This window comes from Gorilla gorilla, chromosome 16, assembly GCF_029281585.2.
Source record: "Gorilla gorilla gorilla isolate KB3781 chromosome 16, NHGRI_mGorGor1-v2.1_pri, whole genome shotgun sequence".
Classification (NCBI taxonomy): Eukaryota; Metazoa; Chordata; class Mammalia; order Primates; family Hominidae; genus Gorilla; species Gorilla gorilla.
In genome coordinates this window covers 24,391,190-24,535,368 of record NC_073240.2, presented here as the reverse complement: position 1 = coordinate 24,535,368, position 144,179 = coordinate 24,391,190, and the positions used below count along the sequence as shown (strand labels likewise).

General features: G+C 38.9%; 1 protein-coding gene, 1 non-coding gene, 2 pseudogenes and 1 gene segment (V, D, J or C); 1 reads left to right on the top strand and 4 right to left on the bottom strand.

Annotated features, from left to right (window-relative positions):
* Window positions 1-29,373: 29,373 nt before the first annotated feature.
* LOC134757263 (Ig heavy chain V region 914-like) lies at window positions 29,374-34,970 on the bottom strand. The segment is given in 2 exon segments: window positions 29,374-29,948; window positions 34,949-34,970. Coding segments are annotated over 2 exon segments (501 nt in total).
* On the bottom strand, window positions 32,051-96,805 carry LOC115933317 (neurobeachin-like). 4 transcript variants are annotated; one of them, XM_063698415.1, is made up of 8 exons: window positions 85,477-86,021; window positions 82,979-83,098; window positions 80,278-80,416; window positions 63,207-63,362; window positions 61,498-61,666; window positions 51,999-52,096; window positions 47,709-47,801; window positions 32,051-32,325 (listed from the first exon to the last, which is right to left on the bottom strand). In XM_063698415.1, the coding sequence occupies exons 2-6, from the start codon at window positions 83,050-83,052 to the stop codon at window positions 52,092-52,094; spliced, it is 543 nt and encodes a 180-aa protein (XP_063554485.1). In that variant the 5' UTR covers window positions 83,053-83,098; window positions 85,477-86,021; the 3' UTR covers window positions 32,051-32,325; window positions 47,709-47,801; window positions 51,999-52,091. The 4 variants fall into 4 exon arrangements, 1 of the variants encoding a protein (XP_063554485.1); XR_010130921.1 differs by lacking the exons at window positions 32,051-32,325; window positions 47,709-47,801; window positions 51,999-52,096; window positions 61,498-61,666 and adding exons at window positions 73,150-73,258; window positions 75,434-75,539; window positions 92,314-96,805 and having other exon boundaries at window positions 63,231-63,362; window positions 85,477-91,444; XR_010130922.1 differs by lacking the exons at window positions 32,051-32,325; window positions 47,709-47,801; window positions 51,999-52,096; window positions 61,498-61,666 and adding exons at window positions 73,150-73,258; window positions 75,434-75,539; window positions 92,884-96,805 and having other exon boundaries at window positions 63,231-63,362; window positions 85,477-92,430.
* LOC115933232 (RING finger protein 145-like) lies at window positions 39,839-43,856 on the bottom strand (annotated as a pseudogene).
* Window positions 96,806-96,826: 21 nt separating the features above from the next.
* LOC129527067 (serine/threonine-protein kinase PAK 2-like) lies at window positions 96,827-132,721 on the bottom strand (annotated as a pseudogene).
* Window positions 115,088-115,194, top strand: LOC129527335 (U6 spliceosomal RNA). The gene has a single exon (XR_008672304.1). It is a non-coding gene; the product is annotated as a U6 spliceosomal RNA (small nuclear RNA).
* Window positions 132,722-144,179: the final 11,458 nt, after the last annotated feature.

Genomic DNA, 144,179 nt, shown 5'->3' with positions numbered 1-144,179 from the left:
GTTTTCTTCTTGTAAATTTCCTTAAATTCCCTGTAGATTCTGGATATTGGACCTTTGTCAGATGGATACATTGCAAAAATTTTCTCCCATTCTGTAGGTTGTCTGTTCACTCTGATGATAGTTTCTTTGCTGCGTGAAACTCTTTAGTTTAATTAGTTCCCACTTGTCAATTTTTGCTTTTGTTACAATTGCTTTTGGGGATTTCAACATAAAATATATGCCCATGCCTATGACCTGAATGGTATTGCCTACATTTTTTCTAGGGTTTTTATAGTTTTGGCTTTTACATTTAAGACTTTACTTTATCTTGAGTTAGTTTTTGTATAGGGTGTAAGGAAAAGATCCAGTTTCAGTTTTCTGTGTATAGCTAGCCAGTTTTCATAACACCATTTATTAAATAGGAAATCCTTTCCCCATTGCTTGTTTTTGTCAGGTTTGTTGTCTTGCCTAGAGGTTACACACTGAATTACCATTTGGAGATCATCCATTCCCACCTGGTGTGGATCAAAGATAACAGGGGCCAACAGGAGAAAGTTTGAGCCTTGCCAGGTCAACACTGGTGCTGAACAAAGTGACTTGTGTCTGTTTTGCTACATGTATTTTGCTTTGGCTGGGATGGAAAATATTAATTTGATTCCCCATGCAGCCTGTTGAGCAGCATCTTGCAAAATTGAGAAGCTTATGCCTATGGTTCCATCAAAGAGAAAAGGATAATTTTATTTTGTAATGGAACTTGGCTCCCATAGCTATGTTACACTGAGCAAGGTCATCAAAGCTGCTCTGTTCTTCTGAAAGCTGCAGAGAAAGGGAACCCAGAAACCTGGTATGCTGGCAAAAAAAAGGGTAAGAAATTCTTACCAATCAAGTTTCTCATATTTCTCTCTCTCTCCCTGTCTCTCTCCCTCCCTCTCCCTCTGTGTGTTTGTGTGTGTGCATGTGAATGCAAATGGTAAATATCACTGTTTGTCTTCTCTCCTCTGTTTTCTCTTTTCTACAAATTGAAAAAAGGATTTGTGAGACTAGTCTTAGGCTGTAGCAAATCTGGAGCACTTTGTGCTAAGAATTTATCTTTCTGTTTTGTTCTTTAATGGAGAGAGAGGTATCACAGGAGAGAAGGTGGGCTTAGGACCCCTATAAGCCTGCCTTTCAAGCCAGCCTGGCAGCTGGTCATTTACAAACTTTGCTGGGGGTCCCTGAGACCAGTGCCATATAAAGTTTCCCTCTTTTTGTTTTATGTCCTTGAGAGCTTAACCTTGTGACCATGTGGGGATACTTTCTCTTGGTGTCTGCCATCCAGCAGACAGGAATTTAGGGATTCATGTCATAGCACTAAAAATTATCTTGAGCAGGTAGAAGCTTTTGCAAGGTCAAAATTGGCACCTCTAGGCTCCTTCTGGGAAGAGCAACAGAACCTGCTGAATGATGTAGCTCAATAACCAAGGCTTTTGTCTTTTGACAGTGGCTGCCCCAGGTTCAGTTCTTGGCTTTGGGAATGATTCCCTTCTGGTTTGTTATTTGTGTAACTTTGCCATTTTTTGAGGGATTCCCCCCTTTCTATGGATAATTTCTGATTTCCTGTCTTGAATTTTCCTTTCTGTGAACTACCCTGGGGAAATTCTAACTCTTGTTTAAAAAAAACTACTTACCATCTCTTTGAAACACATCATGAGTTCATGGTTAAGTTATAACCTTAGTTAAAACTTCTTAATTTCATGTGAGAGGTTACCTGGTATAGAATTCAAAAGCCAGAAATGTGGGGTGTCCTCACTAGAGCCTGGTAATAAGAGATTTTGAAAGTTTTTTTTTTTTTAAACAGCAGAGCTCTATGATTAAAAGTGGCTTAATTAAAAATAGACATCCAGGGTTGGGTGGGGTAACCCTAGATATCTATTTTCATGCCTGTAATCCCAGTACTTCAGGAGGCCAAAGCAGGAGGATTGCTTCAGCAGGAGTTTGAGACAAGCCTGGAAAACATAGTCAGACCACATCTTAAAATTAAATAAATAAATAAATAAAAGTACCCAAACTATATCTATTTAAAAGGCCTTTATCTTTTCCTCTTCTAGATTCATGTCTTTCTGGAATAAGTTCTTTTCTTCTGAATTGATTTTCTCCATTTTTTCTTCTTGCCATGCTTAAAGCACACCTGAGAGAACCTAGATAAATCCTAACAGCCTGGGACTCATAGGGAAAAACAGAGGAGGCATCACAGACCCCATTCTGGGAAAAACCTCCATTTTCCTCATGAAACCCCAGGAGCTGAAAGTTGATAGATCTCCCTCAAAATCTAAGTCTCGGTTCAATTTTCAATTTTACATTATGTTACCTGACTTTTTTTTTTTTTTTTACTTTTGGGTATATCAGAAATTGCTTCACATTATGGGAGAGCTTTTAGCCATGGTTTATAATAACCAGATAGGAAATACACTATAAGGGACTGCTAATGGCAATTAGGAGGAATACTTGGCTCCTTGCATGCTTGGATCAGAGAAGCACACTCTTGACCACCTAGAAGGTATGAAAACATCCCTACCCCCCACTGAGAGATGAGAATCCCATGGTGGATGGGCTGATTACAAAATGGGCTGATTGGCTTTGGATTGTCTTGCAATAAAATGCAGGGTAGAAGCACTGCACTAGCTTCTTCTGTAGTATTTCCCACTTTTTTGGGGGAATCCAGGATCCCATATAAAATGGCACCCTTAATTTGGGAGATCTGTTTTTGCCTTCCAGCTGTGCCTGCTTATTAGTCCCTAGAAATTGCATGCTTTCCCAGCCCTATTTTTCAAAGGGCTCCAGCCTGAATCTAGTAATCCCACTAGGAAACTTAAGAACTGGCAAATGAAAAATCTTACAACTACTGGATCTTCTGTCTGTCTATGTATTTATATATGTTTTGTGTGTGATGTTTACATAAAAGCTCTAATTAATTGGTTTAAAGAAAAGTAGGCACTTAAATCAAATATTTTGTCAGTAAAATTAAAACTAATGCCCTTTAGTTCACCTAACGTTAGTAATCTTTTGGTAATAAAGACAGATTAAAAAATTATTGATAAAATAGGCTGGGCACAGTGGCTCACACCTGTAATCCCAGCACTTTGGGAGGCTGAGGTGGGCAGATCATGAGGTCAGGAGATCAAGACCATCCTGGCTAACATGGCGAAACCCCATATCTACTAAAAATACAAAAAAATTAGCCAGGCATGGTGGTGAGCACCTGTAGTCCGAGCTACTCGGGAGGCTGAGGCAGGAGAATGATGTGAACCCCGGAGGCGGAGCTTGCAGTGAGCTGAGATTGCGCCACTGCACTCCAGCCTGGGTGACAGAGTGAGACTTTGTCTCAAAAAAAAAAAATTGGTAAAATAAAGTGTCTTCAAAATTTAGACATTTGGTCTAAATTGGGTCTGATGTTAGGTTTGCTAAATGCTTTAAGATCATAAACTGCTTCTTTAACTTTTAAAAATTGTTCAATTTACCTAGCTTGGAGTCATTACTTTCTAGATAAGGCCCGGTGACATGTGAAATTAGCCCCCTAGCTGCGCAAAGAACGTTAAAAAGAAAAGAGATTTTGTATAAGAAAGGATCTTGTATGGTAAATTTTTGTCCTAAAGTGAAATGACTGGTTGTTGAAATGACCGTTGTCCAAGCATGTAATAGATGGTCTAAGCCATGAAAGGATTCATGAAAGGGAATTTATGCAAGAAACGTTGTACAATTTAAAGGTTATTAGGCGCCTAAATGCTTCACAAACGCCACTGTGACTCTTAACTATACACTTACCTGCTTTACTGCTAGGTAACTGCTGGGCATATGTGGAGTTAGCCACATCCCATAGCTATGCTGGAAAAAGTCAGACTTGATCTGCACTTCTTTCCTTTGTCTGTCCTAAGCTCCACACTTGGGACATAATTAAAATGTCCTACTAACCAGGTTTTTCACCAAAAATAGAAGTTGCACAGAGTTAACAGTGTAACATGTATTGAGGCTACTGAAGAAACAGTTCCACATGCAAGGCATGTAAGAAAAGTAGAATGTACTTTTGGTAAAAGATTATAAGAAGACCTGGGAATATGGATTTCTTGCCCAAGTTTAGAGGGTTATTTTTTTAAGTGAGATAGGAAAAGTCTAAAGGTTTAAGCAAGTTGTGAAAAGTTTATAAAAAATTAATTGTAAAAGAGATTCTGTGTGTAAACATATTGGCTAAAGTTAAAGGGGTATTAGTCAATGTTTCCATAAGTTGAACATTGGAATAAAAGCATAACAGAGTTTTCTTAAAACATGGTTCTGCTCTGTAACAACAACAACTAAATTGTAAAGGGTTATAAAAGGTTTATAAGAACATTAACTTATGGTCAAACTAATTAAAACTGGATAGATTTATAAAATTTTAATAAAACTAGCTTTAGCATTAAAGGTGCAATAATGCAAACATGAAATTTGGTTTTCTCTTTTGAAAAAGATTCTTATGTAATATTGAAAGGCAATGAAAAAATTTTGTTTGCCTTTTAAGGGAGGGGAGAGAGAAGCAACCAATTCAACTGGCCTCATGCTGTCTTCACTGGGTCTTGTAGTTTGAGAAGCTGAGTCTCTTTTCCATCAAACTAAAGGTTTTTTCCTTTTTAAAACTTTGTGAGTTATCATTTTGGCTAAATAACTGACTTATGGTGACCTGGCATTCTATTTTGTGACATCCAGTGTTTTAAACCATATTTGACAAAACTGCCTAGATCAAATTAGAAGTTAAACAAAAATAGGTCCCCTACAGTCCAAAAAGACATAATCTGCTTATTTAATGTATTAAAATCATGCAGAAAACATGGCCAAATATAAAATGATGTTTAACTTTCTTTGGGTTATATTCATATAAATACGTTATTAGCATGTGTTTCAAAACTGTATAAGATTCTTATAATTTTGATATGCCTTAGCATATGTTATCAGTAATAATTATAATTGATACATTAAATTATTGTGTGCCACAGAGGTTAAAAATTTTCTTGTTTTATAATCAGCTATGAAACTTGGATGGGTGCTCTTGAATGCAAGTTTCTGATAGCTTTGGAGATTGCAACATTAGAATAAAGGAAAAAACGTTCAGGACTCTCATGGAGAGCTGACTTGTTCATGAATATTAAGCAGAACAAGAGTTTACTGAATGGAATGAACTAATAGAAAACTGAACTAATCTTTTCCTTTTTTTTTTTGCTTAAAATGTGGCTGTTCCTTTTCGTTTTTCAGAGAGCCAAGAAAACTTTTCTTTTGATTACAGCTTTTAACAACTGAGTAAAATATACTCCTGTGAACAAAATTTGGAGCATGTTTGTTTCTCTCTACCTGATTTCTCAAGAATCTGGAAGCTATTTGCAAGTATTCTTAATTTATGGCAACATAATTATTTGCATAAGTGCAATAAGAATGTTTTCTTTTGCAACAGGACACAATTGGAGAAACTGTTTATTTTACTAAGGTTTTGACTGGGATGGCATGCTTTTGTTTAAGGAATCAAACTTGATTTACAAAGCCAATAAAAACACCTAGGGTAAACTGGCCTCATACCTTGTCTACGCAGTCCCTGTACAAGGTTCCTAACGTATGGTAAGTAAAGAATGTCACTTCCCAACAGGCCCCGGAATCTTAAGTTATCTTGGGATCTGAAGAAGAGGGGAATGTACCCAACTCATAGGCATTTGAGGGTACAAACCCATGGCTGGGATGGGCTTTAAAAAAAGTCTTATCTAAGACTCTTTATACAGCATTCCATCAAAGCCAACTTAAAAGGCCCATGTGAAAAATAATTATTCTTGCTTTGCTCTTTGCAAATAATCATGCCAAGTATAATAAAACTAAAGTTTATTTCACAAACAAAATCGGTCCTATCAGGATTTCCTTTTAATAAAAATAAGAACTGAAGAGAGAAAAAATTGTTTCAAAAACTACAGTACACCTGTTGTTAGTTGTTTTTGAGGATTTTTTTCCTGCCATTTAGACTGAATCCTAAATTTTGGGAGGCTACAAGTGCTCAAACTAATGCTTTTAAGTCTTTACTTTCAAAACTGGGAATGGCACTCCTTGTTCTAGAACTCATTACTTACCTTATTGTACACTGTTTGCGTAAATGTCGTACTAAAACTGTAGATGAGAATATGAATGCCTTTGTCATGAAAGCCTTGGAAGCTCAGCCTGGCCTGCGTGAGTACACTCAAACAGCTCAGACAGCTGTAAAGCAGTTCCACTCCTCTCACCTTGGGGTCAACACCTACCCCACTATGCCCCCTGTCTGCAGGAAGAATCCAGAGTGATCGACGGCCTTTTCCCATCTTCATAGCCCACACCTTAAGAATAAGGTGCTATGAAACCCTAAGGGAGGGATTGAAACAGCCTTTGCAAAAATTATAACTGAGAAAATAATGACAGTGAAAGAGATCAGACCTAACCGACTCCATCTTGCTTCTAACCTTTAAGCTGTCCTTGTTCATTCCTGGGCATAGGCCGAACTAACCTCGGGAAGGAATTTGCAGACCCTGCACTCGATGGATCAGCTGACATCGCCTAGACTGGTAATCTGGCTCAATCAGTTCTGAGATCCTACCCAGGAAGAGGAGATAGCAAGGAAACCTCACTTCGACCCCCTATGATTCCATCTCCAACTTGATCAATCAGCACTCCCGACTTCTCTAGCCCCTACCTGTCAAATTGTCTTTAAAAACTTAGGCTGAGCACGGTGGCTTACGCCTGTAATTCCAGCACTTTGGGAGGCCGAGGCGGGCGGATCACGAGGTGAGGATTTGGAGAGCAGCCTGGCCAACATAATGAAACACCGTCTCTACTAAAAATACAAAAAAATAGCTAAGCGTGGTGGCGGGCACCTGTAATCCCAGCTACTTGGGAGGCTGAGGCAGGAGAATCGCTTGAACCCTGGAGGCAGAAGTTGCAGTGAGCTGAGATCACACCATTGCCCTCCAGCCCAGGCAATAGTGCGAGGCTCCATCTTAAAACAAAACAAAACAAATGCTCAAGAAGTCTGATTTGAATAATAATGAAACTCTGGTCTTCCGCAAAAATAAAGTAAAAATACAGGTAAGTTAATTCTAATAAGGTCTATTGTTACAAAGTCTTTTTGAGTTTCTTATACAGCAGAACAATATTACAAGACAGAACCTTCAAAAACCACTTCATTGCAACTCTGAGTCCCTAAGGAAAAGAGAAACAAATGTGGAAAAATCAAACGCTTTTTGAATGGCACAGAGGTCATTGTTTTCTTCTATAATTGCAACAGCAAAATCTAGATATCTGGGTATATATACATGTATATGTGTTTTTTACATTTTAGATAGCATGCCATTCTCCATTTTGTGAAAATTTCATATAGAATACATATATTTGAAATAAGAATTGAAAAACATTAAGCATTAATAAAGAAAATAATGTTGTTCACTGGAATAACTTACCATTATTGTTTTTATATTTATCAACAGCTCTAGAACTTTAACATGGACATATATAAAAGTGACCACTTCCTTAGAATTCCATTTTGAGTTCTCATTTTGTTGTGTTTTATTTTGTTTTGTTTTGGTTTGGTTTTGGTTTGTTTTGAGACGGAGTCTCGCTCTGTCGCCCAGGCTGGAGTGCAGTGGTACAATCTCGGCTCACTGCAACCTTCGCCTCCCCAGTTCAAGCGATTCTCTTGCCTCAGCCTCCTGAGTAGCTGGGATTACAGGCGTCCGCCACCGCGCCCGGCTAATTTTTGTATTTTTTTTAGTTTAGTATTTTTTTTAGGTTTCACCATGTTGGCCATGCTGGTGATTTCCCGTTTTGAAAAGTAAAGGTTTCAGCCGAACAGAGACCTACTTTCTGCTGTGTCACATCGCCCTCTGGTGGCTAAATGGCTTTCTTACACAGTAACCCCAAATAATAACTATCATATAAAAGAACTTTTTAAAAAATCGTGATAACATTAAAATGATTAGAAATATATAACTCATAAGCAAAGTCACAACACTATGATATTTACATGTTTATCACACGTCAAATACATTTAAATATTTTGTGATGTGTGACTCTTCACATTCCTGAACCACCTATAAAGTTCCATTTCCCAAGGTTGAGACAGGATTTTTAAAGACTTTTAACTAGCTAACAGAGAAAAGTGTGCAATTTCCATTAACCTCCCCAGTGACAAGCTTTCTCAAGACCCAGCGAGGTTGTATATGTGTTTGTGTTTTGTTTTTGTTTTTGTTTTTTTTTGAGATGGAGTCTCGCTCTGTCGCCCAGGCTGGAGTGCAGTGGAGCCATCTCGGCTCACTGCAAGCTCTGCCTCCTGGGTTCACGCCATTCTCCTGCCTCAGCCTCCCGAGTAGCTGGGACTACAGGCGCCTGCCACCACACCCGGCTAATTTTTTTGTATTTTTTAGTAGAAACGGGGTTTTACCGTGTTAGCCAGGATGGTCTCGATCTCCTGACCTCCTGACCCACCCGCCTTGGCCTCCCAAAGTGCTGGGATTACAGGCATCAGCCACCACGCCCGGCTGTGTGTTTGTGTTTTAATATGGTTTTTCTGTGTAGAAAAGCTATACGTGTTCATCTTAGAAAATTTAGAAATGACAGAATTTGATTTTGCTTATTCTAAATCCCTTGGGATTATTTCCAGTATAGCTGGCAGTGAGGAAGGAATAATTTCAGGACACTGACTTTCTTCTTCCACAAGACCCCAGCTGGGCAAAGGGAACTGGAGGGGCTCGGGCATGTGGCCCCAGTGCACCCTCCTCTGGGGCCTGTACCTGGCTCTGGATAGTAATTCCCACTGCAGAACGGAAGAGGCTGCTCCCACATAAGCCATTGAGTCCAGACTCCAGAAACCTGGGTCCGTGCAGTACGCAAAAAGGAAAGTACCCACCACCCAGACCAGAGCTGGCAAGAAGGCGAAATGGGATTGATTCACTCATTCAACAAATACTCGCTGAGCTCCAGCCGAATGCTAGGCACCATGTTCAGGATATAGATGACTGAGGTAATCCCTGGCCTCGGCAGTTTGGGGTAAAGAGCTATCATCACTGCTGACTTCATAACAATCACATGCCTTCAGAGATAAAGTGAACACTCACTTCTAACAAAGCAAAAAGAAGAAGAAAAAGAAATGCACACTCCCGATTTCTTTGTCCAAAGTGGTATGACTGGGTGATTTGTGACCTTCCCATTTGCATGCTTGATTGCCAAAAAGCATGGCAATTACCCCACACACCTTTACTCATCCCAAACTAACTATGCTGAAAACACTGCACAATGGAGATTTTCTTTATGCCTGCTCAGGCCTAACAGTTCCATATTCACCGGCCTGGCTGTCTTCAAGCTGAAAGAGGCAGAGCCATTACCAGTATTTTTCTTGGAAGGGCAGGAAGTAAAAACACATCTGAGTAACACTCAAGAAAATATTGTTTATGTCCAAGATGATGAATTAATCTTTTTTTAATTCTCTCTTTCTCTTTTTTTTTTTTTGAGACAGTCTTTCTCTGGCACCCAGGTTGGAGTGCAGTGGCATGATCACAGCTCACTACATCCTTGACCTCGCAAGTTCAAGCCATCCTCCATCAGTCTCCAGAGTTGCTGGGACTACAGGTGCACCTTGCCTGGATAAATTTTTTATTCTTTGTAGAAATGGGGGCTCACTATATTGCCCAGGCTGCATCTTTATCCTTTCATCCCATCCTCAACCAAAGTCATGTTACTGTAATAGAAGTGAAATACCATAGCCCCGTGTGCCTCAGCAGGCAGGGGCTGTCAGCACTCTTCATATTGCTGAGCATTTCAAAGCTGTGTTGGCAGCTGTTCCACAGTCGACTTCAGGGTCCCTGAGATGATTGGCTCTTGGAGATGATCCAGCAGGGTTCTGGTAGCTGAGCTCATCCACCAAGTCCACACTGGCAGTGAAAATGGCTTCTGGGCTTGGGGCTTTCTGGGCCTAGCCCCAGGGCAGACTGAGTCAACACACGAAGGACAGCCTTCTGCACCCACAGCAGACAGGGGAGGGGCAAAGGGAGACACGCGGTCCCAGTGGGGCAGGGAGGCTAGAACACGGTCACACCCTTTGCGAGCCACAAACATTTTTGCTGAGCACAAGATTCCCTCCAGCTGGGCAGACAGAGGAAAAAAGCAAAATGAATGAGTAGAGCACGTGGCACATCATCAGGGAGTTGCATGGAGGAAAGTGGAGCAGAAGGGCAGGATGAGGGACATGGAGTGCCAGCTAGGGGCTTGAGAAAGTGATGGCAAAAGCTATGTAAGGCTGACATTGGGATATGGTGCTGAAGGGAGTGAGGATGGTGACGTGGCTGTGTGTGGAAAGGGAATGTCAGGCGGGGGTGACAGCAGGGATAAATGCCTGTAGAGCAGAGTGGCCTGCTATTTCCCAGGAGGAAGGACCTGTGGCTCAAGTGTCAGTGAAAGTGAGCGGAGAGGGCTGAAGTGGGGGTAACAGGGCCAGCCTGTGTGCAGCCCCCTGGATGTGGGCGAGGGAGTTGTCTCTGCTGTGTGAGAGGAACAGCCACAGGAGGGCTTTCAGGAGAGCGCATGGTGTGAGGTTTATCAGACTCACTGTGGCTACTGTGGGAAGAGTGTTTTAGGTGCCTCCCCTTTACTCCATTGGGTCAGCAGGGTTTCTGCCCTAGGCCTAGGGGGATGGCTGCACACACACGCATGACACTTGACAGAGGAGATGAGCACTGGCTTATTAGCCACATAGACAGACTCACACCCCGAGGAGGAGAACCCCAGGCCATGCAGGGGGAATCCGCGGGACTGAACAGCCCTGAGCTCAGGAGAGGGTCTACATGCATTGCAATTAAAAAGGAAATGCAGCCGGGTGTGGTAGCTCATGCCTGTAATCCCAGCACTCTGGGAGGCCAAGGTGGACGGGTCACCTGAGGTCAGGAGTTTGAGACCAGCCTGGCCAACATGGAGAAACCCCGTCTCAACTAAAACTACAAAAAAAATTAGCCATGTGTGATGGTGCATGCCTGTTATCCCAGGTACTCGGGAGGCTGAGGCATGAGAATCGCTTCAACCTGGGGGGCAGAGATTGCAGTGAGCTGAGATCACACCACTGCACTCCAGCCTGGGTGACAGAGTGAGACTGTGTCTCGAAAAAAAAGAAAATGCATGCTGTCAAGTCCGCTCGTGCCAAGATGAGGTGTCTCCAGTTGTCCAGCATCACATCGTGGTACAGGGTCCTCTGAACAGGGCCCAAGCGCTGCCAATCCTCCTGGCGGACCCCCAGCCACATCCTTGAATGACATTGATACCTGTAATTGTGCATTTCTCAGCACTTTGGGGGTTCGGAAACAGGGACACGGAAAACACATTTGGGATGTGATTCCTACTATGTTTATTGTTGCAAATCTAAACAAGTTACTGTAAGGTATGCCTATTTTAGTTCTAGTTTTGCCTTATGCTTTTGGGGTAACTCAAGCAGTAAACATATTTTGAACATCGTAACTCATTTGTACATGAGCGTGCATTAGATACATATACCATCATGTACTAAGCTAACACTAGTATTGTTTAAAAAAATTCTTATTTAGGTGAAAATCAGTGTAATTGAATTTTCACAATTTCCTTTCCACACTTTAAAAGATCATCTTGGGCGTTCCCTGGGCTGTACACACCCTCCTTGAAGATCCCTGCTGTGGCTACTGGGGAGTCTGTAAAGTGATCCATGTAAGGCCTGAATGTGCTGTATCAGACTTATGTCAAAGAAGCAATGCTTCAGAAGAGTGGACAGTGGCTGAAGGGGAAGCCAGAACCAGAGACCTGAAAAAGAGATGACCGCCTTCACTAAAGCAACAGCAATGGGGAAAGGAATTGGGGACTAGTCCCATGGCAGAAGCCGCAACAGAATTTGTCATCCATTTCTTGAGTGGCTTCCCTGAATGAGTAGCTGGGTCAATGCTGGCGCCATCTATAGTATTAAGGGAAAGATGGCAAAGTCAGAGTCTATAAATGAGGATTCTGGGGCAATTCTGGACCTTGTGGAACTTTATGTCTAACTGGAAAGATCCAGAAATGGCAGTTTTCACTAATCTGTGAAGTGCAGAGGCAGGGGCAGCACGGGCTCTGAGGACTGAGATGAGGAAGGACAAGTGGGAAGAGAAGAGGATCGGTTTTGTGGATGAGGCCATCAGACTTGACTCATGACAAACCAGGAGGAATGGAGAAGCTGACGGGGCAGGCTTCAAGGTCCATGCAGCCCCAGTGAGAGCATGAGGTGAAGCTGTGTCAGAACAGCAGTATGTGTCCAGGATTTAGTCGCACCTGAGAATAAAGTTACATGGTGAACTTTTCTCATCACTTTCCCAGTGGACAGTAAACCCCACTGTGGGAAACTGCATTTTCAGCTGTAACTGTGCAGATGCCACACCCCTGGGCAGTCCTCACTCTGCAGGCTCCGATTCTCACAGCACCCAGTGATGCCAGCAAAACACTTTATCAGGAGTGTCCAACCTTTTGGCTTTCCTGGGCCACACTGGAAGAAGAACTGTCTTGGACTGCACATAAAATACATTAACACTAACAAAAGCTGATGAGCTAAAGAAAAAAAATGACAAAAAATACCTCATGATGTTTTAAGAAAGTTTACAAATGTTTGTTGGGCCTCATTCAAAGCTGTCCTGGGCTGCATGCAGCCCGGGGGCTGTTGGTTGGACATGAAGGGGATTCTTAGAGAGATTTCACTGCACTGAATGCTCACAGTTTATTTAAATAACAGTCCAAACTCCAGTTATCACTGTGCCTTCAAAGTGCACACGTCGCTGCTAGCACCTCTGCCCACCAGCCTCTACATGAACACCAGGAGCATGTGGCGATCAGTGACCAACCACACCACTCCCTTCAGAATCTGCAGGGCCCGTCCCTCCGCATGCACAACTCGGTTCCTGTACAGACAACACCACGTGTAGTCATCTGGCTTCTTAGATTCCTAGTAATAAAGCCACTCGGAATGTTACAAAGATAAAAACTGGAAGAGTGGATTGGCCAACAAAGAGGAAAGTGCAGGAAAGAAAGGAAGAATGACAGCCTCGGAAGTACCATTCAGACCTCCAGGAAAGGGCACTGTGGTGCTGCCTCTGTGGGTGCTGACATTGCACTGGTCAGGAGGTGCACCAAGCCAGGCTAGGGGCCACCAAGCCTGGCTTTTAATACATTTTTATAAAGAAATAAGCTTGAATTCTCAGTGTGTCTAAAGATTTTAAATTACAATATATGAAATAAATATGAGTTTTCCTGAGTTTCGTTTTCATGTGTTCATATGAAGACAATATGCAGTGGTAAGAGACATGTTAACGTGTGGACAAAAAAATTCAAAGGTTTCAGAACACTCATGATTTTCTCCACTGATTATTAAGATCACTTGATAGTTTTGGCTTGCATGGTCGTTCTTATAGTCACAGACTACTATGCAAAGTGAGGACTATGTCGATATAAGGAAATCTTTGTTGGATAGAAGAACACTAGGAGTTTCAAAAGGAGACATGGGAAAAAGTCATGTCCCCAAAGTCCTCTATTTGGTACTGAGAAGCTACTCACTTCGGTATAAGGAGGGGGTGACAGACTTTCCAGAGGAAGGAGGCATTATCTGAGTTCAGATGAAAGATGTGCTGAGCAGGGCAAGAGACAGATGACCTGGTTCAGGAGAGAAAACAAAACTTTGAAATATATTTAAGAATATAAAAAACTGGCCGGGTGAGGTGGCTCACGCCTATAATCCCAGCACTTTGGGAGGCCAAGGCGGGTGGATCACGAGGTCAGGAGTTCCAGACCAGCCTGGCTGAGATGATGAAACCCCGTCTCTACTAAAAATACAAAAAATTAGCCGGACGCAGTGCAGGTGCCTGCAATCCCAGCTACTCGGGAGGCTGAGGCGGGAGAATTGCTTGAACTTGGATGGCAGAGGTTGCAGTGAGCCAAGATCATGCCACTGTACTCCATCCAGCCTGGGTGACAGAGTAAGACTCCGTCTCAGAAAAAAAAAAAAAAGGATATAAAAAACTGGTAGTTTTGACCTAAAAACAGCAAAACTAGAAAGACCCAATGCCCAACTGGATGTGGCAGGAGCTGAGAGGGCGGGAGGGTGGGTTAGGGTGACATTGTCCCCAGGGAGCAGGGGGATGGGTGTGATGTGGGAGCCACCCCAAGCCATCTGGCGCCTAGCCCTGGGGTGACCAGGTGAGGGAATGTTGGCCTGAAGGATAAGAGCCACATAAAGAAGGTAGTTGAGGGGGGAGCCTATAGGAGCAGTTAATTTGCTTGTGAAAGGCATGTTTATCACCTCTAAGAATTAGCTGGCCCTGGGAGGAGCAGTCTTTCCCCAGCCAGAGAGGCCCCAGATGCCAGAGCACCAAGAACACAGAAATAAATAAAAACATGGGTGACGTATTTGTCTGTAGTCAAGTCACTGGTGGGTGGAAGCCGTAGGCAAATGGTTTCCATTTGTGATAATGGAATTTCCACGAGAGAAAATGCACCACCACACAGGGATTTGGAACATGAATGATAAGCGTGGAAACATTTTGCAGAGAGCAGGATCGTAAGCTGTCAAGAGACTTGCAGATCACAAGTATTACTATCTTAATGGACATCCATTCTCCCTCCAGGTATTCCAGACCTTATCCCCGCCAGAGGCAAGAACATCATAAAGACATTGACCTCCACTTCTGGAAGCCAGTACTGAGCTCTGGCTTGCCACACTGCCTTCCTCTTCCATTGAAGAGCCAGCAGGGACAGCAGCCTGTGTGAGCTCAGGGTTGTCACTGCAAGGTGGTTGCTACATGACTTACACAAAGACATTTTTCAGATTTCACTTTTCTTTTTTGCTCATGAGGAATCAGTTAGGTTTATGCTTCTTATCAATGCACATATTTAAACACATAGTATCCCTCATGGCCTTGGCTATCATTATGCTCAGAAATAGCTTTGTACCAAGAGAAACTGTGTATGTCTACGTGCCAACTTTGCCTTGCAATTGATCAGTTCTATGTTTTCTCTGGTTAATTGGACCATTGGACTACATTTAGACACACAGACCTTGAACCCCCCTACAGAAGCCATTGTAAAGCAAGGTGGTTCCTAAACAGATCACCTGAAACCTTCTCATTTTCTGTTGTTCTGGAAGGAGTGATGAGGACAGGAAGGTGTCACAGAGCGGGGAGGAAGGAGAAGTGGAGTTGAGTGAGACCTGAATGGTCTTACCACTCCTACATCGCATCCACATGCCTGAAACCCTGGACCCTGGGCCAGGTGAAGTCTTCCCTGGGGGGTACTCTTCTTTGGCCCTTGAGCCGAAGCAGGAGGGCCCCGTAGAGGCAGCACAGCCTGTCCACCCACAACGCTCATGAGTATGTGGACTCACATTTGTAGTTTTGCAGAGAATTAATGTCAACTTTGTTGTCCATTGACTTATTAACAACTTATTTCTCCTTTGCATGGAAAAAATTCAGAGAATTGATAATATAGATTACAGTAGCCAAAGAATGAAACAACATGGTATAGAAAAAATAGCCTTATTGTTTGGCTGCATTCCCACTAGCGCTGTTGAGACTTGGGAGCACCAGGCAAGTCTCTGAAAAGGGGATGAGGAAGCCGAAAGCAAGCTGCATTTGAATGCTTGGCTCTAACTTCCTCTGGGTTTTCCCAGTGAATCTTTTGTTATGAAGTTTCTGGTCATTTACTGCGACAGAGAGAACAGCAGAGCCCTGAATTTTCCTCCTGGTCCTGTTGTCCACACATGGGCTATCTTAGATATATTATTCATTCTCAAGATGTCTTTCACCTTTCAAGCTCAGCACCTTTCTCCAGAAGCCTGCTCCTCTGTGCTGTGTTTCTGGCCTCAGTGAGTGAGGACAGTCACCCAGCCATCACGCGAGGAACTCAGCGGCCATCTGTGCCTTCATCTTCCTTGCAGTCAGAGGATCACTAAGCCTCACTGTTCTTCTTTAAAGCCCTCCCCATTTCTGCCCTGAATTACTGCAGCCGCCTCCGTGCTCTGCCATCCATCTGGGCATTACTGCCAGGGTAATCTTTCTGTATGTGAGTTCTGCTGATATTGGTTCTCCAAAAGGACTGCTGTGGCTCCTGTCTCCTTCGGGGTGAGATTCGAGCCATGGAGCAGCAGCTTCAGCATCCAGTCCATTTGTTGGGTCTCAGGTCCTCCAGTTTTCCTTGGATTCTCCTTCCTCACCAATCCACCGCACACTTCACTCCAACCACACAAAACACAGTTTTCAGAACAAGCCACACTGCTTCATGCCTCCCATCAGGGTCTCTCAATCTCCGTATTACTTATGCTCAGGGCTGGAGAGCTGTGTTTAGGGGCCTGGCCTGTGTGCTGTAGGATGTTAGCAGCATACCTGGCCTCTACCCACCACGTGCCAATAGCATACCCACCCGCCAGTTTTGATAACAAAACACCTTTGGACATTACCAAATGTGCCCTGAAAAATCATCCCCAGTTGAAAGCAGTTGCTCTTTGCTTTTACAAATGCTGGTCCTTTTACCTGGAATAACCTTCCCTTCATACTGAACTCCTACCCAGTCATCTCTTCGAAACTTCAACCCAGTCATCTTCAAAGCTTCAAAAGTCAACCCAGTCTTCTCTTCTTCTCTGGTGACCTCCTTGCTCAGGCACAGCCAGAGCTAATCCTTATTTTCCTGGTGAAGCCAGCATTCCTTGTAATACCTCTAAAATCAAGCTCATCTCACTATACTGGAGTCTTTTGCTTGCAAGTATCTTTCTTTGCACTGGCCTGTGAGTGTCCAGGAGAAATGGCAGAGATCATGGCTTCTTTGTGCCCTCCTTGTCTGGGGTAGATCCTAGCAAGGCACACACCTGGGGAAAGTTTGTTCAAAGAAGGAACAAACTTATCTTAAGATAAATAAGAATTTATCTTATTCTCTCATGTTAACGGCAATTAAAACATGTTCCTTTATGGTGATGTTGACACCAATATTTTGTGTTTACTAAGATAAACTCTAAACCAAAACTGGAGCCTAATTTTGCTTCTGAGGTTCTGATTTAGAATGCTAAAAGGAAACGGGTGTGAAAGATAAGCACTTATTCTACTGGTGGGAATGTCAATGATGGGGAATAAAATCAAAATTCCTTATGGAGCCCAACCAAGCCGTCGTTTCTTCTCATCATAAAACTGATCTTAGCGGCATTTATTTAGGGTCTAATATGTGTCATGCTATACTAAGATTTAATGAGATCACTATCTGATTTCCCAAATCTTTCTGAAACAAATAGATTAGCAAATTCTACCATAAACTTATACAAATTGGCATCAACTTTTGAAAAGCTGGCATTTGCACATAAATTACTATTTCATGATGACTGTATGTACAACAGATGTCTGATGTATTCTCCCAGCTCTAGAATAGTCAATAGAGGAATAAGAACATCAAAATTATTAAGCAAATCCAGAAAGTGAAATTTTTACCCAGGCAACTGATCTTATCCCTTCAAAAATCAATGTAAATCACTAGACAAGCAAAACACTTTACCAAACACTAAAGAATTAATGCCGGAAAAGGTAAACATACAGGTAAATATAAAATACTTTTATCTTGCTTTTCGTAATTTTTTATGAAATAATTTACTGTTTAAGCAAAAATAACAAAGCATGATGGTGTTTAGGACATTTGTAGAAACAAACTGTATGAAAGTATGGCTGTGGCATGTCATTGAAACATATACATATATGTTTTCATCCACAGTTCCTTGTTCATAACTCTCATAGCCCTTATGACAGTAAACAGAATCTCTCTCTCACACCTTCTCCTGCCCTTCTTTCCCCTGCCCATGGCTGGATTCTGTGGGTCATGAGACCCTCATTCCAAAGAGGTTTTTGTCTCATAACCTGGAGGAAGGAAGGCTACGCAGAGAGGCCAAGAAGAATCTGAACACACAGGCCTTGCTGAGTTTAGAACCCATTTTGTCCAATCACATTTCCACAGTCACCCATGCTTCAATCAGGCCTATCCAACAAATTCCCCATATAAAGACCCAAGAGGACAGGGTTTGGAAGCCTCTGGAGAGCTGAACACATGAAGGGTGACTAAAAGGTGAAGAACTCATTCACGTGCTGAGAGGGTGGTGCTCCCTGAATCCACATGGACACAAGCTCCTGCACTTGGGACCCTTCAAAATCTTCCAGACCTCATCCTGTGTGTATCTCTTCATATGGCGGTCCATCTGTATCCTTTAAAATGTCCTTCATAATAAACTGGTAAACAACATAAGCATTTCCCTGAGTTCTGTGAGCCACTCCAGCAAATTAATCAAACCCATAGAGGGGACTGTGGGAAGCCCAGCTTGAAGCCAGTTGATTAGAAATTCCAGAGGCCTGGACTTATGACTGGTGTCTGGGGGTGGGGAAGTGGCAGCCTTGCAGAACGGGCCCTCTCTTTGTGGGATCTGATGCCATCTCTGGGTAGATAGAGTTGGAATTGAACTGGAGGACGTCCAGCTGGTGCCCACTGCAGAGGTGACTGCCTGCTTGCTGGTGAGGAGAAAGCCCCCACATACTCAGGGTCTCAGAAGTCTGCTGTGTAGATTGCTGTTGTGTTGGTGTGGACGCAGAGGAGAAACAGTTCGGGTTTTTCCTAAGAATGACAGTAGCACAAAAGATGGGAGGAGGAGATAGAAATATATTGTTGCAAGGTTTTTACAATATACGTGAATGGGTATCATATTATATGAAATTAAATGGTGATAAGTTTAAATTGCAAAATATAAATCCAGAGAATTCTTCTGGCCCTTATCCAAGACCATCAAGGCAGTACTTCTCTGACTCTGCAAGAATCACAGTGTTACTGGGTTTGGGGTGCCCCCTAATACAGATATGGCTTAGACTGCAACACCCAAGTCCCTTGGAATACCTGGAAAGCTTTCCCAGAAAGGATGGGTACAAACAAGCCCAACTGCAAAGATGATACCACCTAACTCTTCAATGCCCAGACACTACCAAACATCCACAAGCATCAAGACTCTCCAGGAAAATATGGCCTCGTCAAATAAATAAGTCACCAGGAGCCAATTCCAGAAAGAAGAGATATGTGATCTTTCAGAGAATTCAAAATAGCTCTTTTGAGGAAACTCAGTGAAATTCAATATAACACAGGGAAGCAATTCAGGATCCTAGCAAACACATTTAACAAAGAGATTGAAATAATTTTTAAAAATCAAGCAGAAATTCTGGAGTTAAAAAATGCAATTGACATACTAAAGAATGCATCTGAATCTCTTAATAGCAGAATTGATCATGAAGAAGAAGGAATTAGTGAGCTTGGGGCCAGGCCTGGTGACTCACGCATGTAATACCAGCATTTTGGGAGGCTGAGGCTAGCAGATCACCTGAGGTCAGGAGTTCAAGACTTCCCTGGCCAACATGGTGAAACCCCATCTCTACTACAAATACAAAAATTAGCCAGGTATGGTGATGGGCACCTGTAATCCCGGGTACTAGGGAGGCTGAAACACGAGAATCACTTGAACCAAGAAGGCGGACGTTGCAGTGAGCTGAGATTGGGCCACTGTTCTCTAGCCTGGGTGACAGAGCAAGACTTTGTCTTTAGAAAAAAAAAAAAGATTTAGTGACCTTGAAGACAGGCTAATTGAAAATACCTCCTAGTCAAAGGAGACAAAAGGAAAAAAATGAAATAGAATGAAGCAGGCCTAGAAGATCTAGAAAATACCCTTCAAGTGGCAAATCCAAGAGTTATTGGCCTTACAAGGAGGTAGAGAGAGATAGGGGTCCAAAGTTTATACAAAGGGAAATTTCTTACAACTGCATGTGAAATGAATCTATAATTATACACGCAATTTTAGTTGTAAAAAACTAGATAAAATAGTCTTTTTGAACAGACATTTCACAAAAGAAGATAAAAAAAGGCCAATAAGCACATGAAAGATTCTCAGCATAATTAGTTCTCTGGAAATGCAAATTAAAATCATAATGAGATACTACTACATACCCATTAACATAGCCAAAATTACCCAAATAACCACCCAGAAAAATACCAAATATTGGCAAGCATACATTTCTGTATGAGAGAAGCAAGGGGTGTCATATATTTAATGGAAACTATCACACATTCCTGGTGGAAATATAATGCAATGAGTTTTATTATCATTGTATTTATACATTTTTTTAAAAGGCAGCAAGGGCAGGTCATTTACTTATAAAAGTCTCAAAAGCACTCTACCGGTGACTTCCTTTCATAAATAACCACTCTCTATAAAACACTTGCCAAGAAACACATGGATCCTACAAGGGTCGGGAGTTACTCTTATCAATCATTATTGATAAACAATTATGATGAGGGGACCCAAAGAAGGCGATGTACCCGCTGTGGCACTGGTGGCCACAAGGTGGCGTGAATGTCGAGCGGCTGCCCCAGCCACCTAGAAAGAGGTTGGAGCAGCCAGGCTTCCAGAAGCAGAGGAGGCCTCACAGAGGGCCCTGGGACTAGACAGGAACCTCTCACCTTGTGAATTTCCCTAAAGAGGGGTCTTCCTAGATAAGCTTTGAAGGAAGACCCAGTACCTACACAGTAAGGCACAAGTTACTGTGAAGAAATCTATGTCAAACTAGATGAGGCCTACGTTACCCTAACTATGGCCTCATTTACCCTACCTAGGACCTGATGGGGCTTAAATTATCCTACACCCACATTATTCTAGATCAGGGTTTCTTAGCCCTCTCATTATTGACAGTTTGGGCTGGAGAATTCTTTGACTCCTCAGTTTGGGGAGCCTCTGCCCACCTGCCCAACTGTGGCAAACAAATTCATCTCCAGTCCTTGCCCATGACCCTTACTGGGCAAAATTGCTCACAGTTGAGAGCCACTGCCCCAAATAAGGCTTAAATTACTAGTAAGGCTGATATTACACCAAAACCAGTCTCCATTTTCTTAGATCAATGGTTCTTAAACTGGAGCCTGCAAAGAATCCCCTAAGGAGCCTGTGAAGCTGCCTACACCTGAGCCTTCCCCCGGAGTTCCTGGTTTCTGTGTCTAACCTATTTCTAGATGATGTAGATGCTGTCGATGCAAGGTCCTCACCTTGAGAAGCACTGCCCCAGATGGTGACTACATTACCCATACGCACATTTCTCTAAAGCCTCCATTTCCCTCGGACCACCTTATCCTAATTGAGGCTTACAACAGACTTGAGGTGTTCATGTTACTATTTTTATTATTAAGGTAAAACCAGGAAATTTTCATAGAAAAGAATTCAAAACTTCTGAACAAGGTATTATATGCATAGAAATACCTCAACGTAACATAGATGCTGGGAAACAAAGGCATTGTCAGCCTTGGGCATGAGGAAGGCCAGGGTGCAGGCAGGGCACAGGCAGGGCTGCTGGCTTCAGCCCTGGGTCTTCTTTGAAGATGGAAAAGGAAAACAATAGAAGACATCAGTTTAAACAAATGCTTCAGTAATTTTCACGTTGAAATTAGAAGAGCTTCTGTTGCACTTTGGGAATTGCTACTTTATTTTGACTCTAGATATGAATAAGCAAATAGCATGCTACTGCAATCAACTTTGACAAAGACAAAATTGTACTAGTGACTTTTTCAAGGGCGGCTTATGGAAGACGTCCGATTACAAACTTGGTGAATGGCGAAGAATATTCATCCCTCACAGATTTTTTAAAATTATCTTGGTTTTTAGTAAAAATCACGTTGTCTTTAACAGCCACAGACACCAAAGAAGTTCTACCACATCATTTTTTTCATATGATTATGGCTCATTTATAAGAATTTCTACTATTTCAAAGTGTATTTATTTGTAACTCAAAAGAAGATCAGTCTATTTTTCTGCCTATTCGGTTGTAGAATACCACCCTCTACTAATGGCTCATTGACTCCAGGTTACCTTAAAGGAAACCAGACCCAGCGTCAAGAAGGAATCAAGCCCTGTGCATACTCAGTGCTATTCATGTGTTCACAGAATGATTATGGGACAGACATTGCACGTGGGCATTTGTTTTATATTTGCATCACGTGGAGGTTTACACAGCAAATATTAACTATTCCAGACCAGGCCTGATGGCTCACGCCTGTAATCCCAGCACACTGGGATGCAGAGGCGGGTGGATCACCTGAGGTCAGGAGTTCGAAACCAGCCTGGCCAGCATGGTGAAACCCCATCTCTACTAAAAATACAAAGTTAGCCGGGTGTGACACCACACACTTGTAATCCCAGCTGGCTCACAGAGCATTTTTCTCCAAGCATCTCAAGCCCAGAATGAAGTGGACGTGTCCTGGCTCAGAATGTTCCCTCAGTGACAGCAATTGCTTCTCACACCACCTCTTACAATAGGAATAGGCCTTAGAAAACCCAGCACACTCTATTGGGATACTTTAGCGCAGCAAGCAAGGAATCACTAAAGCCACCAGGGGGCCCCTCCCCTGGAGCTCCATATGCACTGATACCTCCAGACACATGGCAAGTGCAGGAACTGATGGGGACTTTGGGGCAGCCTCTTTTTTTTAGGATTCTGTGGTTGAAGATTATATCAGATTAGAACTTTATGCACAGACCTTGTTTCTCAAAGCCCTTGCCCCCACACTCACAGTGGAATATTTGCACAGTAACAAACCTCAAATTTGCCCTCCTTCCTAGTGTCTTGCCAATGAAAAGTGCTTCCGACTCTGACCCTAGTCCTGCTTATGTTTGTTGTTTTGTTGTTTGTTTTTTCCAAGCAGAGCTAAAGCAAGCTCAGTACTATTGGAGATTTAGAAAGTGCCTTCACATTGTCTTTGCCAATTCTCACCTGAGAGCCCTGCAGACGCCCCATGAGAGGAAAATCTAAGGTCACTGAGGGAGGGGCCGTGATCTTGGTCCTGAAGCTGTTGCTTTCAGAGGCTTTAAATCACTTCACTGTACTTGACTTGTTCTCTCCCAGCGCCTTTGGTTTCCCTAAGTTCTAGTCCTTAGACAGAGCATGTGCCTTGCAAAACTTTTCTCTTTAATCCATCTTAATCCTAGTGAGCAGGTGATATGGTGGGCAGGGGAGCAGTATATGTTCAATGATTTCTTGCTGTGCTTTCTTTAGGCTGTACCCTTTACAAGGAGTCTCCAGCCATACAGCTGATTTTCCTCCATCCTCTACTCCACCTCCTGGCTGCAGCATACACAGATTATTGTCTTGAATCTGACCCCAGTTGTTTATTAATTATACCCCTTTTCATGACACGGGAAGGCTAAGATGAAGCTGTCTGGGATGGAAAAGAATCCCTTCCTCTCACATAGAATAAAGATCTTGAAAAGTATTTTTTCTTTGTAGGGTCTGTCTGGAGAAAGTTCTGGGCATATTTATCAGAAAATAGTTCTCCTGATGACAGAGCCATGAGGGCATCTGTTTGAATTCTCGTCTTGAGAACCCAGAAGCTTTTGGAGGGAAATTTCATAAAAGTGTGAGGTGTGTGGCCCCCAGTTCTTACCCTACCCTTTCCCTGCTTCTCCTCCAGGCATTTATGGAATTACCATGTAACTGTTCACACCAGCTTGTGCTTTCAATGGAAGAATCACCCAATCTATCAATTTAGAAAGGAGATTTTATTTCTGAAAAAGGGTTGGAGCTGCAGGACGGCCATCTTAACAGGCTGGAAAGCAAAGCCTCCCACAGAGACTGTGAGCAGGCACTTCAAGAGAGGGAAAGACAAGAAATGAATTCATGCGAATGGATTGGCCAAGCGTACACACTCAACAGGCTATAGAAGGACCTATTGATAGTCACATGACAGGCAGGCTCTCGTGTAATAGGCAAACACAAACGTTACATGCATTTCATATTTGCTTTTGGGTGAGGACATAAGAACTAGATGAATTACAATCTGGCTCTGTACACGAAAACGGCTTTGTGCAGGGGCAGAAAGACACACAGTGCACAGCCTCCGGAAATTGGCCAGGACAAGTCCATGGTCAGTCTCAGCTCTTTTTCCTCAACTTCAGTTCTACCTGGTTCCACTTCAGCACTGTGCCTGGAAACTCCCTTAAGGAAGCATCTGAGCGTGCATTCATCAGAGGACTCCTTTTGTTTATTTCCCACCTCTCAGCAATTACTGTCCTTGTTACCTGTTGTCACACATCATAAAATTGAATTTAAGAAATTTCACTGTGTTTTACAAGTATTTCTGGTGGAAAGATACATCTGGTCTCTGTTGTTAAACCTAGTTTGAAAGTGATCATCTTGCACAAAAAATATTAGAATTAATTTTATGATGTTCACCAAGATTTATCTTGGAATGTATACAAATATTCAACCTTAAATTTCAAGGTATCATAAAATTTTGTTTTATATATATATATACTCTATATACAGTGTTTATTTTGTCTTATATATATATTAATTCTACCAATAGAATTATATAGTGTTATTTTGTTTTATATATATACCAAACACTATATATAGTGTTTGGTATATATATAGTGTTTATTATATATAATATATAGTGTTTATTTTGTTATATATATATAAACACTATATATAGTGTTTGGTATATATAGTGTTTATTTTATTATATATAATATATATAGTGTTTATTTTGTTATATATATATAAACACTATATATAGTGTTTGGTATAGTGTTTATTTTATTATATATAATATATATATAGTGTTTATTTTGTTATATATATATAAACACTATATATAGTGTTTGGTAGAATTAATGTCATACCTAATTTTAAAATATTCAAAATATCTATATCTGTCACATAAGTAAAGCACAAGCTCTACATTGCCGTAATAGAAGAGCTTCCTATTTGTCTTTCTATGGATGCCTCCTATGGAAATAGAGGGAGACATCTTAGGACACTGACCCCAGGGGTGCCTTCAGAGACCCTGCCCAGAACATGACCCAGCAGGGATGTGAGGGGTTTCCATCTCTGTGCTTGGCATCCTGTCTCCTTCACAGGAAATCTGAGATCTTCCTCCATCCCTCGGGTGGGCTGCTTCACCATTCAGGACACTGAGGGACAGACAGGGGATGTGGCAGGCCACAGACATCAAAGGCCACAGTGTGGATGAGGATCTAGGTGCTAACCTGCCCCAGTGAGAACAGGAATCCCCACAGGGCAGAGCCCCAGGAGATGATCTTAACCATGTGGGGATCTGTGCGCCTGTCTGACAGAAGAGTCCACATGGCGACAGCGTGTGCCTGTCTGAGGGTGAAGGCTCATTCACGAAGGTGTGTACCTAGACTGAGGTGTTTGGGGAAAATATTTCTCAATTAAGAGATAATTAAAAACTTCAGAGTGATTTGTTTGTGGAGAAAGTAAATAAGTCTTGTAGAAACAGTCACTGGACAATGTTTGTCAGAATACAGGTTAATATTTAGGACATGCCTGTCTAAGAAGGAAAGCCCTGTCCTCTTATAGCCTAAATACTACCCAAACTTCTCCTAGACCTCTTATACAATGAATATGCTGATACTTTATTAACTGGATACCAAAGACAATGGTGCCATTTATATTTATGATACCTCACTAATTTATTCATTGACCAGTCCTGATCTAGAGACCTTTTCCCATGAAATGTAATTTTCAATTCAGTGACTATTTATACCACAATACAAACTGTCTAGATCTGCCTGTTGATTTTGACATGATGACCATGATGTCGATGGTGAAGATGACACTCTCAGAGCAGCCAACTGCAGAGTCATAATTATGTCTGTTTTTCCTTGAGACATGAAGGGCAAGAGGTCTAAACAACATCATGAATGGTCTCCTGAGGGTTGGATGCTGTTAAGCAAAAGAAGACTGCCCTAGAAGATGGTCAGAGGCTCCCTGACTGGTTCCTTTCTGCATCTGCTCCTCACTGGGGATCTGCCTTGGGTGGGTTCTGAGCATCTCCTGCCAGTCCTCTGCTGCCCATGCAGCCCAGACAGAGGAGGGCTGGGGGATCTGATCCTGAGGTGCCCAGTGCTATGTCTGGCTCCAGGCCAGAAGCTCTGCCAGTCCTGGGGGCCGCACCTTGGATTTTATTCTGTGCCACCTCGCCTGTGCTCTGAGCTTCCTCAAAGCAAGGTGACAGGGTCAGCTTCACAGACATTACTGCAGGCAATTTTCAGCAAATCTAATTGTAGTTTGATGATATAATTCAGGAATCATGTTCCTCCGGGTGTAAGTGACTGACATATCCACACACACACACACACACACACACACACACATACACACACGCACACACACACACAAATTGCATGGACATTTATGTATGTTTCCCCAAAACTGGAAACATTTTATATTATTCCTGATAAGTTCAGAAAATTTTGAGGTTTTAATCATAAACTAAAAGATAACATTTTCTATAACCAAACTTGCAAATGAATAAGACGAGAATATCGGGTCAGAAAAATCAAGAATGAGTTAATACCTGCGGTCTAATGGTGGAAAGTTACATAATGGAGCTCTCGTGAGATAGGCTCCCAGGTGCTCTAATTCTTAACCACTCAGTTACAGCTGGCCAGCAATCTCTGACAGTGGGGAAGCTAGAGGTATCCCACACATGGGATAGCTCTCTGACTCCAGAAAACTTCGCTGGGCTTCTCTGCAGGCTCTGAGGTGTGCAGAGACCTACCCTAGATTCTGCAGCCAGACAAATCTCTGCTCTTTCCCTGGGGACGCAAAGATAGTGTGGAAAACTGCGAGACGTGCTCTACTCAAGGTCTCTGCACATGGAGAAAAACCAGTGAATGTGGAAAATGCGTGTTCTTGATCTTTTGAACAATCACTATGAAAAATGCAATCTGTGCCAGGACGTCAAGCAGAATAAATAAATAATGCAATTGAAATAAATGTGAAAATTACAGTTGTTCGCAGGTGCACACTTGTTCATATATTTTCCAATAAAACACAGTAAAAGTGGGTGTTCTCTATAAAAATCCACAAACAGCCTGGGCGCGGTGGCTCACGCCTCTAATCCCAGCACTTTGGGAGGCCGAGGCAGGCGGATCACGAGGTCAGGAGATCGAGACCATCCTGGCTAACACGGTGGAATCCCGACTCTACTAAAAATACAAAAAAATTAGCCCGCTGTGGTGGCGGGTGCCTGTAGTCCCAGCTACTCGGGAGACTGAACCAGGAGAATGGCGTGAACTCGGGAGGCAGAGGTTGCATTGAGCCGAGATCGCGCCACTGCACTCCAGCCTGGGCGACAGAGCGAGACTCCGTCTCAAAAATAAAAAAATTAAAAAAATTAAAAATCCACAAACAGTGTGTTGACCCTGAGAATGCGCCTGCCCCCTTCCTCCTACAGGCAGCAAAACGCAGGTGGTCAGGTTCCCAGCAGCTGCTTTCTGACATCTGCGGCATGGCGTGTGCTGAGGCCATGTCCTGTGGTCTACTCTAAGGAAAGGACTGACTCCACAGTGATTCCTAAGCACAGCCATTTCTGGGAGTCATGATGATCCCCTGAGAGGCAGCACTGACTTGCACAAGACTCAATTATCTCTTGCAGCTTCCTTGCACAGCACAGAAATATAGGATCCTTCCACCCAATCCACCCTCCCTGTCTCCTTCATTCAGGAACAGGCTTCCATCATATGCCTTCAGCTTCCCAGCCTCATTCCACTCCCTGTATATTTTCTCTCAAAGGGATGGATGTACTTCTGACAAAAATGCAGGGATCCATCATCCTGTCTTGGAGTTTTCTGCTTAGAAAACCAATATAACACAAATGTTACCAGAAAGAGGTTCCAATTCAGGGCAAACCCACAGAGTAAAAGGAAAGCAAGTTTATTAGAAAAGTAAAAGATTAAGAATGTCTACTCTATAGGCAGAGCAGCAGTATGGGCTGCCGGTTGTCCAATTTTATGGTTATTTCTTGATTATATGTTAGACAAGGGATGGATTATTCATGAGTTTCCCAGGCACTTCCTGGAGCTGATGGTTCCTCCCCTCTTTAGAGCGTATAGGGAAACCTCCTGATGTTGCCATGGCATTTGCAACTGTCGTGGTGCTGGGTGGAGTGTCTTCTAGCATGTTAATGCATTATAATTAGCGTATAATGAGCAGTGAGGATGAACTGAGGTCACTTTTGTCACCATCTTGGTTTTGGTGGGTTTCGGCCAGCTTTTTAACTGTAACCTTTATCAGCAAGGTCTTTATGACCTGGGTCTTGTGCAGACCTCCTATCTCATTCTGTGACTAAGAACGCCTTCACTTACTGGGAATGTAGCCCGGCATATCTGTCTTATTTTTCCTAGCCCCTATGCAAGATGGAGTTGTTCTGGTTCCAAAGCCTCTGACACAAATAAAGTAGCAAAAATATTTATAATATGAGCATGATTATATAGCCAAATATAAAATAAATTGCAACATTCAATTTTACATGTTATCTTGACTAGACAACTGTCTCATATACTTATTCACACATTCGTGTTGCTCCAATGACATAATACAGGTATTAGGAGAGCCTGTCAGTATGTTTTCCCATTATTTTTTCCTAAGTAATGAAGAATGTTCTAGATAATTGAGGTGGGGCTGATTCAATCAGAGTATAACAGAAGGCAATGGGGCTCCATGGTAGATGGCAGATGCAGGTCTTCCCAGGAATTCCAGCCTGTCTTTCTCCATGGCCAGCAGTATTGACCTTAGGCTGCCTAGCCAGACCCTACAATTACTGTTACCCAGAGCTCACATCACAATGGAGTGTCCATCCTCAGTTCTCCTCAAAGTCATGGGTGAGAGTGCAAACTCTGTGACAGTGTGAGAAGCCCCAAGACCAGCTCTACATTAATATCCCACTGGAGAAAACTAGTATTATTCCCTTCATGACTAATGTCCGCTTCATTTCCCAAACGCATCCATGCACAGAAGACAGCAGGAGAGTCCAAGCAATGGTGAGTAAGTCCCCTCAGCTACCCAGGTCCTGCAGACCTGAGTCCTGGGATTTTGACTACAGAAAACACATCCTCTGTTTTCAGGGAAAAGAATAAGAAAGGGAACTGTGAGAATCAAGCCTACAGAGAAAGAAAATGGATTAGCAGAAAGAGGGTCAACTGAATCAGTCTGAGTCAGATGTGCACAGTTTGACAAGATGAAGGGGATAGCAGTGAAAACCATAAGGTTTTAATGACCCCGACACTGGGTGAGTCTCTCTCTTAGCTCCTATCAGAACTCAAAGCCTGTTCTAATCAGAGATTCCCATGGAGGTCTCTATCCTGAGAAAACACTCCCCAGGTTCCCCTGAGATTCATCGGGACTTTCATCCAGCTGACCACAGAAGGATTATCTGCCCCCAAAGTGGCACTGTGGCTTCTGTGGAGGAGAAGATGTGCCCTCCTGTTACAAAAACAAAGAAACAAAAAGGACAAAAAAGGTCTGCATTTAGAGATATCAAATGTTAGTACAGAACTGTAAATCTGGGAAGTTCCCTGGGGAAATTTGACAATGAGGCAGCCCCAGATCATGACAGGAAGCCAGCCCTTAGCAGCATCTGCACCTGCCCTAGAAACAGCCCCGTGCACAGCGTCCCGCGCGCCCCCTGGTGGTCCCGGGGACCCCTGCAGGAAGGTTTGTGTCTAGGCTCACACTGACTTTCCCTCACTGTGCCTCTCACACAGTAATACACAGCCGTGTCCTCGGCTCTCAGGCTGTTCATTTGCAGATACAGTGAGTTCTTGGCATTGTCTCTGGAGATGGTGAATCGGCCCTTCACAGAGTCTGCGTAGTGTACGGTACCACCACTGCTAATAACTGAGACCCACTCCAGCCCCTTCCCTGGACCCTGGTGGACTGAATCCATGGTATAGCTACTAAAGGTGAATCCAGAGCCCTCACAGGAGAGTCTCAGGGACTCCCCAGGCTGTACCAAGCCTCCCCCAGACTCGATCAGTTGCACCTCAACCTGGACACCTGCAAACAAAGAGACATCCTGGTCAGAAACTGCCCCACAAATCCACTGTTTCTCTCACTCATATCCACACACACTCAGTCTCTCTAGTTTTCCATGAATCACCTTCTAAAATAGCAACAAGGAAAACCCAGCTCAGCCCCAACTCCATGGTGAGTCCTCTGTGTTCAGTGCTGATCACCAAGCGGAAATGCCCTGGAGTCCCAGGGCTAAGGCTCCTCTCTCGGAGCTGCAGGGTCGGGGTCGGGTTGGTTTTCATCAGTAGAGGGAGGGCCCTAATTTCATATCTCCAACTATAGAGCAAGTGCTAGGGTGGGACACTTGAGAAGTAGGCTGTATCCAGATAAGATGTTACCCTGCAGAAGTTTGCTGATAATGATGGTATTTGGAAAATACGCTGTCTTATTATGAAATTGTGCTGTGATAAACATTTTGCCTTTATCACCCTATTTTATTTTAAAATATTTGTGTAAATTATGTTCTGTAGGAGTCAATATATTTTCAATTTTCAGATGTGGAAGTAAACCCACACCTCTGTGTGTATCTAAGAGCTCATGTTTAGGATGAGTGAACCCTGGTATCTGGCCCTGTGCTCCTCATCACCGGCTCTGACTGCTCCCTAAACCAACTCCAGGACAAAGCTGGATGTGTCTAGTGTTTTTTTCAGAACCCACTTTCCGTAATAAGAGCATGTGTGGTTTTGCTTCACTTGAGCACTCGCCTGAAAATACGGAGAGAACTAGGGTCCAGGCACATTACTTTTCAGGAACTTCTGACATTTAACATATTTTTTCTATCTTTCTATTACTCCGTACTTGTCTAAGTTTCCATTTGTTTGCTCATAATACATTTTATGAGGCTTATTTGAGAGATAATAAATTTCACATATTTAAAATGTACAATTAATAAACATGATACAACTGTCATCATTATCAAGAAAGTGTACATGTGGATTCTTCTCAACATTTCCTCTTGTTCTGCTATATTCCTCCTCCTTTCCCCTTCCCTTCTTCTACCATTTTCCCCAGCAACTACTGATCTTCATTATTTTACTTTAGATGCTTTTTATTTATCAGAATTTATAAAAATAAAGTAAGTGTATATTATTTGTTTAGCTTATTTTACTCAACATAAATAGATATGTTAGCTTTTTGTTCTGTGTATCAGGCATTTATTTATTATAAATGATGGGTAGTATTCCAGTGAACACATTTATCATAATTTGTTTTCCTGTTAAGCACCTTAACAATATTTGCATTCTTTTATTACTCTTGGTCTCACTAAAAAAATGTGCTACTCTGCTTGGAAATGCGCATAGATGAGGAATATATTTTACTTTTTTTTTTTTACAATGACAACATCAAAAATAACAGAGAAGATGAAATTTTGTAAATTTTTAAAAATACTTTAAATACTTGAAATTTTAAGATAAACATCAAATCTGAAATCTAGGGAGAGGCAAGTTTTTGTAGAGAATAAAAAGCCAGGGTATGAGCTGAACTGAGGCAGAGTCTGGCATATAAAATGTAGGCTATTACAAGATAAAAACACAAATATATATTGGATTGCTTGAAGTCGAGTGTGGTAAACGTGTTGTGGTGTGAATTTCTCAGGGACCACATACTGAAGAGCTTTTCTATCCTCTTGAATCCCTTTTCCCAAAAATGGGGACAGTCACAAAAATCTTTCTGTCCCAATGTGTCTGTCTGGGAGAGAAAAAGAGCCCACACTTCTGAAATGCATTCAGACCCACCTGCAGTATCCCCATGGCAGAACTAAGAAATTACTCTGCAGGGGCAAGCCACCATAACCAGTATTTTAGGGACACTGGTGCAACCCCTTAGGAACTGAGATGGGACGAGAGGTCTTCACCTAAGTTCCATTGAGAACTACCTCCCCTCTCTTTCTTATTTAATCAGAGCCTTAATCTGCAGGTCAGTTCAGTAAATCTGGAAGGTGATAACACCAATGGAGAACATTGGAGCTGTGGGAGGGAACCACTGGGGAAAACAAGAGGACTCTACCCCAGGGAAAAGGGCAAAGACACACAGACCAACATCTCATCTGGAGGAAGTTCAGAAACACTGGAAAGCTCACACTTAGACTCATGTTCAAATTATGGACCCAACAAAGGTCAGAAAATCTTCCTTTATTCTATTGCTTATCACCAATTGCACAATTGTCAGTTAAATAACATTTTAATCCACCTGAGGGAGCTGAAAGAGATTCTATGGAGAAGGGAACAAGGTGAAGAGAAAAAGCCAAGCAGGAAAGAAAAACAAGGTATCACTGGAGGATCGGAAGTCTCTGGTGGACACGGAAGAACAGACTTCAACTCTGACATCCACTGCAAAAGTAGATGTCAAATGTAGCTCTGAGAAGATTCACAGACATTTCCACAATAAAGGCCTGGCAAAGAAAGTGTGGTCAAATACAGGCAGAAAATGCACAAAATGAAACAATAAGCCAATCAATATCAACTGTCCAACCCAACATGTTTGGCTATCAACAATTATTACATACATTAATGAGAAATAACAAAGTCATAATAAACAAATGATCAGCATGAGATTTCTAAATGATGCAGATAGTAGAACTAAATAATTAAATAATGTATGGAAAGTAACTATAATTCATATGTAAAAATCTCTTACAGAAACTGTGGACATAATTCAGGATTAGATAGGAAACTGAGAGTTGAAAATACTAAGAAGGAATCGAATGGAAATACCTAAGAAACCAAAAGCAATGCAGTATAAACATTGAGCGAGCTTCATTCACACTCCTCAGTAGGGCTGGCTCAGCTTTTGAATGAAACCATGCACTTAAAATGTCACTAGAAATTTCAAAAAGTGATTCTCAAAGGAAAAGAGAGTGAAGAAACTAAACATTAATATCAAAAGGTATAGTATATGTATATTTTAAATCTGGAAGGCAGAATTTATAAATACAGAGCAAGTATTTGAAAAAACAATGGCTAAGAATGTTCCCGGTTTTGTGGAAGACCCTGAACTACACATCCCAGAATCACAGAGAACCCCAAGCAGAGTAAACACAAACAGACACAGACACTCATACCACAAATCCACCATGCACAGAGTGGCACACAAGAAAAAGCTCACACAACACAAATCACACACACATTTCCTCAACTTTATTCTTTTTACTTAGTTTTAAAATTATTTGCATTTACAGTCATAAGAAGTCTAAAATTAAAAAATATTATTCTATCCATAAGTCAGCCTATGCTTTTACCATGATCGAATACACAGTTTGTTGCAAAAGAATGTAACGACGTTGTTAGGAAATTCATTATTTCAAAGAAAAATGGTATTTATTCCCAGCTCTGTGTTGAATTATTTGTAATGTATGCAATAAAAACTTTTTAATTAATGGATTTTTAAGTTGGCACATAAAACTGTATACATTTATGGGGTACAGTGTGATATTTCAATGCAAATGTGCCAAGTGGTAAAACCAAATCAGAACAATGAGCATTCAACAGCTCAGACACATTTCTCTGTGTTGGTAGCATACAAAATTCAATATTCTGGCTACTTGTAAACATTAAATATACAATATATTGTTAACTGTAGTCACACTTCTGTGCTGTAGAGCACTAGAGCATATCCAACCTGTCTACCTGTAATTGTGCATTTGTTAACAAACCTCTTCTTATCTCTCAGTCTCCTCCGATTCCTGGCATCTCATAACCACTACTCTACTAATTTACCTCTAGAAGATCAACTTTTTTAAACTTCCGCATAACATTGAGAAAATATGGTATTTATTTTTGTGTCTGCCTTGTTTCACTCAACATAATGGTGTCCAGTTCCATCCATGTTGCTTCAAAAGGCAGAATTTCATTTTTAAGGCGAATAATATTCCATTGTGTAAATACACCACATTTTATTTATCCATTCGTTGATGGACACATATGTTGATTATATATCTTAGCTATTTCGATTAGTGCTGCAACAATCATGGGTGTATAGGTAGCTCTTCAATATTAGTTTTTTATTTTAATTATTATACAGATATATACTCAGCAGTTGGATTGCTGAATTATATGGTAGTTCTATTTTTTTCCCATGATGCCCCGACTAATTTACATTTCTACCAGTGAGTGGTCTATAAGAGTTTCCCTTTCATGCATTTGGGACAGCTTCTGTTATTTATTTATTTATTTATTTATTTATTTATTTATTTTTGTCTTTCTGATAACAGACTTTCTAGTAAAGATGAAGGATGAAAAGATATCTCATTGTGAATTTGCATTTACATGAATATTAATGATTTCTAGCAATATATGTATGTATACATACAAATATCTCTATCATCTATATACCCTTTGCATGTCTTCTTTTGAGAGATGTTTATTCATATTATTCACCCCTTATTAATCACATTGTTATTTGCAGTTCAGTTGAGTTTATGTGTTTGATAGTAATCCCTTGTCATATGAATAGTTTTCAAATACTGTCTATCATCTGCGGGTTCTGTCCTCAATCGTTTCCTTCAATTTTCAGATGCTAAACTTTCTTGATAGAACCTGGACAAGTGGCTAAGTTGCTGTGGGACATTGGAGAGGAAGAGATGGACCCAATACCCAGAACCAGGTGAGCTTTTACTCACCATGTGGTTTCTGACTTTATGGTTTGAACAGATGCAGAATAATTTGTCAAGGCTTTCTGGGGGATAAAGAATTTGAAGGGAGAATGATATAACTTATTAGTCAAATAAAGGAAAATGTCATAATTGTGCATATGTTATTGTGAGTGGGGGTAGTTCAGCAGTATGTGGTCAACCTCAGAAAAGAGAAAATTATGTCTGCTGTGAAAAGAATACATAGCTTTTGACGTATGTGCTTATTAATGACATCTGAACCTGGATACTGCATCATGTTATACTGCTAGTGGGGAGACTTAATAGAAGAAAAATTGTCATAGCAAGAAAAAATGAAGCATCAGAAGTTTAAATGAAATGGCTTTGAATATTACTAGTAATAAACATGACAAGAAAAATCAATTACCATAGCCAGAAGAATCATTCATGACCGCCCATGGGATTCATGCTGAGAAGATATAAAATTTCCATTTAATGGCTCATCAACACCCTCATAAAACAGTTCAGAGAACCAGCTAAGAACAGAGTGTGACCTTACATCAACTGGAGGCCAAACACTTGGGAGACAGAGTCTGTGTTGGAACTGTGAGAAGTGGAAACCTGAGCTCTGCAGAGAAGCAGCAGTGATCAAAGGCAGTGCTGAGTTCACATGGGTTTAGTGGTGAACACAGTAAAGATGGGTTTCTCTGCCCTCATTAAGTTTCTGTTCACAACGCTCTATTGGAAGCTCAGTTGTGAACGTTGGGAATCCACCTAAATCTCAATCATGGCAAGCTATTTTTCACTGAAAAAAGAAGTAACAATTTGGGGGTAATTAAATTTAGGTTATAAAAATTAGTTATTGAAACCTCAATGTCAGTCTCTAGTAATTGATATCATAAAATGCTCAGCCTCATCAATGGAGTCCTCTTATTGTGTCAGGGATGAGTGTCCATGTGGGCATGTGGTGCAGTCATGGAGGCTGGGGAGATGGTCAGCCAGGCTTTCCTGGTCCTTCATCGAATTGCAGAATCGTCTTCTCTCCTATTCCTACCAATTTTCATATCTGTGTGTGACCCTTGAGAATGTCATTGCCATGGCTCTGCATAATAGGAGTCAAATGGGGCATGCTGGATGTGTCAGTGTAGAACTGGGCAAAGAAACTACCTCCATACATGAACTGTTGCATTATCCAGGCCTGGAGCCACTCACGTCTAGGCTTTGCATTTTAGTAGTGATTTTCTGTGTTGTTTAGACATTTCAAATGTTCTTTTTAACTTTCTACTGAAATAGCCTCACATAATAATCTAGTGGCATAAAGATTAAAAAATAACTTATTTGGAAATTAACCCATGTTCCAGGTGAGGTCATAGTTTGTGGTGATAGTGAGACAGAAAGAAACATGGCTGGAAACTATGACTGTGCTCATAAACGCTTCATGTTAATAAGGAAGACCCTGTACACACAAGAGATTTAGACACTCCCACTGAGAACCTTGACCTAATATTATTTGTTATGAATCACACCTCAATAATAAAACTCTAGGTTAATGACTAAAATTGCTGTATGCTTTCATTCAGAACATAGTCCTCTATCTGATGTAAAATCAGCCCAGATGGCAGAAGTGATTGTATTTATTAGAACTTTCCAATTTTTTAAACTAGGATATAAACACGTTTTAGGACAGCGCATGGCTTTGGGAGGCCTTGTAAACAAAAAAGCATCTCATGTATTCTGGAACACCCGCAAAAATGGGCAAGTTAGGGAATTCTTGGAATCACTCCTTATGCCAGATTCCTGGCAAATATAAAGGTGGAAGTCAATGCGAAAAGAGGTAACACTGAAGCTCTGAAAACTGCCATAGCAGATCATATCTTCAGAAGATATAACTGCTTAGAGAGTCACAGATGTTATCAAAAAATATAAATGCTTAGCCCCTATCTTAAATAAAAATGAGTGAAAAACATCTATAGTTATCGACTTTACTTGATTTGTGCCAGACTGTTACAAATGAATATTTGTTGTATTTCAGTCCTATAATTTATACAAAAATTGGTTATCAGATTAAGACAAAACTTTGGGGAAACTTAGAAAAGACAGCAGAGGTTAATTCTTGATGAGGTGTAACCAGCTAGACACAAAATCCTGGGAGAACTCTAACATTGGAGCCTAGACAGAAACCAAACCACAGGGACCTTGGGACACATTTAGGCAAGGTTTCCTCAGTTTCCACCCTTGAACGGATGTGAACGTATTTTATTTATCATCTATCTGTGTTCTCCGTGCCTTGAAATAATTCCTTGACAAAAGGCTACAGCCCTTTCAGTTGATTAAAAGCTTCTGTATTTTGTGTTTTTAGCCTGTGACCTGCCAGGTTTCGTATGAACTGAGTGAAGCACACCCGTGAAAGGAACGATTATAAAATGATTGTGTGATGCGTGGCTGATACAAAAGTACTACATTGTTATAACCTCCCACAATCTTCCATATAAGTTTAAAAGAATGGTATTCTTACATCAAAATTATTACAATTTTAAGGAAACCTTGGACTCCCATGGCCACGTGTAATCCTACTAGCACTATGGCATTATGGTCCTTTGCCTCAAGGACGTATCTGTTATTGTCCTGTGACTTGGCAGTTGGAAAAAACACATTTAGAGATTTCACCTCCAAATACTGTAAGCCTTTGCCATATTGTATTTGGATGAGGGAGAACACTCAAAAAGATTCATATATTATGTTCACTCCTATCACCAAAAGATTAAAGCTGCCCTTCCTGTATGTCTTTTTAACAGCTTTATTATCTTTAGCCAGAAAAATGTATATATTGGGAAAAAATTAGAGAAAAACTTCCCTTGAAACACTAGAAGGAAGCTTATTAAATAGTTTTATCAACACAGCAGTAAAACTCCATGGAGTCAGTCCTTGGGATTATGTTTCACAACTCAATAAGGAATTAAAAATTCCACACAATTGGAACGCTACTCCCACAGAGGGAATTTTGGCCTACTTAATTTATACACCAACCTTCACTAAGAGGCACTCTCCTATGGGATCCCGAAGTTAAACAGATCTCTGTAACCTGCTGAAGTCTCCTCAGTGCACTTTTTCTCTAGATAGCCATAAATGAAAAGCAAATTTTGTGTATTTTTGTATGAGTGATCTGGACCCACCCCTGGCATTTTAACTGTTGGAAACATGATTACTTCCTGGGAACTCATATTGAATAGCATTCAAAAATTCATCACCCTTGTGATGTGGTGGCAATAGATGGCTCTGAGAAATATGCTGATGCTTCAAGTGAACACGTTCTAGACTCCTCCCTTGACTTCACTGCTTCTCACTCAGTACAGATGTGTCTATGAGCAAAATACAACACTGATTTCCAGCACTTTCTCCTCTTGTTAAATTTAGTTTTTCTTTTTGTTGGCCTTACTCTCTGTCTCTCTCTCTCTCATTCTCTCTCTCGCCTTCTCATTAAGATTTTTGCTGTATCATTCTGAAATCCGCCAACAGTGTGTACCTTGAATCATTCAATTTCCAGCCTCAAAAAGAAAATGGTACAAACTCATAAATTTCTGAACAAGGTTAGAAAACGTCCTGCATTTCCACCAGATCCATTAGAGACTCCCGATGAGAATCATGATCAAATATCATTTGTTTTTGGATCATACCTCAAAACTGAAACTACTTTTTATAATGGTTATTCCGTTTGTATTTCCACTGTTGTGCAAAGTAGTATGAAGACTCCAAATAAAATAAAAATAGAAATATCTGATGACTCGGCAATTTCTCTTCTGGGTATGTACTAAAGAAGATAAAATCACCACCTCATAAAGACATGTGCACTCCATGTTCTTTGCAGCTCTATTCACAATAGCCCAGATATGAAAGCATCCTCAGTGTCTGTAGGTGGACAAATGGATAGAGAAAATGGGTTGTATGTATGCAATAGAATATTATTCAGCCATTAAAGACAATATCTTGTCATTTGTAACAATATGAATGGAACTGGAAGTCATTATGTTAAGTTAAATAAGACATACAAAGAAAGACAAATATTGCATCTTCTTACTTTTACATCAAAACTAAAAAGCTGGATTTCCTGTAGACAGAGAGTAGATTGTTGCTTACCAGAAGGCTGGATGGATACAAGAGAGAAGGGGATAAAGAGAGGTTGATTACTGAATACAGATATAGCAGCTGTGGCTGAAATGTACCCAGACCCACCTCACCTGCCACCACTACATTACCAAAGAATTAACATGCAGGGGCAAAGCCACTAACACCTCTGTGTTACTGGCACTGGAGGAACTCAAAGAAACTGTGAGAGAAGGAAAGAAAAGCTCCAAAGCTGTGTCCTTTATCTCAGGAATAACAGCCTCATCTCCCACCTCTTATCTCTTCCTTCAGGAATAACAGCCTCATCCTGCTGGGAAGGGCAGAAAAGAGGAAGCTGAAGACATCAGTGGGAATACATAGCGGCTGCTGAAAGAAGACTGGGGAAAAAACAAGGAGACACTCTAACCAGGAATGGGAGGAAGATGCATGAATCAGCATCTCACCTGTAGGAGGGGCAGGGATACTTGGAAGGACACACCCTGACCCAGGACTGTGATGTCTGCCTGGAGTATGGCTCCCTCACAAGGACAGAGAGTGCCTGTTCAGTGCAACCCCTCCCACCACATTGACAATTGTCAGGTCCATGTGGCTCTGGCATGACCATGGGGAGATGAAAAAAAGTCTCTCTGGATAGCACAAGATTAAGGCCCAAAGCCAAGCAGAAAACAAAAGCAAGGTGTCACTGGAGGAATCTGAGTGTCTGGTGGCTGCAGAGAAAATGCACTCCAATTCCGGCAGCCACTGCATCAATGACTTTCAAATGTATCCCTGACTAGTTTCAGACAATTTTCTACAATAAAGGCCTATAAAAGATAGGGTGTGATCATCTACAAGAAATGAAAAAATCATAAAGCAAACAATTAGCTGATATAAGGAATCTGATATAAATATCTATGGAACATAACTTTTGAAATAACTTGCATAAATACTTTGAAACATTTACACTTGATTCCATAATTCATTTATGTGTAACTTCAGAAGAAACTGCCAACATGTGTTTATTTTTAATAACTAATATTTTATTAATAGTATGCCTGTGAATGTAACAAAGACCACAGAATAAGTTCTATTAGAACTATTGATAAAAAAGCCAACTTTGAGGTTTGAACGGTGTGGCTGGCAAGATGGCCGAATAAGAACAGCTTTGGTCTGTAGCTCCCAGCGAGATCAACACAGAAGGCAGGTGACGTCAGCATTTCTTTTTTTTTTATCTTCAAATTTAAATGTATTAAGACATTCAGCTATGTCTGTCAGTCTACATCCAAATTTGCTACTAAAAATAAAATAAAGTCACATCCCACATTAGGAATACCGAGGTCTGGAAAACACTTTTTGAGCCAAGCCTATTGTATAAATAAATGACTAGTTTCTTTTCATATCAAAATTCCCATAAAAAATTACACTCCCCCCTCCCCAGTTCTACCTGTAGCCATGATGAATGTAAAAATTTAAATATGACACATCCTTGTCAAAGAAAAGGTGCAAAGTCTATTAACAGCTTTAAAAGTGGCATTTGCAGAGTGTGATCATACAGTTATGTACTCTTTCCCAAAGTGCAAATATTGCCATAATTTAACACTGTTTTGATTCAGTTGCAAGAATTAAACATTACACAGGATTGAAAAGTACACCCAGTGCCTCTGTCAGTGCCCTAAAGCCCTTCCCACTTTGGTCTCCTTCACTAAAGCGGACTCCAAAGTGTTCATTAGAGTTTTAGTTTACTTCACACAGCCAGAGAAGTATACAACATATTAACAAAAGTTTCATATACATCAAAATATTGAAGACTCTGTCATAAAGTTCGAGTCTCAGGTTACATGAATGCACCCACAAGGCCCAAGTGCCCACCCACCCCTTCCCTAAAGCACATATAAAGTATGAGCGTGCTTCAATCTTTGAATACAATCAATGCCTCTTCATCTTTGATTTCATTTCAGTGCTGTATAAGACTCAATAATCACCTGACTGATTTCCAATTAACTGAGGAGAAAAGGGGTGGAGGAGAGGGCTGGTCGCTATTCAGACTTGGTAATGAGATCGATCTGTCCCATGGAGAGTGAAAGTTCAGTTCCACTTCTGCCTCCTTCTTTCCATGCTGTCCTCATGCTCTTTATCCTCACTTCCTCAGTCCCTTCGACCTCAAAATCTGATTTTATTTCTCTCTCACACATATCAGGGGCAGTTTCTGAAGTCGTTGAGGTTGAATTTTCTTCACAAACCTCTATATAACATCAGCATAGAACATACAAATACATTTTGATTAGCATACATTGCAAAATTTCTCCCACAATGTCAGGGGATGAAAGCAGGTGGTCCCCACTGAGAGTACTTCCTGGATTAGATCCTTGGAATATCAGTTTCCTGCCTGATCATCTCATTTTCATTCCTCAAACTAGAGCATGAATTCCATCTTGAGTTAACTTTTCCTCCAGAGTATGAAAGCATCATTCCTGCTGCTTCTCCTCTAGGCTGATTCAATAGGATGTGCTTCATCTTTTGCACTGTGAAGATATTCTTTGGGGTCAAAAGCCCCTTCCTGGTTATCTGGTCATCTGGCGATGCACTCATTATTGTCCCTAGAACCTTCCTGTATCCTGGTCCCTGGAGTATGCTCCTGGCCTGGGGGTTCAGTACCTTCCTGAAACATGATGTTTTGCTCAGCTCCAGCATGAGGCTGTAGAACTGGCTCAGTTCCTAATCCTGGAAGCTGGGAGGAGTTTTTCGGGTGGCAGTGGCACAGAGGGCAGGTCTCCTGGACATACAGCCATTTCTTAAGACAGCCTGCATGGAAAAAATGACCACAAGGCGTGATCATAGCAGATTTCATGTCCCAAACATATTCTTATTGAAGGAGTTACCTGATAACAGATGGCACAAATATCATTGTGTTTCTCAAGCTGCTCTTTTGTAGCAATGGGTAACGATTTAATCTTATTCACAGCATCCCTGTGGAGAAGAAAGCTCTTCCACCCCAGCTGGGCCTGAAGCCACACGTTATAGTAGGAATGAATGAAGACGATCATTGAGCCCATCACTGTCTATTCTCCAAAGATGGTCTCTGAGACGCAATAGGCCACCACACAGAGGGCCACAAGAAATTCCAGCAGGTGGTAAGTGCCATTCACATAGTAGATGACATCATCCATGTTTTCCACTGGCTCTTTTCTGAATTCCTCAACCATAAATCAGACATAAATAAAAAGTGTTCCCAGAATCTGAAGAGAGGTAAGAATGCTGTTGGAAATAATGATAAGAAGCCAAAAATCCAGGTGGAAAAACTGGCAAATCATATAAGCCATACGAGCAGGGAATACCAATAAAAATAAACAAAGTCGCACAGCACGGAAGTGTTTCCACAAGCTCTTGTCTCTGGATGCTCCCAGTGCCAAAACAATAGGATCTGCAATTTCTAACATAGACTGTAGGATAGAAGCTGCAACAATGAAAAGGATAATACTGAGCAGGAATGCCCGATGAACAACCTGCAGTTCTATCAGCCCAGTCTGCACCGCCAGGATTAACAGCGTTACTCCTTCTGTCATGCCCCGATTCATGGCAGGATCATTCCTGAAAGCTCGATAACCCTGCAAGTAAAACTTGCAGAGTGTGAGAACACCCAAGGCAACGAAAGAAACCGTGAAGACCAAACCCAAAAGAGAGTAAGGAGTGCTGCAGCATTCTGCAATACTTGTCAGAAAAAGGAAAAGAAGCCTCTCACGTGATGCACGCTGATCTCGAGTACTGAAATAGGAGTAAATCTGAAGAGCAAATAAGATGAGCCAGAAAACAATGAAAAGAACAGGGACTACGAGTTGATTCCACAGGGACATTCCCAAGGCGAGAAGGCCATATACCTCCACTACCTGAACCAATTCTCTGTATGCAGATTTAGCAAGGTTATAAAGGTAGCAAAAGATGAGACCCAAGAAAATAGAGAACTTCCAGTCCAGTAAAAATCATAGCAAATTTATTGATGATAACAATTGTCTCCAAAGGAACAAGGCAGAGTCGTGCTAGCAGAGGAAGCACGTGAGCTGAAAACAGCCAAATCTGCTTTGTTTTCATGACACGGGAGCATAAAGTACACACCAACTGACCTATTAAGGCTGTGGTAAACCGATTCATAGAGAGAGGTTCTAAATACATTGGTCCCTCATAGGCAAACTCCAGTTCACTCCGAACGTAGTCCCTGGAAATTTGACGTCCAGCATAGAGGAGCAGAGCAGTCAAAAAATATAGATAAAGCTGAACCAGATGCTGCCTGGGCAATGTTAGCAGCACCACACTTAAGATATAACCTCAGGCTGTGGACTCCCTCCCTGGGGAGCGGTGCTGCCGGCGGGCGGGCTCCACAACTCCCCGGCTTTCTCGCCCGCCCTCCCGTTCTCCTCGGGCGGCGGCGGGGGCCGGGACTGCGCCACTCACAGCGGTGGCTCTTCTGCGCCCGGCCTTGGAGGCAGTGGCAGTGGCGGCCATGGCCTCCTGCGTTCGCCGATGTCAGCATTTCAAACTGAGGTAACCGGGTCATCTCATTGGGACTGGTTAGACAGTGGGTGCAGCCCATGGAGGGCGAGTTGAAGCAGGGTGGGGTGTCACCTCCCCCAGGAAGTCCAGTGGGTCAGGGAACTCCCTCCCCTAGCCAAGGGAGGCCGTGAGGGACTGTGCCGGGTGAGAGACTGTGCCCTGTGGAAGGGTGCACTCTGGCTCAGATACTACACTTTTCCCACGGTCTTCAAAACCCGCAGACCAGGAGATTCCCTCGGGTTCCTACACCACCAGGACCCTGGGTTTCAACCACAAAACTGGGCCATTTGGGCAGACACCAAGCTAGCTGCAAGAGTTGTTTTGTTTTTTTTATACTCCTGTGGCACCTGGAACACCAGCGAGAGAGCACCTTTCACTCCCCTGGAAAGGAGGCTGAAGGCAGGGAGCCAAGTGGTCTAGCTCAATGGATCCCCCCCCTACGGAGCCCAGCAAGCTAAAATCCACAGGCTTGAGATTCTTGCTGCCCGGACAGCAGTCTGAAGTTGACCTGGGATGCTCGAGCTTGGTGGGCGGAGGGGCGTTTGCCATTACTGAGGCTTGAGAAGGCGGTTTTCCCCTCACAGTGTAAACAGGGTCACCTGGAAGTTCAAACTGGCCGGAGCCCACCACAGCTCGGCAAAGCTGCTGTAGCTAGACTGCCTTTCTAGATTCCTCCTCGCTATGCAGGGCATCTCAGAAAAAAAGGCAACCATCCCAGTCAGGGGTTTATAGATAAAACCCCCATCTCCCTAGGACAGAGCACCTGGGGGAAGGGGTGGCTGTGGACACAGCTTCAGCAGACTTAAAACATTCCTGCCTGCTGGCTCTGAAGAGATGAGCAGATCTCCCAACACAGTGCTCCACGCTGCTAAGGGACAGACCGCCTCTTCCAGTGGGTCCCTGGCCCCTATGCCTCCTGACTGGGAGACACCTCCCAACAGGGGTCGACAGACTCCTCATACAGGAGTGCTCCAGCAGGCATCTGGCAGGTGCCCCTCTAGGACGAATCAGAAGAAGAAGCAGGCAGCAATCTTTGCTGTTCTGCAGTCTCTGCTGGTGATACCCAGGCAAATAGGATCTAGAGTGGATCTCCAGCAAACTCAGCAGACCTGCAGCTGAGAGGCCTGACTTTTAGAAGGAAAACTAACAAACAGAAAGGAATAGTATCAACATCAATAAAAAGGACGTCCACACAGAAACCCCATCCAAAGGTCACCAACATCAAAGACCAAAGGTAGATGAATCCACAAAGATGAGGATAAACCAGTTCAAAAGGGCTTAAAATTCCCAAAACCAGGACACCTCTTCTCCAAAGGATCACAACTCCTCATCAGCAAGGGGACAAAACTGGACGGAAAATGAGTTTGACGAACTGACAGAAGGAGGCATCAGAAGGTGGGTAATAACAAACTCCTCCAAGGCAAAGGAGCATGTTCTAACCCAATGCAGGGAAGCTAAGAACCTTGAAAAAAGGTTAGACGAATTGCTAACTAGAATAACCAATTTAAAGAAGAACATAAATTACCTGATGGAGCTGTAAGACACAGCACAACAACTTCGTGATGCATACACAAATATCAATAGTCGAATTGAACAAGTGGAAGAAAGGATATCAGAGATTCAAGACCAATTTAATGAAATAAAGTGTGAACACAAGATTAGAGAAAAAAGAATGAAAGGAATGAACAAAGCCTCCAAGAAATATCGGAGTACGTGAAAAGACCAAACCTTCGTTTGATTGGTGTACCTGAAAGTGATGGTGAGAATGGAACCAAGTCGGAAAACACTCTTCAGGATATTATCCAGGAGAACTTTCCCAACCTAGCAAGACAGGTCAACATTCAAATTCAGGAAATACAGAGAACACCACAGAGATACTCCTCGGGAAGAGCAACTGCAAGACACATAATTTATAAAGCAAAGAGGTTTAATTGACTCACAGTCCTGCATTGCTGGGGAGGCCTCAAGAAACTTACAATCATGGTGGAAGGCAAGGAGAAGCAGCCACCTTTCTTCACAGGGTGGCAAGATGGAATAAGGGAAAGCAGGGGAAATGCCAAATGCTTATAAAACCATCACATCTCATGCGACTCACTATTACAAGAACAGCAGGAGAGAAACTGCCCCCATGATCCAATTATGTTCCCCTTGTCCGTCCCTTCACACGTGGGGATTACAATTCAAGACGAGATTTTAGGTGGGGGGACACAACCAAACCATTTCACTATGTTAAAATTTCTAACAACTTTTTTTTTTCCAGATGGGGATCTTGCTACATTGCCCAGGCTGGATTCAAACTCCTGGGCTCAAGCAACCTTCCTGCATAAGCCTCCTGAGTAGCAGGATTACTTCTCCAAATTATGTTTAGTGGTTCTTTCTCAGAGGCTACTTATTTATTTATTTATTTATTTTTAACTTATGATAGTAAATTTTTAAATCAAAATGCTATATATTCCATAGCAATATTTTTCTGCTAAGTGCTATTCATCTACTGGTTATCTTATTTTTGTCCATGTTTTTTATCTGATACACATGCACTGATGATGTGCCAATTCTTTGATACAGTCTAATTTGCTTGGCCCATCAGTCTACAGGATGCTTCCACGCATATGTGTAAAAGAAGGGACAAGGGTAACCTTTTTGCTTTCATAATCCAAAAACTTTCTCTTTCTCTATAGCCACAGAGATAGACTGCTTGCCACAAATACAGCTCATCTGTGTAATTCTTTGTGATATATCTTCTCCTTTTCTGAAACCAATCTGATTAAAAAAAACTCTGCTATCAGGCATGATATATGTATACCTATTATTTCAAAGAAATGATCTATTTTTGTAATTTAAGGTGGGCCTCTCATCTTCAGAAACTGTACTTTCACTGACAGTTCCTATTTGCTATAATTGAACTCTCTTACCATGCTGTTTGTATTTTCTCTTCTCTTTAGCCTTAACAGCTTTTACACAACCTTAGCAACTTTAAAAGCAGCTGATACCCATATTCTGGAGTTCATATATTTGCATCTGTCTTCTATTTGTGATAACAATTGTGATTGTACATTTTTTACTTCTTGCTGTATCATTTATACATTTTACAGGAAGAGGGGAAAATAGGACATCTTAAACACCATGTTTACACAGGAAATTGCCTGCTTGTTATTTTTAATTTTGTATTAACTGAGTTTCCACCTTTTTGTAAATTTTTTAATGTGCTTTCTTGATATTTTGAAGAGGTTGCATCTTGGGCTACAATCCTTTAACTTTCTCCAATCAATTTATTTTAATTAACTGAAGTTAAATAAGTGATCTTTATCTCTTAAAATAAAAAGGGCATATGCTTCTTCACTACCAGTACTCTGTCACTAAGTGTACTTACAGTTCCATATATATATATGTATACGTATATACACGTACGTATATCTATATAGATATCTAGATATATCTATATATATCTATATATATATATCTATATAGATATATCTAGATATATCTATATATATCTATCTAGATATATCTAGATATATCTATATATATCTATATATATCTAGATATATCTATATATATCTATATATCTAGATATATCTATATATATCTATATATATCTATATATATCTATATATAGATCTATATAGATCTATATATCTATATAGATCTATATATATCTATATATATCCTTCTCTACAACCCTGGCTTTGAACTATTCCTTATATCCATAGTATATCTAGTCTCCCTTAATTATTGTTTGGTACCAAAATTTTAAAAGTATTTAAACTTCTAGGCTATACAGCTTGTTAGACATGTCTTGTCTGAATTTTGTGCAGTTCTCATGATTATTACAAATAAGCGCTTTGCAAATTTAAGTAAGCACCAAAAAAAGGGCAACACTGAGGTTTTCATAGGAACCCCATCTAGTAACATTTGAATTATAGTTGTACTACTTCCTTGGCTTCATTTGTAAGGAAATATACTCTTAAAACTATATTCATACACTGGATAGTGTAGTATGAACTGCAATCATTAAGCCAGCAGTAGTTTCTTACACAAAAAGTGTTCTTAGAAAGTATTCAAATTCTGGATTTGGGGAAAGAAAGGAAGTATTCTAGCATCTTGAACTCACAAAATTAATCAATAAGCCCTACTGTTAGAAACTAATAACAAAAAACTGACTCCGCATGTAAGCATAAGATCAACTCTCAGAAAGACCTCAACATATACATGGTATTTCCTTGTCAAGAAAGTTTTCCTTGAAATCACAGTCATATGTGCATCATTATATCTTGACAAAATATTTTATTACATCTATAGATAATACTTTCTTTTCAGGAAGCATATAGAAATAAAACCTTATTACTTAAATTGTAATCTTGTTCCATAATCTACTATTAATAAAATATATTTTATAAAACACTCTTACTACTTCTACCACATAAAGCTATTATTTTCCAGTGTTATTCAAGTCAAATTTCATGTTACATTACATATAAAACTCATAAAAACATAATCTCAATAGTTATTTCTAGAATGCATTACGACAAATATCAACTTACTTCTGACCTAAATGCTTCAGAAAGTATCCCAGAACCTTCAAAGCTTGAACTCAAATACTTTCACTTTTAGAAGCCAATAAATTGTAGATCACCCTAAAAAATATATAAATAATGTTTTAAAAACTTACTAATATTAAAAACAAAAACACACTATATACTTTACAAATAAATTATACATATTTGAAATATAAAAATTCTCTGAAGATTTTATTCTCAGGATTATAATTCCTTGGAAAAATTAAAAACTGGCATGCTTTAATAATTTTTCTTTAAACATGTCCTTCAACCATATACTCAAAAGGGCAATGTGACTGGTATTCATAAGTACTGCCTCCCAACACACTAAACACGATTTTCAGTTTTAAGACACATTGCTTGGTTAGGCCACATCTCTTCTCTCTAATAATTGGCCCCAACTAAAACTTGATGACCCTATTTTCTTTCTTTTTTTAAATTTTTTGTTCTTAATTTTAATATAGAGGTGAGGTTTTGCCATATTGTCCAGGCTAGTCTGGAATTCCTGAGTTCAAACGATCCGACCACCTCGGCCTCCCAAAGTGCTGGAATTACAGGCATGAGCCACTGCACCCTAACCCTCTTTTCTTGGTATGACTAATTAGATGATAGGCAGGCACCTGCCTAGTTATTGCTCTTTTTTGAGAATTTGGAATGAGGTCCAAGAAACAATATCTCCTCTTTGCTGGGCTCTTGGATTTGAAAATTGTTTAAAACAGAAACCAGAACAGCAATGTTTTGTTTCTGTTCAGAAAGGCTAGTCAACATACAGAAGGAAGGATTTAAACAGCTTACAGAAAGCAGCAGAGAAAGCAAACTTGTTTCCTAATAGCCCTACAATTCCTGGTTCCTACTCTAAGATTTTTTTTTAATGAATATATTATTCAGTTTTTACTTTAAAAGTTTGAGAGGTTTTCTGTTACTTGGAGCAAAATAGCCTCCACTAATACACAACCTAACCTATACAATCACTTCAAGTACTACATAAAAGTAGGGCGATATTCATTATAATATTCGTGTTTAGAAATTTTATTCCATATTTTTTCTATTTAAAAAAGTAATTTGTTTCCATAAAGTAGAAGAGACAATGACAACTATATACACTGGCAACTAATTCTAGAATATAAGAAGGTTCTTTAGGGGCTATAAAATTATAGTTTGCTTTATTTTATTAAATGTGTTTCTTAAAAAATGAAATGCCATGGTATATTTTGAGGTAAAGTACTCAGCTGAAGAAGAGAATCTGGTAAAAGATGCAATATAATTTTCATAATTTCAGTGATACTTACAAAGGGGCACAACTAGCTTAAACATAATGTCATTATTTTTAGTTTTACCAACAGCTTATACTATTAAAAAAGAAAAGATGTTATTGGTACTGTTTCTTTTTCTCTTTTTTTCTTTTATGCTTTGCATTTCATCTATTAAAGAATAAACTACAAGAAAAGTGATTATTTCCTTTGGAAGATTTTTTTTTTCAAATCACACATTCATAAATATGTATGGGTTTACACTGAAATCCATTTTCAAAACTTTTAGGAACCAAGATCAGTATGAAAAAAGACAAGTTTGAGAACAGCAAAGTCAGACATGTCAAAAAAATACATTCAAGAAATCATAAGAAGCAACATTAAACAGCAAAAATAGTCTTGAGAACCAAAGTAAAACTCACAGTCTGGGCCAGGCATGGTGGCTCACGCCTGTAATCCTAACACTTTAGGAGGCCAAGGTGGGCAGATTGCCTGAGTGCAGAAGTTCAAGAGCTGCCTGGGCAACAGGGTGAAACCCCGTCTCTACTAAACACAAAAAAAATTAGTCGGGTGTGGTGGCACATGGCTGTAGTGCCAGCTACTGGGGAGGCTAAGGCATGAAAATTGCTTGAACCCCGGTGGAGGTTGCCGTGAGCCGAGATGGTGCCACTGCCCTCCAGCCTAGACAACAGAGCAAGACTCTGTCTCAAAAAAACAAAGCAAAACAAAACAAAATACTCACAGCCTAAAAAATGTGGTTACACTCAAATATAGAATTGGAAGTTCTCAGAGTTTCTACTGCCTAGGAATAACTTTGAATAGGAGAAAAAAGTTATTAGACTCCACCCTGGGTCAAGAGAAATTACGATTAATGTGGAAACATGAAAATGTCTAAGGCCATCATACCTGTACATATGTAAGGATGTGATACAGTACGAATAAGAAATTTGTTAATGAATGTTTACTTGTAATATACATTGTTACTAATTAATAATAATCCTAATTAATCTGCTTAAGCTCACTATATTCAGCCAGCAAATGATCTAAGCTATGTAAGACAGGTAGCTGTCTATTCTTTTCTTTAAACATTTCAAGATATAAAAATATCAGATTTTTAGCTGCTTAGTTCAGTGTTATCACAAGGGCTTCCTTAAGCTGAATTAGCATACCATCAGAATTAAACTCAGTTCATTCTTTTTGTTCAGATGTTATACTGAATTCTATTGTACGACTTAGAACAGACAAGAATTTTCCTCCCAAAATACTTCATATACAACTGTTAGCCTTTAATGGCTGTTTTCTAGAATAAAGACATATAAATGCTTTAGCCACTTTCAATATTTTCTATCTAATAAGCCTATTTTTTTCACCTTTTATACTATTCTGAACCAGCTTTCTCCCCATTTCTGAAGTAGAAAAGCTGAAGGGTCAAGGAAAGGCCATTTTTTAATCTTTGTGATTGTTTTTAAGATACTGGTAACAATCTGAAATGTTCTGCTCGTGGTCAGACATGAGCACAAGGCCTTTTCATCTGTTGTGCTTAATCAATTCTTTCGTACCATACATTTAAAACGCTATGTCAATCCTAAAGATCTTACCTAATAGCACTCTCATATGTAGGATCATATTTCCAATGTGTCAAAATAATAGAATTATATTTCTGCATTTCATCATATTAGACAATCTAAGTTTGGTATCCTCCAAAAGGGTAATGTGGATATCTTCAACTGATTCACTAAATTTATCAGATAATATAATAAACAAAGCAAAATCTCAGGACAAGGACACTAATTATTGAATCTAAATATAAGTTCAGAAGAGTGAGTGTAATTGTACTACCTTATTAGATCGAACCATATGAAATTGCCATTATTTGGTAAAATCAGTTAAGTATCAACAGTTTCATATAGTTCAAACTCAGAGTAAAAAATTATAACAGTTTTTAATCACTAAATGTATAATCTTCTTCAAATAGATTGGCAGGCCTATGATTTACAAACTCAAAGGTAATAGTGATGTCACAAGGGAGATATGCATATAGAGATAGTGACTGCTTCTCTAATTTGAAAAGTTCTTCAAGTCTAGAAGGTTGTTACCCATTGATATAAATGGCCAAGTAAAAAAAGCACTTAAATAAGCCCTTGACAGTCACTGATATATTCTTTCCAAACTCTTTTTCACAATAAATCTGTAGAAATTCACTGAGTTATACATGGCATAACCTTGATATCCTGCTTATCCCACTAATTAAAACTCCAGAAAAATAAAAAGGAAGAATTCCTTAAGAAGCTAAATTATAGGGTTAAGTTCATAAAAATACTAAGAAATTATATTTCACCTGTCTACCAAGTTACTTTTCAATTGCCACAACAAAAGTTGGTTTTCAATTTCTTTCGGCTTTGGCCTCTTACTACGAAACATCTTTCATCTCTATTATTTCCATTGCACTGCTACGGTCTCAGGTCATCATCCTTAATACTGATGAATAAAATAATCTCCCTGCTGATATTGCTACCTCAGTTTGTCCTTCAACTCATGTTTCACACTGGTGATTGTAAATCTAACAAAATAGCAATCTGAGCACATTTCCCCTATTTAAAATTCTTTAATTTTCATCACCAACTGAAAAAAAAACAAAACACTAAAGTTACTACCATTCTATGAACCTTCCAAAACTGTCTGTAATCTCTCTCAGGCCTAATATCATAAAATTTCATTGTATCCTCTTTTGGTAAAACATACCTTGCTTTTTCATGTCTTCTTGAAAAAAAAATTGCTCTATTCACAATTTGTAATGTCCTTACTATAGCAAAAAACAATTTACTCTTCTTGATTCCTGAGACTACTGTTTATACACTTCACCAGTTTCCTGAGTATTGGAGGATCAACAGCAGCATGCTCCATTTATACTCTCTTATCTGTAAGATGCTATATTTATTCAAATAGTCATAGAATAGGAATTATTCTAGGAGGAACAACTGTGCTCCATTAAAGTCTAATAGTAATACTAATATTATAATCATACCTTATTCCATTTCTTTGATTAAATACTGGTATCATTGAGGCTGGGTGTTCTGACATTAAAGCCACCAGTAACTGTAGCACATCATGAATATTTTCATCCTGCATAAATCACCAATATTGATTTAAATTTTACTCTAAAGATTGGCTTAAATAATTAAAAGGTCCATAACATGTCCTACCTCATGTATTGTAAGAAGGAAATTTAATATACTCTGAAGTTCATCTTCTTTGACCCTTCGATCTTAATTTTCAAAAAATTTTATTATTTTACATCTAAAATTAAAATTTTAATTTAAAAGACACCAAAATAATCATTTTAAAAGAAAAGTTTAATGTAGTGATATTTTAATTAAAATCTCCACACATTTCACAATTTATAGACTGTATTATTTCAGGTTAAGTATTTAGAAAATTATATCAATTTTTAAGTCATTTCTATTTGATTGACATTCACTATAAAAAGTTAGCATATTTTGACCATCTAAGTATTCTTATGACTATTTTCTAATCATTCTTTCCTTAAAACAATACAAGTGCAAGACTATACAGTATCAATTTTTGTGTATTACCTCACAATTTATATTTATTTTCACTTTGTTTTCATCTTAACATTTAAAAAATCCTACTCCAATAAAATACATTATGTAAGCCTTCTTAAACTGGCACACAGACCATTTTCTAGAATAATGGTCAATTATTGTAAGAATAATGGCTCAATTCTTATTCATATGTTCCTTGTCCATTTCTGTCACATCCCTTAATAGAGAAGATTTCAGAGAGCATTTAACCACAAGTTAGTTAAGTTCAATAAAAGTTAATATTAAGATGTGCAGAATTCACGTATGTTTATTGCGGCATTATTCACAATAGCAAAGACTTGGAACCAACCCAAATGTCCAACAATGATAGACTGGATTAAGAAAATGTGGCACATATACACCATGGAATACTATGCAGCCATAAAAAATGATGAGTTCATGTCCTTTGTAGGGACATGGATGAAATTGGAAACCATCATTCTCAGTAAACTATCACAAGAACAAAAAACCAAACATCGCATATTCTCACTCATAGGTGGGAATTGAACAATGAGATCACATGGACACAGGAAGGGGAATATCACACTCTGGGGACTGTTGTGGGGTGGGGGGAGGGGGGAGGGATAGCACTGGGAGATATACCTAATGCTAGATGACGAGTTAGTGGGTGCAGCGCACCAGCATGGCACATGTATACATATGTAACTAACCTGCACATTGTGCACATGTACCCTAAAACTTAAAGTATAATAAAAAAAAAAAAAAGACAAACCCCCAAATGTTTTAAATGGGCAAAAATATTTGAACAGACACTTCACAAAAGAGGATATGTAAATGGTCAAAAAGCACATGAAAAGATGTTCAACACCATTGGTCATCAGGGCAAAGAAAACTAGAACCACAATTAGATGCCTCTGTACACCACTTAAATGTCCAAATTAAAGAAAACAAGTTTTGGCAAAATTGTGGAGCAACTGAAATGCTCGTGTATTGCTGGTAGAAAAACAAAATGGCATAACCATCGCAGATAATTTGTTGGCAGTTTCTTACAAAGTTAAACATATACTTATTGATATGACAGTTCCATTCCAAGAGAAATGAAAACATAAGTCCACACAAAGACTTGTACCTGGGTGTTCATGGTAGCTCTATTCATAATTGCCAAAATCTGGAAACAAATCAAATGTCCATCAGCAATGGAATGGATATACAAATTGTGGTACACATGTACAATAGGAAACTACTCTGCAATGGAGAGAAATTAACCATTGACAAACATAAAAACATGGACAAACCTCAAAAACATTATGCTGAGCAAAAGAAGCCAGACACAAAAGACCTTTCAGCGCATGATTCCATTCATATGAAATCACAGAAAGGGTCAGTTGAAGGTGCAGAGACAAAAAGCAGATCTGCAGTTGCCTGGGGATGGGGTGGGAGGTTGACTGCAAAGACGCATAAGGAAATTTGGCGGTAGATGAGGAGTGATGGAAATATTCTATGACTTGATTTGTGTATTAGTTTCATAAGTTATATATTTGAACCCAACAGTATCTGAGATAGGTCTCAGTTAATCTAGAGAGTTTATTTTGCCAAGGTTAAGGATGCATCCGTGACCCAGCCTCAGGAGGTCCTGACAACCTGTGCTGAAGGTAGTCAACATACAGCTTGCTTTTATTCATCTTAGGGAGACATAATACATCAATCAATGCATGTAAGGTTTACATTGGTTCAATCTGCAAAGGTGGGGGAACTTGAAGCAGGGAGCTTCCAGGTTACAAGGTAGATTATTATCAACAGAAAGGAATGTCTGGGTTATGATAAGCGGTTGTGGAGACCAAGGTTTTATCTTGTAGATGAAGCCTCCAGGTAGCAAGCTTCAGAGGGAATAGATTGTCAAAGTTTCCTATCAGACATAAGGTCTGTGTTGATGTTAATGCTGGTCAGCTTTTCCTGAATTCCAAAAGGGAGAAGGGTAAACTGGGGCATGTCCAACCTTCCCTCCCATCATGACCTGAACTAGTTTTTTCAGGTTAACTTTGGAATGCTCTTGGCCAAGAAGAGGGGTCCATTCAGATGGTTGGGGGGCTTAGAATTTTATTTTTGGTTTACAGTGAAGACTTATCAAGCTATACACTTAAATGAGTATGTTGTTAAATGTAAACTATACCTAAATAAAGATTATTTTAAAAGAAATTAATGCAAAAAAAAAAGATGTGCAGAATTTTGGAAGCAATTCATTAATTAAAGGTAGCTATTACTAATTTAACAATAATAATTTCAAAACATGCCAGAAATTCCTTTCTACCTATATACTGTAATTCTAAATTATATAAAATTATTTTACTTTTAGTATGAGCTGTTTCAGAAAAAGTAGCATAAATGCCCTCAGTGATATAATTTCTTTTTGTGATGGCTGGGGACCATCTAGAACAAAACAGAAAAAAAGTAAAAATAAGAAATACAAGATATTAAATAAGCTTAATGCAGTTATGTTGGGATACTATGGCATTCTTGAATAATTATATTTATTAAAATTACAATATTTATATTAATGGTATAAAAATTTTAATAATATATGGGTATCCAAAAATTAACTTTCAAATTTTTGGCAATTTCAAATTATTTACTGAATGTCTGATTTTGTGGAAAAAAGAATTGTTTAAAAAGTTCTAACATATTAGTATGCATTTATAAATGTATAATCCCCCAGTATTTACATTAATACCTGAATACTTTTTTCTGTTTTTATTACATTAATAGGCTTCCCAATATGTTTTCCATTCTCAATTAAACTTGTCTTCATTTAAGGACTAGCTCCATTTTCACCCTGCACATTATTTAACAAAGCTCAGAAAAAGTGACACTCTTTTAATTATTTGTTTTGCAGCCTATTTCTTCTATGTCACTTGTATAAAGAAAATACATATTATGGTGGGCATTTAATAAATGCTGCATCAATAAGTGAAAATGAGCATAAAATGTTCAAATGTACATATCAGTTCTATCATAATGTAGAAATTTTAAAGTAATTTCAAAATATCTACTAATAAAAATGAAAATATAAAGTAATATATGTAATATGCATAATATACAATAAAGTATACTTTTAAGAAATGTAGCTAGATTCATAAAAATCCTTTAACATTAAGCCTTTCTTGTAGCAGCTAGTATTTATCTACTGCTTTAAAAATTTTTTTTAAATTTTACTATTATTATACTTTAAGTTTCAGGGTACATGTGCCCTTCATACACAATTTATAGCATCTGCTTATTCACTTAATATTTACATGAAGATTACATCTGCAAGCAAGTTATTATCCAAAAAATCCATCCTGCCTATTAGAATAAAAGAAATATCTTCCCTATTTCCCAGACTGCTCTCCACCTTTTATTGGCCCACTCCCATCAAGATGCACAGAGTACTCTTCCCCTTCTATTGACATTTGGTATTACTTTAAAAAAAAACTTTCCATTGTAAAATATTGCCTACGTACAGAAAACATACATGAACAACTTAATGAATTATCATAAAATGAACACCTGTATAAACAGTTCTTTGACCAAGAAATTGAACACTGACAGTAGCCTGACAGGGAAACCCGTCAACTATTGGTATGCTGGTAAAGGAATTATCTGCAGAGTGGAGGGATGAGGTCCTGATTTTGAGCATTTACTATTTCTGATTTCTATCATATTAATAATAATCTGATTTCAAGTTCAAGCTACCAATGGTTTAACAACCAGCTCATAAAATTCCTGAATATCTAACAACTGATTGTGTTCCCATCCTGCCCTGCATGCCAAAGCCCTCACCATGCTCCAGACCTCAGCTCTTTGCCACATTCCCGTTCCTGATCACATCCCCACTCTATCCAAGAAAAGACAGATTCCGTCTTAGTAATAATTTCTGTAATCTTACTTCTATTTCTGCCACCACTTAATAAAATTGGACAAGTTTTGTAACATCTCTGTACCTAAGGTTTGTTTTCTTCTTTATTGTTAGGGTAAGAATAATAATACTGCTTGTCATAGGACATCTTGTGAGGATTAAATGGATCAACATATGTAAAGGAATTAGACTAGTACCAGGTCCATTTTAATCATAAGCACTCAAATGTTAGCAATAATTACTTTTATTGTATACTGCACAATACAAACAGCATGTTGCAAAGAAATATATATATATGTGTGCTTTGTGTATGATATAAATCCATTTCTGCAAAACAAAATACAAACCGATTTATCTAACAAATATAAAACTCAATGAAAAAACAAATCCCAAAATACTATTTATGTAAAATAAAATATAGAAGCTAAACAATAAATTAATACATACATAAATAGCAAAACAGTAAAGCATAGTAAAAAATAATAAGCACCGAAGTAAAGAAAAGAAATAACGTAAAATTTGGGATGGAGTGATTTCTATGACGGGGAACAGAAAAGAGATGTGGCCACGCAATAGAATATTCAGACTCACTGGTAATGTTCTGTTTCTTAGGCTTAGTGATGTTTAAATAGGGTTCATTTTATATTTATTTCATATTTATAACATGTTTATATATTACACATTAGTGTAATTATACCACTTTGTGTATTATACCACTAGTGTAATTATACCAGTGTAATCAGTGGTAATTATACCACTTTGTGTTCGTGATGTATTCAAAATAAAGCTTTGAAACACCTATGTGTATACATGAGTAAGTTCATGTTTGCATGAGCAGACAAAAAGCAGTAGAAGGACATGCAAGACCGGCAACATTGGCTACCTAGGAGAGTAGTAACTTTTTATTCATAAACCTTTGTATTATTTCACTTGCTACCATGAATATGTATTACCTGTCCTATAATATTTTTAATATATCTCAATGTTTTTACAGCTAACTATATATAATAATAATTTAAGAGACAAAAGTGTTAAGTAAAAAAAAATCCTACTTCTCAAGGTGAGTGCCTACACATGAATAGTTCTACGAAAACTAGTGTAGTGCAAATTATCTTTAGAGTGTCCTTAAAAGAAAGCATTTGTTTAAAATGGTATTGAAAAATGCTGTCATTTAGAAAACTACATACTTCAAGTCAGAACCTTACATTCTACTATATAACAAAATTAATTTCAAAGTATTAAAATGTTAAAGTAATAATTTAAATGATAAAAGTAAGTGTGCTCATTCCACTTTCCTGTCACTTTCACTTAAAATATAGGTACTGGTTCTCTTCCTTTCCCTCTCTTTGATGTAGCTAGAGCCAGTGAGGCCTCAGGGACACGGATTCTATGGAGGGAGCAGAGGCCCTGGTGATACCCAGGGTCTTATAGAGCCAAAGAGGCAAGTGAGTCTGGAAGGACTTTCAGGGTCAGGGCCAAGGAGCCAGTAGAGGTCAGGAGGGTGGCCAGCGCCAAAGAAACAACTGGGGCTGAGGAGACAACAAGGACCATTAAGAATCAAATCTGAGGGTATGGTTAGAGATGACTAGCAATGTTAAAGCTGAGAAGGTTATGGCATGTGTATGAAAACACTGGTTTTGTAAAGTAGAATAAGAAAATATATAAATACATTAAAGACAATAGGAGCAAGACTTCTCACTGTTGAAGAAGAAAGCTACACATTTAAGAAGTTTGAGGCTAGGTCAAGCCATGTGACTTTGGACTGGAATTGAAGGTACTGCTGTGAACTCATGGTTTTAATATAGATAAATCAGTTAAGATGTACCTATATACATAGATACAAACATCATTTCCTAGATCTGTCCACTAAGAGTACGTAGAAGCAACGACATTCAAAAACCAAGAAGCACACCTCACATCCAGATCTTGGTTTCTAAAAACCATATCCACCAAGCAAACCAGGGCTTCTTGGAAAAATGGCTGATTTCAGGGCTGGGATAAGGGAAGTGTAAGAAAAGTCAAAAACATCTTGTTTCAGAAAGTAATAAAGTATTATAATCTTAGGGGCATTTGTCCCATAATCCATGTGAAGGGTCCTACTGGCCAAATCTCAAGCATCAAAATAATGATACAACCCAGGAGACAGATAAACCACAGCCCTAGGACTAAACCCATCAGGCCACTTGTTTTTGTAAGTTTCACTGGAACAAGCCACACCTATTCATTTACATACAGTCTGTGGTTATTTCTGCGATACAATGTCAGAGCTAACTATGTGCAACAGAGACCTTATGGCTCCCTAAGCCTAAAACACTATCTGGCCCTTTGCAAAGAAAGTATGCCAACTGTTGATATAACACATTGAATACATGAGTCCATACAGATATAAAAGATGATAGACAGGTAGACAGATAGGTAGATACATAGATATAGATAGATAGATAGATAGATAGAGTGCAGTAGTAAAACAAGTTCTTCCTTCCAGTAGATATGCCAACTTAATAAATGTCTTAGAAAACATCATTTGTCAGTCATCACAATAAAGATAATTTTTAGTAAGAATCATCAGCGCACTAAAACAAGCAGGTGAAATTTTGTTGAAGAACAGGATATTTATATAGTTTCAATGTATTTATCCATCAAATACTTATTAATTACCAAAGAGAAAGGAGTGATTTTTATAATGAAGAAACCTGGAAGATAATACCTTAATCAAATGTTTAAAGTTGACATCACTTGTAAAAGCACAACTCAACATCATGCGTCTCCTTGACATGATACAAGGAGAGAGACACAATATGACCTCTGTGTTATTTCTTGTAAAAATGAAAAACCTGAATCATCATGAATAGAAAATTCAAATTTAAGGGTATTTGAAAAAATAACTGGTCTGTATTCTTCAAAAATGTCAAGGTCCTGAAAGACAAGGAAATAGTAAAAAACTACTCTACACTGAAGAACATTAAAAGTAACAAGGCAACTAAGCACAACATATGGTCCTCAACAGACTTAGGACAAAAGAAGTTTTTTCCTAGAAAGGACTTTATTAGTGTAATTAGTGAAATTTGAGTGGGGTCTTTGAATTAGACGATAGTATTGTATTAATGCTAACTTCCTGATATTAATGGGTATCCTTTGGTTATTTAACAAAGTGCCTTTACCTTTCAGGAAATACACAATAAAGTATTTAGAGGTGAGAGGGTATCATGTCCACAATTTATTATCAATTGATTCAGAAAAAAATATGGGTATGTGTTTGTAGGTGTGTTTATCTATATATAAAAAGAGCATGAGAGAATAGTAAAGCCTAAAGTGGTAAGATGTAAAATATTGAGAATCTAGTGAGGGACATATGAGAATTCTTTCTGCAGTGTTTGCAACTTTGTAACTTTTCTGTAAATTAGAAATTAATATTTTAAGGCAGAAATTATTATGTGTGAATATATGATTTGTTTAGACTAGAGAAAACTCCATCATAGAGTAGCATTTAAGAACGAGGTCTCTGAGTCAGATAGATATGATTCAGATTTTGGCGCTCTTTGGTTTGCACCAACTTTCAGTTTCCTAATCTTTAAAATGAGGATGATATCAAAAACAAAGTTACATATAGATGCAGTCTTATGTATGGATATGAATGTCTATTTATCTATAATTATATTATATATATATATAACTAAACAAATTAACATGTAGAGTGCTTGGCAGAAAATTCCAATAAATTTTAGGCATTACCAACTTAAAAGCAATGGAAGAAGCCATAGAAGGAGAAAATAACAGATCTGAATATAAATAACTTCTAAAGCCCCATTAATAAAATAAAAAGAGATAAAAGTAAGCTTATATAAATATTAAAATAGTAAACTGGGAGGCCGAGTTGGGCAGATCACGAGGTCAGGAGATTGAGACCATCCTGGCTAATACGGTGAAACCCCTCTACTAAAAATACAAAAAATTAGCCAGGCGTGGTGGCGGGGGCCTCTAGTCCCAGCTACTCGGGAGGCTGAGGTAGCAGAATGGCATGAACCCGGGAGGCAGAGCTTGCAATGAGCCCAGATAGCACCACTGCACTCCAGCCTGGGTGACAGAGGGAGACTCCAATTCAAAAAAAAAAAAAAAAAAAAAAAACATTGGAAACTGCTATTTTTCCTTATCAAAGGGATTATTATAAAACTATAATATTCAGTGTTATTGTGAGCACGCTAAAGGAAGTACTGTAACATTCTACTGGTAAAACTAAAATAATATGACATTCCTGAAAAAAATTTAAAATATTTGTCATTAGCCCCTTTTTCAGTAATTTTAAACAAATCAAAGATGGAGGTAAACACATATATATATGAGAGAATCCTCTAATATGTATAAAATCAAAACTTTAGAAACAATGTGAATGGTACATCCCCTTACATTACTACATTGAGCTGAGAAAAGGACAAGATAGAAAAATTGAGAAAATCTCAATTTATAATTAAAAAGTTTAAATATTTTTATATATGTATGCAATGAGAAACACTGGAAGAAAACATGCCAAAATCGTATCAGTAATTATTCTTGGGGTTTGGGCCATAAACATATATTTTCTTCTGTATTATTTATTTTCTTTTTTTTTGTATAATTAGAAAAACTGGCTATATTTTCAAAACAAAAAAGAAATCACAGTGAAGAATTAAATTAGTTTCCACTACAGTCAGAACAAAGGATAAATCTGGAATAAAAATATGAAAACATGTAACAATCTGAAAATGTTGAAAGCAACTGATGTACTAGAACACACCAGTTATAACTAATATCATTTAACTGTTTTTAATATTATAAATGTGTCTTCCTGAATGAAAAAAGGCAGACAGGCTAAAATAAAGACTATTGTTGCTTTTTACCTGATTTTATTCCAAAATAATTTAATATTGAAAAGCCCTAAACTTCTTTACCACAAACAATTCTCAATATGCCAGTTTGCTACATAAGAAAACATTTCAGTGATTTCATAGTCATGTACACTGCTCACTGTAACAGTACTCAGAATACAGAATATTCATAGGCAAATGTAAATACAGTGGAAGTGTTATACATACCTAATCCTTTAGGTGTAATGCCACTACTGTCAGCAGGATTAATAACCCAGTAGTAATATTTTAAGGTATGCATTATCTTTAATACTGTTCCTATTCTGCGTATGGTGGTGTAGATGGTAGCAGTTCCAATAAATTCAGCAGACAAACATGTATATAGGCAAAGTTGAACCTAATACAGAATATTAAGAGATCATTAAAATGAACTTAAAATGCCTCAAGTGCTTATATTATAAATATACATTGTTTTAATTTAAACGCAAATTAGTAAAGGCCAAGAAATGATCATTTATTAAGAGGTTAAAAATAACTTTCTTCTTCAATATTATTTATATTTTAAAAATATATAGCCAGGCGCGGTGGCTCAGGCCTGTAATCCCAGCACTTTGGGAGGCTGAGGCGGGTGCATCACCTGAGGTCGGGAGTTTGAAACCAGCCTGACCAACATGGAGAAACTCCATCTCTACTAAAAATACAAAAAAATTAGCCAGGCATGGTGGCACATGCCTGTAATCCCAGCTACTCGGGAGGCTGAGGGAGGAGAATGGGCTGAACCAGGGAAGCGGAGATTGCGGTGAGCCGAGATCGCGCCATTGCACTCCAGCCTGGGCAATGAGAGTGAAACTCCGTCTCAAAAAAAAAAAAAAATTATATATATATATATATATATATATATATATATATATATATATATACACACACACACACACATACATATATATACATACATATATATACACACACACATACACCCACACATAAAATCTGCAATTAACGTTTTCTAATAAACTTATAATAAAGGTAGTCTAACAGCTGTGGCAATTAAATAATTTTAAAATGATTAAATTATTGAAATTAATCTGATAAAAAGATTAATATTTTAAAAGTCAACTAAAGCTCTTAAAGTATATTTCAGTAGCTTTCAGTGTATAAATTTCTTCATAGCAACAGAACATCAGTCAGCTAAAGCCTATCTGAAAACCTATATATTTTTGTCATATATCCTAAAAGTTCATGCAATATCAAATTCTCCTCCCCTGTGGCCATAATATATACAGTTCGCTTTCACAATCTGACCATGTGAGCACAGAGATGGCATGTCAGACATCTTGCTTAAAAGAGTTCTCAAAATTAAGATTTGGGCTTAGGCAATAATTAATAACTCAGGGAGATATTATTAAACTGTAAAAGATAGCTCAAAATCAAAACATCCCTCATTATTGACTTCCACTAAGACTAAATTCTGGTATACAAAATAATAAGAATTTTCTGTTATTACCTGGAAAAATATTTATTTCATGTATATATTTATTTTTAAGTGAGTATTATTTACATGTAATGATATAAATTCTGCCTTCAAAATGAAAGCGATTTTCCAGCAAAATGATTACAGTCATAATACAATTAGTTATCTGTTCTCTTTCCTAGTCTTTCAAAAATTGGTATAGCAAATTCTCTTCATTGGAAAAGTATGTATCACATCTAAAGATGTTAGAATGCAGTGTTACACAAAGATTCTTTTTTACCTATAGTTTCATTTATTTTACTACTTATAAATATTTTGATCTCCTGATACTGCCTAACAAAATTACTGCAGATTAACTATAAAATAAGCTAAAATGTTCAAATGTTTTCCACTGGATACTTTAGATCCAGCAACTATAATGTATAACATTACACTAAAACAAACTGAATAAGTATAAAACTCATACCTTTGCAGGTGTATGTATCCAGATGGCTGGGTTAATAAACAAAATATGATCACAAAGCTGCTTCAGCAAAGGTGCTCCATGAGATAAACCACCAAGGTATTTTGCAAAAGATAAAAATTGCTCCAAGACAGGTCTAGTTACATGAACTCTTGATGACTAAGAAAGAAAACAGAAATTCTAGCTTGAAATATCCAGAATATTAAATTGTATAATTTCTGACTTAGCATAAGCACACATGAATTTTTCATATGCTATCACTAATAAATATGAAATACACATTTATATTATTTGCTATTAAAATATAATTTTATTAAGAGATCTAAAATTTTAGCTATTTCTTTGAGTGATAGCTTGTTATTTGAAGCCTAATCTAAGACAATTACAGATAAATAATTCAAGTTAAATAATGCTACTATTAGCTAAAGCTAAAGAAATGAAATGTTATAAGAATGGCTTCATTTCATTTTTTGTAGAAATTGACATATAAGAAGAAATCTTAGACATATAAATAGAGATCGTTTAAAACATGTAAAAATATTGCTTAAAAATATGTAAAATATTGCTTAAAATATTATTTCCTTGGTCTGCTCTTCATAAATACCGTATCCCTGGATGATATATTATGTTTTCACAGCTTCATATAACACTATGTCTATGCTGAGTACTCGCTTCAACAATTTTCAACTGCTATCACCATATACCTATTACCAATGGTATTTAAACAACAGACTCTCCAAAATTGAAACCAAACCTTAAAGCTGCACCATCTCATACAGTAGCCAGAAGCCCTATGTGGCAACTGAGCTGCTGGAATGTTGCAATTGAAAGTGAGATGTGTTGTGAGTATGAAAACACTGGGTTTTTCCAGCTCAGAATATTTTTAAAAATCGTATTTTCTTATTGAATAGATGTTGAAATAATATTTCGCATATTATCAAAATAAAATACTAAAGACATTATTAAGATTAATACAACCTGTAATTTTTTACTGGAAAATATTAAATTGCACCTGAGGTTTGAATTGTATTTTAATTGGACAATGCTATCCTAGAATACAATTTCAGATAAAAATGCTGTAATATTAAAAAATGCTCTTCACAAAAGCTGATAATTCAAACTCAAACATCAAAAAATATATCTTCCGACACAAATCTTTTCTTCCTCATCTGGTGATACAGTTTTGTAGTATCACCATCCTTTCAGTCACAGGGTAAAGAATCATCTACCACTCAACCCTAAAGCACACATCACACAACACATCTTTCCTTCCTATTCTTCACCGACTGAAGTCTGAATCAGTTTAAGACGATCAAAATTTAAAAGGGATGAAACTGTCTTACCAATTTTACCTCCCATATGATTTAGCTACATTTCTCATGATCATAAGGACAACTCAGTAAATTTGACTTAAGCACATCATGAATTTTCACACTTCTACATAAAAGGTCACAAACTAAAATGATTGCAAATAACTAACAACAACGTGTAAACCAGAGTAGGAGACAAAAAAGAGTGGTGAGGACCAAAACTAAACCTCTTTGTTGAGTCCCACAGAATATTACTGTGGGCCAGTTTCACCCACAGGACACGTTTTCTTCCCCTGCTTTCTCCGTCTTGCTCCCCCAGTTTGTAACACCCTTGCATACATTTCCTTTACCTTAAAGGTAGAGCTCAAGACTTTTATTTTAGTCATTTAGAAAATATACATGCTGATTGCTCACTGTTAGTCAAATACGCTCCCTGGCACTGTCAAAAAAGCAGCTAACAAAATTGAAGTAAAAACTCTGTCTCACAGAACATATTCTAAGAGATGATAAGGCAGGAACACACAGTAAATAAAATAAAAAGGTACAATATGTAACATGTTAGAGGTTACTAAGTTCAGTGAAAGAAACTATGGAGCAGATAAAACATTTGTAGAAGGATGGTGAACAGGTTTTACTAAGAAGGGGGCATTTAATTGGTTCAAATTATTATAAGGTTACAAATAATTTAGTATTAATATAATAGAATTCTTTGACAAAATTACCAATGGTGCTTACATAAGCAATAGCCTACAAAATTCAAAGCAAACCTTAGTACATAATTTTCACTGAAAATTTTAAGAAAGATGGTGGAAATTAATCTAAATAAATAGCTGAGTTAATAAAGGAGGGGAACCAAAACAAACATTTGAGTTTAAAAAGTAAAGATTGAGTATTCATATTTAAAGGAGTATCAGTGAAAATAATATAGTACTTTAAAAATATTTTATTTGTAAAGGAATAAAACTAAAATAAGAGATCAATAGTTATTTAAAACTTCAGCCAGCTCCTTCACTAAATATAATTTCACATAGCTTATCTTATACATTCTATTTTTATTCAGTAGTAATGATTTCAAGAACATGATCTGATAACATTCTACTCACACTTAAAACTCTAAAATAAAATACAGTCAGATCCTGTTAATAGATAAACGTACTATGTGACCAGACTGTAGCTCATAAAAATTATTCATCATGTCCTTATAAAGAACATTAACCTGTATTATAAAATCAGGCTGACCATTATAAACATATCCACTTGATGAATTCATAATATAGAAACAAGTTTGGAACTTGGACCATGATATTAAAAGGTATACTAAAAGCATCACAAGGCCTTCCACATTACTTAAAAAAAAATGGGGGGGCCTGCTGTTTCCACATACCAATTAATGCTGTTGGGTGGCAGATTTTCATTCTAAAATTATTCTTTAGAAAATATTTTACTGTGTCTTTTTATTGATCTCCTCAAAATCCTACTATTCTGGATTATAAATAGTGTATAAATGTACAAATGAATATTCTCTTCAACAGCATGTTACCTTTACCTCTTAGAAGTACTTATTCCTCCTTCCTTGTATTATTGTTAGTAAAAAAAAAATCTCTTTCGTAATATAAGAAAGAATATTATCTTATTCATCTTTTATCTTCCTGATCCCTACCCTAATTTCTCAGGGAACAATTAACTGAATTAATGTCAAATTCAAAAATAAAGTAAGAATAGAATAGGTAGGAAAAAACACAGCCTGGGAAGAGAAGAAAGAAGACTCTAACTCTGCTTTTAAATGTATTTCGTTTGATTAACAGTTTCAAAATATTTTTATATTTTGGTATTTGTTTTCATTTTCTCAAGTAAAACTACTTTAAAAACAGATCTATACTTGGATAATTTATAGTTACAAATCTGTAACCTTTAGATGGAACAATTTAAATCTCATAGAAAATGTAAGCCCTGGAATTTGATCTATATATTAATTTTATGTGGTGACAGAATACATAATTTTTAAGAAGTACTATAATGTGACATGGCTAACCATATTTGGAAATAATACCTGAGAAGTTATAAAAATAGTTGCATTATAGCATCCACTCCAGAATTAACTAAACCAAATAGGAGCACTGGCGGTTACAAAGAGAAACTTCTGTTCAATAAAGAGAGATTGTTCCAACATTTAGATTAGCCTATAATGGAATAGGTTATCAGAAATGTTCGTTTTTATTGTAGAAAGCATTATACGTACACACACATATACCCATAACATGTATGATTATATATTCAATAAATTGTGTAAAACGATTTTAATTGTAGAGGTACACCATAGTCTATTATCCATTCTGCTCCTCCCAGGACTCCAAGGTTGTGCTCCAAATAGCCTAATCCAACCAGATTAATCATTTGTTGTTGTTTTGGTGGAGTGATGGGGAGGGTGGCAGGCAATGATTAGTTCAGAGACTCAGTATCAAAGTGTTGCATAGCAACAGTTGATTCAAAAGAAGGCCAGCCAAGCTCTAAGCTAACCAATCAAATTGGAGAGAAGAATCTTGCGCAGTAATTGACAGAAAGGAGCTTGCTTTCTTCACCTGGATGTGAAGGTCTATAGCACTAATTCTCTCTGGCAGCCTTGTGACCTCAAACAGTATCAGCTTTAGCATAAAATCAACACTGTAGCTGGTACAGCAGAGATATAGATAAAACCTGGGTCTCTGATGACATTATTGAGACTCAGATAACCCAGCCCTGAAACACAATTTATGTTTGCTGCCTTTCCAACCTCCCTGTCCTGTTTTAATGCTTGGGACGCTCCCTTGCCTACTGGTTTCCAGTTGAGTTTGACTAATTGAAGACATTAGCAAGAAATTAAGGGACAGAAAGAAAATGAAGTTGGGTATACATTTTCCAGATTTTACCCCTTCAGTACACTTACACTATACTCCTTTCTCGAAGACCACAGTCCCATCAGGTACCCTTCTTCTACAGCTACAATAACTTTGTCTTTGGGTTATGCTAAACACTTATTCCCCTCATCTCTTCAAATCTTCCCAAGCTCCCTGCTTTCAACTTTTTAAATACCCTTGCATTAAACTCTTCTCAAAAACCTAGGTTGAGTACGCCCTCTGTTTCCTGCCAAGAATATAACTGATATGCCATCTAACACTAGACTTTGTTACATTAGTTAGTATATTTCCTTAATGTTTAAGATACTTTGAATCAAATTTTCTACTAACCACAATCAAAAATATCCTATTGAATATACTGGATAACCTCTAAGTTTTCCACAAGATCATATTTTGGCAGAACAAAACAAAAACACCTTAAAATTTTTTCATGGAACAGTAAAATTGTTATTAATAAAAGGCCTCGCATATACTATCTTCCTAAGATATCTTCTATGACAAGGAGATATAAAAGCTAAGTGGCAGTTAACCAGTAACCTGTTATTAAGTTAAGAAATTAAAAAATCAAACTTCTATTACCAATACTATTAATACTAACCTGGCCACTGATTATTTAAAAATAACACAATATGAGCATTCCTCTGAGAAAGGTAAAAAAGTTACTGTTTCTTAGGTAATCAGACAAGCATGCAAGGACTTTTCATATACTCAATTCAACAACTATTTACTGAGCCCAGCACTGTTCTAGGTGCTGAAGATACAACAATAAGGGGAGACAAAAAAGAATAAAAAAATATATAGATACATATATATACATACACATACATATATATATGTATATATTGCCCCTTCTTTCATGAAGCCTACATTCTAGCAGGAGGAGGCAGAAAATTGGTAAAAAATATAAAACACGCCAGAATGGTGCTGTAAAATTAGCAGAGTAGGTAAACACTGATGGTTATGGAAGGGATACTAATTTATTTAGAATGATCGGAGAATATTTCTGTGATAAGGCATCATACAAGCAAAATCCTGAATGAAGCATAGAATCAAATTCTGTGAGTATCTGAAGAAAAAGTGATGGAAACAATGGGGGAAGTAAATGCAAAAGTCCTTGGGTAAATTCTTATCATTTTAGTTCTTAAGGGAAAGGCAAAAAGACCTTTGCCTAAAACAGAGAAAGCAAGAGAGTGGGGAGAGATGATGTGAGGTATAAGGCTTATGACTTCATTATGAGAAGGATGAAGACTTGAATAAGATTTGGCACATTTTAGGACAACTAGTCTAACTGCAAGTGAAAAACGGACTGTAGGTAACCAATGGTGAAGGATGATCATGGTTTGAACTAAAATGGTATCAACGGACATAGTAAGGAGTTGAGAAATAAAGAGGAAGTAGTAATTGATTCTGGATATGTTTTGAGAGTAAAACAACATAATTTCCTGAGAGTCTGGATCTAGAGTGCAACAAAAGTAGAGTCAAAAACAATTAACTTTTTGGTTTCAACCACTTGTTGAATGGTAATGCCACTAAATAAGACAAACAACTCTGAAGGATGAAAAATTTGAGAGAAAAATCAGTTTGGATAATTTAGTCAAGAAGATTACTAGAAATCCAAGTGGAACTAAAAATAGAAACAATTGAGGGTTATTAGTATTTACAGGATCACGGGAGCTGTAGAAGTGGATAATCTCAATCAGAGTAAGGTACTGTGTAGATGGAAAAGTGAAACGCTTTCCAGGATTAATCACTGGGAAAGAACAGTCATCAGAATTTAGAAAGATGAAGCAGAACTAATGAGAGAGAATAAGTAAGAGAAAAAGCAAACCATGGCAAAACACAATGCAAGAAAGCATTTCAAGAAGGAAAGACTGTTCAACCGAAATATTCACAGGTCGAATAAGATAAGGACTGAGAAATAATCCCGGGATAGACTATGAAGGCCACTGGTGACAAAGACATGAGCCATCTTAAAGGACATGGAAGAACGAAAGACAGGTTGGAATAGGAGTAGATTTAGGAGTAAGCGAGTGCCCAGGAATATAAGGAAGGTTTAAAATCTGAAAAATAATCAATGTAATTCACTAAGAAAAATGAGAAACATCATACTCATCTCAAATACTGCAGGAAAGATGTTTGATAAAATCCTGTTTATAATAAAGAAAACTCTTAGAAAAATAGAAATAGATAATTCCTTAATTTAACTAAAAAATCTACAAAAACTAATTATTAAAAATATCATACTTAGTGGCTAATTATTAACAGCATTGCCCATGAGATCAGGAATAAGACAGGGATGGCCACTATCACAACTTTTATTCAACACTGTACTGGCAGTCTTTAGGTGGCATAACAAGGCAAGGAAAAAAATAAAAAAATAAATATTAGAAAGGAAAAAAACTATCATTCTCTGATGTTATTATTGTCTACAAAATTTTTTTTGAAAAAATCTACAAATGACTAGATTTAATAGAGGAATAGAAAGATTGGTATATAAAAGTTCAACATAAATATCAATTATAATTCTATGTACCAGTAACAAATTAAAAATCAAAACTTTTAATTGCTTCTTGGCCTTTTGGGTAAAATCAAGTGCAAAGAATTAAAATTTTAAGGGCATCAAATAATATCAAATATCTGGAAATAAATCCATCAAAAAGACAGAAACTGTTCTATACAGAAAACTACAAAAGAAAATCTAAATTAATAAAAGAATATACCAAGTATATGACTTGAAAGATTCAGTATGGGAAAGATGTCAATATAATACAATAAAAATCCTCATGTTTTTTGGTGGAAGTTGATAAGCTGACATATATGGAAATGCAAAGACCCAGAAATGGCCAAGGCAATCGTCAAGAACAACAGTAAAGCTAGATGACATACTCTTAAATATCAGGCCGCACTAAAAAGCTATACAAATTAAAATACTGTTGGAATATTACTTAGCAATAAAAAGGAATGAAAAAAATATGCTATAACATGGATGCACACTGAAAACATTCTGCTAAGCAAAATGGACCAAATACAAAAAGACAAATATTGTATGATCCCACTTACATGAAATATTTAGAATAAGCAATTCATAAAGCCAAAAAGTGAATTATGGATTGACTAGGGGTGGGAATCATGAAGAGATATAGGGAAAATTGGTAAAGGAAATGAATAACAAAGAAGATAAAATATTCATTTTCCATAATTATATATGAAAATCTTATTCAAAATCTAGGAAAAGTGCAAATTAAAACCACAGTGAAATAATATTTTGCATCCACTAAATTGACATTATAATATGAAATATTAACATACATTTTTATTTGAAGGCTTTTACAAATATTTCTAATTATAAGCTAAGTTTTAAGTAAAAGAATGTTTAATTTAGGATTTTCTGATACATTCTCAGTAAACAAATGAAAGCACATTTAAAGGGGTAAGTCCTCACAGAAATCCTGTCACACACAGTAATCTTACAAAGGCATTTCATATGTTATCAAATTCATGTTAAATGTAGCTTATCGTACATCTTCTGAACAATTCTTAATACTCTAGATACAGAAAGAGTATTCCCTTATTTTAAAAAATAAACCAAAGAGCCTTAAGTTCTTAATAATCTTATGGAAAAAATCATCTCAATAAAGAAATGCTACCAATGATCAATCTTAACAATCTACCACTCTTCAATGCTTAATCCTTAAGGAAAGGTCAGCACTAGTTTCAAAGACATATTATATATATATATATATATATATATAAAACATATATATATAAAACATATATATATGTATAAAGACACGTAATATATAAAATATGGCATATTTTAGAACTTGACTCTTTTTGTGACTAAATAATATTCAATTGCATGTATATACTACATTTTGTTTGTCCATTAATCAACTGATAACATTTCAAATGTAAAACAATTGGAGGTAAAATTAAAACTGCTTCAAAGTATCTTCTCTTTTTCCAAAGGAAATATATGTTTATCCCTTAGTTGAGACCTCACTTCTAATACTTTTCAAATAGTTTCATTTTCAGAGCAGCTGAATATTATAGAGTTAACTAACTGATAAGAGGGTTGAGAGTGCTAATAAAGGGCACAGGTATTTGTTATTAAAAAAAAAAAACATGCTGGCTGGAAGCAGTGGCTCACGCTTGTAATCCCAGCACTTTGGGAGGCTGAGGCGGGCGGATCACGAGGTCCGGAGATCGAGACCATCCTGGCTAACACGGTGAAATCCTGTGTCTACTAAAAACACAAAAAAATTAGCTGGGCGTGGTGGCAGGCGCCTGTAGTCCCAGCTACTCGGGAGGCTGAGGCAGGAGAATGGCGTGAACCCGGAAGGCGGAGGTTGCAGCGAGCCGAGATCGCGCCACTGCACTCCAGCCCAGGCGACAGCGAGAGTGTCTCAAAAAAATAAAAAAAACAAAAACAAACAAACAAAAATGCTTATTCATGAAATCTCACTAATTTTTAAAGGAAATCACATGATACAACTAAACTCTTGTGAGATCATAATCAGAAATTCAGCACTCATAAAAGCACAGATGTGACTGAAGCAAAAGAGGTCATAAAACAACATAAATGACACAAAATATTAAAATGTAAACCCATCTAATTTTTATTGTTTATACTATGTATAGATGAGAAAAACTAAATAGTCATATATATTAAGAGTAGGGAAAAAGCACAAAATAATGTTTCTATTACTACAAAATAAAAATTTTGACCGCATAATTAAAAAATAACAAAACCTAACAGGTAAATCCATGTATACTAAAGACTTTTATCTTAATAAAAAAGACTTTCAAGAAACAGTCTAAGGCCAGGCGCAGTGGTTCATGCTTGTAATCCCAGCATTTTGGGAGGCCGAGGTGGGCAGATCACTTGAGATCAGGAGTTCAAGACCAGCCTGGCCAACGTGGGGAAAACCCTGTTTCTACTAAAAATACAAAACTTTAGCTAGGCATGGTGCTACGCACCTGTGATCCCAGATACTAGGGAGGCTTAGGCAGGAGAATTGCTTGGTTGAACTCGGGAGGTGGGGGTTGCAGTGAGCCAAGATCGCACCATTGCACTCTAGTGTGGGAGACAGAGTGAGACACTGTCTCAAAAAAAAATAAATAAAATAAAAAGTCTAAGTGAAAAGATACCAAAGAAACAACTACAGTACTCCTTATCCGGAGGCGATACTTCCAAGACCCCTAGTGGATGATATATACGATTTTCAGTCTGAGAACTGAGATAGCTACTAAATGACTAATAGGAAGACAGTGTATACTGCATGAAAAAGCTGAGCAAAAGGAGGATGCATGTCCAGGACTTGATGAAGAGGGACAGTACGAGATTTCATCACTCTACTCAGAACAGCACACAATTTAAAAGTTATAAATTGTTTATTCCATTTAATATTTTGAACTGCAGTTGTCCATGGGTAAGTGACACCTTAGAAAGAGAGTGTAGAAATAAGGGGTACTACTATAGAAAAACTTAAGAGAAATACTTATTGCTTGAATAGATATAGATGAAATTTTTTTCTTTAGTTTTTTAATTCAAAATTTAATTATGCTTCCAATACCCAGTTAATTCCATGTCTACACTTAAATCTGAGATGTTTGTGAATTAGCAAATAGTATAATCTCTACACAGTCAATGGAAAGTAAAATTATAGAAAAAATATAATTAGTGATTGTCAGCTGTCCAACTGTGAGGCTACACAATAAAACCATCAACACATCACTTACCTTTTCAAGTAATTAGCCAATAACTAAAAAGCCTTTTCCACCCAGCACCTGTTCTTGCATGGCTACTGAACTTTTAAGTAGTTCAACCAGGAATGTCGAAAGAGTAGCACTGCATGTAAAGTACAGATATCATTATGTAATCATCACATGTTTATTCTAAACACAGTGTTCCATTTCAGTATTTTATTATGCCAAAAGATAACCATATTCAAATCTAATCTCTATTTTACTGACAATGACTATTATGCCTTATATTATGAAAGAATATATTTCCTCATAAGCATGAAAAACCAGTGTTTTCCTTTACAAATTAAATATAATAAACCGAATCATAACTGTGTAGTTTTTTTACATTCCAAAGTAAAACATCAAAGTTTATCTCTACATATATTTATAGGTCTGGCTTCAAGTAAACCTAAGAAACATACACATATCATTTTCCATAATAAAGACTGCATCATACTATTCTTTTGAATAACAAGCTATTGTAGAGAATTTTAAATATAGATGCAATACTGCTTTGTAAGAACAAGCCCTATTTTTAAATAAACTTTTCATTTAGAACTATTCTTCAAAAACACTTTGTTAAAAAAAATCCAGAGGAATATGTAACATGTCACTTATGTCCCGGTATGCCCTAAGAAAAGCTCATGAGAGCAAAGAAATGATTTATGTAATATTGAAATGAAAAGTGACAATTACACAGTATATAAACAAATACATAAAGGCAGACAAAGAGGTGTCAAAGATTTAGCACTTGATATGTCTTTGGAATGAATGAAGAAACAAAATAAAAAATGATTGCATTGAATTAAGCTTTGATACTGTATTACTTCATAGTTACATATAATGATTTTAACCAGCAACACTGATATATGAATATAGTATTCTGAATAATGGAAATACATATTCCTTCATTGTATATGCTTAATGTAGCTCATAATAAATTGTTATATACCAGATTTTATCAACAATTAAAATAGTATCAATTTACAATGTTTTATAATATACCCTAAATTACCTATTTATATTCATAAGGGTAAAACCACAAATTTCTAAACATATTTTAAATGCAGAAGTACTCATTCTTACAAGTAATTCAGACAATTTGGTAATAAGGAAAACTTGGAAATTATTAAAGCCCAAAAGGAATCTGAAGTTATTCTAATTTTTGAATTATTCTAGCTCTTCCAGTTTCAATAGGGATAATATATTTTTCTCACAATGTGGCTACTTTTGTTCAAATCAGAAATGTTCTCATAACAAGAACCAACAGCAAAATTATCATTGTCATTATTATAAAAATTGATAGTTTAATGAATTACATATCAGCTAGACAAAATATAGTATCTAGAAATAAAGTACTTCATTATAGGAAATTAAAATTCAATTATATTAACTGACCCTATATCCTTAGACCACAAAAAACGTAAACTATCACATATCAATGATTTTTTTTACTTTGTCCTTAAGCCAAAGATAGACACTTAGAAGAAAACTACAACTACCAATGAGCCTCTTGGGGTTTTAAAAAACGTTTCTGTAAAGAAGCACAGCTATTAAGCAATCTAGTCCATTTTAAATGAATTGAATAGTCAAGGCCACTTCACGAATAATTGCTAAGTACTATATTACACATAACACATCTGCCTAGATGTGTAAAAAGAATAAAGAAAACCATGCATAGAGATTACACAATTTCCTAATCTGTTCATAGAATTCTTACATACACCAAAGTTAGTGATTGAGGGAAAATGGATTCCTAAACATGAGCACTGCCAAAAAGAAAGACTAGAAATGCCTCACAGTGGTCCTTATGATCCATGAAAAAAGGCAAAAAAGTATTTCACAGTAAATCACCCTACTATATAGAACCATATACAATTGCAAGGATGACACAGATTTTCTCATCCTTTTATGTCAGAATAACTACTCATTCTCAAATATCTAATGAGTTAACTCAGACCTCTAAACACAGTGGAGCTCTATTACAAAAACTGAAATATTAATGTTATTATTCCAAAATCTTAACACAAGACTCTGCTATCCATGAAGTATTAATTTCACTTCAACATTAACTAGGACACCAATTGAAATGTCAAATGCATTCACTAACAAAGGTAGTTTCAATTTATACCTAAAACCCAATGCAATAGCAATACCACATCTTTGCAAAAAAAAAAAAAATCTTTACAATAAGGTATAATTGACATGGTGGACGTAATAGTAAATAGATGGCCATCTTCGAAGAGGTACATTTTCAAACATAATTCAACAAACTTACCAGTAACTAAAATGCATCGGATTGTTGCAGGGCTCACAAAAAACTTGCAAAATTCTGTGTACTGCCATACAAAATTTCTCTCCATTCTTGCCTATTTCCAACTTCCCTAGATACAAAGGCAAATATAAAAGATACTTCAGCCCATTCCTATATCTCCTACATACAACTTCCTGTCTAGAACGCATCAGTTCATCTGCAGAGGATCTAAATATATACTCTAGGATAAACCAAAAAGCAAGTATCGGTCAGCCAAAACTAATACAACATAGAACACTCTCTTGAAAACTATATCAATACCTAGGAACAGATTTTCAGAGGAGTATTTTATTTTATAGACCAAAAGTATGCTGATTATTGTGTCATGATATATAATTGCTCAACTTTTCAACAGACAGTACTATAACACATGTTCTATAAGTAGCAATTCTACTTCAGGAATGGATGAGAGTTTGTAATCCTGTATCTTTTTAAGGAAAATGATGCTAATTATCTAGTGGGTGTTTTTTCTTAAAAATAATTACCATCTTGTAATTCTTAATAAGCTTAATTTAAATTAGAAAATAATGTTTATTTCAAGTATCAGATCGTAAAGGGTTAGACCATGGGAAAACAATGAAAGAAATAGTATAATAATACCTCTTATAAATTAGCATATTTATTATTTCTCCAGAGCTTTTTGGCCTTTATTGATAAAGAATGCCACAACAGTCTTGGCCCACAAATACCTGAGAATATTTATTAACTATGTATAAAAACATAACTAACCTGTTTATAATATACATATATTTATATGCCATTAAAATTCAAATATAGATTTTGACTTATTTTACTATAACTTTATCCATTTCAATTTGTATTTAATTTTTTTAAATAACTAATGTAGATAACTCATGTAATGTGATCCATGAAGTTTTATTATCTTTGAGGTACTTTTATTATTTAGAATTCAATATATCATAAAGATACACCTAATTCATAACTAAAATGATTAAGAGTGAATATATAAACCTAAGTTCTGTTCAAAGGTAGCTCTCTGAAGACATAAACTGGCTATTCAATTTGGTTTTTACTGAAAAAGCAAAGTACCACAGCTAGATTGGCTTTTTAAATAAAGATCTTTTTATTAAGAAGACTGGAAATAACTTACGTAAAAAGTAAAGATTCCCCCTAAAATCCAATACCTCCTCCACTTTTAAAAGAATGTTGCAAAGTAATCAAGTAGATTAAGTTTCAAATCGGATTTACGGTATCAGTAAGGGGGAAAAAATCTTTTGACATTTTCAAAAGGTTTCATCTCTTAAGCCTAATTTAGGACTGAATTACAGTGAAATATTTTAAAAGATGATTAAAATTACATAAAATATTTAATATCATAGTTTCTATAGTATTTCTCTCACTACAAAACTCTTCCTAAATAAGAGTGATCATAGCAGAAATTGACTTCACTGTACGTTAATCAATTCAATTCCACACCCAAAACAATTTTGCATCCAAGATAATTTTCAGTGACACAAAAAAACTCACAGTAAGTTCTAAGAGTTAATTTTCTTCACAGTTCAACATTAGAAAGGGCTAAACCATATATGCTACAATAGACCTCATGTGATATTTCCAACATGTGGGTTATCTTAGAGTTGGTCTATGATGATTTTCTCTTCCCTTGAGAATAAGTCACATTTTCCTGACCATTTTTAGAATAAGTACTTTTGGATTATATGCTAAATAGTGTGACTATTACTCTGTACAATACTGTAGAGAAACTTTCTGGCCAGAAAGTTTCCTATAAAAGCAAAAAATGGCGATATCAGTCCATGCAGACTGACTGTTCCATATTTTGACTACCCTCCAAAGCTCGCCTGCTTTTACTCAATCTCCACAATCCTCAGATAGATGTTATCTATATTATGTGCAGAGTTTACAAATGGTTATTTTTGAGAAGATCAGTTTGTTAGGAGCTCACCCCTCTATACAAGTATCGGAAATCCTCTGAAGTGATTTTTAATTTTGGAGGTTGTGTTATACTTTTTCTCTTATCAGTTAGAACTTTTTTATGATATAGCAAATTATAAAAACTATTATACTATCATATTCATAAATGAAGGAGAGAACTCAAAGCTAAATTTTCAAATATCTGGCCATGAAGACTAACTGCTTGCCACACGGGATTAACAGAACAATGAGAAAATGTCTAGTAATAATTATAAAATATAAAAACTTTGTTAAAATCTGATTTGCAAGCTTATGTCAAAGGGCCACCTCATACACAATCTTGAAGACATTAAATAACCCCAAATAGAGAGCCACTGTAAACTTATCTGGCAGTAAATTTTACTATACTAGACAAATCTACAGTGAGATTTTCTGTTGTTTTAAATATTTTCTGTATTTCTGTATTTTCCAAAATGAATGGTTTATTAGTTAATAAGTGATACCCTAATTTATTTACTGTTTCCAGAAAATAACCAAGTACAGAATATATACTGATAAGCTGCAATGCAAAACCAAATATCAACAGAAAAAAATTTACCTAGCACTACAGTGACCAACAAGTCAAAATCATTTGTGACAGGCTCCATTGAATATATAGTTTGATGGCATTATTTGAAGGTAGAATTAACTTATTTTATTAATTTTGAAGCCCATATGTTGACATGCTATCTACACTAAGCTCAGAATCATAAATATTGTCTGACCATTACAATGAAAAGTTCCATATAACTGAAGGCAATAAATATAAATACTAAGTTATTATACAACACTAAGTAATTTAAACTCCATTTCTGATTTATCCAAATGTCCATTACTTATTATATTCTCTATACCTTAAAAGTTCCGCTGTAGCCCTCTACCCCCCTTCACTCAGAGAGTGACTTTAGCAAGATAATTTTGACTACGTGTGAACTACTCAGCTTTTCTTCTGTCAAAACACAATCTGATCATTTGCATTCCTCCTTCTCTATGTTCTCTGAATTTCTAAAAAAAAAAAGGTTTTTAATATAAAAAATTTTTGCTGATGCCTGTTATGGTGCAATTGTACTTATAGAATTTACAAATTGAGAAAATGCATGTACCTGTGGATTTATCATCAACCCCCACTAACAACAAGGGGTGCAGTAAGCTGAGAACTTTCAAAACTTAAAAAAATACTATCTGATGTAATGCCCAAATTTACAGGTATATCTCTTAAAAGTTCTGACTTTAGGTACTCTACACTGTGGTTAGGATATTAAGGATACACTACGTCACATGAGCTGCGCACATATAATGACCGGGTTACTGCTCATTATCACTGTTGTTAAAAAGAATGACGAGAAAGACGTGTGAAAAGAATACTACAAACTACAGAGATTGCAAAGCTGTTCAGGACAAAGTTTGCTTCTCTGTGAATAGAAGAATTACAAAATTGCTTATATTCAGCCCTTTTCCTTGATGTTGCCAGGAAGCTCCCATCAATTCTGAAATTTCACATTAGCAATCATATTGGATTTGTATTTTCTTGATACTCTACCTTTTTATATTTCATTTGTTTGCTTGTCACTCTGTTTAATGTCATTCTATTAGAGCTTAAAAAGACACTGCAAGCATTTTATGAAACAACTCAAAGAAGTAGAAAAGAAAAGCAGGCAGCATATTAATAAAAAATGTGAATTACAAAAATATTCCTATGCAAGATCAGCAATGGCAGAACCAGGATGCAAACTCAACAAAAAGACCCATGAAAGAAAAAGTAGCTGGACAAGCACAAATTCATTTCTAGAGCTAGTAAGACAAAAACAAAAATGATATGGAAAATATATGATAGCAAATATTGTTACCTTGACATAAAAATAATAGCATTATTATCCTTCAATATTATCATGGTTATTAAAGTCACTGAGAAAAAAAGATCTTTTAATATGAGTAAATTCAAACTTTCCTCTCTCGCTCTATATATATACATCCGTGTGTGTGTGTATGTGTGTGTGTGTGTATATATATATATGACAAAAAAACAAATACCAATGCAAAAATACAAAGGCCAAAGAGGGAATTTTTTAAATGTTTTTCCTTTCCATTACACAATCTTCACATTAATTAAATTGAGTTCAATAAAAAAAACACACTTCCGTACAAGACAAGTACTCCTTCAGAATTATAAACACTTTGACTATAATGTGTAATTCTTTCAGCTCCAGGTAGTTTGAGACTTCACAATTCCCAGTGTGATTTAAACAGAACCCTTATATGTTCCCCTAGCCAGGTGTACCGCACATTTAAAACTAACTCATATATGTGCATGCTATATCTTACCTAGTCTTTGTTCTTAAAGTTTAAAAAACAGAAAGAATGATAAATTACATTACATAGTTTTGCTAAATTAGTTTACTCACTACTGTACCTACTTCCTCACTGCAATTAAAGCAAAAATACAAACTAAAATTAAATAATTTCAGGCCCATGAAATATATTATCTTAGATTCCTTCTAAATCTTTAACTCTTCTTTCCAAGTTACCAGTAATATTAACAAGTTCTTTATTATGTTCATTATGTAATATATATTTCAAATTTTTGTATTTTAAATACTACATTAAGCAAAACAGTTTTAAAAGATTATTTCAGAATTGTTAAAAGGCATGCTATCAATATTAGAAAATATTCTGAAGAATAAAAAAGTTTATAGAGAAAAGAGTTGAGAAAAAAGCACCTTTGAACCGAAAAGAAACATATAATAAAAACTGACTACATTCCAAAAAAATAGAAATGACTCTTAAACTGTATTAAAGATTTTCACTAAAAATTATATTACATCACATTTTACATCTAAAACGCTCCCTAGAATTTATAAAATTACAGTTATTATTACCTTATATCTAGGTCCTAACTGATGAATTGCAAGTATCTGTGCTGGGCTGAGTGCTTCACTGAACGGCAACAGGTTGAGCACAGAATACGCTATTTGCATCAGCAGTTTCTGATGATCCACGAAAGCACTTGTCATAGCTCTATTTTTAAAAGTCATTAAAAATGCATTATTTTTAATGATGAAAATGTTTGAATCCTTAAATCGGCCTTTATGAATATTTTAAAATATAACAATAATAATAGAAGAAAGCATCAATTAAGACTTTATTATTTAAATAATAAATGCCAGTCAAGTTTTTTGGGAAAAATTACCAATTACATGTTTTACACTTACGTTTAAGCAAACAAAACAATAGCCACCTACTCAATCTTCCGACTTACTTTTCAAATATTATAAAGGCAAAAGAGCTTATAATTATTTATTTACAAACGTTAAAATAATTTAAAACTGTCATGATGTATAATGATCCATATATAGAGACATTGATCTGAATCAAGGGAATGACTACTCCAAAATGTAATCATGAAAACATAGGGTCTAATTTTTTTATTCAACTTTATTTTTGAAATTATGAATCTATTCCTCTATTCCTCCATATTTAGTAAAACACACAAAGAAAATAAATCCCCGCTCGTGTGTGAGTAGGAACTACACAGAATGAAACACACAATAAGACTATAATCTGCTGCTTAAAGCAGATGGTACAGTGCTCTCCACACTGAGGAATTCAGCACTGAAGAAGCCAAAAGCTTAAGATCTTTCCAGCCTCTACATCTTACACCCCACCCACCCAAACCAGGGAAAGCAGTCATGGCTCAGTTCCCTTCCCCTGTCCTCAAAGGCTATTTCACACCTTAGAATGAATAAGCAAGAATTACACATGTAAGAAGTACTTTTGGTCCTTCAATAAAGTAATAAAAAGAATTGTGAATGCATACAAAGGCAAAAAGAACTGTCGTCATTAAATACCGAATCTTTAATTAGAAGTATAGGAACTTAAACTTTAACTGCATAAAGTATGTGTCATTATCTAGAATTCTCCACTTCTTAGGGCACTATTACAAATAATCAAAAAACGAAGTCTTTTCTTTCCAAGATACTGTCTTATCATTGAATGAGTCAAGAAGACCACTGGGATTTCTTCCACTCTATAATAAAAAGACTCTGCAGAGAAGATCTCCTCTGGAGAGAAGATAAAAAGCAGAATTTCATCTGTGTATTCTAATTCTGAAAACAACATTCTATTAAATATTTATTGGTTGTGGCACAACCATGAGTTCTACGGCAGGGAAAAGCAACTTTTTCTATAAAGGGACAGACAGAAAATATTTTAAACTTTGCTTGCCACACCTGGTTTCTGTCCCATTCTTCTTTGATTTTGTTTGTGCCTCAAGAAACAAACAAACAAAAAACCTTTAAAAATTAAAAGCCAAGATTCTTAGGCCCCAGCTTACACAAAACCAGAAACAGGGGGAGGCTCAGATTTGGCTCATAGGGTGTAGTCTGCCAGGCCCCGATCTAGGGGACAAACTATGGACCATACACACAGTGCTAGTTAAAAGAATACAAGACACGATAAGCAAATCCCTGCCCTTTGGGAAGTTAAAGCCTAGAGAGATGCAAACAAAACTGAGAAATGAATTGTGTTTAAGAGGTAAGTTCTTATAAAACCAGGTATGCTTGAAGGGTTGTATATTATTGAGCTTGGAAGTACTTTCAACATTAAAACAAACCTTTTACTTTGACTCTGACAGGCCAGAATGTAGACAATGGAAACCCCAAGTAGAGAAACCGTAAGGACCCTTGAGGTTTTAATTCAAGTTGTTCTCTACCTAGAATCCAACTGTGTCACTTCTTCCACTGCTAACATACTGGTAGAAACTCATATAATCTCTTTGTTTTATTGCAATAAGCCATTTAAGTCATCTTCCTGCTTCTGTAATTTCCCTTCAAAATATTCTCAATACTGCAGGCAGACTGATGTTTTTAAAATATAAGCACACATCACTTGTCTGCTGAAAACCTTCCAAGGATTTTTAAGCTGAGTAAGATGCGAAAGCCCAGGCCTTATGTTTGCTTATGAAGGCCAAAATGATTTCTGCCTAACCTCATCTCTTAAAATTATTCTGCCTCTACCTCCCTCTGCTTCAGACAAACTGCCTTTTCCTTGAACTTTCCTATTCCGCCTCAAAGCCTTTGCACTCACTGTTCCCACCGAATAGAAGAAGTTCCCCACATATCTCGCTTGCTCAACTCTTCGTACTAAAATCATCTCTGGACCATCCGGCTCCTCCCTTCCCTACAACTACACTTTCTGTATCCCCAATTTATTTTCTCCATAGCATTTATCACGATGTAATTAATAATAGTGACTACATGTTATACTTCTGTTTAGGGTCTTCTTTCTGTATCTAAATAAGGGGTAAACCACATTTTTTAGTGCTTGATGCTGGAATACATAGAATACAGGATTCATGGTTTTTTTAATCTAAAAAACTTAAAACTTTGGCCAAATGTTCCTGTTTTTGTATCACTAATCATGTCTTTTAACAATTTTCTTATACTAAATTTAACAATGAAAGATTCGTTTAATAAAGAAAACTTTCAGTTTTAAGTTTCTACCAAACTATTTTATTATTCAATTCATATTGTAATGATAGATCATACTCTCAAATTAAAACAGACAGAAAAATAGACTTACATCATTTGTGTTAACATGCCAAGCCATATCACCATAAGATACCAGTTGTCCATTAACGTAACACTGAATTTCATTGTTCCTCCATCGATTGTAAATGTGGACAATGCTGATCATGTACCACTTAAATAAAAAATTAAATATGTCAATATGTAATGTTTGGTTATTACGGTCTAAAATGCAATTATAACATTCATAAAACCCTAGAAGAATATGCTGACAGAACCTATTAATGATCATCTAATACCACTTCCTCAAGCTCCCCCTCCCATCCCTCATTTCACAGATGGTACAAGCGGCACATAAAGAATATTCATGGAGAAGACAAGAACTACAGCCCCTTGACCTCCAGAGTGATATTCTTTCCACTATACCAAGATTCAGAATTGTGGAAATACAATTTATTTGTGTTCATTCGTTTAAAATTTACATTGTGCCAGGCACTGCAGATACCCAAGGCTGACTAGTTCTCCTAGAAATTATGAGCTATAAAAGAAATACATATGACACAATTAAACAAGTGTAAAATTATAAAACATGGTGACTACAGTGAGGAGAAAGAAAACAAAAACAGGAGAAGAAACAAGAATACAAACATGAAATAGAAGCAGTAGGAAAAGAAAATGAAGAGGAACAAGAAAATGAGAAAAAAATACACAGCGGAAGAAAGGAAAAAGAACAGGTATGGGAATTAGAAGGCCTATAATACCTTTTATCCCCTTCTCGATTCATAAAATTTGAGTAACTCAAAGAGTATCACAACAAAAAACAAGCAAAAGGATACACAAATAGTCATCCCCTAAATTTTGTTAAGAATGAGACAATGCTGCCACTCACACCTAGCTCAGGCACCAGCAGAAGGGCACCCTCCAGAGATTGCAGGAGAAGAGGGAGGACTCTTCTTTGCCCTAGGTGTACCACCACCACTGCCACCGAAGCCTGTGTTACAGCACCCACAGCTTCCTCCCCACCCCAGAGTGGGATGGGCCCTGCAGTGCTCCTATTCCCCCTTCCCGGCCCCCAGACTTCCTACTGCTACCACCACTAGCGCCAATGCCAATACAACCACTGTCGCCCTCAATGTACCAGTCCACCCTACCAGCTCCTACCACCTGGCCCCCGTGGGTACCCTCCTCCCGCTCCGGTTGATCTGTGGTCTCCATCGCCACCACCAACCGCAGGAGGCAAGCTGCAGAACCACGTCATCTGCAGGCTCGACCCTACCACAGGCGACTCCTCGCCTTCTCCTCCTTCAGCCTGGCTTGGAGCAGCTGGGCAAGCAAAGCCAGAAAAGCCCAAAACAGGATTCAGACAGTGGAACCGTTAGAGCCTCACCTTGTCACGCTGGTGACTGGGTGGCAGAGATGAGTTTCATTGAAGGCACTCACATCCACCTTCCAAAGTCCAGCCTCTCCTTCTGGCAAAAGCTGGCCAGGAACTGGGGTCTGGGGTGGGAGTGAATGCCTTCACTGAAACCAGCCCCTGGCCAACTCCAGCTGACCAGGAATTGCTGGGCCCACCAGGGCTGCCCTCCTCAGGGAGCCCGAGTAGGAGAAACTCAGCACCAGCCAGCCCTCCCCACCCAAGGGCTGGTTCCCATTCCTGACGCCTCCACCCGTAGTGCCCTGTCCCCTACTTCCCCCGTGGGTGCGTACTACTCCCTGCCCGGTAGTCCCAGGTGGTCTCCGCAACACAGAGCATGAGGGCGTGCCGGGAAACCACAGTGGGTGTGGGGGCCCTGCCGTGCAATCTAGCACGAGCAGGAGAAGATTGCCTTCTAGAGTCTGGAGTCCGGGAAGAGAAGAACGATCCCTTACCTGGAGGCCACCAGAAGGAAAGAGGCGGCCACTACTGTCGCTGCCGCTGCCGCCACCTCAGCTCGCCAACACCGCTGGCAGTGTAGCCCCCGGATAGCACATCCAACACACCCTAGTTTCAGGCAATGTAATCCCAATACCTCCCTCAAAGCACTCCCCCCACACTGCAGGGAGTGTACCAGCCAACAGCGCCCAAAATCTGACCCAGCCACCGGAGTTGCTGCACTAGACAGCATCCCAAACCCACCTCCTCCCACCCCGCCACGGACAGTTCAGCTCTTGATGGCGCACCACCCCGAGTCAGCACCCAACAACGCCCCAGGCAGTGCAGCACCCAACAACGTCCCTAAACCACCCACCACTGCCAGCATTGTAGCCCTGGATAACTCCACCCAACCCACCCCCTGCCGCTGGCAGTGCAGCAGAAGATAGCACCCCTAATCCTTCCCCAGCCACCGGCAGTACACGCTAGTGTACACAATCTGCTTTCCCCGACCACCCCTGCCACCGCAGGCAGTATAGCCCCAGATAGACAGCCAACCTGCCCCACCACCAGCAATGCCACCCCGGAGAGTGCCCCCAACGAGACCACTGCCACAGGCAGGGTAGTCTCTAGCAGTGAGCCCCAATAGAACACCCAACCCTTGCCCCCAGAGGCGTGCAGGGCAGCCCCGGGAAACTTACCTACCCCATCACATTTCTACCACTGTGGCCGAGCTGCAGTCTCCGACGTCACCACCAACCACAGCGAGGCGAGCCAACCACAGCGAGGTGAGCCAACCACAGCGAGGCGAGCCAACCACAGCGAGGCGAGCCAACCACAGCGAGGCCAGCCACAGTGGCACAGGCTCCAGCCTCCAGCATGTGGCAGTGCCTCTTCCTTCTCCTAGTCCTCCAGCCTAGCAGGAGAAGCTCCCGCTGCCGGCCGCTCTCCTACTGCTCTGTCGCCACCACCAACCACAGCGAAACAGTGTCCCACGCTCCAGGGCTCCAGGCTCCATCCATCCTCCAACCTCAAGCAGAAGGAAGGTTGCGGTCTCTTCCAGTTCTCTAAGCCGGTCACAGGGTAGCTCCTTCCCTCCATACACAAGAGCTTGAAATGACGTGATGCGACCTCAGCATGCTTTATATACTGAGGTTATGCAAATGCGTTTCCTGGACTACATGTTCTGATTGGACGAGAGAAAAACCTCTAGGCCTACTCTGATTGGACTTTATTTTCATGCTGTGATTGGCTGTGTTAAGACTTGCTCTCAACCAATCAGAACATGATAATAAAGTCCAATCAGAGTAAGCCTGGAGGTTTTTTCTCATCCAATCAAAACATGCAGTCCAGGAACCTCCGTGGGCATAACCGCAGTATATAAACGATGCTGAAGACGGGTCAGGTTTATTCAGGTTCCTGTATTTTCCTGTCAAGTTGCTAGCTGCCGGTCGTAGAGGACTAAAAAAAATTAATGAAAATTGCTAAATCAGTGTCGCTTTCAGAAGTTCCCTGTTTTTGACATCAGAGTCATATTACAATGCTCTATTTTCTGTTTCCTCACCTAAATAGAATTTTGCTTGAGGTAATTTTTTATCTGAACTTCTGTTTGTAGAAACCAGGGACATTTATTGAATTGTTTCTGGCTGGCTATTTGATCGTAACAAAGCATTTAAATGGTACTGATCCCCTGGCTTGAGCAACGGAGCATCCCAGACTTTCAGTTAGTTGCACACAGCACACATACAACTCATTTGAGTTACAGCTAAATGCAATTACAGGCCTCAGAGCTAATATATAGATCACTTCTTATTTAAGGCAATTCACCTTTGAATTGGTTAACCTTTAATTGTTTATAAAATAATAAGATGGGAAACAAAGTTGCTACCCAATATGTTAGTTTCCCCAAATAAACACTTATTTAAAGGTTCATTTGTTAATCAAGTATCTGGAAGTTGAAATACATTTTTATGAAAGGAAATAAATTTTAGGTGATGATTAGGTTTTTATCAAGAGCTGAAGTTTTTAATAATGGACAGGGAGAGATACTATGGCAAAACAGTAATTGAATAAAACATAAATTCCATAAAATGATATGAAAAATCAATGTTTGACATTTATTGTGCAGTGCTGGCTGGGTGCAGTGGTATGAGCTATACCACTGTGTACATCCTCATCTGTCTACCAAATATGGCCCCCAGGCAGTTTGCTCAAGGTCACATACTGGTGGAACAATGATTAGAAACATTTTATCATCCTCAATTTAATTCTCTTTATATTTGACTCAGGATAAATGTCAAACATTGATTTTTCATATCATTTTATTGAATTTATGTTTTATTCAATTACTGTTTTGCCATAGTATCTCTCCCTGTTCATTATTGGTGTGAGCCATACCACTGCACCCAGCCAGCACTGCACATTTTAAGTGTATGTTCTATGAGTTTTGAGAAAGGTATACATGCATGTAACCACCTTGCTAATCAGGATATAGACTATTTCCATCACCCTCAAGGAGTTCCCTTTTGCATTTTGCAGTCCATCAATCTTCCTCTACCCTTAGCTCAGACAACCACGAATCTACTTTTTGCCATTATAGATTAGATTTTCCTGTTATAAATTTTTATGCAAATAAAATAATATACAAAGTACTTATTTGTGTCTGGCTTCATTAACATAGGATAATGATTTTGAAATTATTGATGTCAATCAGTGTTATCATTCATTATTTATTTCATTGTTGGATGGTATCCCATTAAATTGATATACCACAATTTGCTCATCAATTTACTTTTCTGTTTTTGAGTTGTTTCCAGTTTTTAGCTATGATGAATAAAGCTACTGTGAACATTCATGTACAAGTCTTTGTGTAGACAATTGTTTTCTCTTCGTAAATACTTAGTGGTATTATTGGGTAGTATAGTAAATATATGTTTAGCTTTACAAAGTGCTGCACCATTTTAATCTCCCACTGGCAATGTATGAGTGTTCCAGCTGCTCCACATTTTTCCCAATATTTAATACTGACAACTTTAAAATATTAGACAATCCAGTGGATATATAGTGATATCTCATTTAGATTTTAATTTGCAATTCACTGATGATATACTATTGAGCATCACATCTTTCATAATGTACTTTATTTTGCGAAGACACATACCCAGCATATGGAAGACCCTCAATAAATATTTGTTGAACTTACACAAATTGAATACAGAAAATGCAGCTCATCAAAGGATTTGAGTTAATTTCCTGGCATTTATGAAATACCGAGCAAGTTATCAAATGATAGCACTCAAGCTAATTCTCAAGTATTTAAAAGAAAGTGTACATCCTCATCTGTCTACCAAATATGGCCCCCAGGCAGTTTGCTCAAGGTCAAATACTGGTGGAACAATGATTAGAAACATTTTATCATCCTCAATTTAATTCTCTTTATATTTGACTCAGGATAAATGTCATTGATTTTTCATATCATTTTATGGAATTTATGTTTTATTCAATTACTGTTTTGCCATAGTATCTCTCCCTGTCCATTATTAAAAACTTCAGCTCTTGATAAAAACCTAATCATCACCTAAAATTTATTTCCTTTCATAAAAATGTATTTCAACTTCCAGATACTTGATTAACAAATGAACCTTTAAATAAGTGTTTATTTGGGGAAACTGACATATTGGGTAGCAACTTTGTTTCCCATCTTAGTATTTTGTAAACAATTAAAGGTTAACCAATTCAAAGGTGAATTGCCTTAAATAAGAAGTGATCTATATATTAGCTCTGAGGCCTGTAATTGCATTTAGCTGTAACTCAAATGAGTTGTATGTGTGCTGTGTGCAACTAACTGAAAGTCTGGGATGCTCCGTTGCTCAAGCCAGGGGATCAGTACCATTTAAATGCTTTGTTACGATCAAATAGCCAGCCAGAAACAATTCGATAAATATCCCTGGTTTCTACAAACAGAAGTTCAGATAAAAAATTACCTCAAGCAAAATTCTATTTAGGTGAGGAAACAGAAAATAGAGCATTATAATATGACTCTGATGTCAAAAACAGGGAACTTCTGAAAGCGTCATTGACTTAGCAATTTTCATTAATTCTTTTAACCAAAAAAACTGCTCTTTTGTAGTACTTTTTAAAAGAGAAAAAAAGGGAAAAATGCCTTACTTAGCCCTTGGCACACATTTTATTATTCATTTCTAACATGGCATGTCACATTGACAACTCGTTTTAAGTTTGAATTTTTCTTACTAAGTAATCATTTTGTATATGCTATTTTTTTCATTGAATTACAGTGTATGAGAAGCAGTCTCTCAAATCACCACATAGAATATGTGACAATCAGTTTAGTTTGTAGTCAATGTTCATTATTCCTCTATGTTTCTTTATTTTGGTAGTTTAGTCATAGTTCTTAACAACTGCCTTGAAATTTAGAGATAAAAGTAATGTCTAATTTTAGTATCTTTAGTCACAAAAATAGCTGTGGAACAAACTATAGACTAGGAAGACAGAAGGGTGAGTCTTCAGATATCCTATTTCATATTAGTTGAAGAAGATTTCTTAAAACATTCCTGTTTCTCCCTCCATTTATTCAGGAATTGGTTGAGGGAAAAGGAGAGTAGAGAGAAATTCAACAGATACTTAATTTCTGGTTGGTGCTTTGCCTATATATTACCGTGCTGTTGCATTACTGACACTTATCACAGTGTGGGTTGCTAGTTATTAAATGTAATGGAATAACCTGATTTATTGTTTATAACACGCATAATTTAGAAATGTTGAAGATAAAGCTCTTCAGTTTAAATTGATAAATTATCCAAGGTTATATATTAATAATATGTGCTTGATTAAGTTGGTGAACTCAGATTTGGGCAATTCTGAGGTTCATGCTCTGTCCAATACCATAGTAAAAATTTACAAAATATTTCATGAAAGGAGACATGTGACAATTGGGAAAGCCACAAGAATTTATGAGTTAATATTTATGAAGACCTCTGAAAATCCATAAGTATAGTAGATTTTTATTTAGTATGTGTTTTTCAGAAGAAATAATTTTCAGGTATTTGCTTAGTTTTTGAATAGTTAAAATTAGGCTCTTAAAATTTATTTGGAACCTGGACAACATAGTGAGATTTTGTCCTTACTTAAAAAAAAAAATTATCTGGGTGTGGTGGTGTGTATCTGTGATCTCAGCTGCCTGGGAGGCTGAGATGGGAGGAGAGTTTGAGCCCGGGAGGTCAATGCTGCAGTGAGCTGTGTTTGCACTACTGCTTAACACCTCTGGTGACACAGACCTTGTCTCAATTTTTTTTTTAAATTTGGCTTAAGTCAGTCACCTTTTATATTTAATTATAATGCAAAGTCAGTGATGTTTTGATATTTTAGATTACATATCATGAAAGATTAAAATCATCACATTTCGAATTTTTTTCTACTAGTTGGTGAAAAAGATATTTTTTATGCATGCTCTAAATCTAAAATATGTATAATCAAGTCATAATCCTTAATTTACAGAAACTTGAGTATTTTATTTGGGGTATATACTATTATTTTAATATCTAGAATGGGAAACTCATTGTGGCAGAAACTCAAACACGAGCTTCCTCTAAATTTGATCTTCCTCTTTCTCTGAACGTGTTACTATGCTTTCTAAGCACTATGAGGTTCCAGAGAAGAGATTTTCACTTTAGTTTGTATCAAATTCATGAGTGAATAAATTCTACAGTGTGCTTAAAACACTCTGAGAAGTAGGATAGGGAAAAACTCTATAATCCTCTTATGGGTTTTTTTTTAACGTGTTAATAAAATAATAATATGCCATCTACTTAAAATCCTTTTTGCAACAAGGTGCAGGGATAAATAAATAATCCAAGTAACATGATATTTTCAATTTTAGGCAAAAGCTCTGACAAGACTTTGATCCTTCTTCAAGGCCTGGTAGGTCTGAAATAATCTTATCCGTGCATGAAAAACATTCAAAGCATTTAAAGGACCTGGCACAGTTCATGGTGGCAACTCATAGAATAAAGTTCAACTAATTCATTCCTTAGTCACATGTCATCCATTAGTTTAGCAATCTTGGATTCCTTAAGATTAAAGTATAATGAATAGTCTCTCTTCATTTGACTAACAAAGGGGACTAATGCCTTCCGCAAAACAGAACTTTTTCTTTCCCTTTCATGATACTGTATTTATGTGTTCTCATAACAAATCTTTCCTCTTTCAGTCGCTCAGAACAGATAAAGATAAATGAAGAATAATCTATCGATATTAGCATAATTCTGTGAAGAACTATAGCAATGTCTTGTTTACAAAAGCCAGTTATACAAATGTTATGCATAATGCACTCAGGAATTCATTTAAACCAGGGGTTTTGAGTTACATGTTATAAGTACTAGACAACAGCTGTTTCCCTGGTGTATGATGGAGCCAACACCAGTCAGAGGTATATTATTACATCTGATTATCAGTCAGGATAAGGTAGGCAATTCTCTGGTAACAAACCATCTTCAAATCTCAGTGCTTATATAGGCACTATTTCTTGCTCCACTAGACGGCTCATACTTGCTCACACTACCCATCATGGGTCGTTAGGAGATCTCTGCTTATGGTCACTCAGGAATTCATCTGACAAAGCAGCCACCACCTTGAATATCATGGGTCACTGTGCTGGAAGCAAAAGAGAGAAATGTGGTGGGTTTACCATCAACATTTAAGTACTCTGGCCCAGAAGTGGATTGTCACTTCTACTCATCACTTATGGGTGACAAGTGCTAGAACTGGTCACCTAACCCCACCGCAAGGGGACCAGCATGTACAATCTTACCATATGGATGTAAGGAGACAGAACAGGAAATATCTGTGAAACAGTGGTATTGTCAAAACCAATGTGTAAGACTAACTTCTGCTTAAACAAGTATATGTATGATTGCAGCAGTGCTGGTCAAAAATAACTGCTGGATGGAGTAGTAGGTTATAGAAATTATGTAGACTGGGTACAACTTGCTGCAAGTAAGAGATGAGCTGCCTAGTGCTAAATAAAGATGGCATACTTTCTGGAACATATGAGAAATTTGTCCTTTTAAGTATAAAGGAATGAGGTCAAGACAATAATCATTTCCACTGAAGCAGTTAGTTACATGAAGCTGACCGGTTGTTATGGATACTTTTCAGACACTCTGGGACAGAATTTTACGGTGCAAGTATGCACTGTAATGATTCAGGACTTGATTGGCGATATTTTGGGTATCTTAACCTCCTCCTTAAATAGGCTACCAAAAATTTGAAACCAAAAGGGCTGAGAATCACTGCTTTAAAAAGTGAGTTATGATTGGAGGGAATAGGGTCCATCCTCTAATAAACAGTAAAGAAATCAGAAGTCCTGGCTGGATGCAGTGGCTCACACCTATAATCCCAGCACTTCGTAAGGCCCAGGTGGATGGATGGCTTGAGCCCAGGAGTTCGAGACTAGATTCGGCAACCTGGCAAAACCCTGTCTCTACACAAAATACAAAAATTAACCAGGTTGGGTGGCGCACCTGTGGTCCCAGCTACTTGGAGGCTGAAATGAGAGGATCACTTGAGCTCCAGAGGTCAAGGCTGCAGTGAGCCAAGATCGCGCCAGTGCACTCCAGCATGGGCTGCACAAAGAGACGCTGTCTCAAAATAAATAAATAAATAAATAAATAAATAAATAAATAAATAAATAAATAAGTCCTGTTGTTGTCAAGAAGTCAGTAGACATTTTTTCCTAATACAATGATCTTAAGGACTTTATTTTTCCCATTTTTATTTCATTTTATTTACACCAAATTTCTTACTGGGTTTTCAATGCAGCTTAATGCAATATGCAATGATTTTATGTTTTTATCCACTGAGATTTGTGGATGGTTTGTTACCAGAGTATTGCCTGCCCTATCTCAAAAAAATAAATAAATAGCTATATAAGAGTTTATATAAGCAATTTACTTATTGCTTATATAAGAACACTTATAAAAGCATTGAGGCTGGAGTGCAGTGGCATGACCATGGCTCACTGCAGCCTCGACCTCTCAGGCTCAAGTGACCCTCCCACCTCAGCCTCCTGTGTAGCTGGGACTACAGCTTACCATGCCAAGCCAATTTTTAAATTTTCTGTAGCAACAGTTTTCACTATGTTATCAGGGCTGGTCTCAAATTCCTGGGGTCAAGTAATCCTCCTGTCTTGGCCTCCCAAAGTACTGGGATTACAGGCATGAACCACCGCACCTGGTTTGATCTTAAACACAACTTTTCTTGAAAAAAAGTTACCATGACAAGTGCTAATTTGTTTCTCCTACTATTTGTTTTGAAAAATTTTAAACTTACAGGTTAAAATAATAGTATAATAAATATCTATATATCTTTTTACTTAGAGTCACCATTTGTTTACATTTTTCCATATTTTCCTCTATTTTAATCTGTCTACAAACATGTATACATAAACATACTAAATGTATATGTATACATGTATGTGTGTATATACATTCATATACTCACACATACACATCAATATTACTTTTCTTTTGTGAGGCTATTAGAGAATAAGTTTAGACACAGCATTTTTGTCCTAAATACTTCAGTATGTATCTTATAAGTACATGGATATTCTTCCACATAAGCGTGACATAATTATCACATTCAAAATTTAACAACAATAAAATTAAATATTTAATGTACAGCTCATTTAAAAATTGTCCCTGTGGTCCAAGTAATAACCTTCATAGCCACCTGCCCTTCCCCCATCCTTAATCCAACCATGAATGAAGCCTTCTGTTTAGTTACAGCAGAGACTCTGCTGTGGGAACCTAGATCTGCTTCTCTCATAGGGAATAACCTCAGGCAGCTAGGACCTGCTCTGCCTGTGGGGCTCACAGATTGCATGAAGTGCAAGGATGAGCTGAAAGTGTGGCTCTGAAGCAGCAACTGACGGGACAACTCTGAGGTCATCTACTTACCCTCGAGGGACTGAGGCAGTTCTCTCTGTGAGATTGCTGATATGCAACTGGGCTTGGCCTCTTTATTCTTCTTGGACCGACTTGACTTCTCACTTTCCTGTTTCTCCTGGGAACACTCGTAAGGAATGGCTCAGTGAATTTCCTTCTCAAGGTCGGCTTTGGGGATATATATTTACATATATGTATACATGTAACAAAACAAAGACCATTCCTTTTACAGATTGTTCTCAATTTGGATTTTTCTGATTGTTTCATCATGATTAGATTTAGACAAAATATTGTTGACAAGAATACTACATACCACATAAGTGATGTGTCTTCCTAATACAGGTTTTTGAAATTTTAAATTCTGATAACTGCTTTTCATCCAAGAAATTTCATTATCTTTTGGCCAGCACTCAAATGAAATACCGACATTCTTTTAAAATCGAATGTATTCTATTTTATTATGTTTTGCATTTCCCCTCGAGTTTCTCCTAGTTTACTCACCTCTCTACAGAGTAATAAAATTATATTTTTATTCATAAGAAAAAGAAAAAAAACCTCATGCAACTAAAATTGCCTTAAATTATTCATCTCTCACACTATTCTTACTTTGATGTTTAATATTATTATTTTATCTGCTGAATCCCATAACATATATTCTGACATAAATCTGCAAATTGTTGAAAACAATTTACTTAACATTTCAACTACTTAAAATTTTATTTTATTTCAGCCACCTAGAAAAATAGTTCTAAATTCTACAAAACCAAAAAAAAAAAAAAAAAAGGGATTTTTCTTGGACTCTGTTCAAAGTTTCAAGCCTACCATCAGATCTGTCCCAGACATAACTTCTCAGAAAGCTCTAATGGGATTTTGCTCTGTATAGTTTCACTGAAACAAAAAAGTGACAGCTGCTTCCCCTTCCTTCCCTTCCTCTTCCCTCTCCCCCACCCTCCTCCTCCTTCTCCTCTTCCTTCTTCTTCTTCCTTCTTGCACATGTCTGATCTCTTTTTTCTGGCCTCTAATTTAGCAGCCAGTGATTGGGTGACGAATGACTAATCTAAGGGTCAGAGCTTCTTTCCTGAAGCTTCCTGAAAAAAATCCCCCAGTAATTATAGGTTGCAAAAAACCTCTTCTACTTATTTAGCCATTTGCTCTTTTAGGTTCTCTTCATTTATTTCAAATTAAATGGTACTTTCTTTTCTCCCAAAATTCAAACTGGAGTTTCTTTGACTTCCTTCAGGTGCTGCTACATTAATTCAATGCATGTTGCATTTTTAATGAATAATTTTAGGTAGTGAATTTCAAGTTCTGTATCAATTTCATTAATTCTACTTAAGTTGGGTTCCCACCAAAATGAACTTTCAAACATGTGTATTATTGTTTGGCCAAAAGCACCAAATGGGTGTTCAGCTTACATTCTAATGACTTCCCTTCCTTCCTTCCTCGCTCCCTCTCTCCCTCTTTTCCTTCCTTCTTTCCTTCCTTCCTCCTTTCCAGCATCAGCTTTAGCAAGGAGCCCTAGCAGAAGACACCAGAAGGTTTCCAGCTGACTTGTCTCTTTTGTTCCTAAACCACTACTAACAGCAATATTAGTCATCACTTCCCCCACTGCCCACTGTGCTATTTAAATCTCCCTCTTTGGGTATATTTTTTCCTAAGTTTCCTTTTTCACTCCATAGTCAGGGATGTGGGGGAAACACTCCAGGCAACGCCTCCCACACATGGCCACATAAATATTTATTCGTTTTTTATTTGTATCAATCTGTTCTGTACAGCCTGTACAGCTTTTCACTGCTGACATCCTTTTTATTATTTCAAATAACAGTTTAGTATGAGAGTTAAAAGAAACATATCTTTGTTCTTGTTCTGAATCATAGAAAATCTAAACCGTCACAGGCCAGTGAGAATGTATGATTCCCTTTTGAAACATTTAAGAGGCATAATTTTGACAGTCTTTGTTTAACAAAGACTTTGCTTTGTTTTGACAGTCTTTGCTCAGTAACTCTTATATGACTGGAAATTTTCTGAAGCTACCTTAGATCAGTTGATAGGCTATGTTTTCTCTTTCAATCTGTATGAATTCAGTAAATGTTTTATTGAGAGTTTTCTAAGCACCAGATGCTGTATCAGGTACTAGGGATGACTATGAAATGACTCAGCTCCCAAGAACTTTATAATAGGGCTTAAGCAGTGTCATAACTAATACAATCCTAATAAAAGCATGCTGTGTGTTCAGACCTAAAAGTTTGCTGTGTGTGTGCATTTAGGTAAACAGTTTCATCTCTCTGGACCCTAGCTCCTCTCTGTAAAATGAAGCAGTTGAATTCAATGATGTATTCTATTATATAACACCATAAAAACACTTGACCATACGGTGTGCTGGTCCTGGACCTGTTTGCACTCAGATCCATCCTTCTGCTCTGCCTTGTTCTGGGGGGAAGAAGTTGATCCTCGGCAGGGTGACTTTTTCAGGCTCTAGAGAATTTCTGAAAGGATTGAGTCAATAGGCAGCAGGAATGTATCAACCATGGAAAATTAGAGAGCAGGGTGAGGAGTGGTTTTTGGGGGAGGGAGCTATCAAGACACTCCCTCCTGTTTTCAGCCTAAGGTGGCCTCTCCAGTGGCTTTATCTTCTCTGTGACTCCAGCCCCCATTGTATCGAGGCCACCAGAGATCCAGTCTCCCAGAGTGGTCCTCTTGGTGCCAGTAATTGCATGTTTTCCTTTTGTCTCTCCAGCCCGAGAATGATAAAGACTTCCTGCTATCGTCAATCTCCCAGGATTATTTTAGAGCCCGCTGTTTAATTCTCAGCCTCTCCACTCTTCATGGACCCATCTCTGCTTTCCATTCCTTCCGCTGTGAACATTTGAGATGATTTCTGCTTTCTTGGTTAATCTATGGCTAACCACAGTGTTCACCTCTAATTTATTTTATAATCGAGAAAGGAAAATATGAGCATAGATACATTAAAGGAGCAGACCCAAACTAGCTCCTTGTATCCAAACAAAACGAAAGAAGGTTGTATCCAAACCTTCTTTTGATGCTGGTATCTATTGTTTGGTGCTTAGATACCAGCATCAAAGGAAGGTTTGTTTTATGCTTATTCTCATGGCCCAATAACGAGATGCAGATGAACTGGATAGAAGGGAGTTTATTTCTACAACTAGGTACAGAGAGAAGGCTGGGAAATATTGCCAGACCAACTGAAAATTATAAAGTTTTCCAGAGCTTATACACCTTCTAAGCAATATGTCTACGTGTAAGTATGTAAGTGTGCATTCATCTAAAGACATAAGTAATCAACTTCTTTTTTTTTTTTTTTCTTGAGACGGAGTTTTGCTCTTGTTGCCCAGGCTGGAGTGCAATGGCATGATCTCGGCTCACTGCAACCTCTGCCTCCCGGGTTCAAGTGATTCTCTTGCCTCAGCCTTCCAAGTAGCTGGGATTACAGGTGTGCACCACCATGCCAGGCTAATTTTGTATTTTTAGTAGAGATGGGGTTTCTCCATGTTGGTCAGGCTGGTCTCAAACTCCCGACCTCAGGTGATCCGCCTGCCTCGGCCTTCCAGAGTGTTGGGATTATAGGCGTGAGCCACCCCATCCGGCCAAGTAATCAACTTCTAACCTATAACTAAAATCTGAGTACCGAAGACCTTCCTCTGGAGCCTTAGTAAATTTTCTTAATCTAAATGGGTCCGGGTGCCAGGGTGATTACCCTTATCTTGTCTCCTGCTAAATCATGGAGGTTCCTTTAGTCCCTAATAAAGCTTGTTTGTGGAGGTCTAGGGAGTTCCTTTAGACCCCCAATAAAACGTGCTTAATCCTAAACGGGCCCTGTTAGGAATTCCTTCGTTATCTCGTCATGCTTCAAGGCCCAGGGAAGACCTAGGCAAAACTCTTGGTGGGCTCTGTTACATTCCAGCCTTTGTATGAGGACATTGGCCCCATCAGTTTTTAATATTTATCTTAACCACTCAGTCAGTGCTGAAACAGTTGTCATGGAGGCCTGCCTATTCAGCTGTTAGTGAGACCTGGCCTGCCACACTTTCAGTCAACTGTTGAAGGACACACAAGATTCTCTTTTATTATTATTATTATTATTATTATTATTAAAGCTGCCATGTTGAATCTCTTGAAAGTTAAGGCCCACGTAAATCGAGGTGGGGGAAACCTTTAGTGAACTACATCACTCTGTGTGCTTCCTGGTTCTTAGGACAGATGACTTTATTACAGCCTCTGAATCTATCAAATGTGTCCATTTTTCACCAGGAATGTTAATTAAAAATAAAATTATAGTGATAAATGTATTAGCAACCTAAAGTTTGGTAAGAGAAAGATATGTAAAAAACCTCTTTTTTAAAGACGAGGCTTAGGCATCCTGCTTCTTCTCCAACTCTTTTATCTCCATTTCCTTTAGGTTGGTAAGATACTTTCTTTATTTCTAGCAATTTCACCAGAGAGGTTAACAATCAAACTTACGGTGGTTTTACTTTAAAATGATAGGTAGGCAAACTTGTGGAGATACTCTTTTATTTAATTTATTCATTAAAAAAAGAGGTGGGATGAAAATCCACCCATTCCCACTACCCCTTACTTTGGGTATGGGTGTGAGAGGGGAGAAGTTCATGGTGATTGGGTGACAAGGAAAGTGATAGTACCATTGCTGATACAGGGAGAGTCCCAGAGAGAGAAACTAGCTGGAGGTTAGAGTATCACTTTCCTGTGGTAGGTGGCTTAAAACAGACATTTAGTGGATAAAACAACACACATTTATTTACTCACAGTTCCAGAGGCCAGAGTCTGAAATCAACATCACTGGCCTAAAATCAAGGTGACAGCAGGGCTGTCTCCCCTCTGGAGGTTCCGGGGGAGAATCTGTTCCTGACCTCTTCCGGTGTCTGGTGGCTGCCAGCATTCCTTGCCTTGTGACCACATCACTTCAATCTCTGCTTCTATGGTCACACTGATTTTTTCCTGTTCTTTGGTGAAGTTTCCTTCTCAATCCCTCTTATAAAGAGACTTGAAATTGCATTTAGGGCCCACCTGGATAATCCCCAGGAAAATCTCCCTGTCTCAAGATTCTTAGTCACATCTGCATAGTCCCTTTTGCTATGTAAAGTAACATTCACAGGTTCCAGGGCTTAGAATGGGGACATCTTTGGAGGCCTTTATTCAGCCTACTACAGTCAGATAAAGCACACAGAAAGGCTGGTGTGGGTTTTATTTGTATGTTGTCTCTGAGTGTTTTCAAGGTTAAGATCTTTCAAGGACTAAAGAATATTGGTTAATTCCTAACATCCTGGGCTATACAATTAGTGTAGAAAGAATACGCCCTTTTGGGGTGGATGAGTCAAAATACTCACACTTTATTAAAACCATTATAGTGAATTTTACTGTTTGTTCTGTGGATGTTACAGAAAAAGGCATATTCTCTGTATAGTGTAAAGCTTAGTCATGCCTATTAAAGATATTTTGTCATTCCGGAAATTCTGTTTTATCTCCTAGATGTATGTTACAGTTATGTTAAAGTTTTATGTAAAGTTTCCTTTCCTTCCTAACAGTTTTTATTTTATGTATTTCCTCAGTGTATGGATTGTTTGTGATGCTTATGTTTGCACTGCGCATTGTAACTTTTACAGGTGTATAATAATCATTTTATCCATTTCATATTTTTTGCCATGATACATGATGCTGTGTCTGATTCTAATATTTCTACCTGTCTATTCCTCTAACTTTTCTATGTTCCTTTTGACCAGGGAAACTTTTGAATCCCTTTATTTTCAACATTTCTTTGTCAATTTGTTTATACATGTGCTTCTTATAATCAGTAAATTTAAATTTTTACCTTTTGATATAATCTGATTTTATTTGCCTTTTATTGTTATCTTTTAAGCCATTTATATTCACTATGCTAAGTCAGGTATAGTCTTATTTTGCCATTTTATTTTATTCTTTGTGGTTTATACTTACTGTTTTCTTCTTCCCTATACATTATATGTCATTGTAGCTCTTCTTTCTTCCTATTAGTTATTTTTTCTACAAATTTTATTCTATATTCCCATTTGTAGAGTGCACATTTTTGTTCTACAGTTATATATACATATATTCACATATGCACATTATATGTATATAAAAATATACATATACACAGAGATTAGCATATATATGTAATTTTCAACCCATTATAAGAATGGAAGACTATTACTGGTTCTCCTATATAAAAGACTTATCACACTTTTACTTTCCTCTTCTCTACTCCTCCTCAACATGTATTAATTAATTAGTTTTTTAGGTCAAATTCCTGGTATTAAAAATATTACTTTTTATTTTGTTCATTTTCTTTCCCAAGAAATATATTTGATACAAGAATTACATAACATATTGATGTTAAAAACTAGTAATTATTTATTAATGTGAATTTTAATGGGTGCAGTACACATAATCAATTTTTAATATCATATTACCTCTTGAGATGTAACAGTTTTATTTATTCTTTTAGTCAGCTGTGGTATTTTCTCAAGTATCAGAGAATTATTTCCCCCATGAATGGTAAATGGATACTTGCATTTTCTGATTTCCTCTCACTTGAATAAAAGTTTGATTGCCTGCAGAATTTTTTAATCTGAATTCACTGATGGATACCTGGGTTGCTTCTACTTTTTAATTATTCTGAATAATGCTGCTGTGACATAACACAGCCTTATGTTTGCCAACATAAGGAGCTACATAATTTCTATTACACTTACCTAGGCATGAGAAACTCAAAAGCAACTCAAAAGGAGCAAGTCCAGGAAAAGGAAAGCTATGAAGGAGACAAAGACTAGCAGATGAAACAAATACTCTGAAAAACTCCAATCTGCCATTCAAGTATTGGAAATACCCCAAAGGGGACAATGAATGGGATCTATTACAACAAAGTCAGCAAAGTAAAACGCAAATCTCACATATGATAAATGGCCCTGATAGGCGGTCTGCTGAAAGACCTAAGGCTAGTGATTCAGTCCACAATTCCTTTTGGACCCTAAAGAAGGGGTTCATATAAAAGTCATACTTTTCTTTTTGCAATTTTCTCTTGGTTGTCTTCAGAGAATAGTCATTTGCTTCTTTCATTCAGGTTATGCAGACCATTTCTTTAAACCCCCAAAAGAGTAATAATTTTCATATACTAAAAGGCTTCTTGTAGAAAATGGAAAAAAGAATATGAGGCCACAGCAGTGATGTTAACGGTTACTCTTCATTGCTTCTTTAGCTGCCATGATCAGTGGTGTCAAGCTAGATAACAGTTTGGCTACTTTCAGGAAAAGATGCTGTAATAATTCTTTGGCTGAACCCCTTTTTTCCACATCTGTTTCCAAACATCGATTTAAGAAATCCCGAAATATTGGGGAAAGTTTCTCTGGATTCTGAAGTTCTGGGATTCCATTAGTTGCTATTAGGCACAAGGCCCTCAAGGGATTTTCACTGAGGTATGGAGGCTCTCCTTCTACCATCTCAGTAGCCATGATACCCAGAGACCATACATTGACTTTAGGGCCATAAGCCTTCCGTGTGTAACCACTTCTGGTGCCATCCAGTATGGCATTCTGACCACGGTACTGCGTTTGCTCTGCTCAGGGGTGATCTGGGCACAGAAACCAAAGTCAGTGAGCTTAACCGATCCTTCCATTCCCAAAAGTACACTGTCACTTTTGATGTCTCTGTGGATCACTTGATTAGCATGTAAAAACTCCAATGCCTGTAAACTCTCTCTGCATACAGCGGCAATCTGTGCTTCATCCATGCAGGTTTCTGTTACCACATCAGTGAGTGACCCCCTAGCAAGGTATTCCATGACCACAAACAATTCATCTCCTACCAGGTAACTGTCCAAGAAGTTAACTGTGTTGGGATTTTTTAAATCTTTCATTACCAGAATCTCATTAATGATAAATTCCTTCTTTGGCTGTTTCTGTAAATTAATTCATTTGATAGCAACCTTCTGTCCCAGTGCAACGTCAGTAGCAGTGAAAACTGTACCAGAAGCCCCTTGTCCAATTTTTTCATATCTTGTATATTTTTTTCTTAGGGTCACCTATGCTCACAATAGTTCTTAATTTCTCCATAATCTCTTCATCTGTCATCTTAGTCTTCTTTTTCTGTTTGTCTAAAGACTTGGCACCACCATCAACATTTGAATCACCAACTGGTGCAGGAACAGGGTCAATTACAGACCGTGTGTAAATTGATTTCATATGATCCGGTGGTGGGGCAATAATGGGAGGGGCAGTCTCTTCATCATCATCCTCCTCCTCTGTCACTACTGCGGGTGCTTCTGTTCCCTCGGCATTCAGTGCTGGTGTTCCAGAAGGGAAGCCATCTTTCTCAGGAGGAGTGAAACTCGGATACTTCTACTTCACTGTGTTGGAGTCGTAGAACTTTAAGACATCCAGCACAGCCTGAAGATTCTTCTTTTGCTCTAGTTTGGTGATATTTGAGGTCTGTAGTAATCGAGCCCACTGTTCTGGCATGCCAGTGAATTCTCCAGTAACAGCATCAAAGCCAACATGGATGGTGTGTTCAAAATCAGATGGAGGAGAAATTTCTGGCCGTTCCTTTTCTTTCTTTTTACTTCCTTTCTCTGTGCCTGAGAATATGGAGATGATTTTATGCCTGGGCTTTTTCTCCTCTGGAACAGAAGGCAAAGGTTTCAAACTGTGATTGGCTGACAAAGGGTCTTTGCCTCCAGTGCTAAAGATGGTGCTGCTCATTCGCACGGGAGGTGCTGGAGGCTTGTCTTCCAGTTCTCCGTTATCACACATGATTCAGAATTATGAAATGGCCCCAGGTGAGGCAAGTTCCCCACCCCAGTGAGGCGCCTCGCTCAGAGCTCCTGGGAGGTTGCGGAGGCGCCTGGTACCAAAACAGAGATATAGACCAATGGAACAGAACAGAGCCCTCAGAAATAATACCACACATCTACAACCATCGGATCTTTGACAAACCTGACAAAAACAAGAAATGGGGAAAGGATTCCCTATTTAATAAATGGTGCTGGGAAAACTGGCTAGCCATATGTAGAAAGCTGAAACTGGATCCCTTCCTTACACCTTATAAAAAATTAATTCAAGATGGATTAAAGACTTAAAGGTTAGACCTAAAACCATAAAAACCCTAGAAGAAAACCTAGGCAATACCATTCAGGACATAGGCATGGGCAAGGACTGCATGTCTAAAACACCAAAAGCAATAGCAACAAAAGCCAAAATTGACAAATGGGATCTAACTAAACTAAAGACCTTCTGCACAGCAAAAGAAACTACCATCAGAGTGAAGAGGCAACCTACAGAATGGGAAAAAATTTTTGCAATGTACTCATCTGACAAAGGGCTAATACCCAGAATCTATAATGAACTCAAACAAATTTACAAGAAAAAAACAATCCCATCAAAAAGTGGGTGAAGGACATGAACAGACACTTCTCAAAAGAAGACATTTATGCAGCCAGAAGACACATGAAAAAATGCTCATCATCATTGGTCATCAGAGAAATGCAAATCAAAACCACAGTGAGATACCATCTCACACCAGTTAGAATGGTGATCATTAAAAAGTCAGGAAACAACAAGTGCTAGAGAGGATGTGGAGAAATAGGAACACTTTTACACTGTTGGAGGGACTGTAAACTAGTTCAACCATTGTGGAAGTCAGTGTGGCGATTCCTCAGGGATCTAGAACTAGAAATACCACTTGACACAGCCATCCCATTACTGGGTATGTACCCAAAGGATTATAAATCATGCTGCTATAAAGACACATGCACACGTATGTTTATTGCGGCACTATTCACAGTAGCAAAGACTTGGAACTAACCCAAATGTCCAACAATGATAAACTGGATTAAGAAAATGTGGCACATATACACCATGGAATACTATGCAGCCATAAAAAATGATGAGTTCATGTCCCTTGCAGGGACATGGATGAAGCTGGAAACCATCATTCTCAGCAAACTATCGAAAGGACACAAAACCAAACACCGCATGTTCTCACTCATAGGTGGGAACTGAACAATGAGAACACATGGACACAGGAAGGGGAACATCACACACTGGGGCCTGTTGTGGGGTGGGGGGAGGGGGGAGGGGGGAGGGATAGCATTAGGAGATATACCTAATGTTAAATGATGAGTTAATGGGTGCAGCACACCAACATGGCACATGTATACACATGTAACAAACCTGCATGTTGTGCACATGTACCCTAAAACTTAAAGTATAATAAAAAATAAAAACATACAACCAAACAAAAAAAAAGAATGCTGGAAAAGCACAAATGTAACGTTTTATGTGGTGGGACAGCCCTTTCAAAAGTGTTTTCCACTGCTTATACTGATGAAGGTAGAAAAAAATTTCACCTATTTTAACTCTTCCTTTAAAAACTTCTTTTTGGTGGCTCATGTCATGCATACTCCACAAGTCCTGGAAGTTAAATGCTCTTAAATATTTGATGGTCTGGTCTTAGCAAAATGGCAGGTTTTTACTTCTACATTTTTAGCTATGTTTTAAATTATTTGTAATCCAGACACTAAAGTTTTATTTTGTTGTGAATTGAATCTGGGCAGAGTGTACAAGGGATCTCTCTGTATTATTTTTACAACTACATGTGAATCTATAATTATCTCATCAAAAATTCACTGAAAAAGGTATCACGGAGCCCATGTTTGCTGTTACCATCTTTGCTCCTCCCAGGTTACGATGCCCCGTGCCTCTCAGTGCACAGTGAAAATGCAGTAGACGTTTTTGATGTGAGCTCCATGGAATGGATCCAGACTGTCCCCTTCAACAAGATAATTTGACCTTAAGATTATGCAACTAATGAGTTAATGACTGAATCGCGGAAACAGAAATAATCCATTGTACATTTACTGTAATGGGTACTTGCTAATTTGGAGGCTTAACAAAGAGTATAAAAAAACAAAACCCTACAAAACATTATATTGATTAATTGCATTACTAGTACTAGAGCCATTTGTGACATCTAGTTCCATTATATAAAGTAGTATTGTTATAAATATATTATTTATTTATACCATACAGCACAGCAGTTATTTCCCATATTCAGTTTAAAGTTACTTTGTTTATCAGTAATTACTTTATCAGTAATTTTTAGTTACCAGTATAATTTGTTCCTTTTATACTTACCAGTATAAAAAGGAACACTTTACAGGGTAAAAGGAACATTTTTACAGGGTAAAAAAAGAAAAAAGCATATAGCCAAGGCTGTGTTTCAGATTCTCAATAGGATTTCACAATGGTGATGTTTTGCAAAACAAGGACATTGACAGTAACTCCATCTACTTACCTTAGGCAGATTTTCCTAGTTTTACTTTCACTGTATGTGTATTAATGTCTGTATAATTCTACCACCTGTGTGAGTTCATGTATCCACCACTAGTCAGTATACTGAATGGCTCCAGCACCACGGTGGGTCCCTCAACAGCCCTTTTATAATCACACCCCCTCCCTCTCACCTCCTCCCGCTTTCCTAACCCCTGGCAATCAGTAACCTCCATTTCTAAAATTTTATCATTTCAAAAATGTCTAACAAATGGCTTTATATAGTATTCATGATTAATTTTATCTGCTAAGTGCAAATTTATTTTTCTAAAGAAAACAAACTTTGGATTAGAAACCCAGGAGAATCCCATTACAATATTCTTATCATATAGCAGCTACATCAAAAAATTTTTGGAATATATACAGTTCAAATAAATAGACTAAAACAAGTGATGCCCATCAGTCAGATGATAGAGTAACTTCAATTCATATGGTCCAAGTCTGACAAAAATGCATTCTAACACCTGCATCTAACACCAGCTTTATTGAATAATTCCATCACGTTTCAAAATCTGTGTCTCCTAGACCAGTTGAGCTCACAACAAAAAGCAATCGTAGAGAGTCAGAAAAATATATGAAATTAGTGAACAAAACAGTGAAACCTTCCAACCAGGAATGTTTTTGGAACTTTCTTTGCGAGTAATAGTTCCTTATGGTTCCTAAATATTCAACCTCCCAGCATGAATGTGTCTCCCATCAAAAGAGCCACAGAATAAACACAACCTCTTTTTTCAACATCCCTCTTCCTATGCTCACGTCTCCCATCTCTTTCCCTTGTCTTACAGCCAAATTCCTGAAATTGTTACTGATATTCTTTGCCCTCCACTTCCCACCCCTATTCACACCTCCATCCAGGGCAATCTGACTTACACCTTAATCACTCCATTAAAGCTGCTCTCACACAAGTTATCAGCCATCAATTGTGAAAACCATCTGACCTGTTTGTCTCTTCTTGGCTGCCCAGCGACACCTGACCCTTCTTTCTTCAGCCCCCACGCTGCTGCTCCCTCGATTTTCCCCACTTCCCTGAATTCTCCTTCCCTGTTTTCTCTGCTCCTCTTCCTCCGGTCGAAGCCCTCTTCCTTTCTCACTCTGCTTACTCAGCATGTCCAAAGAGTCAGGCTGACACTACCAGAAGCGAGTCATCGATTTTCGCGTGACAAGTGGGATGGCTAGAGATTGTGTGCCATGCACAGTACTGTTCATGAAGTGTTCCTACAACCAGGCTTTAGAGCTCCTTCCCCATTATAGGAAATTCAGGGCATAGAAGTGAAGCAGTATCATGAGGGAGAACAAAGACAGGTGCAGATTGTGGGACATTATGAAGGACAACAAATCAGTGGCAGGGAGGACTGCTCAGGATGAGAGGACCTTTGTGAGAAAGTGGTGTGCAGGGTGGACCTTGTCAGGATTCTGATTCCAATAAAGAGACTGCAAAAAGAGAAATACTTGTGATAATCAAGTATGTATGACTGTGGACTATGTATGGGATGATAATCGGAATCATTGAGCACATCTTCAGGAGCGATCACAGCAATGTGATTATGGGAGAAAGTGTCCCTACTTTTAGTGATACATGTTCAAGTGTGTAGAGATGGAACAACATGATGTCAGGGATTTGACTTGAAATATTCCAACAACACAACAACAAAGAAAATACTTCAATGGTCACATCTCTTCCTCCATACCCGCCTAGATCTGCTCCACCTTGTGTTTTATGACCTCAGAGTCTATCAGTGGCCTCCGCTCCTTTGCTCAAGTTGGAAACCTGAGAATCATTGCTGATTCTCTTACACGTCAGCTTCCACTTCCAACCAAGTGTGAAGCTTTTGCAATTTTATCTCCTCAATATTCCTCATATCCTCTCCTCTCCATCCCCACCGCTACTATCATACATAATTTTAATTCACAATTTCTCCCGTAACACCCTAACTGGTCCCTTAGCCTCCAGTAAGTAGTAATTGAATTCCCTTAATTACTAGTGGTGTGGAGCATTCATTTGTGGGCTTATTTGCCACATGTATCTTCTTTGTTGAGGAACCTGTTCAAATACTCCGCCCATTTTAAAAATTTGGGTTGAGTTGGGGAGCGGTGGCTCACACCTGTTATTTCACCACTTGGGAGGTGAAGGTGGGTGGATCACCTGAGGTCAGTTCAAGAGTAGCCTGGCCAACATGGTGAAACCTCGTCTCTACAAAAATACAAAAATTAGCCAGGCATGACGGCGGGTGCCTGTAATCCCAGCTACTCGCAGGGGTGGGGGTGGGGGATTGGGAGGCTGATGGGGGAGAATCGCTTGAATCTGGGAAGCTGAGGTCACAGTGAGCCGAGATTGTGCCATTGCACACCAGCCTAGGCAGCAGAGCAAGACTCCATCTGAAAAAAATAAAATTTAGGTTATTTATTTTCTTATTATTGAGTTTTAAAAATTCTTCATACATTCTGGATACAAGGTTTTTTTGTCATATCTGATTTGCAAATATTTTCTCCAAGTCTGTGGCTTGTTTACTTCTCTTAGCAGTAAATTTCAAAGAACAGAAATTTTTAATTTTATCAATTTTTTATTTTTATTTTTATTTTGAGACAGAGTCTCACTCTGTCGCCAGGCTGGAGTGCAGCGGTGCGATCTCGGCTCATTGCAACCTCCGCCTCCCAGGTTCGAGCGATTCTCCTGCCTCAGCCTCCCGAGTAGCTGGGACTACAGGTCCCAGCTCGTATAGCCAGCACGCCCAGCTAATTTTAGTATTTTTAGTAGAGAAGGGGTTTCACCATGTTGGTCAGGACGGTCTCAATCTCTTGACCTTGTGATCCACCTGCTTCTGCCTTCCAAAGTGCGGGGATTACAGGCATGAATCAACGTGGCTGGCCCCAAACTTTTATCACATTTTTAAAAGTTTTATACATTGTGCTTTGATGTTGTATCAAAGAATTGTTTGCCTTATCCAAAATCAGAAAGATTTTCTTCATTGTTTACTTTTAGGCACTTCCTAGTTTTAGGTTTACATTTAGTTACATGACCTATTTTGAATTAACTCTCATATATGCTAAGAAATATAGATAAAAGTTCATTCTTTTGCATATGGTTATCTGAGGTTCTAGCACAATTTGTTGACAGCTTTTGCAGCTTGTTGGAAATACTGTATATATTAAAGCAACAGAATAGAGGATCCTGCAATATATATCAGCAAATGTATAAACAGACACATAGATATAGAGACGGATATACACAAAATATTTTTGTATCTGTATATACAGTTCTGAATTTCATATCATATATATTATAGTTTTATTGTTGAAATCAGGTAAAGTTAATTGATCAAATTTGTTCTTTTTTCAGTTATTTTGGCTCTTCTAGATCGTTTGCATTTTCTTATGAATTTCAGAATCAGCTGTCAATATCTACCAAAAAATATTAAAATCCTGCTAGAATTTTGACTAGGATTGTGTTGAAACTATCTATCAATTTGGGGAACATTTATGTTTTAAATATTGGTTTCCAGCGCATGAAGACAGTGTATCTCTCCATGTATTTGGGTTATCTTTAATGTTTCTCAGTATTCCACAGTTTTCAGTGTACAGGTCATGCACATCTTTTGTCAGATTTATTCCTAAGAGTTTAATATATTTTGATGCTACTTTAAATGGCATTGCTTTTAAAATTCCAATTTCTGGTTATTCATTGCTAGTATAAAATGCAATTGGTTTTTGTATATTGTTCATGTATCCTGCAACCTTGCTAAACTCATTTATTAGTTCTAATAGCTTTTTTTGTATTTTATATTGAATTTTCTACATAGATGTTCATTTTGTCTATGTGCAGTTTTGCTTCTTTCTTTCTATCCTGGACATATTCTATCTCAGCTTCTTGTCTGGCTAGGATTTCCACAACAATGTTAAATGTAAGCGTGGTGAGAGCAAACATCCCATCTTGTTCCTGATAAGACAAACGAGAAAGCATTGAGTGTTTTGTTACTAACAATGATGTTAGCTGTAGGATTTTTCACAGATGCCTTTTATCAGGACGTGGAAGCTCCCTTCTAAATGTTCCAAATGTAAATATATGACTTCATCAAATGTGTTTACTGCATCTATTGACATGATCATTTATTAATATGGTGCAATACATTGATTGATTTGAGGATGTTCAACCAACCAACCTTTCTGAGATACATTATATTTGTCCACGGTACAATATAATTTTTATGTATTGTTGGAACTGATTTGCTAACATTTTGTAAAGAACTTTTATATCTAAATTCAAAAAGAATATTTGTTTATAGTTTTTTTGTAATATCTTAGTCTAGCTTTGGTATCAAGGTGATACTAGCCTTATAAAATAAGTTGGTAACTGGTTCCTACTCTTCAATTTTCTGAAAGAGTTTAAGTAGAATTGGTAATATTTCTTCCTTAGAGGTTTGAACAAAAAACTTCAGAGAGGCAATCTGGAGTTAGAGTTTCCTTTGTAGGATGAGCATTTAATTAAAATTCAATTACTTCAATAAATATAGAGTTATTCAATTATCTGATTCTTTCTTGAGTGAGCTATAGCAATTTATATCTTTCAAAAAAATTGTCATTTCATCTCAGTTACAGAATTTATTGGGTAATGCTGTACACAGTATTCCCTTACTCCATTTTTAATTTTTACAAAATCTGTGCTGATATAGTTTCTTTCATACCTGATATTAGGAGTTTGTCTCTTTTTCGTTTTGATGATCAGCCTGCTGGAAGTTTATAAATATTTGGTTTCATAGATTTTTCTCTATTTTTTTTTGTTTTATTGATGTTCACTCTGATCTCTAGTATTTCCAAAATTGTTTTTTGTGTTTAATTTGCTCTTGTTTTTCTAATTATTAAGGCAGAAGCTGGGGTAGCTAATTAATCTAAAATCTATTCTCTTTTCTACTATAGTGTTTAATCCCATAATTTTACACATAAATGTTGCCTTATCAGCATTCCACACATTTTGAAATATTGTTTTCACTCTCACTTAGCTGAAAATGCATTGATTTCTCTTTTGAAATCTTCTTTAGCCTTTGCAATATGTAGACATGTGTAATTTATCATCCTAATACTTGATGTTTTTCCAGAAAAGTTATTTTCATTAACTTCTAATTTATTTCCAATGTGGTCCAAGAACATACTTCATATGACTTAAATCACTCCAAATATTCTGAGACTTGCTTTCTGGCACAGAATGTATTCTATCTTGATAAGTATTCTGTGTTTGCTTGAGAAGAGTTTATATTATGTGACTTTCAGGTGGACTGATTTATAAATATCAATAAAATCAAGTTATTTGATAGTTTTATTTTTTTAAGTCTGCTGTATCTTCACTGATTTTTTTTCTACTTGTTCTAGTAATTATTGATAGTGAGTATTGTAATCCCCAACTATAATTGTGGAACTGTCTATTTCTCTTTTGAGTTCTATTGGTGTTTGTTTCATTTGTGTTGAAGCTCTGTGATGACATATGTAGTGCCTGTTATTCTTAGAATTATCATGTCCTCCTGAGAAGCGGACCCTGTTCTCCTTATAAAATGACATTCTTCATCCCTGATAATATTCTTTTATCTGATGTCTACTTTATCTGATATGAATATAGCCACTCTAGCTTTCATTTGACTCATGGTAACTCTTTTTCAATCTTTTACTTTTAATATGTTTGTATCTTTACATTTAAAATGTCTTTCTTACAGGCAGCATGTACTTGGGTCTTCATTTTTTTCATCAAAGCTGACAATCTCTACCTTTTAATTGGGATGCTCAGAACATTTAACAAGATTTTTGAAATGGTTATGTTACACCTGTGATCTTGTTATTCATCTTTTACTCAATCCATCTGTTCTTTGCTCCCCTTTCCTGTTTAGTGCCCTGTTTTGGATTTTGTTGTTGTTGTTGTTATTCCATCTCATCTTCTTTGTTGGCTTATATGATAACAAAACTTTTTGTTTTGTTATTTCAGTGGTTGCTTTACAACTCTAAGTTACTGCAGCCTACTTTCACATGTTATCTTACTTCACGTGTGGTGTAAGAACCTTCCAGTAACATGCTTTCATTTTTCCTTTCCTGGCCTTTGGCTATTGTCCTGCATTTCACTTACACATAAATTACAAACTACACAAAACACTGTTGTTATTTTTGTATAAAATTCAATTATTATTTCAAGATTTTTTAATGGAGGGGTCTTATACATCTTCCTATACAGTTACTTTCCAGAGCTCTTCATCCTTTATTACAGATCAATATTTCCATCTGATATCATCTTTCTTCTGCCTGAGGAGTTCCTATTTTATTTCCTGTACAGCAGGTCTGCTGGTGATACATTCTTACAGTTTTTTTCTGCCTGGATATATCTGTATTTCCCCTTCATTTTGGAAAGTTATTTACACTGGTTACAGAATTCAGAGTTAACAGTATGTCCTCTTTTAGAATTTAAAATATTTTTCCTACATCCTCCCAGATTCTGGTATCTGTGATGAGAACTCTGGCAGCATCCTTTGTTAATCTTTATGTATGGTGTGTCCCATCCCTCTATGTCTGTATCACTAGGGTTCAATACTTTGATTACTATGAACCTTTGTGGAGTTCTTCATATTTCTTATAGGTGGGCTTTACTGAGTTTCTTGGATAAGAGATTTATAGTTTATATCAAATTTGAAAACATTTTGGCCATTTTTTGGTATTATTTTTTCTGTCCCTCCTCTTTTCAGTCCTTCTAGGGCTCAAATTACATGTATTATTGGCTGCTTGAAGGTGTTCTACAGTTTAGTTTCTTAAAATCCTTTTACTCTATTTCCTTTTGGATAATTTTTATTGCTATGTCTTGTATTTGGCAATGTTTAATCTGCTATTAATCATGTTCTGTGTATTTTTCATCTCAAATTTATAAGTAAGAGTTTTTGGGTGGGCATGGTGGCTCACACCTGTAATCCCAGCCTTTTGGGAGACTGAAGTGGGCTGATAATTTGAGCTCAGGAGTTTGAGACCAGCCTGGGCAACAAGACAAAACCCCGTGTTTACAAAAATTAGCCAGGTGTGGTGGCACATGCCTGTAGTCCCACCTACTCAGGAGGCTGAAGTTGAGGATAGCTTAAGCCCAGAAGGCAGAGGTTACGGTGAGCCGAGATCACGCCACTGCACTCCAGCCTGGATGACATAGCCAGACCCTGTCCAAAAAAAAACAAACTTTCATAACCAATTATATAACCATTCTACTACTTAGAGGAACAAAAAAGTCAATAATTCACGATTTAAAAGCTACTAAAAACATAAAATATAAAACTATGCACTAAGGAGTTTTATATATAAATTTACCCATTAAATAAATATGTGTATGTACTTCTTTAATTTAAAAAATTCTAATGACTTACAGTTTATACCACAAGATTATTTATACAAACAGATTATTCTCATTCCAGAGTGGGCTTTTTGGGGGATGAAGTTTACTAAGCAATTTACAATGTTCTGTGAAAATCATCAGCTTTTTCAGGTTCTGTAGTAAAGTTATGAAAGTTCTAGGCACCATATCTTTTTAAACCATAAGAAAATACGAGGGCACATGTGTGTATGTATGTATGCATGAATGCTTTTATGGCAGTTTTATTCGTAATTACCAAAAACTGGAAACAACCCAAATGAACTGGGGAATGAATACAGAACCTGTTGTACATCCATACAATGGAATGCTACTAAGCAACAGAAAGTAATTACTGATACATAAAAACATGGATGAATCTCAAAATACATTAGGTTAAATAAAAGACGTCCGTCTCAAGAAGCCACATACTGAGTCAAGCAGGGGGATCCCTTGAGACCAGGAGCTTGAGGCCAGCATAGGCAATATAACAAGACCTCCCATTTCTATTAAACAAACAAAAATTAAAACAAAAAGGCTAAATACTGCGTGATTTTGTTTACATGGAATTCTGAAAAGAAAAAAAAAAAAGACAAGACAGAGAAAAAAACAGATCAGTGGTGGCCAGAGACTAGAGGTAAGGAAATGGGCTGACTATGGAAAGGGTCATGAGGAAATTTTTTGAGAAACTACTCTATATCTTGATCATCATGGTGGTTGCACAACTAGATGTGTTTCCCAATCTTACAGAACCATACTCAAATATACCTTAATAAAGATAATTTTCAACCATACATATGATAGAATAATAATTATTACTCTTATACTAAGACGAAATAGATGCTGCTTAAACCACTGAAGCAAGAACACTAAACCTTGGTCTGATCTGCCTCCAAGTTTGAAAACTCCCTTCCATTAACATTTTGCCTAAAAATTAAACAATATTTGTAAATTAGTCACAAAATCCTTTAAGATTAAAATATACATATATTCTTAAAGAAAACTACCTAGTGCTTGCAACCAAGTCATTTTAGGAGAAAATTAGCTTTGTTAAGAAGGGAATAAAGCCCAAGTAATAAATATTAACATCCATCTTTTCCAGAATCATGATGATCAAAACAATGAGACTCTTCTCCTAATTTTGGTTCAAAATACCAAAATTTTTACTTCAAAAACTCTCTAACAGATTAGTATAAAATCTTAACATTTGCCTAAAAGTCTTTAAGTATTTTCACATAACTAGGCAGTATAACAAAAAAAGAGCACAGGCTTAGGCTGGATGCAGTGGCTCACACCTGTAATCCTAGCATTTTGGGAGGCCAAGGCAGATCGCTTGAGTCCAGCAGTTTGAGACCAGTCTGGGAAATGTGGCAAAACCCCATCTCTATAAAATACATTAAAACATGGCCCATACCTGTAGTCCCAGCTACTTCAGGGGATGAGGCAGGAGGATGGCTTGAGCCTTAGAGACAGAGGCTGCAGTGAGCCAAGATCACGCCACTCACTCCACTCTGGGTGATAGAGTGGGACCTTTCTCAAAAAAAATATTTTTTTTAAAGCACAGGCTCAAGACCTCAACCCACCTAGGCAAGTTATTTAACCTAATTTTCCATCGATTGTATCATCAGTAAAATTGGGATAATTTTACCTACCTCTAGGAATAATCCTAGACTATTACATGAGTTAATACATGTACTATAATAAATCACAGGGTAATGCCTGGCATAGTTAACTAAGTCTCAATACCAACCTAACATAAATGAATGACACCAATAATCACCAGCTGTGTAGTCTTTGTATACCACAGTTCTGCTCTGTAAGGTAAGTGGCCTAAATTCAATGGCCTAAATAAAGACCTATCTAGTAATACTACTCTATATTCCTATTATTTTACCTGAATTGCACCTACCTAATTCAGTTTGCAAAAGAAAGGTTAAGTATTATACCTCTTATATATAAAAAAGTGAACTATAAATAAGTTAAATGACTTACCCAAAGAAACAGTAACGTGAAGGCAGAGCCAAGATGAGGATTTGGTATTGAGACTCCTTAAAACTTTGTCCTCTCCAAAATTTTTAGCCCTCCATGAATTCCTTCCCTCCTAACAAAGATCCGGGTATAATGCACCCCCAAAAACCTCCAATTTAATAATTTAAAAATTTCATTAAGCTATACATTTGATTTGTGCACTCTTCTGTATGTTTTATATCATAATAGAAAGGTTAAGTGGCTTATTACTTAATACACTAGTATTCACTTGTATTCACATATGAATACATACACTTGTATTCACATATGAAGAGAAGTAGTGGAAAAGTTACATCAAAAGCTAAAAGGTGACAAACTAAGCAGATTATGTTCTTTAAAATTTTGTGAGAGGCAAAAGTTTTTAACTGAGGTATATAATACATGTATAAAGAAGTGCACACTTCCTAAGTCTACTATTCAATGATTCTCATAAACTGAACACAACCATGAAATCATGACCCAGATCAAGACAGAGAACATTACCATCACACCTACAATCTCCCTTGTCCTCACCACGAAAGATAACCATTATTCTGATTCCATTCCCACCTGTTAGTTTTGTCTGTTTTTTAAGCTTTACAGAAATGGAGTGCTCGCTTCGGCAGCAAATATACTAAAATTGGAACAATACAGAGAACATTAGCGTGGTCCCTGCACAAGGATGACATGCAAATTGGTGAGGCTTTCCATCTTTTTTATTATTACAGTAGTCTGTATTATTTCATATCCAAAAAATGATCAATATGAAGAATGGGATGAACTAATTAATACCGTGATTGAAGACAATAGCATTATTTGCCTGGGAAACTAAAGACAAAACAACTGGAAAACTACTAAAACTGTTAAAGGAGTCAATTTGCTACTTATGGAATAAACACATACTGTATTCACAGTAACATACATTATGGAATTAAAATCACATTTCTGGCTGGGCACAGTGGCTCACATCTATAACCCCAGCACTCTGGGAGGCCAAGGTGGGAGGATCACTGGAGCTCAGGAGTTCAAGACCAGTGTGGGCAACATAGTGCAACTTCCAAAGAATAGGACTAACTCCACGTGTAGCATCTACATGTGGACAAGCAGGAGTGTTTCCTGATTAAATAACCTAAGTGTCATCTCCATGAATGCACGTATACAACTTTGTTGGATTGAAGGCTCCTCATCTCAACCCCACTGGAGGTAAATGCTATAAAAGTAAGTAATTCAAGAAAGTTTCATCCAAATTAACTCATGTAAAACAAAAACAAAACAAGAAAAATTTGCCACATCAAGGTAATGTTATATAATGTGTAACTACTGTCTTTATTTGTGTCTCACTTACAAAGTAGATCTGAACTATGGATTACTACTACTTACTTTGATTAAAAAAACACTGATGTGAGATATTTTTGTAAATTTTCTTTACCCAAAGGTTCACTGCAGCCATAAAAAAGAACAAAATCATATCCTTTGCAGCAACATGATGCAGCTGGAGATCATCATCCTAAGCTAAACATTGGGTAAACATGGACATAAACATGGGAACAATAGATACAGGGAACTAACAGAGAGGAGAGGATGGGAAGGAGAGAAAGCTCAAAACTACCTACTGGGGGCTGGGTACAGTGGCTCACGCCTATAATCCCAGCACTTTGGGAGGCCAAGGTGGGTGGATTGCTTGAGTCCAGGAGTTCGAGACCAGCCTGGGTAACAGGGTGAAACCCAGTCTCTACAAAAAAATACAAAAAATAGCAGGGTATGGTGGCCCACCACTGTAGTCCCAGCTACCCAGGAGGCTGAGCTGGGAGGATCGGCTGAGCCCAAGAGGTCAAAACTGCAGTGACCAGTGATTGCAATATTGCAATCCAGCCTGGGGGACAGAGACCTACCTTGTCTCAAAAAACTTAAACAAAACTACGTGCTGGGTGCTATGCTTACTACCTGGGTGATGGGATCAATTGTACCCCAAACCTCATGCAATATACCCATGTAACAAACCTGCACACTATTATTATTGGGAGAAACAGAGCTAATTTAGAACAATATATATAGCTTGACCCAATGTGATGAAAAATTTTACATTTGTATATTTGTTGAAAACAACTATCAATAAAGAATTAAAATTGCATACTATTCATTCATATGACTGAATACTACACAGCTATTAAAATTAATGAAGTAAGGCAGGTGCAGTGGCTCACACTTGTAATCCCAGCTACTCGGGAGGCTGAGGCTCGAGAATCACTTGAAACTGGGAGACGGAGGTTGCCGTGAGCCAAGATTGTGTCACTGCTCTACAACCTGGGTGACAGAGTAAGACTCTGTTTCAAAATAATCATAATAATACTACTACTAATAATACACATATATCAGCATAAATAAATGTAACTTTCCAATTACAGAATGTATGTACCAAAATATCACATAAATTTGAAACACAATAGTACTACATGTTAAATATATGTAGATATTTGTAGGAACAATATAAGTGCATGAGCTAAAAAGATAAATAACTTCTGCATAAGAAAATAGGATCTAAGAGGATGACAAAAGGGACTCCAACCGTATGCATATTTTATTTTTAAAAACAAATATAGGCCAGGCACAGTGGCTCACCCCTGTAATCCCAGCATTTTAGGGGGCCAAGACGGGCAGATCACTTGAGGTCGGAGACCAGCCTGGACAACATAGTGAAACCCTGTCTCTACCAAAAATACAAAAATTAGCCGGGAGTAGTGACAAGCTCCTATAATCCCAGCTACTCAAAAGGCCAAGGCACGAGAATTGCTTGAACTTGGGAGGTGGCGGTTGCAGTGAGCAGGGATTTTACCACTATACACCAGGCTGGGCAACAGAGCGAGACCCCATCTCAAAAATAATAAATAAAAACATATATAAATACACCTTTGAAGCAAATCTGACAAGATGTCAGCATCCATGAAATCTACTGAATGGGCTGGGCACGGTGGCTCACTCCTGTAATACCAACACTTTGGGAGGCCAAGGTGGGCAGATCACGAAGTGAAGAGATAAGAGACCATCCTGGCCAACATGGTGAAACCCAGTCTCTACTAAAAATACAAAAATTAGCTGGGTGTGGTGGCGTGTGCCTGTAATCCCAGCTACTCAGGAGGCTGAGACAGGAGAATCACTTGAACCCAGGAGGCAGAGATTGCAGTGAGCTGAAATTGCACCAGTGCACTCCAGCCTGAGCGACAGAGCGAGACTCCGTCTCAAAAAAAAAAAAAAAAAAGGAAAGGAAAAAAGAAAAAAAATCTACCGAATTAGTACATGGTGTTTGTTAAATTATTCTCCATATTTTTCTAAATTTTTGAAATATTTAAACTTTGCTCTAAAAAAGTCGAGATTTTGGAATTCAGAGACAGGCTTTGTAGATTCAGTACAGGATGTGTGTGTGTGTGTGTGTGTGTGTGTGTGATAAGCCTGTTATTCTGTACTATAAAATTTCTAACTAAAAAAAATTATATTAGGTTGGTGCAAATGTAGTTGCAGTTTTCGTATTGTTGAAATTTGCTATTTGATACTGGAATACATTCTTAAATATATGTGGTTGTTTATATACCATTTTAATGCACATTTCTCACCTTTTTTGCTAATAACATTATTTGCTGTTTTATTCTTTTAGACAGTGGAAATTATATTATAAAAAAAAGCAAATTCAAGCGATTTTCTTGAGTTCAAAATGGGTCGCAAAGCAGTGGAGACAACTCGCAACATCAACTACACATTTGGCCCAGGAACGGTGCAATGGTGGTTCAAGAAGTGTTGCAAAGGAGACGAGAGCCTTGAAGATGAGGAGTGTACTAGCCAGCCAGAAGAAGTTGGCACTGACCAATTGAGAGCAATCATCGAAGCTGATCCTCTTACAACTACACGAGAAATTGCCGAAGAACTCAATGTCAACCATTCTACGCTTGTTTGGCAATTTAAGCAAGTTGGAAAGGTGCAAAAGCTTTTTTTTTTTTTTTTTTTTTTTTTTGAGATGGAGTCTCACTCTATCACCTAGGCTGGAATGCAGTGGCACCATCTGGGCTCACTGTAACCTCTACTTCCCGGGTTAAAGTGATTCTCGTGCCTCAGCCTCCCTAGTTGCTGGGATTACAGGCACCCACCACCACACCCGATTACTTTTTGTATTTTTAGTAGAGCTGGGGTTTCACCATGTTGGCCAGGCTGGTCGTGAACTCCTGGCCTCAAGTGATCTGCCCGCCTCAGCCTCCGAAAGTACTGGGATTACAGGTGTGAGCCACCACGCCCTGCCAAAAGGTGAAAAAGCTTGATAAGTGGGTGCCTCATGAGCTGACCAAAAATTTTAAAAATCGTCGTTGTGAAGTGTTGTCTTCTCTTATTCTACATAACGACGATGAACCATTTCTTAGTTGGATTGTGACATTTGACAAAAAGTGTATTTTATACAACAGTGATGACCAGCTCAGTGGTTGGACCGAGAAGATGCTCCAAAGCACTTCCTGAAGCCAAACTTTCATCAAAAAGAGGTCAGGGTCACTGTTTGGTGGTCTGCTCCTGGTCTGATCCGCTATAGCTTTCTGAATCACAGTAAAACCAATACATCTGAGAAGTATGCTCAGCAAATCGATGAGATGCACCGAAAACTGCGAGGCCTGCAGCCGGCACTGGTCCACAGAAAGGGTCCAGTTCTTCTCCACGACAACACCCGACAACATCTTGCACAACCAACATTTCAAAAGTTGAATGAATTGGGCTACAAAGTTTTGCCTCATCCACCATACTGAACTGACCTCTCACCAACCGACTACCACTTTCCCAAGCATCTAGGAAATTTTTTGCAGGGAAAATGCTTCCATAACCATCAGGATGCAGAAAATGCTTTCCAAGAGTTCATCGAATCCCGAAGCATGGATTTTTACGCTACAGGAATAAACAAACTTATTTCTCATTGGCAAAAAATGTGTTGATTGTAATGTTTCCTATTTTGATAAAGATGTGTTTGGGCCTAGTTATAATTTAAAATTTGCAATCCAAAACCACCATTAATTTTGCACCAACCTAACAGTACCTACCTTTATTACCTCAACTGCTCTTCAACTTTCTTCTTTTGAGAGAGTATCCCTCTGTCACCCAGGCTGGAGCGCAGTGGCACAAATCTTGGCTCACTGCAACCTCCACCTCCAGGGGTCAAGTGATTCTCCTGCCTCAGCCTCCTGAGTAGCTGGGATTACAGACGTCCACCACCATGCCCGGCTAATTTTTGTATTTTTAATAGAGACGGGGTTTTGCCATGTGGGCACGCTGGTCTCAAACTCCTGATCTCATCTGTCCATCTTGGCCTCCCAAAGTGCTGGGATTATAGACATGAGCCACCGCATTCAGCCTAATCTTACTCTTTAAAAGAATAAAGTAATGGCAGACAATAACGAATGTCTTAACCCAGAAATCTCACCTTTTTGAATGATGTTCTCCATTCACAGAAGCATTTAGAACACTACAAGTGTGCAGTAAACAGCAAAAGCCAACAAGCTCTAATCACTTAAACTCTAGAGAATATATGACACAGCTCTTCCTAAAATATCACCAGATGGGTATATAAACGTAGAACGGCTCAACTCCCAGCTGTATATTAACACCAAATCTCCAATAAGCCTATACTGCCATAATAAAAATCATTTGCCTAAATCTCTTCCAATTCATATTAGATGTATTAATATAAACCATATCCTATCTGAGTTGCTACAACTCCACTTGATATTTAAAACACACCACAACACACAAGCACACAAACACACACACACGGATACAGAACTTGGGAGTTCAGGCTGAGTTCTGCATTTACAGAGTTCATAGAAACCGATTTTTCTTAAGGTATCTTTCATAATTCTCAATCAGCTTATTAAAAAGAGAAAAACTAGATGGCTCAGTCCTCTTGTGTTTAACTGTGATCAAATCCCACAATGTCTTCAGTCATAGTAGAGTTCACAATGATAAAGTTCAAATAAGCTTACCTGCCCCATTCCTCCCATACTACTTCCTACAGCTGCCACTCGTCTTAGGAGCTGGAGCCAGTTAACCACCCACTTTCTCAATGGTGACTGTGACTTAATCCTTCACAAGACATCCAATGAAAAATAAAGACTTTAAAATAGCAGTTTTTGGCTGAGCGTGGTGGCTCAGACCTGTAATCCCAGCACTTTGGAAGGCCATGGGCGGATCACCTGAGGTCAGGAGTTCAAGACCAGCCTGGCCAACATGGTGAAATCCCATCTTTACTAAAAAATACAAAAATTAGCTGGCTGTGGCCAGCTTGTGCCTGTAGTCTCAGCTGCTTGGGAGGTCGAGACATGAGAATCGCTTGAACTTGGGAGGCAGAGGTTATAGTGAGCTGAGAGCGCACCATTTCACTCCAGCCTGGGTGACAGAGTAAGACTCTGTCTTAAAAAAAAAAAGCAATTTTTCCTACTTATAAAAGTAATACATGCTCATCGTAGAAAAATGGGAAACTATAGAAGAATAAGAAGCAAAAAAGCCACATTATCCCACCAAGACAGAAATTAATCACTACTAATATTTCCATTCATGGCAATCCAGGGTCTCTTCTGTATATAAAAGTGTATTAGTTCATTTACCAAACAGGATTTTAAGTACTGCAGAACAAGAGGGAAGTAGCATACTAATTCTTTGGAAGACTAATTTTCTTCAGTGTAAAGAAGTTACACTTACTGCTGAGTAAGTCAACCATACGTACAGGAAACTGGAGAGAATGACAAAGGTGAGGGAAATCATGCCTGCTTTTTCTTCATTCACTCACAGCAAACCATGGAGTTCATGTTTTGGGAACCATTATGTATGCAAAGACCAACTAATGAGTATGTTTCCTTTATAAATAGCAGCGTACTAAATAAACAAATACATACATACATATATACAAATATACAGTCTTGCCACAGGAGTTACACACACAGTGAAAGGAATGACATTAAGAGTATTTTTTAAATTATTATACTTTAAGTTTTAGGGTACATGTACACAACATGCAGGTTAGTTACATATGTATACATGTGCCATGTTGGTGTGCTGCACCCATTAACTCGTCATTTAACATTAGGTATATCTCCTAATGCTATCCCTCCCCGCTCCCCCCACCCCACAATAGGCCCCGGTGTGTGTGATGTTCTCCTTCCTGTGTCCATGTATTCTCTTTGTTCAATTCCCACCTATGAGTGAGAACATGCGGTGTTTGGTTTTTTGTCCTTGCGATAGTTTGCTGAGAAGGACGGTTTCCGGCCTCATCCATGTCCGTACAAAGGACATGAACTCATCATTTTTTATGGCTGCATAGTATTCCATGGTGTATATGTGCCACATTTTCTTAATCCAGTCTATCATTGTTGGACATTTGGCTTGGTTCCAAGTCTTTGCTATTGTGAATAGTGCCGCAATAAACATACGTGTGCATGTGTCTTTATAGCAGCATGATTTATAATCCTTTGGGTATATACCCAGTAATGGGATTGCTGGGTCAAATAAATGGGATCTAATTAAACTAAAGAGCTTCTGCACAGCAAAAGAAACTACCATCAGAGTGAACAGGCAACATACAGAATGGGAGAAAATTTTTGCAATCTACTCATCTGACAAAAGGCTAATATCCAGAATCTACAATGAACTCAAACAGATTTACAAGAAAAAGACAAACAACCCCATCAAAAAGTGGGCGAAGGATATGGACAGACACTTCTCAAAAGAAGACATTTATGCAGCCAAAAGACACATGAAAAAATGCTCATCATCACTGGCCATCAGAGAAATGCAAATCAAAACCGCAATGAGATACCATCTCACACCAGTTAGAATGGCGATCATTAAAAAGTCAGGAAACAACAGGTGCTGGAGAGGATGTGGAGAAATAGGAACACTTTTACACTGTTGGTGGGACTGTAAACTAGTTCAACCATTGTGGAAGTCAGTGTGGTAATTCCTCAGGGATCTAGAACAAGAGTATTTTTTTTTTATCACCATGAAAGTATCTTAAGAGACAGTAAAGGGATATGTGAAAGGTTGATCTAAAATTCATGACCTCTTCCACAAAAATAGTTTCTGTGCACATAAGATGAAGGAAAAATCTAACCACGGAAAACGTAACTGTTGATTTTATAATGCTATAACTTATTTACACGTATAAATAAATATGCAGGAGTTTAAACAGTCCACAAATATTGATAGCTTACTCTGTACCAGGCAATGTATTAACTGCTAGGGAGTAAGGGAGAGAACAGCCACCAGTCCCTATTTCTGCAGAACTTTCAATCTGTCTCTTGAAGTATGATGTCAAACACTAGGCATGTGGCCTCAAGCAAGTCACAACAGTCCTGATTAAATGATGATCTCAAATCCTTGTGATGATCTAAGAAGATATATGTGAAAGTAGCTTATAAATCATGTTACCTAAAGTAAAAAGAGATATGTAGCCATTTGTGCAAAGCACTGTTTATAGCAATCATCTTCAATATAAATTATCTTATTTATTTATTTATTTATTTTTTGAGATGGAGACTCGCCCTGTCACCCAGGCTGGAGTGCAGTGGTGTGATCTCGGCTCACTGCAACCTCTGCCTCTGGGGTTTAGGCCATTCTCCTGCCTCAGCCTCCTAAGTAGCTGGGACTACAGGCACCCACCACCACGACTGGCTAATTGTTTGTATTTTTAGTAGAGATGGGGTTTCAACTGTGTTAGCCAGGATGGTCTTGATCTCCTGACCTTGTGATCCGCCCACCTTGGCCTCCCAAAGTGCTGGGATGGCAGGTGTGAGCCACCGTGCCCGGCCTCTCATTTCTTTTAACTGGCAAAAAATAATCACTCAAGTTGCTTAATATAATCTCTTTTGACAGTCTCTAAGATTTTGATATTATCTTTCTCTGCCAATGACCCATATGAAGTAACTGAAATTAATTTCCCCATGATGGGGGAGAAAAGATTTGTTTTTTTCTAATACAAAAAGCTTTATTTCCTGATTTCATAATTTATAGGGGTTAGGGGGCAGGCAGCCACAGATCAAAAGCAACTTATTCAAACTCAAGAAAAAAATTATCTTTTAATCTAAGAATCACCATGGAAAGTTTGTTATAGGCTCAGGCTAATCCAAATAGTTAGTGACAGGTTAACTGTGGTACTTTGAAAGCAAAGGAGAGCAAGTAGCAATTATTCTTCCCTTCACTCAGTCTCTAATACCTAACCTCTTAAAAAACAGGGAGATATATATTATAGCCAAACTGCTTTCCAAAAAACATAATTTTTAAAAACATGCTCTACACAATATCAACTGTTTGTATCTAAAAGAAATAGACTACTTACATTGCTTTTTATCCTACGATTTATCCTTTTCAAATTCAGCCACCTCAATGATGCAAAAAAGTATCAAACTGATGCTTTAAATTTATTTTTGCCCTTATTGCAGATACGACTCTAAAGAGCATGGGAGGTATTTGTTTGTTTGTTTGTTTGTTTCTTTGTTTGTTTTTTTGAGATGGAGTCTCGCTCTGTCACAGAGGTTGGAGTGCCGTGGTGCAATCTTGGCTCACTGCAACCTCCACCTCCTGGGTTCAAGAGATTATCCTGCTTCAGCCTCCCGCGTAGCTGGAACTACAGGCGTGTGCCACCACGCCCAGCTAGTTTTTTATAGTTTTGTAGAGATGGGGTTTCACCGTGTTAGCCAGGATGGTCTCAATCTCCTGACCTCATGATCCACCCGCCTCGGTCTCCCAAAGTGTTGGGATTACTGGCGTGAGCCACCATGCCCAGCCTAGCATGGGACATTTTAAAGGCATTCATAATCCAACTAAACTGGACCTCCTGCAAAACTAGTGAAATGCCCAAAAACAAACATCTATAAATGCCCAATATTAAACCTCAAGGGCCTAAAGCAGTAGTATCCAAAGCAAGTATAACATACCTCCAGGAGATCGGGCATGGTGGCTCACACCTGGAATCCCAGCACTTTGGGAGGCCGAGGCAGGCGGATCACTTGAGCCCAGGAGTTCAAGACCAGCCTGACCAACATGGTGAAAACCCATCTCTACCAAAGAATACAAAAGTTAACCAGGCATGGTGGCACACACCTGTAATCCCAACTGCTCAAGTGGCTGAGGCACAAGGATCACTTGAACCCAGGAGGCGAAGGTTGCAGTGAGCCAAGATTACACCACTGCACACCAGTCTGGGTAACAGAGCAAGACTCTTGTCTCAAAAATATGTATATAGATTATATATTATTATATATACATATATATTATACATATACACACACACATACATATACACATGTGTGCACACACACACACCTCCAGGAGTACCCAAGAAGCCCCAGGGTAAAAAAGGAAAATATTTGAACTTTATTTTTAATTATCATCCTTAATTTTTTGTTTGTATTTTAAAGTCCGCAATAATCAGTTACTATATGTTTATTACTTGTAAATTAAATATCTAAGGATTAAGAACTGATGCTCAATATTTTTCTTTTTCTCTTTTTCAAAGCAACAACATGAAGTTGTATCAATTTTTTTTCTGACTTCATTCTTCCCATCCCATCAGTTTTTTGTTTTTTTTTTAAAGAGACAGGGTCTCACTATGTTGCCCAGGCTGGAGTACAGTGGCTGTATTCATAAGCACAATTACAATGAACTTTAGCCTTGAACTCCTGACCTCAAATATCCTCCTGCCTAAGCCAACTACGTAGCTGGGACCACAGGACCATGTACCACACCTGCTTAATGCTCAAAAGTTTTTGATGATGGGGTAAGCAACCAAAGTTTGGAGACCACTTGTCTACACGACTCATTGTCACTGAACTTTCATTTTTATCAGCTCCCTCCCAAGAGTTAAGCTATGGAAGTAAGTCCTGATGCTGAAAAAGAAACAGAAGAAAAACTGTTTCAAACTATTTTGAACTCCCAACAAGCTAAAGATGACAAATCACTAGCAAGAATATATGGAATTGAATACTAATATGCTGTTGACGGGAATTTCAAATAGACATCCTATCTAAAGGGCATCTTGAGTACATCCACATTTAAAACACACATACCCTTTGACCTAATAAGCCCTTTTTTTTTTTTTTTTTTTTTTTTTTTAGAATGAGTCTCACTCTGTCGCCCAGGCTGCAGTGCAGTAGCTTAATCTGGGCTCACTGCAGCCTCTGCCTCCTGGGTTCAAGTGATTCTCTGTGCGTCAGCCTTCCAAGTAGCTGGAATTATAGACCCTTGCCACCACACCAGACTAATTTTTGTATTTTAGTAGAGATGGGGTTTCACCATTTTGGCCAGGCTGGTCTTGAACTGCTGACCTCAGGTGATCCACCCACCCGCCTTGGCCTCCCAAAGTGCTGGGATTACAGGCATAAGCCACCATGCCTGGCTAATAAATCCGCTTTTAAGAATTTATCCTGGGCCAGGCGCGGTGGCTCAGGCCTGTAATTCTAGCACTTTGGGAGGCCAAGACGGGCGGATCACGAGGTCAGGAGATCGAGACAAGCCTGGCCAACATGGTAAAACCCCATCCCTACTGAAAATGCAAAAAATTAGCCAGGCGTGGCGGTGCACGGCTGTACTCCCAGCTACTCACGAGGCTGAGGCAGTAGAATCACTTGAACCTGGGAGGCAGAGGCTGCAGTGAGCCAAGATCATACCACTGCACTCCAGCCTGGGTGACAGAGTAACTCTGTCTCAAAAAAAAAAAAAAATTATCCTAAGGAAATAATAGGACAATTCAACGCCCAAACAAGTTCATCACAGTACTACTTTAAGAGAAAAATTGGCAATATCCATTAACAACACAGAACTGCTATAAACTATGATGCATCCATATTACAGAACACTAAATACTCATTTACTCATTAAGAGAATATCAATTTTACATGGAAAGTTGTTCTTTTTTAAGGTATTTCAATAGTATGTATAAGAAAAAAAATGAAAACACCAAACATCACATCCAGATGGGATTACAGGTTATCTCTACTTTTTTTAAAAAAGAAAAACATTAAAACTGTTCTGGGCCAGATGCATTGGCTCACGCCTGTAATCCTAGCACTTTAGGAGGCCAAGGCAGGTGAATCACCTGAGGTCAGGAGTTAGAAACCAGCCTGGCCAACATGGTGAAACCCTGTCTCTACTAAAAATACAAAAATTAGCCAGGTACGGTGGCGGGTACCTGTAATCCCAGCTACTCGGGAGGCTGAGGCAGCAGAATTGCTGGAACCCAGGAGGCAGAGGTTGCAGTGAGCTGAGATCACGCCACTGCACTCCAGCCTGGGTGACACAGTGAGACTCCATCTAAAAAAAAGTTCTGTAGCTTTCATAATCAGAAATAATTTCACTTTGAAATTTAAAATGAGATTAAGTTAAAACTCCAAATTATTGTCCTGTATCACTTCCAAAACTCTTTGTAAACACTCTGTCTTCCCATGTCATTTGTGGATCAGTCTAAATACTTAATCTAATATTTGGTTTATCTCATGGAAAAATGATAGGCATATAATAAACACCAACCCTGTTTCAAGTTAACCATCTTGTCTTTGTACCAATTCTTGCCAGTTATGTCATGATTTATCAATATACTTATAACTTCCTTATATTTTGCCAGATTATAAATCTATGAATAATTCTGAAAATTATTCAGAAATTTCTATCTCTCTTCTGCAACTAAGTTACAAAAGTATTAACTACTTCGGGAGGCTGAGGCAGGGAGAATCACTTGAACCTGGGAGGCGGAGGTTGCAGTGAGGCGAGATCATGCCATTGCACTCCAGTCTGGGTGACAGAGCAAGACTCTGTCTCAGAAAAAAAATATATATATGTATTAACTACTAAAGAAATTAGATTTAGACCCCAGATAAGTGAAATCAGAAAAGCTTGCTACCATCTGTCATAACAGAATCATTCTGAATATCTATAGTTATCAGATCAAGACAATACCTGTGTGGTTAACAAGTACTCTACACTCCATCTTAAGGGAAAAGAGTACTTAAGAAGATTATTATAGCATAAGTTTATGTGCTTTGTTCATTAATTCAACAATTTAGAACAAAGCTATGAGGTATTTCACCGCTAACAGAATAGCTTTAAGGTAACCCATCTTCACAATTTTCTCTTTGTTTTCATTTGTTTCATGCCTTACTATTTTATAGACAGTCATTCTATCGGCATTGCACAAGTACTATGTCCCTAAACAACTACGACCAAGTTTTATCACGACCCAAAAGAAAAAATAACCTTCTAGGCCAGGTGCAGTGGCTCATGTCTATAATCCCAGCACTTTGGGAGACCAAGGCAGGAGGACTACTCAAACCCAGGAGTTCAAGACCAGCCTGGGCAATGTAGCAAAACCCTGTCTCTACAAAAAATGAAAATAATAATTTTTAAAAAGAAAAAATACATTTTACACGGCAACCAAGTATACATACATAAACATATATTTTAAAAAGAAAGGTTTCCCAAATCAATATTTACTTTTACTTTACACAATGTACTGACATATTCTTTTTAAAAATGCTTTTTAAAATAAGTACATTGATTTCATTACCCTATGACACTGCCACCTGCTACTTAAAAATGTAGCCTTAAAACTTTATGCAGAGTGTGCTAAACTCCTTGCTCCTACCACCTTCTCCCACGGCTCCAACATAAGAAAATGGGTGAAATCTAGCAAGTCTATTCTAAGTACAGACCTTGGCATAAATGTGAGACACCCCAGGTTCCTCTGAAGTCCCTGCAACATTGTGATTACTCTGACTGGCAGACAGGATACATTTGCTGAAAGGTTTCTCCAGCCAGACTACAGAAGCAGAAACCTTTTCTGTTGCCATATCAGTGATATTGCTAAATCCTGCACTTGACAATGTGGACCAGGTTTACTACTGCTCCACAAGCCAATTCTTCCAAAAAATAAAACAGGATTCCAATATAATAGGATTCTAATACCAGACCCTTACATTTTTTGAATACTTTTCATACACATTATTCCATTGCATTCTCCCCCTGGCAGTCTGTTAGAAAAGTAGAGAAGCTGCTCTTCTTCCTTTCATTAATGAAGGAATTGGAGCTCAGAGGGGTTACGTGGCTTGCCAGAAACAACACGGCTAATGAAGAATACAACACAGGCTTGAACCCAAGATTTACTCATCTATCCACTTTTATGCTACAATTTTCATTTTTAATATCTGATACAAGCATGAACTTAAAAAGTATATTGTTTCTAGATACAAAAGCAAAGACGAAAGCATGATATCAATATTGATGATACCAAAAAATTAAGATTAAAAATAGCAATGACATGTTAATAATTTTGGAGGCCTCTAAAGTTACTGGCAGTCCTAGTTCAATCCAATATGAATCTGATATCATCTTATATCTTCAATCAATGTTACATGATTATAAATTTATGTATATATTCACCATAGAAAATTACAGAATTGGGTGGTAAGAAACAACTACCTATATAAATTGCACATACTCCCCCAAACCATTCTCAAGTCTTGTGGCTTCACACTAAATTACGAAGTTCCCAATGTAAAACCTGATTTGATTTCAACACTAAGCGAATTACAACAGCATAAGCATGTTCTTACTACATAATACTTGCAACATACATTCAATTTCCGAAGCACTTTTGGACAATGTCTAAAATCCATAAGCTAAAAGCAGAACCCGACACACAATCTTGTTTCTTTTAAATGGCAAAGGTTAGTCTACCTATATGAGATGAATACCAAATAACATAATTAGAACTTATTAAAAATTTACAGAATCAGGCTAGAGAAACTACTTGAGGTCAAAGACTATAGGCCCTTAATTGTATAGATGAGAAAATTGATGCCCAGAGAAGTTAAGTGACATTCCCAACAGCAATTAATGACACAGATGGAATCAGAATATATGTCTATCTGTCAATCCAGAACTTCCCATTATTCTATATTACCTCTGCATTTAATGTGCTCTTAAAAAAGTCACTAACATCTAAAACACTTAAGACACATTAAGACTCAAAAACCAGGGGACACAACAATGTTCACGACGGTCTTTAGAAAACAATTTCTTAAAGGAATCTCAAAAATTCCAAACAACAAGCACTGAAAGCTGGCTCTTTATTTTTTTAATTTTCTTTCCTATCCAGAGCCCTACTTGATCAAAAACTGGCTCTTTAATCCATTGCAAATTATCAAGTAGCTTTTAATAACTAACACGGCCATAAACCACCATAACTGTTCTTTTTTCCATATCAATACTATTCACTTACTAAAAAAAAAAATCTGAGGGTATAGAATATGCTGATAACTGTGCTGGGTATTGGCGACACCAGGGAACAAAACAGACAAGGCCTCTGGCTCTTCTAATGGACAGCTGGGTGCAACTCTCTAAAAATACTACTTTATGATTTGACAGGATATTTACCAAAGTCCTTCACTACTCTACACAACTATAACAACATTTTCTTCCACCTCTTCCAAACTTATAACAACCTTCACCACACCCCCTCTAAAACGTGAATACGTCCTTTGGTAACTCAGCATTCTACTTTACTAAAGAAGGTGTGAACGTGTTAACTAGAACTACAGCAGATTTTTAAACTGACTTTACCACTCCTCATGGCCTGCGGCAAATTTCAAGAACTTTTCACAATCTGTAGTAACCCTTCCTGGTTCACAACCCTGATCTCAAATGACTGCTAACACACCCATCCTACCCTCCACTAGAAATCTGAGTCAGATGGTTTAGGAGCAACCATGTTAGGGAGCATCTTCAGTGGACCCCTTTATGAGCCAGAAGCTGACTTACTCCCTCTCCTCTGTTTATTTCCTCTGGATTCTTGTGTATCTCTGGATACAATGTATCTCCAATTAATCAGCATCTAATTTTATCAAGCGTGTTCCTGATAACTTGTGCACAAATTAACTTTTGGCAACAAATCTGTTTCACCTACATAAATCCATTATATTTTAAGAGATGCTCAATTTGCATCCTTTAAGTTTCTCATGCTTCCCCTTCTCCACTTCTTAAATTCTTAAAGAGCTATAAACAAAAGCACCCTTGGAAGCCATAATTAATGGGAAATCTTTGGAATACCCAACCTAAAGCAAAAGTTCACATGCCTTGCTGACCACAATCATTCAGGGAGCTTTGTAAGGATGGATTCCCAGGCCCTATCCTCAGAGATTTTAATTCATTAGGTCCTGCATAAGTTTGAGGAACTTAGGTAGTCCATAATATTGCTAATGACCAGCCTTAAACTAGACAACCACTGAAGAACCTGGCCTATGAGCTGAGAAACTTGGGTTCTTTTATGGCTGGCCATTAACGACAAGTGGGGCTGTACCACTGTGCTGGTCACTTGAAGTTCTCTGAGTCACCTGAAAATGAGGGAGTAATTGGAGCCAAAAGAGGTCTGTCTTCATAGGCAGCCAATCTAGAATTCTAGAATCCTCCAAATTTAGTTGAATATCACATACTATACTGGGTTACTCAAAACAATGTCATTCTGGGTGGGGGTGGTGGCTCACGCCTGTAATTGCAACACTTTGGAAGGCCGAGGCAGGTGGATCACTTGAGGTCAGGAGTTCCAGACCAGCCTAGCCAACATGGAGAAATCCCTGTCTCTACTGAAAATACAAAAATTAGCCAGCCGTGGTGGTGCACACTTGTAATCCCAGCTACTTGGGAGGCTAAGGGGGGAGTATTGCTAGACTCCGAGAGGCGGAGGTTGCAGTGAGCAGACATCACACTACTGCACTCCGGCCTGGGCGGCAGAGCGAGATAACGTCTCAAAAAAAAAAAAAAAAAAAGTGTCATTCTGTAAGCTCTTCTAGCCTGCCCAAGTCATAGGCCCTATAAAGGGAAGACTCTCTGCACGCCATCAATGTCTCCTGTCCTACTGAACAGCCCTGAATCTGAAAGGGGATGGTCTCCCACCACCTCTCCATGGACAAATCATAAACATTTAACATTTTAAAAAAAATCATCTCCTGTAATTCAACCCAGGCCTCTCATGGCATTACCATTCACATAAGAGAAAGTTGAACCTCAACTGGAAAAGTATATGGTTTGGGGGTGTTGTTTTGTTTGTTTGGGTTGTGGAAAAATAGATGTCAGAAAACAAAGTGGATATCAAGATACTAGAACAGTAAGAATTTAGGCCTGGGTCTGGAAACGACATTTGAACATCAATATGTAATAGTAGTTCATGTCCAAAACTCACAAGTGAGATTATCAAACTCCAGGGGAGTCTATTAATGTGGCCATAAAATCTACCCCATAATTTTGACATAACTTTTCCAGGCCAAAATACGACTCACATCATCTTATGGATCCGGAAATGCCATACATCAAGCAAAATTTCTACCGGACAAATAACACCGTAATCATTTGCGGAGCAGTCTGACCAGTGTTCCCTGAGTTATGCCAACCGCCCCCAACCATCCTTCCCACCTAAGTATTACCAGGTCAGGAGGATGTCCTACTGCACGTTCAGGCGGTCGCTCCTCCTTTCCACAAGACCCAGGCCCGCACCGTTCGCCCCGGGGCTCCCATGGCCCCCGACCTCCAGTCTCCAGCAACGATGGATCCCCACAGACCAGGCAGGGGGCGAAGGGCGCACACCCACCTCCCGGGAGTCAGTGGGAATAACCCCGGGCGCTCCCAGGGTACGTCCCACACCCGGAGGCGCACGGGCCCATCCCCGCCAGGTCTGGGCAGGCAGCCGGAGCCCGGGACCCCGCCTCCCCCGCACCTAGGGTCCCGGCCGAGCTCGACCGCTGAGGTCCCGTTCCCACTCCCACTCCCAGCGCCTCCCCCTGGCGGCGGCGGCCGCCCGGGACGCCCCTCCCCGGGCGCTGCCTCCTCAGAGGGTGACAGCCGCCTGGCCGGGGCCGTACAGAGGCCGGCCCTTCCTCCAGCTCCTCCTCACCCCGGGAGGAGACAGGGGACGGGAATGGGGTTCTTACCAGGCAGCAGGACATGGCAAGGCCCGCCACGGCACAGCCTCCTCCTCCACCATCTCACCAGGCTCCCTGCCAGGCCCGGCGCAGGGCAGCGACTGAGCTACTAGGGCGTCTGGTCCGGCTGCTACTCCGCCGCCGCCGCCGCCGCCGCCTTCTCACAACCACAACGACACTGCAGCAGCGGCCACACAGCGTGCACTCCCGACGCCGAGCCGGGCGACGAGCGGAGACGCGCGCGCACGCTCGGGCGCTGAACCCGGTGTCCGGGAAAGGGGGCGGGTCTCCGCCTGTTGGACGGGGGCAGGGCCTGGACAGGTGGTCACGCCCCAGGAGATAGGCGGGGCTGCAGCCCAGACGAATACCTGCGGCTGGGGAGAGGCTCGCGAAAAAGCCCAGCGGAGGCAGAAGGGCTAGACAGATGGGAATTGGGCGCAGGAAAAGCGATGACAAAAAAAAATCTGGAAGAAAACCAAAGGTGGTCCTACAAATATTTAGGAGGCGTCTTTCCCTGGGCAACACATGGCTCACTCTACTTACCAGAAAAATAGAACAGTGGTTATCTTTCACCTGCAATTGTGGTCAGGATAAAACCAGTTTAATATAGTGCAAGTAAATGTAGTGTTTTAGAAGATGTATTCAGGATACAATTTCTTTTTTTTTTCTGTCGCCCAGGCTGGAATGCAGTGACATCTCAGCTCACTGCAAACTACGCCTCCCGGGCTCAAGCGATCCTCCCACCTCAGCCTCCTGAGTAGCTGGGACTACAGGCGCAGAACATCATGCCCCGCCAATTTTTGTATTTTTTGTAGACACGGAGTTTCTGCCATTTTGTCCAGGCTGGTCTCGAACTCCTGGGCTCAAGCAATCCACCCACCTCGGCCTCCCAAAGCGCTGGGATTAAAGGCATGGACCGCCGCACCCGGTCCAGAATACAATTTCAAGCTGATTCAACTTCAGCTCCTAATCAAAAGCTTAGCGGGAAGAAGTGAATTTTCAAACAAAATAACCCCCTCCCCCCAAAATTGTAACCTACCCACACTAGCCTGCAGAATTCCACAAACCAGGATTGCATTACCGCAGGCCGTAACAGATTCACCTCCTCTGAGTTGCCTTTTAACATTCTACCCTTGACTTTTCTGGAAACTGTCTGGGAGAGCTAGTCAAATGAAATCTATTCCTGCATCTGTTGTAAAGTTTTTCCACAGCACTTTCTGAAATTTATTTTCAATGTTTATTGTTTTTTCACTCCACTTAGAATGTAAAAGCTACTTGAAGATAAGGATCTTGTTTGTCTTGTTCATCACTATTTCCCCAGCACCTAGAACTGTGCAGGCTAAGTAGTAGGCAGTATAATTTCTTGATAGCTGGCTGGGCACGGTGGCTCACGGCTGTAATCCCAGCACTTTGAGAGGCTGAGGCGGGTGGAACACCTGAGGTCAGGTGTTCCAGACCAGCCTGGCCAGCATGGTGAAAACGCGGATCTACTAAAAATGCAAAAATTAGCCGTGCATGGTGGCGGGTGCCTGTAATCACAGCTAATTGGGAGGCTGAGGCAGGAGAATAGCTTGAACCTGGGAGGCAGAGGTTGCCATGAGCCAAGATTGCGTCACTGCACTCCAGCCTGGGTGACAGAGCGAGACTCCATCTCAAAAAAAAAAAAAATAGCTAACATTTATTCATAAAACTCATCTAATTGAATCTTCATAACTTTAATAGGTAGACGCCGTTATCTCCATATTACAGATGAAGAAAGTGAAGCACAGAATAAATTGCATGTATTAAAACAAAATTCAAACCCAAACCCAGCAGACAACAAACAAACAAACAAACAAACACACAAAAAACCACTGTACTCTCACCCACCAGGCTGTACTGCCCAGTGCATGACACAGTAGCCTGAAATAAAATCTCAAGTAAGAAATTACTTTAGGTCGGGCGCAGTGTCTCATGCCTGAAATCCCAGCACTTTAGGAGGCCAAGGCAGGTGGACTGCTTGAGCTCAGGAGTTCCAGACCAGCCTAGGCAACATGGCGAAATCCCACCTCTACAAAAAATACCAAAAAACTGGCCAGGCATGGTGGTGCGTGCCTGTAGTCCCAGCTATTTGAGAGGCTGAGGTGGGAGGATGGCTTGAGCCTGGGAGGCAGACGTTGTAGTGAGCCCTGATTGTGCCACTGCACTCCAACTGGGTGTCAGAGCGAGAAAAAAGAAAGAATGAAAGGAATTACTTTAGAGGTAAATTCTCGGAAAGCCCTTGCTTTACTATCAGAAAAACCAGTGCGCTTCCTGCTTTTTGTTAACTCTTATGCAGCTGGTTGTGTCTGTCTTTTCACTCTGGCTTCCAGAAAGCCCAGGGCTAAATGTGAAGCTCAGCAATGACCCCTGCTTGGCCCCTAAGGTCCACTCTTGCCTCGACTTTGCACCTTTATTTATATGTTGCTGTCCTGATTTTCCCTTTCTGTTATATGACTGTAGGCTTTATGGAATGGGAGAAGAAATAGTAAACACATAAAATTGATGAATGACTTAAAGACTTTTATTTTATTTTTGAGACGGAGTTTCGCTCTTGTTGCCCAGGCTGGAGTGTAATGGCAGGAACTTGGCTCACTGCAACCTCCGCCTCCTGGGTTCAAGTGACTCTCCTGCCTCAGCCTCCTGAGTAGCTGGGATTACAGGCATGAGCCACAACACCCGGTTAATTTTTTGTATTTTTAGTAGAGACAGCGTTTCTCCATGTTGGTCAGGCTAGTCTCGAACTCCCGACCACATGTGATCCGCCCGTCTCGGCTTCCCAAAGTGCTGGGATTACAGCTGTGAGCCGCCATTCCCGGCTTATTTTTATTTTTATACTTTATTTTATTTTCACACAAGGTCTCACTCTGTTGCCCAGGCTGGAGTGGAGTGGCTCACAGCCACCAGGTGATTTGGGCCCACAAGTCACCCTTGCTAAGAGGCAGAGTCCAGAGCAGAACCTGGGTAGATGCCAAGGGCAGCACTCCCTACTCCACACATGGGTTTCTTTCAAGTAAATCACCAGCCAGGTGAGGTGCATACAGCATCTAGGGAGATGGGACACCGTGTTGTCCCCTCCTTCAGCCAGGAGGCCCCACACTGAGCGCCACTGTCTCCACTGTCCGATGCTACAGGAGAAACGTTTCCTGCTGGTTAAGGAAGTAGAAACTGCAGATCACTTTTCATCTTATTGGAAATCGCTCTTTGACACTTTTGTCTCATCTTCACTCAGTACACATTGACTCTACCAGCAATAGCGTAAAAATAAACACAGCTTAAGGAAATAGGAACCCTTTATTCCTGGGACTTAAAAGCTTGACTTTCTCCAGTAAGTCAATTACCAGTGCCCACGGCAGGAAGAGCTCTGATGCCAGGGTTGACAGCACGCTGGAAAACCGGAGGAGTGTTTGCATTTCTGGGGCCTCAAGTAATGAGAAGTTCTTCCAAGAACACTGACAGGGGTATTGTTGCCCTATTTTAGAATTATTACTGTGAAGATCAGGGAATTTCAGGCGGTTGAACTCATGCCACAGCACCTGTGCTTTTCTGGTAGGGGAGGGATGGAGTCCAGCTCAGGAGTCCCCCGTCATGGGGGAAAGCACTGTGATGGGATGTCTGTGGGGGAATTAGAACCCTATAGCAGATGGGATAGGGTGGGGAGTCTACATATTTTTATTTGGATGCTTTGATGGAGTAAAGTTCCAAACCAAGCAAGTATCAGGCAGATGGCAGTCCAGGCTGTGGTGCTGTGCTGTGAGGCTGGGAGTCCAGGCAGGTCCTGTGTTCACTGGTCACTTCCACAGCCTGAAGCCCCTCGGAAGGACATCTGCACAGAGGCCTGCTAGTGACTTCAGGATGCTGATGATGCCCTCAAGGTGAGAGCCAGAGAAAATCCCATCAACTCTGTCAACCAAGGGCGTCAATGGCCACGTGTGTGGTTTTCTCCTGCAAAGAACAAGCCAGTTTGCAAACCATGCTTTTGAGGCTAGAAAAATGGCTGTATTCCTTCAGTGTCTCCTGAAGGCTAGGTCCCCTGAGAGTTGATTCAAATACTGTATTCTCGTAAAATATGGTAACATTTAGACCTGAAAAATGGCCTGGGGGATAATCTTATCAAACCTCTGATGTGGTTATTTTGTAACTGATTATATTGAAGGCTGGGGAACAAAGCCATCTGGTGCCAGCATCCTAGCTGCTCTCTCTCCTCCAGGGGCTTGCCTTGGTTGGGGGCCTTTCCAGCAAAATTAGGCTGAAGAAATGAGATTTTAGTTAAACAAAGCCCACTGTTGCTTTAAGACAAAATGTCAAAGTTTTAAAAAATGTATTAACTTGTTCTTTTGGCCAAGAAATCAATAGATGCACTTCCTTTCCACTGTGCAGGCACTGAGCTGACAGAGGAGTAAGAGCTTGAACCATCTACGTGGTCTGAGTGACCACATCCTTCACTTGGAGCCCTGTTCTACAGCAGATAATTCTGAGTCACCCCAGCTAATGGCCGTGCACAGCATCCTGATGCTCTGATTAGGCTGAGGGGCTTGTGGCGTGGTGGCTAGGCTGTCTCAGAGAGCACCTGAGGCTGGGTGGACCAGGCTGACCCAGAAGAGGGCAATGGGCCTTTGACAGGGACTAGCTGGCTACTATCTGCCTCTTCTGCAGTTTGGGACACTTAGGGTCATGGGTGAAAGTGTTTTTCCACATATAGTGGCCCGAAAGGAAAGGAAACTCATGCCAGTGTTCAGAAAGTGTGCAGGTTTCTCAGGTAACATTACTGCAGCCACTGATGTCTAATCCAAAGAGCTCTGAATGCTTGCCATAGAGATTTGTAGTTTTAATACTGAAGCCCCGAATATTCTGATTTCCTCATTAAGACCGACCTAACATGAGCTATGCAGTCAGCTAAGGTATCAACGGAAGGAAATTGCCAGTGTTTCCCTCTTATTTTCCTCTGAGGTCATCTGAAAACAACCGCAGTGAGGACAGAGTTCGTGCGGCCCTGATGGCTGTGTGTTCCCAGCTCCAGGCATGCACTAAATATTTAATTCATTTGAATATAAGTAAGTTAATGAATATGAATACATTAATAAATTAATTGGCATATTTTTAGTCCTGTTGCAGTTTCAAACTCACCGATTTATCCAACTTCTTTGCACTGAGTTCTTATTCAAGTGAAGTATTCCGGTCTTGTGACTAGTACTTCTGACATAGTAATAGAACAACTAATATTTATTTAGAACTTTAGTTTACCAAGCACTCTACATTTTATTTTATTATTTATTTATTTATTTATTTTTAGTAGAGACAGGGTTTCACCGTGTTAGCCAGGATGGTCTCGATCTCCTGGCCTTGTGATCCGTGCTCCTCGGCCTCCTGAAGTGCTGGGATTACAGGCGTGAGCCACCGCGCCCAGCCTACATTTCATTTTTACATTTTGTCTTTACAAACCCCCACGAGGCAGGCATTCTCCTTACACACAGTGTTAATTGGTGACACAGGGCTCAGGGGTTTAAATGGTTTCACTGTAAACAATGTAATCTAGTAGGATGTTGCTTTCCTATTTTTCCTAATACTACCATGTTTAGATGTGGGCGGCTGAGTGGGAGTATATGATTTCCTGTGTATGTATAGATGTAACCCACGCTCATAGGCGGAAAGTTCTGCAGGCTGAGAAGTGAAGCCCTTTGCTGAACAACCACCAACAACATTCTAGGACCCCCACACCCTTGGTTCTGCAGGCTATACCCCTCCCATCTGCTTGCAACCAGAAAGAAAACTCTGTGGTTACTTTTCCCTTTGACAATAAGCCGCGGTTCTCTTCAACGTTCTCCTGGGGACTTGGGTCAATGTTCTCATATGCAAATGTTAGCCAGGCCCAGGGTTATTGTTTCCCCTACCCCTGCAGATTGATCATGGCATGCAACTGCCCCATATTGTTTTTTGGTCAACCCCATCAGCATCCCATCTGCTGCTATTGCCTCTGGCCAGCTTCTCGCATGGTCCTGACACGGTGCTGTCACTCTCACATTATTTGCACACATTGTTTACCTATAGCTGGACACATTGTTCATAGGAGCCCAGCTGGTAAAGTAAAAATATTCCAAGACTGTGCTGATAAGCTACTTCTTCCCTGCATCCTGGGCTGGTGAGAAGCTAAAGAGGAATGAATGCTCTGCCTCTGAAGAGGCCACACTGCAGAGAAGAGGAGGCAGAGATGCAGTTGTCACAGTCCCAAGACCCTGCCTGGACCTGGTTTTGCAAGCCGAGGGAAGAGCTTTGCACAAATTCTCACTGGGAGCATTGTCAGGGCTGCAGCCACATCACTTTTTTTTGATATGAGTCCTTTTAACATTAGCTATGATGTCAAAAAAGATGAAATTGAAGTTGCCAACATCTGGTGGAAGGCAAAAACCAGTGAATTTCTACCCAGGGAGAGTTCCTCTGCAGGGTCCCCGCTTCTGGTGGCCTGGAGTTGGGGAGGCCTCTGGAGCAAGTCAGGGGATTAAATTCTGGGTTTTCTTCCATTTTATTATTTTCCTATTTTGACATCTTTGAAACATGGCTCAGCCTCATGGTGTATGGGTCTTCTGATTGCTTTTGTCTTGATTTTATTCTGACTGAGGGGCAATGGCCACTGTGGGCTCCTCATCCAGGATGAAGAGGGCCCCTCTGTGGCCTGGGTGCATCCATGCTCTTCACGGTGGCCTCATGGATCGTCATACAAAGGGTGATCTCAGTGATGAGCTTGAGCCTACCCAAAATTAAATTATATGGGTTTATAAGATTCCTCCTCAGGATCAGTATCATCAGGCCTGTCCCTGCTGGTAGCAAGGCCATCTTTATAATGTGCTGTCATGGTGGTAAAGGCATCACTCACTTGATGGAGATCCCGAAGACCAGCTGTACTCGAGAGAGATTTAAGCTAAGTTGCCTGGGAGTCCTTGGTGCTTTTTCGAGGTTCTACTGAAGACAATGCCATCATCCAAGTATCTCTGAATGCCAACATAGCTCTTGCCTCAGGAGCTCTGAGACCCGTGTTATCTATTTTTGAACTGGCCAAGGCCCCCCACAGCAAGGAAAGGGATGCTCTTCCCATCCTTGTCAGCCCTCGTGTCTTGTATTCCACCCCACAGCCTCCTAGCAAGCATCTCAGTGTCTGCAGGTGAGCATGGCTGAGTTCAGTCTTGCTTACTGCAACTGTAGACATGAGGTCTGTGGAAGTAAGAATCCTCTCATTTGCTGACTGGCATTTTGTTTAAGTCCCATGTCACTAATCTCTGGCGAGACAATCCTCTTTGCGTTTCCTGGTGATGGACTTGAGTGATTTCAATGTAAACAGTGGCTCCACCTGGGAGTGTATCCCCTTCCCACGGTGAGGGGGTGCATAACCCCTGCCAGGTTTCTGCTGTCCTCTCATCCTCCCACTGGGCTTTTCCCCTGCAGATGGCATGGTGCCCACACTGCCTGCAAATGGTCACTCTTGCTTGTCCCAACACCACCTCCACTGCAGCTTCCAAGAGCCCTAGAAGGGCCGGGCCCTGGCTGAGCACTATTCCTAGGCCCTGGATGGTGGGTGTGGAACTATGTTCTCATCAAGGTTATTTCCTCTTCTATTTTCATCATGTTAAGTAAATCCCTTTCTCATCATAAAATGCCCTGGAGAGAACAGATGCATAGCTGTGGAGTCTTGTTCTGGGATATGTCAGGTACAGGCTCAGGTGTGTGGAGGCTACAGGGGGTGGACATGAGTGGTCTTTCTCTCGCTGTGAATCGCATGTTTTGTGCCAGCCCAAGGGTTCTGTGAAGGAGAATCAGCCATTTACCTGGCTGAGTCTAACCCTGGGATGGCGACAGCCGAAACCCCAGCTCCATTCCCTGACCTTCCCTAGGCTGCCGCATGGGTTCCCTGGCACTGTCACTGGGCTAATGCCTTCTGTTTCCTCCTGGGGTGTGGCCAGCCTTTACTCATAGTTTCTGCCCATTCCACATCATTCTGCCTCCCACCCTTGGCTTTTTCAAAAATCTGAGCCAAGCGTGTGCAAGGGGTTAGAAACATGCTGTCCACAGGGAACTAAAATACACTGAGATGAGAAACCAGCAGCACCTGCTTTGGAGCTGTCACACCTGGGAACTGAGAAGCAAACTCTCAGAGATGCCTGGAAACCTTGGGAGCACACGAGTTCTCTGCATATATTTCAGTTGCAGATGAGTTTCTAGTCAAAGTAAAAAACACACGAAGGGCATTCATGTTTCCAGGAACAGAAGCATCCTGTCTGATTTTTCAGAGGTGAAGGGAGCAGTCTGAAGGGGCCGTGGCATAAGTGTGTCTACAATCAAAGCTCACAGCCAAGGCCCTGGGGGAGTTTCAGGTGTACCCCAGGGGGTGCGTCCCATCCAGCACTCCACTGACAGGGGCCTCGTCTTTATTAAATTCTAGGCCTTTCCCTGGGCACTAGTTACAAAAAGTGGGTTCAATGAACCCTAGGTTCTGTGGCTGCCACCCATCTCAGGGTCGCACAGGTAATGACTGCCACCCCCTCCACCTTCTGCTGAGGGTCCTGGTGACCCCCTGGTGGTGTAACCCAGGCCCTCACCCCTAAGGGGCCCTGAGCCTTGCTCACCACAGAGTCCTTGGTCTAGGGCTCCCGCACTTGTCCACATGCCATCAAATGCTGTGTACCCAGAGGTACTTGCGTGGAGCCCCTCCTTCCCCAGGCAGCATAGCCCTGCTTCTGCTAACACCACGGTCCAGGTGGTACCCATTTTTCTGCCTGCAGGTCCCATGGAGGAGCAGCTTGAGGACAAAGCAGCACCCGGAGCTTGTTTTTTCAGAGAACCTGGCCCAGCCCTGGCTAGAAGCCCCACAACTGTGGAAACCAGGGCCTCCTGCTTTTCAGAGCCTAGATATGCAGGATATAGATGCCCCTCAGAGGTCCTGGGTGTGAGGTGGAAGGTTGGGGGACACTGGGCTTCCTACTGCTGTGCTCCCATTGCCACATCTTCTACCTAGTGGGACAAGGCAGCTAGCAAAGGTGACAGATTCACCCAGACACTGTGTACTCCCACATCCTGACCTGGCACCTGAGCCACACTGCTGGGTCTGAAGCTCCCAGGAGTGTGTGTGTGCTGTGACCAGCAGACCTATGGCATGTGCCGTCTTCCTCCCTCTGTGGTGTGAAATCAGTTCCTCTGATGGTGTCATGTGAGGTCTTGTCCTGATGGGTAGAACTTTCTATAAACCATCCCATGGCCCCGGGGAAAGGCAAGCTCATCCCTTCAGGTTTAGCTGTTTCTGTTAAATGCAACCTTGTCCTTCCCAGGGCATCAGGGCCCCGTGCAGTTGTCCCAGCCTGGCAGGAAGTCCCCTTGAGGACTGTGTGGAGGGCGCAGCCTGGGCCTGACTCGTGACCCTGGCAAAGAGCAGGTGAGCCCTGGGGCTGACCACCTGCACTTTCTGTTTGGTGGTGGGAAATGTGGGGCAATATTTCTTGCGTTTCCTTTAGAGAGCATCTCCCAGCCTGCCCAGACAACCAGACCCCTAAACATGTGACTTGTAGGCAGGGCCTGGCTCTCTGTGGTGCTTTTCTGTGTCCTCCAAGCACCTGTGACTCCCAGGCTTCCAGCCCTGCCAGCTTCCCCCATCTGAGCTCCTGATGCAGGGTGAGGACTGTATTGTGGCAGACAGCATGCCGGTTTACACAGTTCTGGGATGAAACTGTAGGTATACATTATTTTATGTCCCGAGTAAATGAATCCCATTTATGGATACTTTTTTTGACACAGAGGGAAGAAAGGCATTGGTGAGATCCACGGGCCAGAGCTCAGCCTGTGCTCAGGCTCTGGCAGCAGCTGTGCAGCTCTGGAGCTGTTGTGGAGTGGGGAGGTGCTGTGTCTTTGCTCCCTGTGTTAAAGGCTTCATTTGTGTCTTTGTTCAGTTTGTTTTCTTTGACGCCTGTTCAGCAATACTGAAAATCAAGCATTCCTAAGAGGTGGAGACTTTGCTTTGGAGCAGGGGCAGGGGCATTGGGTGGAAATGGGGAATAGGTTGATAGTGGGAATTTCATTTTCTGGAGCTCACGTGCAGCCTCTTGATGGCCTCGTCACAAGTTCACCTGATGACCTGAGTGGCCACTGTCCTTCTCCTGAGTGAGTTACGTGCTTGCCAGGCACATGAGCAGTGCATGCTCACATTTTTCAAATGAAGGAACTGAGAAGGGTTTGTCAGCAGATTGTAAGCCTGAAGCTGCCAGTGTTTGGTCCACAGTAAACCACATGTGGAGAGCTTAAAAAAATTGCCCTCAAATCTGGCAAGAAAATAACAGTAATAAATTAAATTATTACTGTGATACACATGTTTCTTTCATTACAATTAGATATATTACACATATAACTAACAATTTTGCAGAAGTTTCTCATCTATCAGTATTTATTTATTTTTTTTGCATAAGTTTCCAAGGAATCCTAATGATGGGGACTGTCTCTTTTAAAATTAAATTGTGTAAATAACTCCCAGAGCCATGCTGATAAGAAACAAAACAAAACAAAAAGAACTAGAAACATGAACAAACATTGGATTTCTGCTGTAAAGAGGATGCAAAGCAGGCCTGCCTGCTGCACCTCCCCAGAGCTAATCCTTGAGCCAAAAGAGCTTCCTGGTGAAGCCTCGCACTCTCTGTAACAGGGCGTGGGGGGACCAACACATGCGGGCTCCAGATTAGACCATCTTTACCTAGTTATGGGATTTCAGTCACGTCTTTTAAATTCTTTGAGCTGCAGTTTTCACATATGTAAAGTGAAAGTATTTTTAAAATTTTAATTTGTGTTATGACCTTGTATAAAGTTAAAATAGTACATTTGAAAGCATTGTAGCTGAAGTCAAACGTTCACGTGTGTGCATGCAATGGCTTCTTAATTATTTTAGGGCTTAACCTGGTTTTACTGGTACTGTTACTAGCACTGCTACTTCTCCATGTCTCTGAAGACTATGAAATACTTAGAACTTAAGCAACAAGAAGCACCTGTCAAAGGGTTCTATGGCCGATGACAGATTTGACACAGCTGGATATAGTAATATGTTCGATGGTGCCCAGATCATTGCTAAGCAGAGACTTCATGCTATTCTAAGTCGAAAGTGTCCCTAGAATTCTGAACCTGCTGAAGCAGCCTTCAGAACTGAAGTTGAGAAAAGTACATTTTCTTTTTTTTTTTTAATTATTATTATACTTTAAGTTTTAGGGTACATGTGCACAATGTGCAGGTTAGTTACATATGTATACATGTGCCATGCTGGTGCGCTGCACCCACTAACCCGTCATCTAGCATTAGGTATATCTCCCAATGCTAACCCTCCCCCCTCCCCCTACCCCACAACAGTCCCCAGAGTGTGATGTTCCCCTTCCTGTGTCCATGTGTTCTCATTGTTCAATTCCCATCTATGAGTGAGAACATGCGGTGTTTGATTTTTTGTTCTTGTGATAGTTTGCTGAGAATGATGATTTCCAATTTCATCCATGTCCCTACAAAGGACATGAACTCATCATTTTTTATGGCTGCATAGCATTCCATGGTGTATATGTGTCACATTTTCTTAATTCAGTCTATCATTGTTGGACATTGTTAGTTCCAAGTCTTTGCTATTGTGAATAGTGCCACAATAAACATACGTGTGCATGTCTCTTTATAGCAGCATGATTTATAGTCCTTTGGGTATAT

Bases quoted from the DNA above. Each gene is read 5' to 3' on its own strand.
- LOC115933317 (XM_063698415.1), bottom strand. From the start codon at position 83,052: ATGAAATTCAGTGTTACGTTAATGGACAACTGGTATCTTATGGTGATA. The intron at 63,363-80,277 runs GTAATAATAACT...TTTCTTTCTTAG, and splicing joins AGTTAGGACCTAGATATAAG to TCATCAAGAGTTCATGTAAC. The intron at 61,667-63,206 runs GTATGAGTTTTA...ATTCTGTATTAG, and splicing joins GGATACATACACCTGCAAAG to GTTCAACTTTGCCTATATAC.